Source organism: Hyalella azteca, unplaced genomic scaffold (genome assembly GCF_000764305.2).
Source record: "Hyalella azteca isolate HAZT.00-mixed unplaced genomic scaffold, Hazt_2.0.2 contig13873, whole genome shotgun sequence".
NCBI classification, from domain to species: domain Eukaryota; kingdom Metazoa; phylum Arthropoda; class Malacostraca; order Amphipoda; family Hyalellidae; genus Hyalella; species Hyalella azteca.
Genome location: NW_025943779.1, coordinates 53,584 through 171,211, shown reverse-complemented (window position 1 = coordinate 171,211; position 117,628 = coordinate 53,584). Strand labels below are relative to the sequence as shown.

Sequence of the window (117,628 nt, the reverse complement as noted above, 5' to 3'; positions counted from 1 at the left end):
CGATTAGAATCCACCCACCACATCACCTTCTTACACTTTAGTGAATAAATAAGTTGCTAATGATAAATATGGTGTCTGAAGATGGTGTATTCTCCCTGGGAAGGCCCCCTTCTCACCGTGCAGCTCTGAAATATTTATTTGCCGCTCATGATGAGCAGCAAAAACACAAGCATGAGCTAGAAAACGAAATAAATCCTATGGAAACGTCATACAAAATTCTCACACAAATTTTATCGTTGTTATACTTATTCATCGGGTACTTTACTCATGACCACCGAATGCCTAGCGAATTACAATGGCAGTTTATTTCTCTATTAAGTAGCGATGTTAAAGAATTGTTTATAGGCCGATATGACGAATATGATTGCATGCTCGCTGATAATATTCATTGTGCAGAATGTCGACTTAATAATAAAACAAGGCTAATTAGGAAAAAAATAATTACAAATACCAATCACTAGAGATAAATATGAATTTTCAAGGGGAGCATCTACCCTAAAAATTATCTCGGCTACTTACAGACGGATCACTCGGAAACTTGGTACACATATGTAAAATGGGAAAAAAAATCGCAACTTGTTCATGTGAATTTTTCGAAAAACATGAAAGAAAACGTGAAATTCTTAGAAAACGGTCAAAAAAAGGGGTACTTTTGAAATCTATCTCCTCCCAGGATTTTCAAGCTACAACATCGAGACACATATCATTCGATGCGTAAAGACCTTATCTAAAAAGTTAAGAGGCCGTTTTTGGATTTTAAAATTCGCATTTTTGTGGGTGTGGGAGCATTTTTTGTAAATTTTTCGGAAATTTTTCGATTTTCCCCCCCGCCACCCCCCATTTTTTTCCAATAAAATCCAAACTATAACGAAATTGAAAAAAAACGGCTTCTTATCTTCGTAGATAATTTTGTTGCGCATCGAATGGTATATGTCTCATTGTTGTAGCTTGAAAACTGTAGGAGGAGATCGGCTTGGCGTGAGAGTGGTTTTCACGTTTTCAAATTGTTCAGTTCCAAAAACCGCCGCGCGCTATATAAAGGCATGTTACGTAGCCTAGATACCGAGAATAAGCGTTAGCTCACTTCAAAGTCAGTCAGCAGTGCAGAGGACAACTTTAGCAACACCTATCCGCATGACATCTGTATTGCAACTGAGCTCTGGCTCCAGCAACAGCACATTTATCGGGCTTGGCCGTAATTACTTCCATTATAGGGTTTTGTGTAGGGACCCCACCACCCTCCCACCTTTCGGAATCTGTCCTGGGCGAATGAATCAACGTACAGATATGGTTCTAGTACCGTTCGATGCGGCAGAAAATGAGCTTTAAGATGAGCATAAAAACCGAAAAAGCCAAAAATTTCGACTTTAAGGGTAAACGCTCCCCTTAAGATGCAAAAGACAGATTGTAGAAATTTGAAGGAGTTGGTTATGAACAGTTCTCAACAACTCGTGTTGCCAATACCTAATTTAACACAAATGTATACATGCCTTCAAATGGACATTTTCTAATTGTGTGACTAGAGGAGTTCCAGTTCGATATATTCGCATTGCTATCAGTGGAGGGAACAGTAACCCCGCGGCGTATTAGGTTGCAACAGTTTATGATCAGAATCGGCAAGGAGGCCGGGCGGTTAAGCACAGCAGAATTGTAGCAGTGCGTTGCGAATTCAAGACCTCAAAATGCTGTGATTGTTCTGCGATGTTAAGAATCGGCGACAGGCCTACGGCCTAATAAACGCTGAAACCGCTATTATTATTACTATTATTATTATTATATTATTAAATGAATGCAACAAATGAGCGTAAAATAATTTGAAGAGCGTAAGGATATTTTTAAAGGCCTAAAATGGGCCTAATACGCCGCGGGGTTACTGTTCCCTCCACTGATAGCAATGCGAATATATCGAACTGGAACTCCTCTAGTCACACAATTAGAAAATGTCCATTTGATGGCATGTATACATTTGTGTTAAATTTGGTATTGACAAAAAGAATTGTTGATAAATAGTCATCAAAAACTCCTTAGGATTTCAACAAATTGTCATTCACATCTCTACCGTTCATATTTATCCCTAGTTATTTGTCTTAAGTCCTGCTTTTAAAAATGATTAGAGAAATACACCAAACTTTTAGAGTGTATCGCGACAGCCTTTATAACATAGTTAACCCTGAAATATTTTTTTTCTTTCACAGAGAACGTAATAATTAAATTTAAAACTAAGAATTTAATCGTGTATATGACACTACGCTAGTAATTCGATGTTCCTGTTAATTATTAATGGTGTAGTAATGTTTATTAATAATTAGCCCTGTTCGGTTATTAATAATTTGCTATTCTGTTCAACGAATAATAGCAGCGAGCAAAGCACCTGCCTTCTCGTCATTTTAACCTATGGACAATTCATGAACATCATTATTTAAGGAGAGCATTTCGGTCTAAAAAATACTTTTATATATACTTAACCTAACCTAACCTAAACTAACCTAACCTAACCAAACCTAACCTAACCTAACCGGTCTAAAAAATACTTTTATATATACTTAACCTAACCTAACCATTTTGACAACTAACCTAACCTAACTTTGATTAAAACTCCCATGAAAACTATGAACGTAGAGAAAAGTTGAATTATATCAACAACTCGAAAATGTGGGTCGATGATTCAAACTATCAAAGCAGACAAGCAGCCAACATGTAATGCACCAAAGCTTGTTATCATCAGGAAATACCATATGCGTAAAATATTTAATTTGAAATATGTTTCCTAATGATAAGACCCCAACTGCGTCGCTCGAGCAACGTTTTCACCCACTATATGATATTCTAAGCCTGCTTAAAGACCACCCACCACTTCATCTTCCATTACGTTAGGGAGCAAATAAGTTGGTAATGATGAATATGGTGTCTGAAGATGGTGTATTCTCCCTGTCAACACCCCCATCTCACTTTGCCGCTCTGATTGCTCACTCTGTGCCAATTTCACCAATACATTTCGCTCACATTATTGAGAGTATTGCCTCCTTATAATCTCTTTCACTCTCCACTTGGTACGAACGAATAATTATTGACTTAAATCCAACCTCTTACATTGCAGGTGAATTGGCGCCTGATAATAACTTATTTAGTTACTCCTCGAAAGAAGTTATTCGAGAAATTTATTAGTATTTTTTTGTATTTTTGTTTATACGTTCAAAATACCTAAATCGGTATGGTCTTCGGAGACGTCAAAGCTGTTTATATTTTTGAACGCTTTGATGAGATAGCATTGATTGCGTCTCTGATCAGCGTATGAAGAAAATTAAAAAAGTGCCTTGAAATTGAGCGAAGTATCCATTCAGCAGTTAAAAGAGTAGTAACACGAATGCTACTTCACTTTCATGCGAAAACTGCCATAATTTCCATTAAGCAGGAAATCTTATATATTTTTCCGATAATTTCTATGCATCAAATTAAATTCTCGACTAACTAACTAAACGCTCCGTTTTTGGAACAGAAATAAGTCCTCTAAGATGACCTAAAAATGTAGAAATCCAAAGTACTGATTAATTGCCTCAATATGATGTAGTATATAAATAATTTTATGAAAAAAAAATTTTTGATTCATCCATAGTAAAGTTTTGCCTCGATATCGCGTAAATGAATTCGAGATCTAATCCATCGACCACATATGACCTGAACAATTACTATGTTATTGTTCAACAAATATTATGTTCCGCTTCAAATGCGCTAATATGTTTGGCGCTAAAATGTGAAACATCACATCACAGTTAACATAAGGAATAATTACTCAGGAAAACATTCACTACTCAAACTCATGAAATTTGATTAGAAATTGCCGTGAAATATAAATTTTCTAGGAACTTTTATAAAAAAGTTAGTCGAGCTGAAACTAAACTGAAGATAAAACACAAACCTTTGGAATGATGTTACATACGAGTTATTCATCCGAGAAAAATTCTTTAACAACCATGCCTGGGATGATAATACAAATTATGCGTTTAAATGATTTAATATGAGACAATTATTTTAATGGGCGAACCCTATAATTTCATACATCGGCAACGTTGTCTCGCAACCCTGACCTTCTAAGACGCTTGAAATGCACTAATTGAAGCAAATTACCTATGTTCTGATAAAATTTTCAGGTAAAGAAGTCGGTATATGGTGGATATGTTAACGATGATGGGCAGGGTTGTCCATCATTCCATCAAGCTCTGGGAGCAGGGTTGCCCTGGCGACTATATATGTTTAACCATGCACGGTAGCCCTGGTGACCATATATGTTTAACCATGCACAGTAGCAATGGTGACTANGGTGACGGTCCCGCCCACCGCGGGCAGCAGCGGAGCGGCAAGGCAAACGCGAACGAAAGTGTCACACGTCGTGTAAACTACTCACCCCCTCAAGCTGCATCAAGTTAAACAGGAATAATATTTAAACATTTAAAGAGGCCAGCAACAAATTTTGCCCTGCGAACATGATAAAGTAACTATGAGGAAGAAGAAACGTAAAGCATTGACCAGGTTTTGTCATCGAGGTTGTTCAAACTAATGACTAAACTTTTTTAACTCGCTCAAAAAGTAGTGAGATGCCTGAGCAGAGCTATATGTACGCTATGTATGACACTCACGCCCAGTAACCGCCATTGAATGAAACGATCATACTACACTGAAGAAATTATTTGAACCGCATCACGATATGATATAATTGTGAAACTCGCCTGAAAATATTGAAATTTTTTAGACCTTGTTTGAATAACCGAAGGTACATTGTTTAATGCCTATTATCAGGAAATGCAGTCATCACAATATCAAGCAGTTTCATCCCAACTCATAGCGACCTGAACATTTAATAAAATGCTTATAGGCCCTGAATGCATAATCGAAAGTTCATCTGCTGCTTTTTCTGCCAATTATCAGCTTACGTATTAGTTATGTGTGTTATGACATGAATTAGAAATTTATCTCTTGGAGCTACAAGCATTACTTTACTACTGCCACGTACTAATCAAGTATTTTTCTGCTCTTGCACCCTTAATCATATTTCCATGCCTTCAAACATCCTGAAGTTTTTCAAGATAGCCAAATAAATTCAGAAATTTTGGTCGTATAATTAATGAAATTATTATCTTACAACACGTAAGCTTAAAAAATTTGTACAATCAATTCTCATTTCGTTCCATCATATGCCTTGACAAACGTACGCATGTACTTTCATACATTAACGCAGAACGAGCTTTTAGTCAAATTGTAAGCATTCAAATCATTTAAATTTGAACTGAGCTTACATTCTTTTTGTCAGATAGAAGTATTCCATTTAACAAGAAAGTGACAGCTAGTGTTCTGAGATGTCTAAAAATGCAGTGTCTCTGTGTAAACATCGGTATACGATATCATCAACGGTGTTTTGTTCAATGGGAGTGGATGTCAAAGTTTAAGTTTAGGTTCGAACACCAACTTACGCACGCACGTGTTCGATTGAGGAATCGATTATATATATAGCAGCCGAAACATGGTCGTAAGTAGCAGGCGGCCCCTCGTTTGTAAACAACCGTAAAGTCTCGCTCAAATTATCGCCGATGGTCGCTAAGCGGCCCGTCCATCGCCTCCCGCCGACGAGCGCAATATCGCCGAGGTTTGGGAGAAGCGGCCAATCTGCCGTTGCGCGCTCATAATCGCCCTCCACGCCGATAAACAACGGCGCCACGGCCTTAAATTTTAACTGGGTATTCAATAATTAATTAACTTTTACATTTAATAAACATGCATCCAATTCGTGACAAAGGCTGACCTTGCGGCGCCGCATAGCATCGCAGAATATAATAAAAAATAATAATAAATCCTGAATTGCTCCTACCATATGAACTCGAAAAAGTTTCCGTGATGACCACTCATAATAAGAAACTTATGTTTATTTAAATACATTAATATATAACCAGTTTTCATCGGTGTTTTCTCTCAGCCATCTTCTCTCCGGTTTGCTGGGAGTCCATACGTGCTTAACGAACCCTATTTCAATCTTTATGGACGCCAAATTTACAGTGGCATAGAATTTGCAGGCAACCAAACTACGCCATCGGTCGGTGTCCTAGACATGGACGTGTCTTCACTTATCATCACTGGCGTCGATAGCTGGACTGTCTTTACGTAAGTTTCCTCTAACAACATGACCCCAGCATGGCCCGATAGCAGTATTTTGATAGATCGGTTTGAGGAAAATATTCTGTAACTATTGGAAGGATGCCAACATTCGTTCAACGCATCTGCCCAAATGGCAGTATCCATTTCACGTAAATTTGTCCTGCATTAGATGGGCACACAGTGCCGCCTTGATATCTTTTTCTTAGTCTCATCGACTAAAAAATTAATATCAAGTCTTTGATTGCCAATATCGACGTAAGTCACAAGCATGACATGCAGTAATCTCTAGGACAGGTGTTAAGATAAGAATATCTCGCCGAAGAAGAAGATAAGAATATCTCGCCGAAGAACTACTCCTTTAGTGGTCTTAACTACTTCTTTAGTAGTCTTAACTACTCCTTTAGTGGTCTTAACTACTTCTTTAGTAGTCTTAACTACTCCTTTAGTTTTTAGAAAACTTGAAAAACTGTTGAAACTCTATATAACCTTTTCACTGCTTTCTAGGCACCAATAATTTTAAACTACTGCACTGTTGCTTTTTTAACGTCTCAAGATTAACATTCTACACTCATATGGACTATAGGCATGAATGTAGAGGCATGTACAAATGGCATGTACAAATTATAAATTAGTCAACATTGCTATGTTACAATATCTATTAATGAATGATACCCGTCAGTCAATCCATTAATATGTATAGTTATAGTAGTATACATTTAGTAGTATTCATACATATACATACATATATAGTATAACTATATGTATAGTTATAGAAGTTATGATGTTATGTATAGTTATAGAAGGTCGGTGAGGGGACGAGGGGACACACTGCACTCTGACACGGCCATCGGCTATAAAAGCAATAAATAACTTCCAACCCTCCCCTTCCTCCTCTCAACCCTTAGGAAGGAACCGTTCCTCTAATAATAATGTAAATAATTAAAATTAAATAAATAATAATAATAATAATAATAATCAAAGCTCTAATTTAAATAATAATTGCCATGACACATTTTTGCCCATTACTGTTGATGCTTCGTGACTTATATGCATTTCTATTGACATGAAATTATGGTATTATGGTATATGGTGTTAATTATGGTTATATGGTATTATGGTATGACATTAATTATTAATTATTCTATTAATTATGTTATTATGGTATTAATTATGGTATTATGGTATGCTCGTATAATTTATGGTATTTATGCTAGTAAGTCGCTCGCTGATTAAAAATGTGGATGAGGGGAAGCGGAGGAGGGGTAGTGTGCAGCCAGACGAAGGATGGCGATGTTAGAAGGCAGAGCCTGTCTGAGAAATTCAACCGCGTTAGGCCGTCTGGTCTCGACGTTGCGTTCAGCGACCGCTCCACCAGACTCTTAAGGTTGCGATTGAGAACCGCGAGCCCTCAGGCAGGCTTGGCTGGATCCCTATGAGAATCTATCACTACGTATAGTCGTTATAACTCCGTTCGTAAATGAACTATCAATCTAATTTTTTTCATGCTTATTCAGCTATTTATTTACAAATTCCCGACAGTTACAAAATGGATGTAAATTTTGTATAACATCAGTTATGATAGAGTAAAATGTTGCACATCGATGTTCATTATACATGCGAGTGATGCGACTTACCTAAATTTTAGAGACATGAGGAAGTAGTACTATTTATTCTCTATTGATCGGTATTCAAGTCATGTTTGAATCACCCTCTATTTTGTAGAAATATTCGAACAAAATACTTTTTCATCACTCATGAATCGTAGATTTCCCATTTTCTTTGGGACCTGGCCCCGTGCAAGTCAAAGTGTCGTACGTTGTCGCGACACTTTCCTTAGCGGCCATAAATCAGCTAGCGTGAAGTGGCATAGTCGATCGTCTACCCTCTTTCTAGGGGGTAGAGGGACAGCCTCCTCACCCTCCTTACCCCCATACCCCCTTACCCTCCTGGCACGTTTAAATTACAGCCTTCCATTGTTAGTTCGTGTGCGAGAACACTGGCGTCTTTGGTGATCACACGATGTGTTCAACAACCGGGAACCGGAGCGTGGGGTCGAGTGAGGAAAACTTCAGCGATAGAAGGCTTACAAAATAAAATGGGCATCTCAGTGAAAAGATGCGTTTTTTCGTAGTCAAAGACTTTCCTTATTTGGGTGCATCCCCAGACGGTCTCGTGGATCATGACCACGTTGTTCATATCAATATCCAAGCTCTGCACGTTATTTCAAGACAAAATGCTGTGATTGCTAAAAAATGCAATCAATTAAAAGTCGGTGACGATCAAATAATACTGAACAGAAGGCATTCCTACTTCTTCCAAGTTCAAGGTCAGATGAAAGTTACTGGACGAAGTAAATGTTACTTCGTGACCTGGATACCAGAAGATATACATGTCATTGTCGTTGATTTTGTACCGATGTTTTGACCCCAGCGAATGGAAGTGCATCTTAAAAGTTTAATTTACATAACATGTTACCTTGCACAGTCAATGATGTGTAGATGTTGAATACTCGTTATGCGAGAAATCACGAATTTTGTCATGTAGCCGAGACGTTATGAGAATATGAACCCTCATAAAATTTACACACACACCCATCCCCTCTAACAATCCGCATTGCTGTGCCACAACCTCCCTTTCTCTCTCCATCCCCCTGCTGCAGTACTCCTCCCCACCCAGACCCTCTTTGTGGGCTGGCTAACAGACTACACATCGAGGCACTTCATGCCAGTGTCGCTGTCGGTACGAGGAAACTATTGGTCTGAATTACAGCCTCTGTAGTTTAATATATCTTAATTACCAGTTAAAGTTAGAATTTCGACGCGTTTCTGTAACCTTCTTCTTACGTGCCTATAGTATTAACGTGCCCCAAAAAAATAATTAGTACCTAATCTAGCGACAATTTGTCTTTCGTAAAAAAATCTATGCTATTTAAATTAAATATCATCGACATAATTTCGGTATCGAATATTGTGCATTTATATACTGTAGATGAGGATATAATTGTTCGAAAACAGTCTACTTGGCCTGAAGCATCGGCTCGCATTACCAAATGGGATACCCGCACATCGGAGGTGGGGGTAGAGGGGAGGGGTGTGAGGGAACAGCTCAGCTGCCTAACACCTTTTAGGGCGTCTCTTCCCAAGTCTATGCACATACAAGTTGTATTCTAGTAATATAACTTGTTCACTTTATTTATCACAAGCTGAATAAAATATGTTATCTATTTGAGAGAATGGGTATCAAAGCCTAAATTAATTTTTCTGCATGATGAATTTTACAATAAGCACGTCCCTGCTTGAACCCGAAAAATGAAATAAATAAAAAGTTAAATAAAAAAAGTTTAAGTAAAATTTCGGCGCGTATCTGTAACCTTATTTTTACGTGCCCATAGTATTGACATGATCACGAAAAAATAAATAATAATCTAGCGATAATTTGTCTTTCGTGTAGAAATTTATACTATTTAAATTAAATATCATAGACATTATTTCAGTATTGAATATAATGCATTTATATACTGGGGATGACAATATATGAAACTGAAAATAATTAAAATTAATTAATTACAATAAAAAATAAAATTTATGTTTATATATTTTTAAGGTCGCGCTGTATATAGCAAAGAATTTGCTCGTAGTATTTCAAGTTCATGTGACGTGTATTGCGGTGCAGTGACACGGGCTCGCACGACATTCCTGCGCCACCACGCCGGCCAGACGTAAGATAGTAGTCACGGCAGCGACCGCGAGCACCCTCGCTTTGGAGTTCGGGCGGTTCTCCATACCCCCCTTAAGTCGACGTGAATTAGAGAGGAAAATCTTGAGGAAGTGACATTGCTCGAACGTAGATGAAAATTTAATTTGAAGAACACTTATGAATTAACAACGTTCAACTATTCATTGTGCAGTTTGAAATTTTAGCTTCATCAGCGTGTGTTTATTTTCCATTGTCCTGTTTTTAGTTTGTAAGTTCAGGATTATCTGTTCTATGAATTTTCGTTGGACAAATTGACAAAATGGATTTTGAACTTACGATGCAGTTGTACTCCAGCCTTTTTTCAGAATAAATGGTAAATGGTTAATTTCTGTAATACTATGTTTGCCCTTACCTTTAAAATTAGGAATTATCTTTGTTTTTTTGACAGGTACTACGAGTCAATATTTTTTCATCGGATTGATTAGCTTCAATATACCGAGGAACTATTATATTGGATAAACAATCAAATTGAAATATTTCTAAGGTAATTAGGTAGTAAAATGAATGTTGTACATTCGAAACGTCGTTCAATATTAAAAATGTCTATCGGTAATTTAATTTTCAATCTTCCAACACCTACGAAGAATTTAGTACGACTTATTGAAAAAACTAACAAGAAGCTAATAAATAAAACTAATTCTCTGGTCTTTAACAAAATTTGCTTAAGAGAAGAAATCCTGCCAGCCTACACTAATATATATATATATATATATATGTATATATGTAGTAACAATAATTGCACTTTACCGGACTATGCTTATTTTTGGCCCAGTGACGTAAGTAAAATTCTTGAAAAAAGTAAAAAGAACTTAACCTGGCTGGACCTAACCTTAGTAGAAAGGTGTCAAGCAACGTAAAGAAGGGTTTTATACACACATAACCCTAATTCTAACCCTAACCTAACGAGGTCGGCGTTTTTTAGAATGTCCGGTAGTGTAGTTCATTTATTTTCGTGTCCGGTTTTTAGGTACAAACTAATTGCAGAGTTAATTACCGGACTCGATTTTGTCTGGATTTCTACCCCTTGTCCGTTAATGTTACCAATTTTGTCCGGTAATTGTTCGACATTCTTATATATATATTCAGTTTTTCCCATTCAAACAGCTTTCAAATACAATTTCTCTTCTCAATGTACAGGAGCTGAGAGAGCAACGAATTATATACATTTCCATGCATACACGGACGGAGGTGTTGATTACAACTTCCTAACATACGCCCCAGACCTGGGTGATTACAACATGGACAACGCTATCACTAGAGCCTGTCAAACAGGATTGTGAGTATTTAAATTATATACTGAGTTGATATTTAGCGGTGAGAACTGTTTAGTAATATATTCATTAAATAACCTTTCATTAATAGCCCATTTCTGTCAACAGTTGGTTATTGTATGACAATATCGGCTACAATACAGCCTCTACATGCCTCAGCATCGACATCGATACCTGTTCTGATTTGGGATCGTGCTCTAAGGTACAAAAATTGAAAGATCAGTATTATATTATACTTTATCTAAGCTCCAGTACGCATCTGGAATTCAAGCTTAAGTTGGTGATTTGTATGAAGGCAAATTATCATTGCTTTTTCTAGCCTTGTATGCGCTTCGAGTCTGGCGACTTTTCATATGAAATTCTGATGTATACGATTTATCTTACACACGTCAGTGGTTAGGCACGATCAGCAATGAACTTCAAGCGCTAATTTAATTTACCTTATTTGACTGATTTGGTTAAACACTAAGAAAGGAGTTCATATGAGGTACTTTAATTAAAAATGGTACCTCAGAGGACAAACTAAGCTTCAGATTCCGTGCAAAAGTAAATTATATGCGTTCTTTAAGTGACCTTGATCTTTAATATTTGTAATGGTATTGTTATTGATCATTGTTATTCGGAGTTCACGCAAATTAATGCTTGGCATCACACAAAAAATTCTGTATGAGACTTGCCACACGAGCTCGTGGTTTTCAAATGAGTTGTAGAATGAATGAATGAGAATTATCGAACGAAGTTAGTTTTTAATTTATTCCACTAATAATTTGTGGTTAGATACACACTGCATAGTAAGTTACATCTCCTTACCTAAAATAAAGATTGAAATAAAATCCAACACATTAACACATAAATTAAAAAAATGATATTTGTTTGTCTTTAAAATTAAATCCAGCTCCCGGACCAAGGAGAGTGCCTTTCGAAACAAAATTGTTCAAATAAGAGAACTATAAACTCTAGAAGTGAAATTGGTTTAATGTACTAACTAAGCTCATTACTTGTAGTTCTTCCTTCCAGCTCAAATGAGACTCGTTGCTCTCATTCAATGATTAACTAACTTTTACATTTAATAAACATGCATCCAATTCGGAACAGAGGCTGACCTTGCGGCGCCGCATAGTATCGCAAAATATAATAAAAATAATAATAAATCCTGAATAGCTCGTACCACATGAATTCGAAAAAATTCTCATTGTGACTACTCATAATAAGAAACCCTTATGTTTATTTAAATCTATCAATATATAACCAGTTTCCATCTGTGTTTTCTCTCAGCCATCTTCTCTCCGGTTCGCTGGGAGTCCATACGTGTTTAACGAACCCTATTTCAATCTTTATCACGGCGAAGCTTACACAGGCGAAGAATTTGCAGGCAACCGAACAACGTCGTCGATCGGTGACATGGTCGCGTATTCAATTATCATCACTGGCGTCGATAGCTGGACTCTATTTGAGTAAGTCTTCCTTCCAGCAACAGGAGCCCAGCATAGTAGGACGTTTGAGCCTTCGATGGCTGGACTCTATTTGAGTAAGTTTTCCCTCCAGCAACAGGAGCCCAGCACAGCAGGTCGTTTCAGTCTTCGATGGCTGGACTCTATTTGAGTAAGTCTTCCCTCCAGCAACAGGAGCCCAGAATGGCCCGATAGCAGTATTTTTATAGAACGGTTGAGGAAAATATTATTTAAAATATAGGAAGTGTGCCAACATTCGTTCAAAACATCTGCCCTATTGGCAGTACCAATTACACGTATATTCTCCAGCATTAGATGATCACATGATGCCGCCTTGATATCTTTTCCTTCGTCTCATGCATACGTGACTATTGACTAAAAATTATTATTAAGTCGTTGATTGCCAATATCGACGTATGTCACAAACATGACATGCAGTAATCTCTAGGACAGGTGTTAAGATAAGAATATCTCGCTGATGTTGAATTTCCCCACATGATGTTTATGACATACTCGTATCTGCGTATCTCTCTATTGGTCTTGTTAAGCAATATGCTGTGAAGTGATTGAAGTAGTCTTACCTACTTTTTTGGTAGTTTCAACTAATTGTTTCAATTATTTCTTGTACAAAAACTTCACTACGCGACTTCCCTTTTCAGAGGAATTAACAGTTAATGTCCACCTAGGCGGTAGAAGAATAACGAAAAATATTTTTATTTTTATTCAAGCAGAATAGAATGTCGATGAATTGAAGTTTACAACGATCTATGAAGGAAATTCGATCGGTCTGAGCTGCTGTCTGATGGAAGTTCTCTTGAATTGGGAACAAGGGCTCCACCTGGACTGCGAGAGACAGCCAGGTAGCACAGCGGAGCCGACGCGCAAAGTCTCGTGCAGCCCACCTCGTAATCATACCAACGGCTGAATAATTAAGATGAAGGTCAGAACACGCCGAAAGTTTGGGTCTTAAAACATAGTTTAAGTTCTTGACCTGGCGGCCGTGATCTAAGAATATATAGTCAAATTAACTTGGTTTATAATCATAGATAAATTTATAAAAGTAAATATGTCCGCCGTTGAAAGACAAGGAGGGTTTTATTATTTAGGGAGAGAGAAGTGAATCGGAGACAGTTGTCATTAGAGAAACTGGCCGGAGTTACAAGTCACACAACACTCTGAGCCTCAGTAGAAGTGCAACCAACCTGCAATCTCCGGTCCTCTCCTTTGCTCTCGCCCAGATGAGTCTGACGTACGCAGACCATCTCTTGCAGTCGCCCCGGATCACCTCGAGCCTCTAGGCCACCACCTAGGCGAGTCGCATGCTAAAGGTCTCACTCCATAGCGGAGACGAAGTAAAAGCAAAGATGTGGCTGGGTTGGAAGTCGGGCTGAATCTCCTCGTTTGCTGTCCTTGGGGTCGTGCTAAAGGCTGAAGTTGGACTTAATCTTCGAATTCAAGAGAGACGAAATGAGGAAGGTTGCCCATACGGAATCTCAAGAGATATTGGGAACTTGTAACGGGCCAATTAAATGAAACACCTCCAAACCCCAAATAACCACCACCCGTCTTCCAAGACGGCTATCTTACCAATAAGATAAAGATTTTTATACATTTCTGACCCCTATTGCTACTACTTAATTCTCTAACCAATCGAAAGAACATAACTTGTTCGCTAAAAATAGTGCTCACAATTTATTTCCATGAACTCATTAGTCTTTAATATCTCAGATGAGTTACATAAAAATTCGGTGCTGATTAATTAATTTAATTAATGATTAAAATAAACGCGTCTTTTTAAAAAAGCGTCACCTTGCCCAATAAACGCGTCTGATGGTCACTATGTTTATCGCTTACGATCATTTGATGCAATGTACAAATATCCTTCCTATTCTGCTATTTTACCACGTTTTTCTTAGCTCGCTTTCGTGTCTGTGATGATCAAATCTTGCAATCGATATTTCACCGACTTTTTCATTAGCTAGCGCTCTGAAACTTTTAGGGAAGCTCAGCTCCCGATAACAATACAATAATCAATAATTTGTTGCACGTTTCCAGGCGTATAAACTCTAAAGGAACTCATATGTTGTAAAATATTTTAACTGAAATACAAAAGACCAAGAGAATGAAAGCAAACAGAGATCAGTAGCTGCCGAAAAATTATTTTCTACTTTTGAGTCCACATGAAAAACGTGGTCTTTAAAAATTTTTTTTTATACATTTTATTAATTCAATAAGCATCGAGTTGTTATTGTCGTAAATCATTTGCCGCAGGGGATCCGACTTCACGGGTTTTAGAGTCTGCGCCGTTCCCGACCAAGTCTACGTAGGAGCAGATGGCACAGTAATAAACTACGGCGAATTTTTTATGGTGAGTTTTGCAAGAAATGCTTCATGGAAAAAATCTTCATTATTTTCTATTTGTATTTAGTTGAAGTCTGAAAATAATTACTAATTACAAGGTTGCTATATCAAATGCTCAACCGAGGAAACCACGAGGGCTTCTCTCTAAGAAGAGAGAGAACATTTGTAAGGCTAGATCCTTTGTCGCAAATAAAATTCAAGGTCAGGGGCAGCATTTTCACTGTATCGTCTTGATCAGTAACCTGAAATCTCAGTTAAGGCCTACGTAAATCTTCCAATTGCATACCTCATACATTCGCGTAACCGCACCAACATCAACCAAACAAATGAAGCAAAAAGAACGTGATTAGTTACACGGAACTCAGGATGTACGATTAAAGTGAGAATCCATTATATTTCCACAGTTGTATGAACTAAACCTCCGTTACATCAACTCCCTGAAGCAAGGCTGTCACAGTGACACTGTCGTCAGCGCCAAGGCCGTGAAAGACAAGAGAGAGAAGGAAGCAATCGGTGGCAAATAATATATTGCATTTAAAGTCCCTACTTTGAGAACTGAGAAGCAGACGTTATTTTTCTCATAAAATTCAATTTGAAGGATTTTATGATTTTGAAAATTTTCGCTTAGGGAGTTTTACGTAATTGCTCTTATCCGTTCTCGGAGAAAAAAAAATTCAGCCGCTTTTTTCATGCTATTTTCATTGAAATTCAACATGCAGAGATTTTATCTGTAATTTATGCTGTTCTGACAATCATTCGTCGGGAAAATTTTTTGTGGGCGTCATTTAGTGTCTAACATAGTGGGCGTCATTTAGTGTCTATTTGGCTGCGTTTTTCTTTTGGCGTGCGTTTTAGAAATATTTTTTTGCCTCAGGTTTTCTGCTGTTAGTCTAACAAAGTCCAAGAAGCTTCTGTTTGAAACAAACGACATCAAAATGTTTCCAGTTTGTTTAGTTTGAGCGTATAACAATCAATAATTATTAAAAATTCTTTTAACAGAAACTATATTTAATTTTTTTAAATGTGTATTTTTGCTTCCCGATGCGTCTTGTAGCCTATGCATCTTTACGATAACTTAAATATTACATTTAATTAATTCGTTATATGATTTGAATAAAATTTTATTGTCACTTTGGTTTTCATAACAAATTATAGACTTAATGAAGATTTTTCATATGGCGATGCCAAGAAATTGCCAACGATCAGTTTATCAAAATAGCAACTATAACAATTATAAACTAGCATTTTTATAACATTTTGCTAAATAATCAGAGATGTAACCGGTCATTGTCCATGCATTAATGAAAGTATCCTCGTGGCGTGGACTGATATTAGTCAATAGTGTTGATTTTTTCATAGTGTCTATCAACACTATTAATGTTGATTGACAACAAATTAGTGTCAATCAATCAATCATTGATTATTAGTGTTGATTGATTAGTGTCAATCAATCATTAGTGTTGATTGACAACACTAATTTCAATTTGCGCCTGCCTGCACTATTAGTCAACAGTGTTTATATGCGCAGCCTCTCCTCTCCCGTGACTCATTGTATGTGAAAATTCATGCTAGAGAGAAATGATAATGAAAATAATTTGCAATTACATGGCGAATAATTTATAAATTTGCAGCGTTACTAATAAATTCTTGGAATCATTATGTAGTAATAACGATAATTGTCTTTTCTCATTTATAGTTGTGCAGAATTATTCACGATGTATGGGAACATTCAAGTGTGAAGCAAATCTGACCATGAATAAGAGCTGAGCGTTACGAAATTTGTAAAAACATATTCATTCTCAAAAATAGACATAAGAACTGAAATGTTTTTAATGGAGAAATGAATATAATACATGGTGCTTCTCAGACAAGTATTAAATGACATCTAGAAATAAGTACAAGTTCTTAGGGACAAAAAAAGGTACAAAGAACAACAAATTATTTTGGGTGTTTTGAATAAAAAGTTCTTCTGGTGACAATTAAGGTGGCGGAAGTATCATAAAAAGGGAAGGTAATTCAATTTTAAATAGAAAGCCTCTCGATATTCATCCATACCACAGAAATATTTCCAGCTAATTGTTGTTCAAACTAAAAGAAACAGTGACGACAACGCGTCTAGCAGAAAAGACTGGGGATAATAGAGTCTAGAGGAATTGCCTCCGAAACAGAGGAAAAGTCATGATCCACGTAGCTGATTTATGACAAAATAGAACTTACGAAAACTCAATGGAGGTTATCAAGGAGCAATTAATTCATATATGAATTTCATGTATGCTCCATTTACTTATTTATTACGTTCTATATGGATGGTAATAGTACTCAATGTCAAATGCTAACTGATCATTCAACAATTTTCTTCACTCAAAATTACGGAGTTCCTGTTAATATTTGATCATCGGGTCTCTACGCTAAGGTTATTTTAGGTATTTTGCGATCAAATTACGGGATAGTCGTTCAATAATTATCAATGAATAAAATTGGACACATCAAGAATACGTACAGAAGATTAGATTTTGAAGTCTATATTGATCCGCAACGAATCAACAGTAAAATTAGAAACGCTGTTCAATATCATATGAACACTAGAATGATATCTTATAATCGACCCTAGGGTTGGGATGTCAAAGCAAGAGAAATAACATCAAAGAAAAGTCTAAAATTTTTGCCTGCACAAATAAATGAAATGAGAAAACAGGCTGAGGGAATATGTAATCAGTATAAAATTGATGCAATGTTGCTAGTTGGACCATGCATGCGTTCCTTGGCATCTGTATGACAGGTCGTGATGTCAACAGAGAATTATGATTTTGATGGCTGTGTACAGAAACGCGTTTCGATTTCGTCCACGGAACATAACTACTCGATGTCATTACTATTTGCTGGAGATTCTAGATCACTAAATAAAATCTTTTATTTAAATGTACCGGATTTCAATCTTTTTTAATGATGTTTTTGAATGGAAAATGATTATTTTTGCCTTGCAACAAATGAGGCAAAAACAAAAATTCCTAAACCAAGAATAACCTTACCACGATATGATCTGGTTTCGTTTTCAGCACAAGGCACTGAATATCAGATGCTACGGAAAACGGTATTTGTGGTTAGTAAAGAATAATCATAATTAATTAAAGTAATTGTGTTTTTATAGATTATTTAACTTCAGTTAGACGAGCTTAGCTTATTCGATGGAGGGCTAAGGTCGCTGATCAAAGGCTGCTTCAGCGGGTGGATAGCTAGAGGTCAGCACAGCCCAAGTCCACAGTGCGATTCATATACCTTCCCGAGCGTAACGCAGCCGGGCATCTTCACGGCTTTCGACACATAGCGCCCACCACAATAGCGCAGTTCAGTCACAGGCACTGGTTCACAGCGCCGGAGCACAACTGACCGGAGCGCAACAGGCCCTACCGCAACAGCTACTCCTAACGTAACCTAACCTAACCTGCGCCGCCTGTTGCGGTAGGGCCTGTTGCGCTCCGGCCAGTTGTGCTCCGGCGCTGTGAAGCAGTGGCTGTGTTGTGCAAAGCGGATTTACTGTTAGCCGGAGTTACCCGCAGCTCATTGATCTGAGGCTATGTGTAGATATTGCATGCTGATGGTTGGCGTTGGGCCCAGGGCCTGTTTACGAGTCAATGTTGTTACTCACGGCTGCGCTCCCGCTTCAGCGACACCGTCGAGAGCGCTATAAAGCTGTGAAGGCCAAAAGAGCCGATCAAGCTGCGGCTCGTGGCTTATGAATGGTCCTGAAACATCTTCTTTTTTAATACTCAGGATAAAGTGGGCGTATCATTACGTTCCAGCTTGAAAGATGTAATGTTTATGAAATATTTTTGTAGAAATTGTATTACTTTCCTTATTTCCTTAGTAATTTTAAATTGAGAAAGACAAGCGGCAATGCAATTTTCTTCAAGCGGGAACTGATGAAATGTGGGAGCTGAAGTGATCATTATGATTGAGCATGGAAGACACTTTGCAATGTATTTAAGGCCAGCAGCACATTGAATTTAATATTATTTTTCTTGCATTGTTTTCTAAAAAATAAACATTAGTTGAACGCAACGGTTACTCATCGGTCTCAAATAAAATTGCCACTTGAAGAATTAACCGAATTCTCTGAAAATGGATTTAAAAACTTTAGTTATTAGGTACTTCAGTTTTTCAGAATAACTTAGAATAATTCTAGTAAAATTATTCTAGGTCAATTGACACATAATATTGACGCTTTAAGGTTAAATTGAATGCAATATATGGTAGTAATATTGCAGATAATATCAATAATCTTAATAATAATAATAATAATAAAATAATAATAATAATAATAATAATTATAATAATAATATAAGCACCTTTTCGTGTCCAATCAAACACACCAAATAGCTCCCCATTGTTTCACAAACCGCACCAAACAAGGTACAGATGAAAAAAGATTATGAAAACGTAATAGGTAATCATAATAGCTAATCATACCGCTTATTTTTGGGAGGTTTAACTATTGTACTGCTTGTAATAATTTATTTTTTAAGAATAAAGCTTAAGCCCGAAAAGTAGGTCAAGTGATTGGTCAAGATCAATAATATTGATGAAATTTCAAAGCTGGGGCTTCGAAACGCACGAGATTAAAAATATGGCTGTGATGGGTTAAGAATTGGGTGCGATCCAACATGGCCTAATTAATTCTAACATGACAATATTACGTTCAGAGGTAGGTTAAAGAGGTTTGAATGGTGCGTGACGTGAATGTACTGAGAGATGCACTAACACCTTCAAAAAAAATCCTAAAAACAAGTGTATGAACGTCTTGCCTTCGTTTCTGGATTCAGTTTTAGAAGTATCTTGAGGGTAATTACATAAATTAAATAACTGGACCGAGGTTACAGAGCGGTCGTGGGGGTGGTGGAGGTCTTGTTTTCATCACTTGTCTCTTCAGCTCCTTGACCAGGCGGCCCGGGACCCCGATGTCTCTGCGGCGTTGACAAGAGATGCTAAAACATCCATTTCAATATCCATTTAAAAATAGTTCTTTTGGAGACTAATGAAATGAATTTTTTCTCTGCTCAATGGAACTAAAAGTCAAATCTATACTTATATGATACTGTCTATTCCATTAACCTTCTATCGCCTTATGTCACTCTCCGGGAACATAACTTTCAACTTAAATTATACGTAAACTATTGAGTGTAGCAACCTGAGGAACATTTGTACGCAACAGAGAGTGCATTTTAAAGTTGTCGTACGTGGCGGCAACCATCAGTGCAAGTCATTTTGCGCTCACTAGAACGTATCCTTTCTGGGAAGTAGACGCGTGACAATATTGCTCCGGTTACTCGTGTCAGGCGGTAGAGGGTGAAGTCTAACTTTTTTTATGCCAGATGAAATGCAACCTAAGAGTTAAGGCTCAAATGTTTGATTGAGAAGATATAATCCTCTGGTAGAGAAGAAACAACCAATTTGTTCCAACAACCAACAACCAAAACAACCAACAACCAAACAACTCTGCAACATTTGTGCAAAGTTAAGCAAGACTGACTGCTCGGTTATTCGTACAAACAAGTCAGTACACTGGTACTGTCAGGACTGCCAACAACCTGCACTTAGCGCTGTAAAAAGCAAAAAAATGGTGGAAGAGAAGTGCTCTTCTATGTTTTCTGTTTTTAAAGCCGAAATTGAAGAAACAAACAAGCAAGAGTTTAGAAAGAGAGCCGAAATGGAGGAGAACCACAAGAAAGAATTGAGCTTGTTGCGTAACTAATTACAATCGTTACGAAACGAGCTTGTAGAAATGAAAGCTCATCTGCACAAAACAGAAAATAGCGATAACGCAGAAGGTAAAGGCCGCAAAGAGGTCATCCCTGATCTCGCCAACGAGAGCACTCGTGAACTGCTGGATAGAGAGAGAAGAAGACTTAACCTTGTTTGGTTTAACGTTCCCGAAAGCAATGCTTCAGATGCTGAATTTATTACTGATTGCTGTGCCAATGCACTTAACGTCGTTGTGAATATAACGGCATGCAAGAGACGCGATCAAAAGACGCTACCACCTGTAGACCGCTGCTTGTAACTGTGCAGGATACAGCCCAGGTCGGACATGTGCTTAAGGCTGCGAGAAAACTGAGTGAATTCCCAGAGTTTAATTCAGTCTTTGTTAAGAAGGATGCTACCCCTTTAGAGAGAGAAAATTTTCGCAAGAAATGGCAGGAGAGACTCAGGCGGAAAAGCATGGAGACTCGGGTCAACCACTTTCACGATGTCAAGACACCACCGGCCGCACACGGTCAGTCAGCGGAGCTGGAAGACAAGTAAGAAGTCATGTTCATAGAACCAGGCCTGTAAATAATGTAAGAAATAAACGCATGAATCAAAGTGAAAGTGCACAAAAAGCTTTAAAATGTTTTTACACAAACTCGGATTCCGTTTTGAATAAAAGAAGTGAACTATTAACTGTGATTGAAAACGAGCGGATAGACATTATTTGTATTACAGAAACACTCCTTAAAAATCACGGGGGGAAAATTGTACCTGTTGAATTTCAGTTGCCAGGTTTTGATTGTTTTCATAACTTAAATGAAGAGCAGTGCAGTAGAGGTGTCTCAATCAATCGTCAGCTATAGAAAGATCGGGTTCCAAAGGCCGGATCCCTTGTGAATCAAGTCACGAAAAGTTCAAGAATCGGCAACAGGCCATGGGCCTATTTCTTCAACGCCGACACTTCTATTCTATTCTATTCTATTCTAATACATGAGCGAGAGGAAGGAAGTGATGCATAAAATAATGCATGATCGTCGAAAGCTAGACTAAAGCGTTTAGTTTTATAGCAATTCATAAAGGCTCTCGAGATTAACCGAGAAAATGAACTGACACCCTATGATATGGAACGTTTACTTGTGCAAACCTACGAGGTCTGACTAGTCCCTGGCTTGTTTATAATGAAAGATGATCGCGGTGTATGTAACTGTGAACCGTTTATCATACAAATACAAATTCAGGTAATAATACTGCAATCTAAGTCATAGTGAAATGGTTAAAATGGGTAAATTCATTTTCAGCTGAGGAAATTAGTCTCCTCAAGAAATAAGTTCATTTAAACACATCAAAATTTTCAACTTTCTTAAGTTGAGCTAGCTTTCATCAATGTTATTTCAAATCTTTAGTATTTCTGAAATGTTCCTGTATCAGCTCAAGTTTTCAGATTGAACCCACGACTTAGTGCCTGCCTACAACTTCAGACTCAATGCCTGGCCTCCAGTCACTCCATCTGTACTGACGTAAGTCCTTGGGCCATACTTTCAAAACTCGCTAAGCGAACGTAAGTACTTACGCTCTATTTTCTTGTCCATGATTGGTGAATTTTGCTTGAAAGGCCGTCAACGATTGGCTGATGAACTTACGATCCCTTAACTTTTTTTAAAGTATGTGTCCTGGATTATAACCTGACGCTGCATGTCCTACAACTCTGCGTTGGTGCTCACCTGAGATGGGCGATGGTCTCGGCCTGTAGAGCCCGCAGCGCGTCGTCCTCCACCTTCTCTTGCAGCTGCTGTTGCCGCAGGTCAGCTGCAGAGGCAGCTGCGGCAGCTGCTTTACTAGCCTGGGCTGCAAACGCCTGGGCTTGTAGGTCCATGGCCAATTGTCGCTGTAATTAAAAAAAACTGATTGAATACCAATTATTTAATCTAATTTGATTAATGTTCTGATTATGGCAAAACTTTCCTGATTACATCGTTGGCGCTTCGAGTACAAACGCGTTCAAGAACAGACTATATGTAGAGATAAAGCTATGGAAAAATATATGCACAGATTTGAAATGCCTAGCACCATATCGAACCTGGTGGAAGTCTAGTAAATATTTCAAACTATCGTCAGTTTGGAAAAGATCCGGTCGAAGGACCTGTTCTTAGATTTCCTGTGAACAAGCAATAGAAGTACAAGAATCGGTTACAGGCCACATCAGGCCTCTACTTCAGCGTCGATATCACTGATATGATATGAAATAATATGTAGAATTTTTTATCAATATATTAAAAACAAAAACTCATTTCTAAAATAACATGTGAGTTCCGCACTATGCAGAAGATAAACTTATCCAAATTAAAAAGTGATCGAACATTCCACAGCCTCGAAAAACATTCATATATTTTGAAAACATGCAAAATTTCCCTAGAGCTATTATGATGCTTGTTGAATTTTTTATTTTCAGTTATCCAAAAATGCCTCTGAGTTTACTCAAAATTCAACTTTAATTATATTATTGTGCTCAAATTAAGATCAACTGTTGCCTGTTTATTTTTTACCTACTTTTTGATGAAGAGAAGCAATGATCAATTCAAATGGAAAACGAAGTTGAAGCTAATAATTTAGATAATTTAGTTAGAATTATTAGATTTTTACTTTTCACACCCATTTTGCGTACTAAGAATATAATTCTAATAGAACATTTATTTTTATTATTTTTAAATTACAGTGTATTGGATTGAACACAGTTATATATTACAGTGTATTGGATTGAATTTGCAGACCGTCCCTGGAAATTGCATACTCGAAATGGCCCGACCAAAGCTTTTCAAACTTCGGCCTACATGAGCATCGTTTTAAAAACTTTGCAGATGATAATGCCGGTGCAGCAAACAAATAATCTCAAGATAACCACAATGTTACTAATATGAACAAGAGATTCGGCGTTAGAACTAATGAACCGATTAGTGTTATTTTCTTCAATAATTAACATCGTTTCATGTCGCCTGAAATCTTCTCTGCATACATTTTAAACCTTTATTAATATGTTTAATTTCTCGAGACTAAACTTTAACACCTACGTTAATTTTATTCCTATATGAATATAAACCTAATAAATCTAGTTATTAATCATTTCAATTATTTTTACCATGTAATTAATCAGTAACTTACTCACCTTTTGTTCACTTGTAGCGCGTAGATCTGCCCCAGGCATGACACAAAGTTTACTGTATGTTTCTCCCTCCATCTTCTCCCTCTCTTTATCTCGTCTCCTCATCTGCCTCCTGAGCAGCACCTGTTGCTCCCTCTCCCTCACCACGGCTGCTTCTCGCTCCTGTCTCGCCTGCGCCTCCTTCAGCAGCCGAGCTCGCCACTCGCGCTCCACCTGCAGCCATGTTATATACGTAAATATACGTGATATATTATATTATATATTATATTATATTATATTATATTATATTATATTATATTATATTATATTTTTAAATGAATTTCCCATTGTCATATTATATTATATTTCATTATATTATATTATCTTATCTTTTGTTTACAATACTTTTTTATCAGACAAAAATGATGTATTACTGAATTCTGTGGACAATTTTCTTACATTTACACTCTGGCAAAAAAGGTTATCAAGGCTAAACGACACAGGCAGTAAATTTTAAGAGCCGTTTTGAGAATGATTATCTCTCTCACATTTCTTACTGTATTGTGTGTTGTCACTTTTTTATCACTCAATCAGCTATTTGTTATTTTTTGTAACGATTTGAAGAATTTTCCAGTACAATTAGGATAGTTAATATAAATTTTCGTATCATTTAATTGAAATAAAAATTATTTTTAATTATCTATTTATTTTTTCTTTTGCGTCCGCATTTCTAGATGAAAAAGCAAATCAATTATCATTGCAAAATTTTTTCTTAATTTCGTTCTGAAATTTTCGGCTACGGTGAAGAAGATTTAGTTCGTTCATATTTCTTTACTAGAACGTTCTAACTTTCCCCAAATATTTATAAATTTTTAATGAATTTTTTCTCGGCTGCATGTGCTTATCAATGCTAATTCTCTGTTAGCTGTAAACGATGTATCTTAAGAGATTCTTACGGACAACACACTGTTAGAAAAAGGACCGTTAACGGTAATACCGGCGTTTCAGTGGCCGGTCGGGACGTGTAAAGAAACACCGTTTCACCGTTTTTATTCCAATTTAACACCAGATATCCGTAAAACATCTGATAAAAACGGCGAAACAGTTTATTTTCACGGGGCGACAGGCCACTAGGATGCCGGTGGGACCGTTATTTCACCGTTTTTTCTAACAGTGCATTAACCATGTGCTCTATATATTCGATAAATTGATTGTTGTATGTTGAAGTCGTTTATTAATCCTGAAGAGTTCACCAACCAATTCAAGCTCCCTCTGTTGTTGCAGTTGTTGCTTCATTGCTCGGTGCTGCTGCTGCTGCTCGACGCTTCTCACAAGCTGGTGCTGCTGCTCGTCTCGCAGTCTGCGCAGCTCTGCAGCCTCCTGTGAAGCACGTTCTGCAGCTACCCTCTTCTCTTCTGCAACTCGTATTGCCTTCAGGTTCATAGGAATGAAAAAAACGTGCAATCAAAATTCATATAAAAAAGTGTATGCTTCTTAACTTCGAGAAAAATTAAAAAAAAAATTGGTTTTTACTGAATTCTCCACTACAATATATGATTACAGGAAAAACTTTTTTATGAATGTGAGCTTACTCGGGCAATTCTAATTAACGCTTAAATTTGACAGCAATTCTAATTAACGCTTATACAAATTAAAAATGTTTAAACGATAAGAACTTTGTTCCGATACTGAGCACGTGACTTCTGCCTTAGCAATCGTATAATCGTACAAAATTTAATGGAACAAACCCTACATTTTTTATATACTACTTACTCTTAGTCGTTGTATAGGCTTAGTACTACTTAGTCTAACTTGGAGAGAAAAAAAAGAGATTTCTACTGAATCATAACTATCAGGCAAATATTAACCTATTATATAATTTTATTCCACTGCAAAAATATTATAGCTGCCTCTCTATCGCATTCCTTCATTTTTTCACAACCTATTCGATCAGAGTTGAAGTCACTGCATCTTGTAACTCCACACACTATTCACGATCATTAATCGTGCAATAATCTTAATCACCTTGTGCATACAGCAATCATACTCGCATTGAGCACATAATTTTAGTTACTATCATATTCTTTCTGACCTCAAAACTCTCATTTTCACAAATAGTCAAACTAATTACGAGCACAAAAAAAAAATCACTCGCATCCCGAGCTCAAACAATCATACTCACCTGGAGCACAAAACAATCACACTCACCCCAAACATAAACAATCACACTCACCTCGAACACTCAACAATCACACTCACCCCAAACACAAAACAATCATACTCACCTCGAGCACCCAACAGTCACACTCACCCCAAACACAAAACAATCACACTCACCTCGAGCACCCAACAATCACACTCACCCCTCACAAAACAATCACACTCACCTCGAGCACCCAACAATCACACTCACCTCGAACACAAAACAATCACACTCACCTCGAGCACTCAACAATCACACTCACCACTAGCCCCCAACAATCACACTCACCTCGAGCACAAAACAATCATACTCACCTCGAGCATAAAACAATCATACTCACCTCTAGCACACGACAATCACACTCACACCTCGAGCACAAAACAATCACACTCACCTTGCTCTCCTCGCTGGCGTCTCGCGCGCTCTCCAGTCTCTGCCTGACTCTGACATCGTCGACCTGACGGCGAATATCGAGCAGCTGACGTCGCCTGCTCAGCTCACGACGTCGTAAATCCTGCTCCTGCTCGTCCCTGAGTCTCTCGTCTCGTCTTTGTGCAAGCATGGCTTCCTGCTCAGTGATAAATAATTGCTCTTTTATATATTAAAAATTGTTGCTTGATTTAATATTGGGAAATGAAGGTATACCTCTTGTCACCATAGAAAAACAATTTCAATTATTACAAAAACAGGCCATGATATAGAACTCATCGGGAAAAATGAATGTCCACAGGAGCAGAAAATGGGGCGAATGTCTGAATGGGTTATTGGAAAAATCTGCGCGTTATTATTATTATTATTATAACTATTATTAATATTATTGTTATATTATTATTGTTATTTATTATTGATATTATTAGTATATTTTCATTATAATTATTATTTCATTACTAATTTTTTTAGTTCACTGACGATTCGTTAATTACTCTCCAAAAACTACCTTTACTCACATTTTGTTTTTCTTGCGTCTCTTGCTTTTTTTGTAGACTGCGCGCCTCGATCTGAAGCTGCAGGCTGCGTGCCGCCACCTGTCTGGTCTTTTTAGCAACCTCCATACGGCGCTGTGGAAATTAATTGATTTCATCAGTTCCTTGAAATGAGCGAAAGTTTCATAAGATCCATGTGCCTTTCAATAACTGAAATTTATTCCTTTATTCATTCACGAATACTTCATAAGATCTTCTTAAAGTACCCGGAAACATAACGGTCATTGAGATTGCCTTGAATAAAAAAAGAAACTTTTCATTCTGTAAAGATCGTTTTCAATTTTTCTCCACATTTTTTAGAAAAAAACATCAAATGAATCCATAGATGTTTATCAAAATAGAAAGTAACATTGCAACAGGAGATGTAAAAATTCCTCATTGATTTATTTCCGAGTCATCAACGGGCAATCTCGCATTAAAATTAATTCCGGACGCTAACAAACATAAGCAAAATCACACATTACTTCTTTTTTTACCGTTGAAAGAATTCCAGAACCTTTGTTTTTGCCTTCTAAATAACAGTTCAAGAAAATTGACACAACATTGTGCTGCGTTGCGGTTGTGTGCCACATAAGTCATCACTCAGTAGAATCTACCGTATAATACTAGTCAGAACTACGCTTTGTTTGGCTCCATAACCACATAATGACTACGTAGATGTTTTGTCACGCTAAAAAGATGTGGTTCAGTTTAATTTTTAGAATAGATTGTTCCTATTGTAAGCCGGCTTTATCGTAAATACCTGATCTTCTTGTGCGGCTTTCCTGCGATGCTGTTCGACTGCTTCTTCGAGGCGCGCTTCTTGGTCTCGCTCCGTCTGTCTGAAGATAATTGGAACAAACTTGTATACAGTATTTATTATATTCTCCTTTTCATTATTATTAACAGTCATAAAAATTGCTTATAATTATAACCTTGATGAAATACTCAGCAATATTGACGATTAATTAACTGCGTTACTGTGTTACAAATTCGTGCTGATTATTGCTTCTCTTCTCATGCATCTGTTGACAATAACAGGTGCGAACGCAAATAATGTTCTGCGTGAGTCTGTAAAACAATCATACTCAAGTCTTCGTATCTATTATTGTGAAGTCTTCGCACCCGATATTGTCAGGCTTGGAACCTGTCACTGAAAAATCTTTGCACCAGTTATTGTCAAGCTTTTGCACCTGTTTTTTAACAAGTCGTTGCACTTGTCATTGTCAAGTTTTCTTACCTGTTCTCGTCAGGTCTTCGCACATCTCATTGTCAAGTTTTGGCACCTGTTATTGAGAAAGTATTTGCACTGGTTATTGTCTTGTCTTCGCACTGGTTCTTGTCAAGTATACGCACCTGTTATTGTCAAGTATACGCACCTGTTATTGTCAAGTATACGCACCTGTTATTGTCAAGTATACGCACCTGTTATTGTCAAGTATACGCACCTGTTACTGTCAAGTCTACGCACCTGTTATTGTCAAGTCTACGCACCTGTTATTGTCAAGTCTACGCACCTGTTATTATTCTTCTCGCGCATCTGCGCCTCGCGTATGGCAGTGCACTTGAGAGCAAGCACCTGTCGCTGCAGTTGTCGTACCTCGTCTCTCTGCTGCAGGCGCTGCTGCATCTGTACGTCTGTCAGCAGCACCTGCAGCGCGAATTTCTCTAAATTATTTAGTTTGTCTTAAAATAATAACTATTAATTAACTAAACTATAATTTCGATCATGCTTTAAGAAAATGTATCTTGAATTAGTGAAGAATCTTTTGTTATATTATTAAAATATAAAATACATTTTTGCTCAGCACTAAGGAAAAAATTATTTACTTTATTTTTAAAGCATTCAAGTTTACTAAAATTGCTCTTCGAGCTGCAAGCTCAAATTTGTTTAAACTGATGATTCTATATAGCAAAATTATCATACCAATGTCTGACTATATATATGATTAATATTATAACTTCAATTAATTCTTCAGAAGATGTTGGCTTGAATTATTCTTAGCTGAATAATTTTTATAAGATGGCAAAATTTTCTTGTTTATATGCGTAGAATTTATGACCAGAGAATGCATAATAATTTTCAAGGAATGGAATAATTCTTTAGATGACGTTGGTAGATTAAAAGACAGATTTAGCAAATAATAATATGTTATTATTGGTGTATTTCGACAGAAACTTTTCTTTTATACAAGTTTGATTCAAGACCTGAGCAGGCTTTTTATTAATATATATTAATTTAGAGAATAATTCGACTTCTTGATAATTGTGATGCATACTCTGGTCATAAATTGTACGCATATAAAGAGGAATAATTATGAAAGATACGTTGGTACGAGCTGGAGTATGGCGGATTTCGGAGTGGGTTAGAAATCCGGGGTGGGGTAGATTTCGGAGCGTGGTAGAAATCAAAAATTGCTCTTCGAGCTGCAAGATTAAATTTGCTAAAACTCATGATTCTATATAGCAAAATCATCATACCATTGTCTCACTATATATATATATATGAGTAATGTTATAACTTCAGTCAGTTCTTCTGAAGATGTTGGCTTGATACCAAAATTACTCATAGATGAATAATTATGAAAGATACGTTGGTACGAGCAGGAGGTGCGCTGTGCGAGCGTAGCGGCCACCTCGCCTGACGCCGCCGTTGCTGCTGCTCGCGCTCAGCCGCGGCCGCCGCTACCCGACGCGCTCGCTCTACTTCGCTCTCTTGTATTACCTGAAAGTAATAGTCCATAAGTAATCACATTAATGACCTTTGAAAGAATCTAAATGAATAAAAGAATAAAAACACACACATAATGCAATTATAACTATTTCGGATCACGATTCTTTTGAACATAATAATGCAGAGTTTGTGATGTCTTCGCAATACCGTCGTGTGTTAGTCTCTTATCGCGGATACAACGCACAACAGTGATAAGTAAAATATCTGTTCGCAGTTAACATTCTGTGATAATCAATGGAGTGCCGGCAACTCAAAATTTGAAGAAGTCCCACCAGTTATCACGAAATAACTCAATTCATTGAGAAAAATGAATTAATTACACCAATATATAAATTAAAATCAGCCTCGTAAACGAGTAAACGTAAACCTCTTGAGCGGAGCGCTGTAGATCGCCCCAGGCACGCGCAGACACCACGACAGCGGCGGGCTGCTGCCGTGCATCTCTGCAGTTCACGACCCGCACTCCTGCACTCCCCACCACCGCCGCCTGCGGAAGTTGATATATTTTTTTAATAATTTTGAATTTAGACCGGAATTTCCCGAAAAAGTTCATGTATTTTTTTATGAAATATTAGAAAGTGTGAAAAAATCTTTTAGTTTGTTTGGTTGGAAGAAATTGAATACAAATTTCCCATCAAAGTTCATATATTATGTTAGAAAGTATAATTTTGACGAAGACTTTTTGGAGAGGTTCATGAAATTTGTTAGGAAGAATGTAGAATTTTGGTCAAAATTTGTTTCAACGGTTAAGTTTGTATGCGCTGCTTAAAGTATTAATTTTCCACCCAACATATGTTTGATCATAATACCATGTAAGAATTGTCCCTAAAATACCGGGTAACTTTGCTACTTTGTCCCTAAAATAACGGGTAACTTTGCTACTTTGTCCCTAAAATACCGGGTAACTTTGCTACTTTGTTCCTAAAATACCGGGTAACTTTGCTACTTTGTCCCTGAAATACCGGGTAACTTTGCTACTTTGTCCCTAAAATACCGGTAACTTTGCTATTTTGTCCCTAAAATACCGGGTAACTTTGCTACTTTGTTCCTAAAATACTGGGTAATTTTGCTACTTTGTCACTAAAATACCGGGTAACTTTGATACTTTGTCCCTAAAATATCGGGTAACTTTGCTACTTTGTTCCTAAAATACCGGGTAACTTTGCTACTTTGTCCCTAAAATATCGGGTAACTTTGCTACTTTGTTCCTAAAATACCGGGTAGCTTTGCTACTTTGTTCCTAAAATACCGGGTAACTTCGCTACTTCCGCCCTAAAATATCGGGTAACTTTGCTACTTTGTCCCTAAAATACCGGGTAACTTTGTTACTTTGTTCCTAAAATACCGGGTAACTTTGCTACTTCCTCCCTAAAATATCGGGTAACTTTGCTACTTCGTCCCTAAAATACCGGTAACTTTGCTACTTTGTCCCTAAAATAACGGGTAACTTTGCTACTTTGTCCCTAAAATACCGGGTACCATTGCTACTTTGTTCCTAAAATACCGGGTAACTTTGCTACTTTGTCCCTAAAATACCGGGTAACTTTGTTACTTTGTTCCTAAAATACCGGGTAACTTTGCTACTTCGTCCCTAAAATATCGGGTAACTCCTACCTTGCGAGGCGGGGGGCCCGGTCTACCCATCGCAACGAGGCCCCCCCTGCCGGCGGCGTGCGCTGAGGAAGGTCTCCGCAGACCGGCCCCCAGCAGCCCGGGCTGACGCACCATGCCGGGCTCCATGCCCTTAGTTCCTATGCCCTCGCTTGATATAAAACTTGGTAACGAGTTGCTTAAGATGAGAAATCCAATTAAATAAACTTCTATAAGAATTAAATAGCAATATTCATGTGAATTCTAGCAATCGTCCGTTTCTGAATGACGCACAGGTGCAAGAGCCCTAATAAAATTATAACAATTATCTGAAAATTCAGTACATCTAACAGTGCTTGGCGTATTCAATTAAAATGTAATTTTTCTAATCATTTGCCAATTTTTTATGGGCAGGGTTGACAGTGAACTTCGACGTAATTCTTTTAATTTCATATTTAGTAATGACTCCGATCAAATGCAGCAACTTGTTCGATTCTGAAAGAAATTGACTAGTGATTAGCACATTGTATAATTTTTCAGGAAAATATCTAAACTATTGATGGATTATTAAATAACAAATTCAATTCATTATAATTCCATGAATCACTGTACTATGTATTTAACAAACTTTCGTCGTTCTCCATAAAATTGTCAAGTCCGATTTTCTAAAATTATCTGAACGCACCCCAAATAAGCTTTACTATCGAGAAATAAATGTGATCGTGGAATCGGTTCAAAATCATAAATAAATTATAAATAAATTTTATCGTGGAAATAGAAGTAAATCCGTTTTATATCTTTCGTGATTTGCCTAACTATATTTTATGGTATTTTTTCACTCGATGCCCAGTTTCAGCAACAAATATCAACGTCACACGTCTATGACTAACTCAAATCAGCATGAGACAACCACTATCGCAATATATCTTTCCGTACAGTTTATCTTAAATTTTACCTGCAAACCTCCTGACTTTACCATGTATGAATAACCATTTCAAATTCGGCTTGGCTGTTAATGAAAACATAGGTTCCATATTTACACTACGTACGATTTCCAGAGTAAACTTTAGAATAAACTTATATTTCTCCATATTATTGCCTTTTATATTACGTCTTAGATAATTTCACATTTCATTTATTATATAAATAATCACTTAAGTCTGAAGTATGACTATTTCAAGTCATATATAATGTCTACGCCGAGACTAGGACCACGCTACAGGCATTGGAACGCTATATGGGGTTTCCATGGTAACCAAGTGCAGCAAAAAAAGTGCGTATTAGGTATTATGTGTGCGTTCAATTAACATGATTCGACCGCCTGGTTTCCTCCATGTGTTATCTGTTACCTAAGGTGGAGTTTTTTTAACCCTTATTTCACAATAAAAAGAAATAAGATGAATTTGATAAAGATTTTGGACAGTGATTTTCTTTTGAATGGTTCAGAGTATCAAAGTTTTAAATACAATTTCCCTCGTACTTGGAAACTTTGCATTTGACGCTCTTATGTTGACATGAATGTTGAACTGACTATTTGATATTTCGACTGAAGCGTCGCCGTACATGTTCACATCCGTGACACCGAATAAATGTTATTAATTGTCGAATCTAAATAAAAAAATGTGTTTCCATCCCAGACGAAAAATTACATAATAAAATATTCTCTTTATTTTGGTATGCTTCATTCTTCATTTAAAATCGTATTCTGTAGATAAATAAAACAGTTCGATAATTTAACTCACAGGAACTAAAGTGCACACCTTCGGGACAACGTGCTGGTTGCCATGACAACGGCAGCGTCAACACGTCAACTGCCAAAGAGAAATTCAGTAAAGTTTCTCGCTGCAACGAACCATGTCAGTGCGCGGTTAATATCGACTATATATTTAGATCCGGATAGCATTTTCACTCACGATTCAATTAATAAAGTTCAGTTAATATTGAAATTATAAGCATTATAATTACAATCAAATTGATATTACAATTGTGATCACCGACAATTTTTGAGCAGTGAATGCATCTCGGAAGGAAAATCAGTGATATACTTTAGAAATTTAACTTATTTTCACGTAAATTCGATTCGATAGTTCACAAACAAAATGAATTTCATCAGGCAAATAACACAACGGGACGACTTAAGTAATTTTGAATTCAGCCTAGCGTCTCGTAAGGTGACTTAGTAAAGCTAGCTTCCATTTATTTTCCTAAATCATTAACATAATATACAGGGATCAATTGATGTGATGTTCAATGATTAAGATTGAAAATTTAAGTACTAATTTAGACTGAGTCCATTCTGGAATGTATAAGATTATTTATGTTATATAAAATACCATCACAGATGTTGTAATGTTATCTATAGTTTTCTTATCGATTTAATTGTTTATTATATTTTATCCAACAAATCACTAGGTTCCAAATGATCAGTACAAATCTCGACCCTAAATCTCTAATGGCGACTCTATCTCAAACAGATAAAATTCATATGTTATTTATTCCATTAAATGCACTGAAAAGAAGGCAGTGATTATCTAATCTTATGGTTAATGTTTTAATAATTAAACTTCTTGCAATTGTTGCCATTACATGATAACCATAGAAGCATTAAAAAACAACATATACTATTTATAAATGGAATTTTAGCATCTGGAGATTGAGAATTTTTAAATTCTCCATGTAAATACGTGAAATATTCGGAGTCAAGTGTATAGTTGATGGGAAAGTTATAATGTCGTTGAATGTAGAAGTATTGAAAGTGAGAGTTATTGGTTGCTATATACACATAAACAAATATATTACTTGTACCTGCGTAAAGATGTATTTGAAAACAGTATTAATAAATAACATTCATTCATCAATAAATATATCATTTAAATAAGCTTGAAACAGTCATGAATAAAGGAATTTGTTTCAAATAAGAGCTAGTTTTTGAAAAAAAGTACTGAAAGTTTTAACATTATTTTACAGGGCTCACCGATGAAAGGACGTCGTGCTGCTGGCAGCGCAGCTCTGGAACACATCGAGGACGAAATTTTTGCTTCTCCGCAGGTGACAAAAATAATTTTGCGTGTAATATAATTGACGAAATAATCTAACCATTGCGACAGCTATCGTAGGAGAATCAAGTGCAATATTTCAATAAGAAAAGTATTTGTTTTATCAATTTTCAAGCCTTGTTGACAGCTCTCGTAGCAGAATCGAGAGTAATATTTCAATAAGAAAAGTATTTGTTTCATCAATTTTCAAGCCTTGTTGAAAGCCGTCGTAGTAGTATCGAGAGCAATGTTTCAATAAGAAAAGTATTTGTTTTATCTATTTTCACCCCTTGTTGACAGCTGTCGTAGCAGAATCGAGAGCAAGATATCAATAAGAAAAACATTTGTTTTATTCATTTCAAGTTCGGAGCAGAGATATAAAAATGTACTATTGTCGTTCAATCTAATAACGGATGAAATTGATGCCAATTATTCAATTAAATGGGTTCTTTATTATCACCTGAAGTGGAAACTGTGAAGAATTATAAATTTTCTAGTTTTTCACTGTCGTGTAAATGAAGAGCAAACCGATTCGCTCTTTTTTAACAATTGTTGCAATGAAATTCTAAAATCTAGGCAGTTATATACAAAGTCAGGCGTAAATTTTTTCCAATTTTTTTAAGTTTGAAAAGTTCAAAAAGTTTTAAATCCCTGCATTCTCTTGGTTGATGGTTTGAATGAAATATATTTAAGATCTTCAGACACAAATTTTTAATAATTTTATGATGTTTAAACTCGTTTTAAGTTCACTGTAGCCTAATAAAAACTTCAACTACCCAGAATATAAGCGATAAGATGCAAAAAAATCATCAAGATTTTATCACCAGTATTTGAAGCGATATTGATTGAAAGTATTTAAGGGTTAGAATTTTATCACCAGTATTTGAAGCGATATTGATTAAAAGTATTTAAGGGTTATAATTTTATCACCAGTATTTGAAGCGATATTGATTAAATGAATTTAAGGGTTAGAATTTTATCACCAGTATTTGAAACGATATTGATTGAAAGTATTTAAGGGTTAGAATTTTATCACCAGTATTTGAAGCGATATTGATTGATAGTATTTAAGGGTTAGAATTTTATCACCAGTATTTGAAGCGATATTGATTAAATGAATTTAAGGGTTGAAATAAATGATGTCGACAATGGGTTTCTTGTGCAGCGGCAAGCCATCACCACAGCGCCGCCAGGGGGTAGGAAGGCCGGGGGTTGGGCCACGGCATCAGCAACGGGCGCGTCAGTACCCAAATATAAATAAATATATTAATAAATATTTTTTCAAAATCATAATAAATAAAATTGCCAATGCTTCGCGTCAGTATTCAAATATAAATAAAAATATTAATAAATATTTTTACAAAATCATAATAAATAAAATTATTTATGATTTCCTTTTGACTATATATGTTATACGTTTGGCTTTTAAAATTACGTTTATTTTTATTTGATCTTTGATTCACTATATATGTTTTACGTCTGGCTTTTGAAATTTACGTTTACTTTGATTTGGTTTTTGAATATTTATGCATTATACATTGACAGATCTCAAAGCAAAAGTAAGAAATGTATAGTTATGAGTTTTTAATGTGGATATTTTCAGTGGATTCGGGCCTCCGGAAGAAGATGCGCGGTTCTCCCAGATTGACAACTCAGACGATGGTAAGTGCAATGGAAAATATTTATTCTTGGTAAATTTATCGAATTCAGTATCGTTTTACACTATTAAGTTGACTTTGCTTGGTAAATTGACAAGTCTAGCATTGAATTCATTTGAAAATTCTAATTAGTTTTTGGTATTTTACTACGTCACCATTATCGAAATAATCTTGTGATGAAAATTTTCATGAAAGACTTTTAAATTATTTCAGATTTATACATATGTGATGGTTATTGTATCATTATTAACAGATATTATGTCTAAATGACAACCAGTTTCATGCAAGTCAATGATTTAATTTTTTAATTATGGGCTGCATGTTCATGTGTTACGATAAAAACATGCTAGATTTTACCAAAGGAAATTTCCCGCACGCTCTGTTATCTTGACACTCGTTCCATAATATAACTGTCGTAATCAAGGCACAAACATGTGTTGAAATTTAAGCCTTACGGAGATATATTTCATGTTCATGAATTTATGCAACCGAATCGTTAAACTATTGAAAATTGAAGATTTTTCTGCTAAATTCCTAAAATATATTTATGATTTTCACTCGAATGAAACACTAATATACGTGACTCTATTGAATCGAAAAGAATGGCTCAAAATGTTCGAATAAGGTAAAATTGACTGATTGGGAAAATTGACTTAATTGGGAAAAGTATTATCAATGTTTTGAGTTACTTCACAAACACTTGACACTAGTAAATCTGAAAGATTACAACATTCAAATAAGATAACATTTAGTATAAAATCTGAGTTTAAAACTTTCAAACTCAAACAAGATAACATTCAGTATAAAATCGGAACTTATTCCCACAGAAATGCCGGCCATACCAGACCTGGAAGAGGTCTCAGAGCAGGACTTAACCCAGCAGGTCGCCCAGGCTCCCAAGTGAGAGTCCCAGAGTTGTTACAATATTTTTGAGCTTCGGTGTCCAAAATGCAAGTCCCTCCAGGCCAGTGGTTCCCAAACTTTTGCAGACTGGCGCCCCCTTGGCTACCCAGTGAATTCCTAGCGCCCCCACCCCCAAACAGACACATGTAGAAACAAATACCTGGAAAGGGTTAAACACATATGTGTATTTCACAAATAAAACCCAATTTAGTGAACCAATATATTTTTTAGCAATATTAACTGTTCTACCACCGCCCCTATAGATCACACCACCGCCCCCAGGGAGGTGGTATCACGGTATCACCTACTTTGGGAACCACTGCTCTAGGCAAATGACGTTGAATAAACGTTGATTACGAGTTTATTTCGCTGATAAAAAATTTTATTCAACGTAATTCCAACGTTAGATACCTAGTAGGTTGCCTAACAACATTATATGTTGTGTGCTTGATTGTCTGGTCCTGATCTATTTTGATTAATTTATTTAGTTTTAACTTGATTTAAACAGTAAGAAGATTTACTTATGCCACAGTAAAGACCAGGATAAGTAAAAATTTCCTCAATTATTAACAAGAAGTTGACCTTCAATGGACTGCAAGCAATATTTGATCAAATATATTGACAAGTTTAGCTTTTTGAATGAACTGCAAATATTTTCAAAGTTGAAAGACAATAAATGAGTATTCAATGCTGGCTAAATTTTTCGATACTGTTCTGATTTCAGGTAGGTGAAAATGAATACTAGCTAAATTTATCGATGCTGTTTGAACTTCAGTTAAGTGAAAATAAATGCTAGCTAAATTTCTCGGTGTTGTTTGAACTTCAGGCAAGTGAAAATAAATGCTAGCTAAATTTCTCGATGCTGTTTGAACTTCAGGTAAGTGAAAATAAATACTAGCTAAATTTCTCGATGTTCTTTGAACTTCAGGCAAGTGAAAATAAATGCTAGCTAAATTTCTCGATGCTGTTTGAACTTCAGGTAAGTGAAAATAAATACTAGCTAAATTTCTCGATGTTCTTTGAACCTCAGGTAAGTGAAAATAAATGCTAGCTAAATTTCTCGATCCTGTTTGGATATCAGGTAAGTGAAAATAAATACTAGCTGAATTTCTCGATGCTGTTTGAACTTCAGGTAAGTGAAAATAAATGCCAGCTAAATTTCTCGATCCTGTTTGGATATCAGGTAAGTGCAAGTAAATGCCAGCTAAATTTCTCGATCCTGTTTGGATTTCAGGTGAGTGAAAATAAATGCTAGCTAAATTTCTCGATGCTGTTTGAATTTCAGATCAGTGAAAGTAAATTCTAATTAAATTTCTCGATGCTGTTTTAACTTCAGGCAAGAGAAAATTAAAGAAAATAGCGTGTTCACAAACACGATTGTTATGACAGTGTAGCAGTGAACCGCGTGGCGACGTTCAAGGAGCTTGACTCAGACCTGCTGCGACACGCCGCCTTCTCTACGCTCGATGACATAGACCTTCGCGCCCTCACAGACGTGCTCTCCAACGAGGCCGACATCAGGGAGGTTAGTTCATCGCCACGGTAAATATAGCTATCTATATACCGAAGATATAGAGTAACTATAGCTATCGATATACCTGGAGATATAGAGTTTAGTATAACTATCTATATACATGGAGATATAGAGTTTAGTATAACTATCTATATACCTGGAGATATAGAGTAACTATAGCTATCGATATACCTGAAGATAAAGAGTTTAGTATAGCTATCTATATACATGGAGATACAGAGTTTAGTACAACTATCTATATACCTGGAGATATAGAGTAACTATAGCTATCTATATACCTGGAGATATCGAGTTAGCTATAGATATCGATATACCTGGAGATATAGAGTTTAGTATAACTATCTATATACCTGGAGATAAAGAGTTAACTATAAATATATTTATACCTGAAAAAATAGAGTTATTTATAGATACAGTATATTTATAAATAGATAGATTTATCCATACAAGGATGACTCAGCTTCAGGTAACAATCAACTTGCTTCATCATGCTTTGCTTCAGTCAGCATGATAATCTATTGTTCTGAGCGATACAAAATTATCGATATTACATGAATATCATACCTAATACGCGTATTTCAAAATCCCTGCACCAGTAAGGCTGTATATAGAAAATTTTTCACTAAAAGCCGGACGCATTTGTGTGCAGCCGGACGTGGAGTGGCGGTGGGACAGCCTCTTCACGGAGGTGTCGTCTGAGCTGCTGCAGGAGTGGGACGACGGCGCTGAGAAGTCAGTGGCCGACGCCAACGACCCGCTGCCTTTCAATTTATAACCAGCCTTAATATTGTCATTTGTCATGCAGAGATCATGTTGTTGATTTGATGTGAAATAACTTCTCGGTCATTTGAGAGCGATGGTAGTTCTTAGGTTGCGATCCGGAAGTAATCCTGATAAACTTTTTGTATTAAAATTGATTTCAATCAATAATTCACAGATCACTGAGTTATTTTCAAAATCCAACTGGTTCGTATGGGACTTTTTAGCCTTTGATTAAACAAACCTAGATCGCATATCAGGTTCAAGAATGCCACAATAATTGTTGCTTAGCATGATGGAAATCCATTTACCTTTTTGGCATAAAATTCATTGCTGATCTAAATGATCCCCGTCAGCACAATACCAGTATAGTTAAAATTGATTGTGTTAGCTTTCCGTAAGTTTGTGGAAGAATTAAAAAAATCCTTTGCATTAAACTCAAGCATGCGAGCTCAACTTACAGGTGGGCCAGAATATTATCCAATGGAAGGCTTGCAATAATTATGGTAGCACTCAATCATAAGCGAAAATAATTTCGTCGCAATTTGAAAACACAATAGAAGAATACATCCTAATTTTCATCTGGCCATTAGTCAGACGTATATTTTGTTTCACGGAATAAACCTGGATCAAAGTTTAGCATAAGTACGATTGTGAAAATACCAATAAAAACATTGTTCACATTTTCCAAGGGGAAAAACCCTATTGGTAAATGTATTAAATATAGTGTTCTTCAAAATTGAAATGATGAGTCGCCCCTTGAAATATTCATATTGATAAATTATTACAATTCATTAATTTGTGCACTATATATTGAGGTGCATGAAATCAACGGCCCTATCGAATTTAATCCAAAAACTTTGAAAGGAAAAACAAGTAGTGAATAAAAAAGGAAATGGTGTGGCATAAATTTATTTCCCGTTAAAAGTCTCACGACCAAACTCTCTCTGGCTTATGGGAAGCGAACAAATCTATAGATGTGAATGTCAATAAAATCAGTTCTTTAAATCAGTGAGCGTTTCTTAAAATTACTTATTCCATTGTGATCTTTTCCATTATTTTTTACAAATGATTTCGCAAATAGCTCGCGACTTCGTAAAATAATTAGAACAAACAAGTTTCGGAAGTGACATTTTCGCCCCTCTTAAGAGATGCATCACGAATTATCAGATCAGGATTACCAGCTATTGAACTATGAATTCTATATATTTATCGATCAAAATAACCCATGGCACGTAACGTGCTCTTAATAAAAATGATTTAAATAAAGCTGTCTTGTCTATCATTTCCCTATGCTCCTATAGTGACTCGAGAGTTACTCACATTTCATTTCTCTCAGATTAGACATCCAAAGGCTTCAAGCTAGTAATATTGTATTTTTTGTGGAAATTATCTCTTGAAGAGACAAGCTCATAAATGTGTCTTTCTTATTATGAAGAATCATCAACAATGCGATTCTCGTAGATAAATTTTCTTGTCTTTATTGTTATTTTTGCTCCTTAAAATTGATCAGTTAAGCTTACAAAAAAAGAAGGATCTGGTACGTAGGATATAATCTTAATATGAACGTTTAAGGACTTATGCACGACTGAAAAAAAGTAGCTAGTAGGATCTAACCTCAACAAGAGCGTTGAAGAACTTTTGCAAGTTTGAAAAAGAAGCTAGAGGGCACTTTCGTACATGACGAAAGTAATTCTTTTCTTTTTCTCGGCCATGATCAAAAGTTCGTCCCAAGGATCGTCCTCGACGTCCCTGTGGTCAGCCTCGGCCAGCGCTCTGTTCATGTCACGCAGCTGCCTCATCAGCTCCGGGTCCAAGTCCATCTGCAGTGTTATTGCTTGTTAAAATTTGCGAAATACGAATAGAAAATAGAATAAAGTATTCTAATTAACTGAAGATGCTTTAGTAATTTATTTTCCAGCGATGACTGACTTTCAGATTCAGACAGCCATATGTGAATCAGATCCCTATATTATAATAAAAAATGATCATTCCATTAGATTATTCCAATGCAATCATAATTTTTTCGTCAAACATGGACGGAATAAACACGTAAATTATCGAAAAACTTCATTAAAACATCATAGGCAGTTACTGGCTGCGGCTTAATCATTATTCCCTATTAAATCTCCATAAACTAATTAATCCAGAATCATTCAGACTTCAGTGGCGCCGGTAAGAGCCATCCTCCTGAGAGCGACGGCTAGAGGAGAGGACAGACCATGTAGTCTGCTGGACAGCTCCTGCATCCTAGCCCAGGACTCAGCGTACTGCCTGCGTACCAACTCTATCACAGTAGACGTGATCGCCAGGCCCAGCATGATGTAGGCCGTGCAGTAGCGCAGCGAGTCTGGGCCTGAAGTTCATAATGAAATGCAATTACTATCGTTCCTATCGTTAAATGCAATGATGTTTTGTTTATATCATCACTATGCAGTGATGATATCGCTATACGCAATGATGAGTGACTACAATCGCTATACGCAATGATGTACATTTACAAACTCTGATATCGCTATATGCAATGCAGTTACTACTATCGCAACAATAGCTATACGCAATGATGTACATTTACTGACGCTGATATCGTTTTATGAAATAATGTTCAGTTACTATCACTGTGTGTAATGTCATGTGGATTCATGCTTTAGGAAAGTAGCAAAGTTGTTCGCTTATGTAAATTTTCAAATTTGGCAGTTTAACAAATGCCAGCAAATTAATAACGGCTAAATTTGGTCATTATAATTCGTATAGAGCAAATGAACTTATTGCAATAAAAGTCATTGTTTAGGAATATTTCAACACAGAATTCAACGTAGAACACGGCATGCAAATAATGAACATCAAAATGTTGACATCATCTGAATGGACGCTGTCATTCTTTTTGAAAACAGAACGGCACCATTTACCAGCCTTTCATGCCTTTTTACTGCCCTGGTTGTTAAAGAAAACTCTCAATGTTTAACATTTCATAGTTACTGGGCACGAAATCTCCAAAACCAATGGTGGTTGTGGTGATGAAGCAGAAATAGAAGGCATCAAGGAACTGCCAGTCCTCGAGCAGGTGGAACATCACACCACCGACGGCGATGAACCCCAGCAGAAGTGACACGGTGCCCAGTCCTGCCACCAGCGTGCGACGCTTCCCTCTGATGAAACAAATTTACAATTCAGAATATTGCTAACAAATCTTCATATACAATCATATAAATTAAATACTATTCTGCACATTTAGCACATTTATTAATAAATTTAATCATATCTGAAACTGGACTGTGTTCTACTAATGAGTCTTAAATGATTTTGAAGTACTATAAAATCTTGGGTATTCCGTTAGCGATTTAAGGACATTAAAAAATATTTAAATGATATTCTGAAAGTTTTCATGAGGTTGATGTGTGAAAAGTAGCATTAAGTATTGCACTTACTATTCTTTAGTCCAGCCACAAAAAGAATTCCAAAGAATTTTTCAAAGAAAAATTCTCCAAATTTCTAAAGAATTTGGAATCCTGCTCACTGGATACGTTCCGAATTTTAAACACGTTCTGTCCAGAGTCAAATTGTGTTCATCAGCGTTCGTAGATTTCGATAAAAATGTATTTCGGTAAAATGTAATGTAAAAGGTTCAGCCCAAACCTTTTACATTAAATTGGCGGAAAAAAGTAGCAGCAGTACTGGGAATGTACTTGTACCCACCTCGTTCAGTTGCGATCCCTTGCACCGAATCTTGCGGCGCACCCATGTCCGAATAAGAGCCTAAATTTTTGTTTTCACCTCGGGTACTTAAATTTCAGGTTCATGAATCTACCGTATAAAATTAGTCATAACAATTGATTTTAGCTATATTAAAGTATTTTTTGAACTTAGGAAGGAATTGGTCTCGAAGAGGTTTTCATCTATAGTATATAGAAATTTCAGACTCACCATTTGTTGCTAAATTCTTGCATAACTGCTGTTACTGTTCTAACGTTAATTCTTGTATTCAATCTTTTGGGTCATTAAATTAAATTGGCCAGTTTTCTTTTTCTCTAATTTTATTATTTGTCAATATTTTTCGCCGGGCATAACAGTCGAGGCTGACTTGGGTATGGCCGCAGAGATGGACTTGATAGGAAGATATGCAGCAAAGGAGGCGAGCAAGTCTCCAGTTGCAGCGATGAATGAGAGCGACAGCGGGATGCCTAGCAGCGCAAAACCGATGCAGAACACGCGGCCCCACACAGTCACGGGAGCGACATCTCCGTACCCTGAGTCATGAGTAAGAACTTAGTAGTTGTCAACCACCTATGAAATAAATAAATTACCACCAATACCTTTTAATGATGGTTCATGAGTTATTTCAAAAATTACATGCTCATTGAGTGGATATTCCCATCCATATTTTGAAAGTTAGTTGAGCGTAGTTCTTAATTATAATCTATTGGAAAAAGAAAGAAAATTTTGTTTCTGATAATTAAATTGAAGTTGTATTATTCTAAATTGCAGTTTTAGAAGAAATTATACTTGGCATTTGGTAATATATACATGCAATGGTAAAAAATGTTGTCTTTTCTTTCTATTAGTTTGTCTCTAGTCTTGGCTAAAGTCCTATAGTCTGAGACTAATATACTGATTCTAAATTAGAAACTAAATTCTAGCGTCTCAACGAAGATTACAATTATTTTAAATTATTTATTTTTCGCTCGGAAGTGCTGCGTTGGGTTAGAAGGCCAATATGCACATAAATAAATGCTACACGTATGCGCGACTACAAAACAAGGCTCCATTCCCGCAGATTCGAGCATCGAATTAAGAAAATTATAATGCTCTGTTATTTAATCAATATTCGGCCAAAAAATAATCTTTTGACTGAAAATGATACACACTATTAACAACTGAATTTGAAAATGAGAAGAGAATGATATTAAAGTAACGTCCTACCACACCTGCACTTGCAACATTTTTTTTTTGTCTGGCAAAACCAGTCAGCCATTTCTAAAAATTCTAGAAATAGCTGACCGACCAACATAATGGGATTCTAATATGAAACGCCTAGTTCATAAATGTTTTTTTACTACTGCGCACAGCTTATTTGTTGGCATGCCTAATGTTGATAAAATCATATGAGCTTATACCATAATACAGAGCTGCAACGTCCACAGTCCATTTTAATTAGCTAACTGCCGTTAACCTCAATTCGGCTAAAAAAATTCTGCAAACTTCAAGTTGGGCGAATTAACGTTTTTGTAAAAAAAATCCATTACTTGGCATTACGCAGATGCACAATTTTGCACATTAGGGTTAAAAAATTGGATGTTGGCACTTTTAACGATGGAGAGACCATTCTATTCAACTTGTTTACTTTATTTAAACTCAGTTGAGTTGTGTCAAGCTTTTCCATCTATTTATGTACATTGCAAAGTATTTTGAAACTGTACAAAGCGTTTCAATACCATAGCTTTTTTTAGGTTTTCACACGATTTTTTTAAGTTTTCGAGAAGACGCAAGACATCTCAAGATATTACCAATGGTGGTGAGGACAGTCGCTGCAAAGAACACGGAGAGCTCGTACGTCCAGGGATCTTCCGACACTGTCGTGATCGCCGTCGATCCGTCCTCCTGCGCATGATATTTAAAATAAAAAATGTCCCATGTTACTTAAAAAACAGAGAATCGTTTCATTTAAGAAAATCGAGCAGAAAATTGTCCTATGTTGCTTAAAATGACAAAGAATCGTCTCATGTAAATAAAAAATCGAGCAGAAAATACAAAGAATAAGGACTCTATCTGACCTGAACCTGTAGGAGAACCTGAACTCCTGCATCAGCGGCAGCTACTAGCGCTGCTTCGTACTGAGCCAAGCCTTTTGCGAAGACAGTCCAGTTATCTGTTAAATACAGATTTAAGTATAAAATATTGTATTCACAACGGAACAGATAATAAGGGAAAAGATCATTACAATATCGATGGAAGATAATAACCGAAGATGAGTTACACAATATATGGGTTGTAAAAATAATTAAATTTTTTTTAATCGAATGAAATGTTAACGGGGAATTCTAATAATGTATAATTCGTATGTATGAGAATGTTTATTTTTCATACAACGTCCTTGCACATGAATTGTTGAGCATTTACCCGCCTGAAATAATTTCACTCATTTTATCTCGGGTGGCCAAGCGGTTATGAGCACCATATTGGAGCAATGACTTGGAATTAAAAACGTGCAAAAAGTTTTTTATTATCAATATTTTTGAAAATCTTTGCCGACATCAGCTAGGTGGGCGGGTTTTTAATTGAAAAAAGTGACAGGCCAATATAGCATAGTCAAAGCTGATGCTACCATATTAATATGATATTATGAATAACATCTAAAATTGTGAATGGACGTATCCCATTATAATAAACATGATTCTTGAATGTCGTAGTTCCTTTTGGAATTTCAAATTTAGAGGCAATTTAGAGTGGCTCCTCGCAGCCGCTTAAAATTAAAATTTTGTTAAAACATTTCGTGTTGTGATGTTCAGCTTTAACTCGAAGACTCCAAATAAAAACAAATGTCAATCGGGCTCTTGACAAAGACTTGAAAATTCTGGGAAATTTGGAGATGAACTTTTGAAGAAATAAGTAATGCTAAAATTTTTATTAGCAAACATATTATTAACGATCCTAGAATCCAGCACAAATAATTGAAAAACATCCAATGAAAAGCTTGTTCACCACAACAATGCTATGCACAAAAGGAAACATTTGATTGTGAACCTTTCTATACGCGGATGACTTTGCCTACGCATCTACGGTACATACAAGACCATTTGTCACAACGCGGACTTATATTGAATGTGAAAAAAAAATTCTCCATCTTTTGCATTTTATACATCGCCCAAATGACTTTCTGTCATGCTGTGCATAAACGCATTCCGTAAATAACGATTGATATTCTTCGTAATTGAATTGTTTTCATGTTAGTAATTTGAGGTGCATAGACACACAATTTTTGAATGGAAACTTCATATATTACATTGAGTGAAAATTCCTTGATTGTAATGACAGTAATTTTTCCCTACACCAATGCCGTTGCATATTTCTAGTGCCATATAGATACGATTATTACGTATTATGGGTGAATATTAAGGTTTTCTTAGTCATAAATGTTTCACCTGGTGTCGAATTTTCGATCAGTTTGATGAAATTCAGTCTTTCCTGCAGCAGAAGGTCTCCCGTCTGCCTGGCCACCTGTAGAGCCAGATCCTGTTCCAGCACCTGGAATATCTGCGGGAAAAATCGAACACTACCAAAACTGTTCAATAACCTAATGATATTTGATGAAAATTTGATGAAATATAAAGGATATATAATTTGATTCCGTTAGTTCCATTGAAAATTTTGTTCATTCAAGTGGAATTTTTTACCTTAGCGCCTGCAGCTGTGTAGAAAACGAAGGCGATAAGCAAATAAAAGTAACGAGAACCTTTCTTAAACTTGCTGCTTTGAGTTAATTTCTGCACAGCGCTCGTTAATCTTTGCCTCCACGTTAAATTATCAATTATTTCATGGTCTTCAGACGCGTTTGTTTTCACGCTTTGAGTAGATGTTGTCTTAAACAGATTACTTTTTCGGGGTCTATCAGCTATTATCAACGCCGCCTCTGGTGAACTCTCCATGATCTCAAAAAGTTTATATCTTTACTTACTCCATTATATTCTCTTTCGAAGTATTATTATCAGACGATATTTGTTTAATCACTAGGCTGGTTTTATTCAAGTCTCTCATTCAGTATATTCATGAACGGTCGCATTCACTTGAAGTTCTTACTCACTTTATTAGATTTCATCTAAAATTTGGTTATGACAGTTGTCCTTATAATGAATCTTCAAATTGAAAAAAAATATTTAGTTATTATATGTCGTTTATTTTATATATTTACATTGGTATAAATGTATTTGTTTCATTTGCACAAGCTATCACAACAATTTTGAATTGATTGCAAATGACGTACCGGAACTATTTCCCTAGTTATTATTATTGCTATTATTTTATTATTATTTTCATACACATTACTATTATTATTATTATTAATATTAATTTTATATATTATTATTTTTTATCATTACTATTAGTATTTTTCTCTTTTGAGATAATGAAACAGCACAGCCAACTGCTAAACTGTTGGCTGTGCTCCATCAAGATATGTAAGTTATCTAGTCTAAAGATTGTTTCTAGCGCACAAGTACAATAACCAACACTAAGTTACGTAGAAGTTTTCTAGCGCACTGTTACAATAGCCTACACCAAGGTACGCTAAAAATTTAGAATACTGGGCACGATTTTTCTAAGTTATTTTCAGTTTTCTTGAAGTTCTTCTTCTAGTTTTGTCTAAATCTTAAGTTCACGTAACTATTATAATTAATTGAAGCATCGCTGATCGAGGTTTGCGGCACTGACTGATGAGCGCCATTGAGTGATTGAGTGCAAGTACGGAGCTGAAAACAGCTTCTGAATATCTCATTGACCAAACTCTATAAAGCTTCCAAATTAAACCTATGAATCGCAATCATGAACTGAAATGACCACTGCGAGGGTTTTTGGAAATTCTGTCCGGTAGATCAGAAGGTACGCCACGAACTGAGACATCGAGCCGTGTTGGCTGACGGCAGAAGCAGAGACAGTTTACGCGACTTCGACATCTGTTCGCTTACAGTTTACAGCTGCTAGGAATCACCAAAATAGACGTCAAGCAGATAACATATTCTTCCGATATTGATTTTTTACTTCTCAGGGTCAAATATAAATGCGATTATTTACCAAAAAGTAGAACTATCATGTATGGACGCATGGACATATCTCATGCAATTGTAGTTACGAATATTTAGATCAAATTTATTCCCTTCCTGTCGTCGTCTTGGAATGAACGTGTTTATTAAAGTTTTTAACACATTCTCCCTCAACGCTGGGAGATTTATTCTACTCTATGTAAAATTTTGAATAATCTCATCTGTATTTATGGTAAAGTAAATGAACGAAAAGTTTCCTCGTGCCCGGGTCATACTATACAGTATACAGACAGATATAATTAGTCTAAAGTTCACCGAAAGTGATTACTCGTTTTCTTGATGATGGGATTATATTTTATATTTCATTTATTAGTTTTTTATTCATTTCAAATACATGGTAAATCGTCTATATGTTGCCCATTTACTTTGCTTATAGGTAGTCTGCACAGTTCAATTATTTTGACGAGATCGAACCCGTTCCATTTGTTACTCTAGGTCTGTAAAATCACTTTATCAATGTCTGCAATGTTCAGTTACTTAGTAAAGATCTCCAAAATTAAACTGACCCATGCAATTTAATGCGGCGGAAATTTTTGAAATGTATGCTACTATGTTATCACTCAAAATTAATTATAGTTCGTAAGCCGATATTTTAACAATTATTAACTTGTATGTATAAGACTGGGTCGGATCGGCACAATATAACTCATTTTAACTCAAACGAATCTTTGTGAAATTAAAAGTAAAGGTTTATTGAGAAATTCTAGAGGTATTTAAATAGTTAATAGTTATTTGGTCAAAATAAATACTATTTCGTGCTTGAATTGGCAATCGATTTAAAGATTAGCCAGCGTTAATCAAATATGAGGTAAGATAATCAACATTATCTTTTAAATAGTCCACGGTAGCAAATGGAGGTTAGATCCCTCGATCCCATGCTTCGCAGTTTCAGGTACTCTTATGCGACTGATTTTCACCCAATAATATAGATAAAAAAATTGGTGCACTATTGAAAACGAGTTTCTTAAACGCTTTTAAATGAATTTGTTTTCGTGTCTTTATATGAAGGGAAGCAAGAATAGTTTCAGTTTATGCGACAGTCAATTTCTAATGAATATCCTTATTATTTAGCTGCATAAACATTTGAGATTTTCATATACTACATGAAATCGCATTAATTAGTTGAAGGTTAGCTCAGTAATCTATCTGGAGATTAAATGGCAGATATTTAATCTAAAATTCACGCTTAATATTTATCATCCTAGTCACTTAAATCCCTATTACATTTGTTAATTTAAGTAATTTGATATATCCTAGTTAGGTTTAATCAGTTCCTAGACAGTAATGTTTAGTTGAAATTACTTCACTTCTTCGTTGAATTTCAAATTATTAGTCGAATGTATATGATTAAATGTAAAATAAGGACTAAATTAAAGATCAAAGAATATTTAGAGATCGGTCGGTATATTGTAAATCTGCTTCAGGTTCACCACATAACTGGAACACACAATAAAAAATATAAAGAAACAGTGCCTACGCAAGTGCAGTACACAATTCAAATTCATATCATTAAGCGAACGCTACATAATTTGTAATATGCACAGAAATAACGTAAACAAATTGCATGTTCTATTCATAGCACGATCTTCAATTTGTTGTCGAAGACAAAATATAAATAAACTATTCTGTTTGATTTACCAAACCTTTTTTTACCGTTTAGCAGTTCAATTTGGTGGCCTGGTGGAAAATTTCGAAGTATTAAAATCCGTCGTTGCATATTTTTGGGATCACGCGCAAAATCACTCTCTGCAAAATCACTTAAATCACTTAATTCAAGCTTATTGAAAAAGATTACGCCTAATTCATAAAAATTGATGTGGTCATACCATCGATTTTAATTCACATTAAAACATTTTTCCATAATTACGTTATTCAGCAATCGAAAAAATGGGTAAATATCACATTCTAAATTAGGTTTACTCCAGTACGGGAATAGGCTTGCGGACTAAAACAAACACACCAGAAACTCAAAAGCTCTCTTGTACTGAGAAACATTTAATCAGAGATTGTATGAGCGAAAGTAGGTATTGTGGCAATCTCATACATGACTTTTCTCTATTGCTGCTTACCGGAAATAAGCTCCGGAGTCAAAACAATCTTCAGGTGTTCGAACCGAATTTTTTCCTAATTTCCAATAATTAGCGTGATTTCGGAACCGATATGAGCGATAAAGTTTAATTTAAAATAGAACTATTGATGGTTCACCGCTGATCAGGACATTACTAATTGACTGCATTATTATGTTTATCACTATAAGAAAAAATCAGTAGATTCGCAATCATGTAACTTCTGAAGCATGATTACGTCTGAAAATAGGCTTAACAAAAATGAGAGCCAAAGGAAGCGGCCATAACGTGAAGTCTTGGGCTACAAGCAAATGCTAGGAGAATCATATGCCATTCAACGATTGTTCCTAGAACGTAGCTCGCATCGCAGTCTGAACTTCTATCCAAAGTAAATTTTAGAAAAATTAACAAACTAAATAAAATAAATTTCAAATGATGCAAATATTTTAAGTGTTCTGAAAAATTCCTCCGAGAAACATTCCATATCAGGAAGAAATATATGGTAAAACTTCATTACGCATCTATCAACGCTCGTAACTATTTTACTTATAACACTATGAACATAAGTTTTCTATAATAACCACTATTAATTTGTTTTCTTACAACGCTAATTTTCGCAATGATCTCACAACTTATATTACTATTTACACTAATAATGTATCACTTCTCATTGCTAGCTTTTATCTTTCGTTGTGCACGTTTGAAAGAATTGCAAGCGCTTGCATGCAATGCATGGACATTAACCAATGAGTATCACACTTCTTTTGACATCGTTTAAAATGATAGTCGAACACTTCTATTATAACTCGGTCTAATTAAACGTTGACCGCCTGTCTCTATTATGTAAAGCTTTCGGCATCACTTCCCTTTCGGAAGTGATCCCTTCCTTTTTCCATTCACTTCGGTATCTCTTATAATGATTTGAGGTTACTATCATCTGTGCTCACCAAGTCAAGGTTTATTTGTGGTCCAATTATATTTATTCCCTAATCATTATTTAATTATCTTAACACCATGGTAGACATGTCGATTACATTGCAGATATTAAATACAACATGACGCCTCCCCTTCAATCCAATTAATGAGAATATCGTAACTTTCACAATAAAATGACGTGGTCCACTGAACATAACTTCACAAGTTTTCATGTTTTTTATATTCCAAAAAGGAAAATTTCAGATCGTTAACTATAACAACTATCAAATAAGTTCCCGATAAAACACATCGAAAATTAAGTTTCGTTAACAAAACATAAAAAACATATCCATGCTTTAGATTATTTTCTTGAATTATATTGAACGGAGAAAAATAATCATGATCAAGGAATAAAGAATCTGATATGTCAGTCTGATCCAAGTTACTAAAATATGTGTCAGACTCCGAAAAGGCCTCCAAATTTCCAGAATAACTTTATTGAAATAATTTTGCAGTTATTGGAGAAAGTTATATCAATAATTTATAGTTCACTTAATTTTATAGGCAGATAATTATCTTTCAACTGCAAAAATCACATATTCTTCGCAGATGAATATGAAATATATTTTTATTGTAATATACTTCCACATGGTTCGAGTTTTAAAAATTCAATCTCTTTTCCAAGGAATGTGATGATAAACAAGTAAACCATACAAATTTAGAAATTTTCACTGCGTAAATCAATAAATTCATGTTATTTCCTTTGTCGCTTTTGCAATTTTTAAGGTTTTTGACAAACCATTTCGATGTAACCTAATTTCAAAGATTGTTCAGCGAAAGGTTGAACGGTTAAATGTGAACTCTGGTCACAATTCAATCGTTCAAACTTCTGCTTTTTAGGCAAAAAGAAAAAACTTTACACCTCTTCACCACCAGACCGGAATTCGACAAGTTTTGATTGTGTTAATATTACAAATCGTCTCATTATCAATTTAAGTGAAGAAAGAGAAATAAATATTGAGCACTGCTAAGCCCATTACAATAGCATAATTAAGTGCAACGAATCTTATGTAGTCCTGCACTTTATGAAGCAAATAAAAGTCCACCACAGTCATTAATATCTGCCAAACGTCGCAGAAGGGGAAAATTGTGATGTTGCACTGTTCATATCCCGTTATTCATCATGTTTATTTTCAGCGCTAAATTTGTTCGTAAAAATTTCGTTATTTATCTTAATTAATCACCCAAATTGCGAGAAATTCATTAGATATTGCATGCAAGAGACGAGGGTTGGTTCAAAATATCCTTCTTGGAAGACATTGTTGCAGAGGATGCACGCACCCTTGTTTAAATCCCACCTACGTTTTCGACACCCAACATTCAGCCGCTTTTTTGAATTTAAACCGTTCAGAATTTCGAATGAATGAGATCAAATCACAATTTTGAATGACTGCGATCGAATCACAACTTCTAATAAATGAGATGAAATCATAATTTCTAATGAATGAGATCAAATCACATTTTCGAATTATTGAGATCAAATCACTCAACCTTCAGCTATTTAGTGGACGTCGATACGCAGGCTAGGATTCTGACTAGGACAACTTTTCATAACTGTAGAAATTGCGCGGTAAAGCTAGGCAAGGTTATAGTCGTGCTACCGCAAGCTCCTATACTCCGCTGCGGCACTCAAGTCTCTGGACTGTAGGCAATTGGTAATAATTACATCCAAATAAATTGTTAAATATTACAAGTAAATTGTTCCAGTAATTAGTGTAATTATAAACTTTTACATCAACGTTAAAAACAAATTTAACAAAATCATTTTTTAATTATCGGCTTGAAACAATCAGACAGCTTCAACGAGAAGGTATGAGTGTTGAGGGGAGAATTTGAATTCATTTTAAGCCGAAAAAGGGAAAATGTATTCACATTGTACATATCAGTTTGAACTCCTGTAACTAGACGTTATTAAAATATAGAATCCAGAACTTACCAAGAAATTTCAAGTCTCATTATTTTTTACAGCTATCAGGATACAGGATATATGGCAAGTATTATTTTCGGAAACATTAAATTCGTTGGCTTAGGTTGTGCTCTGTAAATAATCGAAGTCCAGTGAATCTTATTCAAAATTAAATGCAAGGAGCCTTCGATAACACGACCACAGCTCGATAATCTACTGTAGCTGAAACATGCACTCTATAAGCATTACTGTGAAGATAAATTGAAGTCTCGCCTCCTATAAATAAATTCTTTACATTGTACGAAGTCTAATAAGAATTTAATAGCTTCGAGAGCTTAATAACGAACTTTAATGTACTGAACACAATGGTGAAAAATACTCTGAGAAGTTCACTGTAGTCCTCGAAACTATTTTGGAGTTTGACTTAAAAATAATTGAATCTTTGAATATTTGAAGAGTTGAAGTTTTTGCAGCGTCAAGTTCCAAATATTATTCATGGGAACGAGGTCACTAGTAAAATACTGTAATATATACATTGAATATTATTATTGAATTATTTTAATATGAAATTCCTAGCTGAAAATAAAATTATATCCAAAATATTCAAATGACTATAATGAGTGTAAAGTGACAAGAGATCGTTATTCGTTGCTTTGAATTGCATTCCGAATTTTATTTTCAGATGCAAAGTTTCCAGGAGTCTGAGACTGGTCAGCCTCCTGAGTAATGTCAATACTGTTTTCATACAGCTTTATATTTGTCTCCGGGCAGATTTATAAGAAAGAATTTTCAAAAATACATTTTACAAATTTACTATATCTTCACATTCACGGGCTTGCATTTATTTTAGGAATAATTTTTATTAACGTTATAGATCAATGGGACTTTAGGCCAACCGATCAGATACAATCAGAGGGGACTGTGAGAAGAGACAATCAGAGGTGATTGTGAGATGAGATTAGGTGACTCTCTGGATTTTCTTTTGAAAAAGTATTTGATTTCATATTGAATTATTTGCATTCGTTCGGTAGGAGTATGATTATATTCATTGTTAGTTCGTTAAAAACCTTAAATATCTAGCTATGTTCATAGAGTTGGTTAATTTACTAAAATTACATTAGCTAACTAAGAATTAAAATTCTACATTTTCTCGACGAGAATCATCAACTTCACAAAGAACTCCTTCTCAGCGTCATCATTTATCAAGAACATTAAATGATATATTCAAACTTTTATCTAAATTTCTTAATCATTAACAAATAATTTGCTAAAATTATTGGTACTGGCTTCATAAAGTTTTTCATATGTCATTTACGACGGTGTTTGGTTCACATAAAAGTCAATGTCAAAAATTCTGCAGCCAAAATCCCAATCACACCCATCCAGCTATGACAACACAGCTTTGACCTCACGATAATCTATAACATATAACTGACTATGTCCCAGAAATTTTCTCAGCTTAACGAGGCGACGAATACTTTTTTCTTAGCGTTTAAAATGATATTGCAAGTGCTCAGTCAAGCCAGTTTTGCTTCCCATGTAAAACTAGAGCGAGGAACGTTCTGGAACATATATAGTCATCCATACCGTTACAAATGGTGAAAATGTTTGAAAATATTGTGTAAAAATAGATTTTATGGTTTAATGTAAATTTTGTAGTGACTAATCAATGGATTGAAGTATGGAAAATAGTATACTCGCAAGGATCTCACTCATCAATAAAATCAAGTCTGTTTTGGTCAAAACCAAGGCGAAGGCGGTTTTAACTAAGCGGTGCTTCTTCCCGGGGAGTTCAGGTGAGGGGAATCATGAATGATGAGGTTCTTATACCTAAGGTGGAAATGAAGTTTTTTTAATTTATAATCAATGTGACATCACGTCTTAGATGATTTTGAAACCGAATTTTTAAGAACTAACTGCGTTTATATGTTTTGATTAGAGCTGGTGATGGTATAGCTAGATCATTCAAATTTTTTTCGCCAGAAATGAAGCTATAAGAAATAAGAGATTTTTGTAGGAATGAAGCCTCAACACAAGTAGCAGAGCGAATATACAATTACATGAGCGATAGATATAAAGTTTCCCTAGATATTAATTTTTAAAATCAGAACGGTCGACAGCGGCCTCCATCGCGCGATGGAGGCGATTGTGATTATCTTCTTTGACATTTTTGAAGGAAAAATGTGCCTATAGCTTCTTCCCACACATCAATTACGACGAAACGTTTTCAGGTTACATAAAATATTTTGCACACTAAGATTACAGGAAAGTACTGAACAGAAACGCTGCTTGAGCAGCCGGCCATTGTTTGATAGACAATGGATGGAATATAAACGATGCATATCGTGTCATTTAATTAACGCTCGTACTCGGAATAGAATGACTCAGTAAAAAATTTCAAATGAAATAACTTATTCGTATCTCATTGTTCAGTTGAGTTATTGAAAAGTCAATAGACATCATTCAATAGTTCAGTTGAGATATTGAAACAAATCATAACTGATTTGTAGCAAATTTTAGGTGCAATATTCATCACCGTTATTCATGCTAAATCACTTTCATTCACGCTCAGGGTCCCTCACTATTCCAAAATATTTCCAGTGCCTAAGGTTTAGGGTGCTGCTGTAGTTTTGTATCGTGCATTTATCATCGTTATTTCCAATCTAGTGCACGAAAATGTCATTCATTTTGCACTACATGCAGATTTGGGATTATTTTTCTCCCGTCACAGTCAGATCGAGACGATCGATCTCGTAATTATTTTAATTTCTTTCATTATCTCACCTTCACATTAACATACACTTTTCTTTGATCATTTTCGTACCTTTTTGGGTTTTGCTTTTACCATCGAGTTGCAGCGACATGTTTCTGTTTTTTTCCATGTTGAGAAGCTCCTGGAAAAGTTCCTTGACGTTGTGGTTTGTTTTGGCCGAGGTCTCCATGAAGTTGCACTTCCACAACTTGGCTTGCGCCTCGCCCAGGTTGGTCTGGACTTCTCTCGCCTCTGCCTCATCGCATTTGTTGCCTACTAACATCACTGGGATGTTGTCCAGCTCAGCTCCCTGTACACAACCAAGAAATTAGACAATTGTATTTAATTATATAAAAAATTAAAAATTATAGTTATAGGTAGTTAGCAAAGCAACAATAATTTATCAGTCTAATAATACCGTTTAAAGAGAATCGGTTTGGCTGGCATTGAAAATGACCAAGTTGGACTAAAAAATACCTGTCCCATGAAGAAGGAACAAATAGAATCTGCCCCTCATAAAACTTTATTTTATATACCGACGAAAAAGCATCACCGATATGGCCCTTGGTCATATCGCTCGTGAGATAAACTTATCAGATCGTGCAGAAACAGAGCCACCAGTTTATATATATTAATATACACATACTTCGTCCGTAACCTCTCTACGTGATGAAAGGAAATAAAATGTATTATTTCTTAAGTCTACTAGTCGTTAATATTGTATTGTTAATTTTAACAATTATTCAAAACTATATTACGCAAGATTATAGGAACAAAAGAATATAAGCGAGGCATTAAAGTATAACGATAAATCCTATTACGATAAAAATAAAGGATTCAGTTGAGATATTTCAAAAGGTTTACTGCCGATAGCTTCGCAATAATTTTGTATTATATAAAAAAATTCTTTATCATCTTTCTATTCGTGTGTTATGTTTTTATTATTACTTAAACGATATTTTATTTGATTTTTTTTTATTAACAGAGACGTTTTCTCATGCGATGTACGTCATTGTATCATTATCGTTATCATTATCATTATCATTATCATTATCATTATCATTATCATAATCATTATCATTATCATTATTATCATTATCATTATCATTATCATTATCATTATCATTATTATTATCATTATCATTATCATTATCATTATTATTATCATTATCATTATCATTATCATTATCATTATCATTATCATTATCATTATCATTATCATTATCCTCATCATTTTCATTATTATTATCAGCAGGTGGCGTTGACTGTAATGACTACGATGTATTCATCAGGACGCTACGTTTACGTATATTTTTTTCATTCAAACACAAATCGAATTCATTGCCAACAATCGTCCTTCGCGCCAGGAATTCAATCGGAGAACAATTGAACGCATCAATGGGCTCGAATTTACTGTTTATATTACAACAATGGGTTTGCAAATGTCTAGCTAATTTTATATCGAAGTATCAAATAAATAAAATATATCAATGTATATCACTCGCGCCTATGTCTGAAAATGTAACATTGTTTTTTTGAATCTGTTAAGGTAATTAACTTCAAGATGGACATAATTTGAACTGAACTTAGAATAACCTCTGTTAATCGCATCAAGCTCAGCGGAGAAAGATAATTACCCAAACAAAAGTCGAAAGACTGGTCGAGTTAAAAGTTTAACTCAACTTCATGCCTAAATTTTGTCTCTCGAAATAATTAGGTACTTAGGAAGACGTTGCCAGTCCCTGAAGAACGCTTTGTGCAGGGGCAGTTATGGTCCCTTCGAAGCGTGTTAATTTCATGGAAGACTTTCATAACTTTTTCAATTATAAAATGCTTGCGTTAATATTGTACATGCACATAGTATGCCCAATTATGTTATTGGATACACCACAGTTGGCAGAAAGAACTGTGACTGACTTAAATTTTATCGTTAAAGGGGTGCGTGCAGAGAGTGGATGATAACTTTTCATTTCCAATTGCCAGATGGAACTTGTAAGATCTTAGATGTCTAATAAGTTATCTGAAACATTTTGAACAACACTTATTGAAGGTAAAATAAGTCATTATAGTTAATATTCATAATAGTTAATAGTTATTATTTTCATATTAAAACTCACTAAGAAACAGGAAGCCTTTTTGATAAAAGGTAAGTAGCTGAGATAAACTGAAATAAAGTTGAAGAATTATAGTGTACGAAGGGAATATATAGGCAAGGTCATCTCAATACCATGATCAGCAACAGCTGGATCGGCCACTAGCAATAATGCGCCGTAAGCCTTTTTTCTGCTATTTTGCCCTATTTTTCTGCTAGTTGCATGCTCGGTGTGTTTAGCCGACCATCGATCTGGCCCGGAAATTTACAGAAGCTGTGGCCTTGTCTCGCTTGCACAGACTGAAGGTTATGCACCGATAAATGCATTGCCAAGCATTTATCGCCATGGGATATTTCATAATAGGGGTTTGGTCTGAATGAGAATGATTTGGTCACCCTTATATTTAGCTTCACGAAGGTTTAGAATTTTTTTTAATTTAAATAAAAAAAAATAAATTTAGGTTTCACCTAGATTTAATTTAGGTTTCAATAGATTTAGGTTCCACCTAGATTTAATTTAGGTTTCAATAGATTTAGGTTTTACCTAGATTTAATTTAGGTTTCACCTAGTTTCACCTACTTTCAGTAAAAGCATCATAAAATTAAGTTTTTTACAATTCGCTCCACTTAGGATTATCTTTATCGTATAAACTACGTTAAACAAAACTCCCGAGCATCAGCGAACTTATTGTCAGTGGAGAACTTAAATACAAGAACTCAAGATTGTCTTAATTCAAAATCAGCATCAACCAAGAATTTTAATGCAGGTAATGCAAAGCAGCTTCGCAAAATTTCAATCAGAAAGTTTTGAACACAACCTCCATCAATAGTTCAAAAACTTCACGAATATAAGCATAACCAAAAAAATTCCTTGTCATTTTCTTTGATTTAGAATTTGCAGTTAATTAGCTTTTTAAAAACCCAATTCTAAAATAGTAAAACATAATTGTACATTTACATAAATATAACATAATTGTATATTTACAAACGCTCAGTGTAGAACTAACAATTCCTAAAAGGCTCTGAAAATCTAACCTTCATCTCAACAATGACGTCCCTGATCGGTCTGAGTTCCTCTAGACTCTGCCTCGAGGTCACCGAGTACACGAGGATGAAGGCGTGGCCTTTGCCTATACTGAGCCGCTGCATGGCAGGGAACTGGTGCGATCCTGTCGTGTCGGTGATCTGCAGTGTGCAGATGTTCTTGTTGCATGTGATCACCTGCGATACATGACAGCGTTACAACACGTTACCAAACTAAAATAAATCATGTATGAAAAGCGATCCTGTCGTGTCGGTGATCTGCAGCGTGCAGATATTCTTGTTGCATGTGATCACCTGCGACACATGACAACGTTAGAACACGTTAACAAGGTTAAAAAAACTCTTGTATAAAAAAGAAGTTATTCAATGATCGCCTTGCCAATGAACAAGTAATCTTGTGGAAATCAAATATATAAAAGATAATTTTGCTATTGCATGCCTCCGAATCGAAAATCAGCATTTAAAATCAATCGTCCGAAGCGATAATTAAATGCATTTGATGCATGGGTATTTCAACCAGGCATCAAATAAGTTTGAGTTGCATCCATAAGAGACAATTCGTGGAAGGCCTTACCAAGACCCTTGGAATCTTATCAAATGATATATGTGATGAAATGTGTATATTGGATCTTGTGTCATGAACGCAACCTTAAATTACACGTATAAGTTAATAATTAATCTTTAATTAAAGTTTAATTAACTACAAATGATAATTCATAAGCTCCTTCGTAACTGCGTAGCCCTGATTAATCTCAATGCAGCATATGAAATAACTACTCTTAATAATTAAAGAAGCTAAATGGCAACTTATTAAGGTTTTTTTATAGGTCTTCCACTAAATAATCCTTTTCATGAACTAATAAAGTATCGTTTTAGACGATATACCTGTCGATAAGTGTTCTCAATGGTGGGGATATACCTGTCGATAAGTGTCCTCAATGGTGGGGATATACCTGTCGATAAGTGTCCTCAATGGTGGGGATATACCTGGCGATAAGTGTCCTCAATGGTGGGGATATAAGACTCTTTGAAGGTCCCCTTGACAAATCTCAGCACGAGGGAGCTTTTGCCGACGCCGCCAGCGCCGAACACCACGACGCGGTAGTCGTTGCTCTGCTCCGGCATGCTGGCCCGTCTGTAACAAGGTATGGTCGAGGTCACGGCTTAGTTCAACCGTTGGTCAGGGCTTGCAAATTCTAATATAAAAAATAGATAAGAATTATTTCAAGGTCACGGCATAGTTCAACCATTGGTCAGGGCTTGCAAATTCTAATATAAAAATAGATAAGAATTATATCAAGGTCACGGTATAGTTCAACCGTTGGTTAGGGCTTGCAAATTCTAATATAAAAATATACTGTTAGAAAAACGGTGAAAAAACGGTCCCACTGGCGTTCTAGTGGCCGGTCGCCCCGTGAAAATAAACTGTTTTGCCGTTTTTATCAGATGTTTTACGGATTTCTAGTGTTGTATTCGAATAATAACGGCGACACGGTGTTAATACCGTTAACAGTAATTTTTCTAACAATGTACAGATAAGAATTATTTCAGGAGTACAAAATTTGAAAAGTGTTTAGTGAGTAAAATATTGTAAACAAGAATATGTGACCTGAAATTAAGTAAAAATTCAAAACTTTTAGTATGCTTATTTTAGTTAATGGCGATTTAATTATTTATTTGCATAAAAATTAAAAAAGGTATTATGATAACTAGGTATACTTTCTAAAAATTATAACAATGAAAATATGGCAAATGAATGGGTAATAAGCCTATTCAAGAAAAATACAAAAAATTAACGTATAATTTACTCTTCGTCCATTACGACTGAGATTACTTTCAACAATTTTTTTAAGGGGAGCGTCTAGGGTAAAATTTATCTCGGCTATTTACAAACGGATCACTCTGAAACTTGGTACACATATGTAAAATAGAATTCTAAGACATTTTTGTTCGCGTGAATTTTTCGAAAAAATGAAAGAAAACTTGAAATTCTTAGAAAACGGCCAAAAAAGGGGTACCGTAGAAATCTATCTCCTCCTAGGATTTTCAAGCTACAACATTGAGACACATATCATTCGATGCGTAAAGACCATATCTAAAACGCAACACGAGGGTTTTTAGGATTTCTCATTTTTGTGGGTGTGGGAGCATTTTTCGTAAATTTTTCGAAAATTTTTCGATTTCTTCCCCGCCACCCCCCCTTTTGCGGGATAAAGTCCAAACTATAACGAAATTAGAAAAACGCCCGTGTTACGTTCTAGATAATTTTGTTGCGCATCGAATGGTATATGTCTCATTGTTGTAGCTTGAAAACTCTAGGAGGAGATAGGTTTGCAGTGACAATAAGTTAACTTTTCAGTAGAGCCCGTCAAAGTCCCGTGCGCATCGGAATAGGCACTCAATGTAGCAAGGATACAAAATTAAACGTTACTGGAGCTTGATTCCAGTCAAGGATGGTGGGAGTGACTGCATGCACACCTCCTCATACGACGCCAGGCGAGTAACTAAGGTGCACTTCAAGCAGACACTCTATTTAATGTGCTCGCAGCGAATTTCCTCCCATTCTATTTGTTAAAGAACTACCCCACCCCCCTCCCTTTCATGATCTGTCGTGAACGTATAAATCAACGTACAGAGATGGTTTTGGAACCGTTGGATAGATCAGAATGTCAGCTTTAAGATGAGACTAAAAACCGGGAAAGCCGAAATCCAAAATTTTACCCTAGACGCTCCCCTTAAAATATAGTTCGTGATGAGCAATTGCTTTTGTTAAATTTCCTTAGAATTAGAAACCAAATTCAGTAAATGTGGATACAAAATCACGTCGCTGAATACGATCGAGCAGAAGTTTATCATATTTTTTGTTATTTCAAATAAAAATATCGAATAGTACGTGAATTTTTACAGCAAAACAACAGGATGCAGGCATGACGAGAGATTCCCATACAAATGTTAGAAAAAAAACACAGAAATTCACTCTAGGTTCATCCATCCGAAAAATTATGTCTGCCCGTAGCACAGACGTGGTACTTTTATTAAAATAAAACAACGACGCTATTGTTGAATGGCAAAATTAGTACTATTGTTTCCCATATTAATTATGAGTGCCGAAAAGAAGAACTTTTCTTCTTGCTTTATATTGAAAACTTCAATAATTACAAATTGGTTACAGCGTAGATGGGTTAAGCCCAATATTTTGACATAACAATTTTCGCAGCAGAAAATTCGATTGTGCGCTGAAAAAAAGTTGCTTTAAAAAATCGTGCATCATAAAGTTCGATACTCAATATACCATGGATAATAATATGTACACATACTTCAAATTTTATGAGAATAAATTCTAAAAAATTCTGTTCTTCAAATTTAAATGAAAAATTTGAAAAAACGAAGAAATAGGCTGTCTATCGAGACGCCATAATGAGTTAGATCAAGTCGTCAACAAACAATCTAGAGCGCAGTAACTTGGCATGCATGTTAGAAATAAGCATTCACAACTTGACTGGCAAGGCATCCAGAAAGTTAGGCGGGAAATTTGCTAAGTGAAGAGGAACCCTATTGGAAACTACAGGAGTTTAAACGGACGTTAGGAACTTAGGAACTCCGAGCGCAATTACATGATAAAATTGAGAAGATGGCACAGAAGAGATTATCAAATTCCACAGTGGACTATACTTTATCACATATTATCACAGTGGACTATACTTTATATATTACTACACTGCGGACTTTATAATATAACTCTAATTAATATCATTATATCACACACACGAACGAGTTTTCCCGGTAGCTGCTGGAAAAATTATCAGGGAAACACTAGATAAGACCAGATGAGGAAAATTCCATAATTAAAATATTCAGTTCAGTTGTCATAAAGGTTTTTCTACTAAAGAATATTCTAATTTCTATCGGCAAATTTGGGCCCGTGCTACAAATTCTGGAAATCAAGGACCTCGAACAATTCTGTATGAAAATAATGCTTAAATAAACCACTTTCAAATGATAATATATATAAGCGCAGTTATTTAAACATTATAACGATTATATTATTCCCCCATTTGGTTTGAACCTCACCATGCGACTTCCCTCTTTCCTCCCAATTTTCCACGCTATCCAATTTTCAAGGAAAGCGAAAGATTCAACCTCAGTTGAACTTGTCAAATTCCCCTTAGACGACCAAGGGAGATTGCGCACAAGTTGTCCTTGATGAGTTGCGTAACTTTTTGGAATGAGGAAAGGCGGCTTACGAACGCGGACTTCAAGTCCAAGGCCATAAAAGTCCGCCCCGCGGCTCGACAAGAAGAGAGATTGAACTGGATTGAGCGGTAGGCTGGATCTTCAGTGAACGATGTCAAATTTATTCCGCGTGATGTGAATTTGTCGTAAATTTTCCTACTTTTCTTCGGATATATAATTACTAAATAGTGTATCGAACAATTGGGAGAGTTTCAATGTTATATTTTCGTATTATTAATATGTTGATATGAGCTATGAAAGTTTTACCTACAGTAGATACCATTCTCAACAACAGATATTGCCCGGAGACCGGAGTTTAACACCAGAAATATAGCTAAAAATCGAAGAAAATCATGCAATAGTGAACCTTTTCTAAGCATTTCATGATAGCTGAAGAGATAAAAGCAAGTATTTTTCAGCTCGCAGGTGCTACATATTTCATATTTCTGCATTTACAGCAATCATTGAACAGAATCTAGAGAATGCATAGCTCATTATTTTTCCCGATTCCTCTATCCCTAACTCAAATTTTCCTGAAATTCTAACCATATTGAAATTTAAACTGATTCTGAACGCCGAATAACTGTCTACCTGTTTATGTTTTGTTATTGGGATGTCCAATTTTCATGCTAATTACTTACGGTAATCTTATGATGTGTTCAATTATATGTTATTTTTACCTGCCTGCATTATTATTTCTATTGAAAATTTCGTTCGAATTTTCCCTCCTCTTAAAATAATGAATTTCAGCCTAAGATTGATGAACTCTGTTGCAGTTGGCTTGCAAATGCATTTTCTGTGCGACACAACCCATGCTGTCTTACTTAAATTAAATGCTGCTCGCTCTCACGCAACAAAACCGGGAAAGTGATAGTCATTGCTGGAAGCGCAACAACAAACTCTCAATATAAAAAAAGGGGAAAATAAATTAAAATGTGATATAGAAGTAAAACGATGTACTAAATTATGATTAATAGCTCAATTATAGAAGAAAAGTTAAACGATTATAATTAAAACTAACAAATCATTAATCAAGATTGGTTAATGCACAGCGCCTACGACAAAAATGAACTGCAGTTATCAAGTGCCAAAAAGTTGCTCGCGTTCTGTTAACACTTCATCTTTCACTACACTCCATCTTTCACATTGCTAACACTTCATCTTTCTCAATCTTGAACTTCAACTTTCAGTTCACCGGGTAATAAAAAAATGCATTTTTAATTTATCATAGAAATGTCTTTTTCTCGAATTTCTGGCACAAAACAAGGTATGTTAGATGTTAGAATTTCACTGTGAGCCAAGGCGAATTAATTATGCATGTGTGAGAGGCCTGAAGCAGAGTCTCCCTCGTTACAATCAACTCTATCCTCTTAGCCGCCGTGACGCGAAATGAGCTTCTTTTATAGCAGCGGCCCAGCGAGGCGCGACAGAAGCACCGGTGTCTTCCTCTGTAGTTCTTTACGTCAAGGTTGCAAAGGGCTGAAAATCCTAAAAGATCTTGATTGAAAATGTGATCTCATTACACTTTCATTGACTTAAAAAAATAGTTTAAAGAAAGATGTTGAAATACGAGGGGGAACTAGAAGCGACTGAGAAACATTGTGCTTCGTGGCTGTGATGAGAGAAAAAATACAGGATGATTTACAAGGATCCGAGGTGAATTCGATGATATATTTAAAGAAAATTCAATGTTTAAGACTGAGAATCATGATTAGAGAGATGGCACCAAGTAAACATAAAAATAAAATAACACAAGCCTTTATGATCCATAGTTTCTCAGCATTTAGAAGCATATTTTGCAGCGCGAATAAACCAAACGAATTTTACAATAACGAATAAACCAAATGAATTTCCCAATCTGTTGAGAAATGGCTGGGTAGCTTTTTTCTTTTTGATAGAAAATCTGTAAATAATTTGCGTTCTTCCGAAACTTCGCCTCTTGAGGAAGAAAGTTTTTTATATATGCTCTAATATAAATTCCTGCCATTTTTGGTTGGCTAATTTAACATCCCTCTTGTGTTAGAGTAGCATTCAACATCAGAGTTGTGCGCTGTTAATACACTAATAGATTCGGGCAGAAGCCAATTGAAATAATTCCTATTACAGTTAACTATCGCTCTATAAACCTAAGTTAGACGCATAGTCTGTGGATGCACTAATATCATTTATTCCACTGCACGTCTAGCTCACTCTGTTCTTGAAGAAAATGCTATCGACGTTTATTTCTCCTGCATTGTCACCTGATTTACGCGATATAACTGAATACAATTAATAGATTATTGCAATTTCTATACAGAAATAAATTCCAAGTCAGTCTAGGTCAAGGGCGTGAGTTCACAAGAAACCTGGCATTGAGCTTAATCCCATCACACGCACGCTGCTGCCCTAGAGATGCCGGTGCGCGGCTCCCCTTTAAAAACATTCCATTGCTGTGCCCACCGCCCCCTTACCCGCTGACCTTCAGTGCCCAGATACCCAAACTTACCCCCATCACGCATAAAAATATCTCGTAAACTCTATTCGGCTCATCCAATATTTTCCCATACCGAAAATTGTTGGGAAATTGTTCCGACATAGATTCAGAAGCTGCAATTGGCGCAATGTTAGGGCTATATTACGAATAAATGTTCTGGCGAATAATAACGATAAATAAATTTATGTAGAATTAAAAAAAAAACAGGGAATTTGAGCAGCTAGGAATACAATTTTTGATTTTGTTATCTCTGTATAATATTCTATATAGATCGTAAATGCCCGTCGCAAGGGACATCGCTTGAAGCATAGAAACAAATCTTCATTTTACAAGAAAAAAAATTGTTGTAAGTTGAAAATTATTGTTTTTTCGCAGACTATTATCGATTGTAATTGTAACGCAGACTATTATCGATTTCTAAAGCCACTTAATGAAGAAAAATATCAGAGTAATCGACGTGTTGAATTTAATAGTAAGTGAGAGGGTTGACGATCCCGTGGTGTGCGAAATCGATGCGGACTTGCCTTTGGGTTACGTGCAAGGATCTTTGTGTGTAGTTCAGCAAGTGCAGAGGTACGGATAATGTTCTAATGTTGTGTTCATATTATACAGTAACTCTTACTGTATTTGCCATCTCGTGTTTACTAGGGATGTATTATTATTGTGCTTGTTGATATTTAATGCTTAATTTCATTTTGATTTGGGTGTGAAGTAATTTATCTAATTGAATGTAAATTAGACTTTGTTCTTTGTAAGGAGTCCCCATAGAACAAGCCGTTACCTCCGCCTTGTTGCTCCTGTGCTTTAATTAAATCTAATCTACCATACTTGTGTTAGTCAACATAAATAATTATAACTTTTTCTGAGAGCAAATTTTTTTTGAAGCTCGGCACTCAAGATCATTACAACTTGACAAGGAAATAACGCAACACAACTCGAATACTCAATGAATAATATTTTACACATAGTAATATGTTCTGCGGAAATTTGCATTTTCGTTCATGACTTCAGCTCCTGTATTTTACAGTGTCGGAAGTTTTCCATTATATAAGTTTATAACTCAGGTACTTAATCATTATTTTTTCTCGCTGTGAAGTGAATGCCATGCAGAATTTCCATTCCAGATGTACACATCAGAGGTCAGATTGTCACCCTGGCACGTCCTAACCGTACCATGAGGTGCACACGAGATCTTATACTTGCACCAGGCTAGTTAAAATTTAATAGTAATATCTGCACCAGGCTAGTTAATATTTAATGGTAATACTTGCACCAGGCTAGTTAAAATTTAATGGTAATACTTGCACCAGGCTAGTTAATATTTAATGGTAATACCTGCACCAGGCTAGTTTAATGGTGAGCCTGAGAACGATTGGCAACTTAATTTCATGTCTCCTACTGCTCTGAAGACTTCGTTCAAACAGATAAAGCACGTGCATCATTCAACATTACCGCAATAAATGAAAACTGAATCTGATAATTTCTTGTAAGCTATAAAGTTCAGGGGATTTATACCTTTTCAATCCATGATATAAAAGATGGGTTGAAAATACTTTGGATAAAAAAGTATCAATTTATATGGAGTTTATGAGTGCCTTATATATATTAAATATTGTGATGTTCGAGAGAACTGTCATGAAATTTCCGCTGAAGAGATTTTGTCTAACCTAAATATTTTCTATATTGTGTGTCCTCGAATCTTGCAGCGTTAGGATTAACAGGCCTGGAGTTCACGAGTCCCACGGAATATTGAAATGCAATGCGGTTACAGATTCTCAAAATATTGACCCTCCTAATCCAGTTCGATCGTAAATCAGTTCAAATATACAATTTTTACCTGGAACTTCAGTAATCTTCTGAATAAATCTGTCCTCCTTGACATGAGTGAAGCTTTTCTGGTGCAATCTAGCACTTCTGCCATATTATTCGGCTCACGCTTAAGCAATATGACTCCTTCTATTTACTACCTCACCCGTCAAAAATAAAAATAAAATGAAATTAGTTCACAATTGCACGAATTTAACCACGAAATCTGAAGAATTCTTACTTATATGATGATTTTGAACGTTAACGTTGAAACATTTTTCCAAACTTTAATGTTGAAGCGTTATATCAAACATTTTTCCAGCGTTTCATACGTTTTTTCTGCGAAAAACGTTGACCCGTTATTTCCAGCGTTAATTTGGAGAACGATGTCTAAATAGCAATGCATACAAAATGCCGGTAACTTACTCATCATTGTATATATACTTCGTGTCTTGCACCGAGTATTTTGTATTCAGAAATCCAAATTAGGGATGATGATCTGATTTACAGAGACTGCATGATTTTTAATTATGAACTGCGTTTATTGAGTGAAATGAACAGCAATTAGTGAAAACAATGAGAAATTCACGCGTGCAGTATAACTTAATTAGCAGGTTGATGCACGTCACCTTTTCACCGACGCTTTTTGTTAATAAAAATCAATATCATTTGTTGTTGCTTACACCTGTTACCTAGCCTAATTGATTATCACCATGTTTTGAACTTTGCAAAGAATCTCTCTCTCACTGAGTTTTGGTTTCCATGATTTCAACTCATTTGCAATGAACCAGTTACACTCATATACTTTCTACCATCTTGCTTCAAAGGAACCAATCTCGAATTCTAAACATCTTACTACAATCTGGAAAGGAATTATTGAACAAATATATCTTATTTTAGGAGTAACCCAAGTAAGTCACGAAAGTAAGGTTCTGCGGAAGCAAAATTAATTGTTTCTGTTTTTCATAATAGAGATCATATTATTAATCTTAATAAATAACTAAGAATGTCGTTGTAATTGAGACTATTAATTATGTTAAAAACTATTAGGTTTGATAATTCCTGTTAAAAGATCAAGAATCATAAAACTCAAATGCACGCCAGATGATTTTCGGTAAATTTTCCAGAAAATATTGAATTAACCTATTCTATTCTTTACATAAAATTTGCATCTTCCTTCAGAATGGAGTTCTGTCTAGTCTGAAAGCTGTACTGATATTCCAGAAAAATCCTTCAAGAAAGTCAATTTAATTAAAAAAAAGGACTTTGAACATGAAATTGTCAGAGGTCCGCATGTAAGACTATAATTGCATACGCAAGCTCAATGTCTCGAGTATTGTTTCTTTCCCTGATTGTTTCAGTTAAATAACATTGTATGTCGGAAGTAGCAAGTTGGTTTGATATATTAGATATGACCAGTTCAACTGACCTAGATATGACCAGTTCAACTGACCTAGATATGACCAGTTCAACCGACCTGGATATGACCAGTTTCTGCCTTGGTTGATGTTATCGTTTAATTTCTACAGGCTTAAAAAATGGATTGTTTTATCTTAGGCATTTTTAGGTTTCCTTAGATCAAGTCGTCAGACCTTAAAATGTACATACATTATATTCTAAGATAATTTTTCGACGTGTTCCTATGAAATATGAATATTATTTCATTTTATTATTTTATTTACCATACGAGTGCATGCATGACAAACCAAGACGGAATATATGAGACAAAGCTTTCATATCCAGCGGAATATTTGAACAATAAATAGCCTCCTCTTTTAGGTCAACCTCTGCAGCACGACGTAACGAGACTGCGCTGTTTGATCTCGATGCTACAGCGAACGCTTCAAAATATTCTTCGTTGATTCTTGGCAAATATTTCTTCATTTATATTCAAACCAGAATACAGCAATTGAAATGAAATAACTTGTGTTGAAAGTTTCAATTTTACTAAATTAATCTCGTCAAACTCAATTCATGTTATGATAATAGTAATTAGCACGGGAACTATAGAAGGTAAAGTTGACAATGGATAAAAATTCATTTAATCACTACACAGAAGACAAAAATTTTTTTTTCATTCACACTTCTCGCTCAAAGAGAATGGAGACGTCATCTAATTTAATTTGATTTCAGATGTTTACTTCTAAGCATTTAACGATTTGCTTCTTGTTATTATTTCGAATCATTCTCTGATATTATTAAATTAACTTAATCTTCTACGGTTCACAATTAAGGGCGTAATTAAATTTAGACAAGTGAATATATATTCCTCAAATTATTAATGCAAATCGGCTGAATATTTTTTTGAACATCCATTTGTTAAAAATTTAACTCCTTCTTGGTTCGGCAATGTTCTATTTCCCACACTTCTAATATTTTTTTTAAGAAGAGGCGCGCCCGTTGCCGAGGTGATGACAAAGCCTGATTGGCATTGCGTGGAACGACAATTTTTTAGCTCAATAGAAAAGATAACGAGGAAACCCTGTTTGTAAGCCTCCGACCCGTACTTGGTTCGGCAGTAATCCGGATACTCGCAAAAAAATATGCTCAATTTGAATAGAAAGTGTACTTTCTCTCCACAGTGGAGGGAACTTGTGAAAAATTTTATGCGTATTAAAAGTTTTCACGAAATAAAAAATGTTCTAAGTGTAGATGTGAAATTGTGTATGTCTAATTTTAAAAATGAGGAGCATCCCATGAACCACAATATTTTTGAGTAATTAAGCAAACATTTTGAAGTGTCAAAGCATTTGTCCGCGTAGTGAACGGAGTTGGGTTCTGCGGCAACGCATGCAGTTGGCATTTGGCCAAAAGGCGCAGGTTGGCCTTCAATTCGGCACCTTAAAGAGGACCCTACGAACTCTGCATGCATTGTGCAGCTGCTCATCGGTGTTGCACCATCCTAGGAGACCATTGTGTTGTGTGCAGCTGCTCATCGGTGTTGCACCATCCTAGGAGACCATTGTGTTGTGTGCAGCTGCTCATCGGTGTTGCACCATCCTAGGAGACCATTGTGTTGTGTGCAGCAGCTCATCGATGTTGCACCATCCTAGGGGACCATTGTGTTGCGGCATGACGCCGATGATTGGTCGTATGAATTTTCTGCACGTACTATACCCTTGCTCTTCGTGGTCTCTCCGTCTTAAGAGACCATCCTATTCTTGGCAGGACTCCTGATGCATAATGGCATTGGACTGCTTTGGTGCGAACATCATTTTTAATCCATTCGTATTCAGTTTCCCGAATTCCAATGGAGTTCAACTTGCGAGATCCTCTCTTCAGTTTATCGCAGATGAAATTTGGTCTCAAAATCCCTCAAAAATAAAAAAATTTAAATTGGGGTATTCAGGTAGACGAAAAAATATAAGAATCAAAGTTCTACTCTCAATTAGGTCCGCGGTTACTTTGACTTAATGTCGGAATGATATTTGGGCTGTTTTGGAAATGATACTTAGGCTAAATTTCTGGAAATAATATGAGATGAATCTACAATTAAATTTTTTTTCGAAATTCACTCCGCGATCAATCAAACTCATGAGACCAGATTTGTTGTCTAATACATAGTATCGATAGCCTGGATAGTACCGATCCAGGATTGCTAGAAACCTGATGCTGAAAAGTTGAGAAATTCTTCCGGAAATAATTTAGTCAATCATAACCTCGTTTGTTTACTTAAATAAGAAATAAAAAATTTCAATTTAGACAAAATGCCAAAAAACTTTTAGACACCTACTCATTCAAAAGTCTAACAATATAATATGGTCAATTGAATGACAAAATTCGTACTGAAGAATAAATAATATATTGTTAAATAAAAAGCGGAGTAACATAAAGCCAATCTATTAACCTTTTAAATTAAGTGGATAAATACTGTAAACGTGTTCAAACTAAGCGTCCTCATACGCAAACCGCCGTGTCTCTTATACAACCGATTAGCGTATCACAGGAACAGGAGTTGCAGTGTTGCGTTCAAAAACCACCTCATTCGGCTTTATACCCATCAGAGCAACGTACTTGTGTGTCTGAATCTTTAGTTTCAAAATCCTTAGTATCCATTATAATCCTTGTACATTTTTAAAATGAAACCCCTCTCAGCATTTCTGGATTGCCTCTAAGCATTTTTTACCTTAAAAATGATTTTTTTCGTATTTTTAGTTAGATCCGTGAATAATGTTTTGCACTTATGGGCATTTCAATTATAATCCATGGCCTAGATGTAGGCAAATAAATGGATAGAACAAAACTCTAATAATTCGATAACAGCGTTTTGATGAGAACAATTTCATGCATCGGCGGAAATTAGCTCTTTTCTAAATTTAACCTACGTATGTTCTAATATTGAAGCGGGAATTCTACTAGCATCTTAAAAAAAATTTACTGCCGTATCCCTGTGCAAATAACGTTCTTTTATATAATTAATGGAAGCGAAATTTAATGGAGAATTAATTGAAGTTCAATAATCAGGACGGTTTTATTCCATGTACCATCATTTCATTTTGCATTGTAATTCCGACACGTTAGCAAAAATTTCACGATGTTTAAATTTAAAATTTAATTTGACTTGCATCAAGGTCTGTCAACAGTCCGCCAGCTAAGTTTCGAACTCAAAAATTATCTGTCAATAATTGTTGAAATAATCAGTTGGATCGTGAAATAGTTATATTTTTACTCAGTAGAAAATTGTGGGCATCGAAAAACATAATTTGTATCGACCTAATAAGAATTCCAAGAACAAAAGTGATAAAATGAATGTATTTGTCATTTTTCAACTTGAAATGTTGTCAGTAAGTAAGAGACATTTTTAATCTGATCAATTGTGCAAATTATCATGTAATAACAATTTTACCAACTAACTGTTGCTTAAATAAGAGAAAAAAGGATTATATACACCACAGGTACCTTAGGTTTTCACTGTTAATTACGACCCAGCTTAGCACTTCGATGCAATTCCTATCACTATATCACTGCAAGATAAATCGGGTCTTCCCAATGGGAAGCGGATCCCCAATCTTGCATTTGAGCGAGATAAGCCGGAAAAATGCCAACGGAAATTGCTCGTAAGTCGACGGCAAAAACGTTGCGTCCAAGTGACATTTAGCAAATTGGTCCTCGACGGTTTTAGTCAATTTATTCGGAATTTCATGAGGCGAAATTACATCTATGTTATAAAATACAAAAAAGCGATCGCGTACTCTATATTCTGAAAAAATATGAATTCTACTAAAGAAGACTATATTCTGAACTCCCTTCAATCGACAATTAACTGATTTTTTGCGAACAAACAAAAATTTTCGTAAATATCTAACAGTTAATTGCAATTCTTTTTTGCCAGATTGTATTGGAAATAAAGTCTTTTCCAATTAAGACGACTTTTGTTTGAGGCTTTTGTTTATGAAACTTTCATTTCCAAACTAAACAGAACTTATGTATGGAGTCATTCAAACTCGAGAGCATACATGAAATGACTCGCACACAAGGCTAAAGAAATGTTGACTCTGATGCAAGAGGCTCTTTGTACAGGCCCCACGATGGACATTAAATTTGTTTTGTGTGCCTACGAGCGGTATTTTACGCTGCCAAGCATTAGCCTTGGAGAGTTTCCCATGATGTTTTACCTCTTTTGCTGAGTAATAAAAGGATTATATTTTTCGTGGCGTTGACCGGTCATTCCTGTTTATCCTGCGAGGTCTACCTCCTGCGCATTGCATATAACTGCCAGAGTGTACAGTGGTTTAGATGCTTTTAAAAAAATAAAACTGTTCTACTTCTATCTGATTTTTTTACCTTTTTATTCCATGTATTCTACGTTTTGCATTTATGATAAACTCATTTCACATGCAAATTTATATTGACATGATTAAATGTGTACTCATTTGGCATTGTGTCCTCAAGGGGCGGTACGATGTTGGGTTATTCTAAATGATTGACTCAAAAAAATGAATTCCAATTCATTTGAGTATAAATTTAAAATGAATAATTTATACACCAATAGGGAGAGAATGATTCAAAAAATGTTCTAAATTATTCAAACGCAGAATTGAGCGGCGGCGGTAGTTGCAGAAACTTTTTTGAATTAGTCCCTTCCTGAGCGTCGGGTAGGACGCATCGGAAATGAAGATTGGCTCTACACTTCTGGCCACCGAGATCACCTGATCTCACCCATGTGACTATTTCTTATGGGGTTACGTCAAGGAAGCTGTTTACGTCCAGCCTCTACCAGTAACTCTGTTTACGTCCCGCCTCTACCAGCAACTTTGTTAACGTCCCGCCTCTACCAGCAACTCTGTTTACGTCCCGCCTCTACCAGCAACTCTGTTTACGTCCCGCCTCTACCAGCAACTCTGGTTGATCAGAAGAACCGTATCACTGCTACGGTGCACTCAGTATAACAGAAGATATGCGTTCTCGTGCGTGGGACGAGTTTGGCTGCCGTTTAGATGTTTGCCGTGCAGCACAAGAGGGACATATTGAACATTTATAAACATGTAAAAAAAAACTTCTAATCTTTGGTGTATGAAATTTCCATTGGTGTATGAATTATTCATTTTGAATTATTACCCAAATAGAGGCGAAATTGTTATATTGTGTGCATTATTTAGAATAGCCCTGAATTACTGTAAGATTTCGCCTGTCCTGCGCTACCCACATTTCTAAAAAGGATATATATCCTTTTCTTCATCTTAGATAATAAGATAAATAAATCTTTTTTGTCGAATTTTCCCTCTGTAATTTCCGATAATGTTATTGTTCAGCTTGACGAATTTTTTTTTTCTGACAAAGGGGACTCTATCAATGATGGATTGATCCAGGAGTTAGTCTATGAGCTACACTTATTTGCAGCTTGGATGAATGTAGTGCGCTGTAAAACTACTCATGCAACAAGATCGACTTATGAACTTGTAACTTTTATAAACATGATTTTATTTCTATTCTTTTGGTACGTTTTGCTGAACCGACAGAAAGTCAACTCGGCAAAAACGATGATAATTCCGAGAGTGGGAAGCGCTAGTGCTAACCGTATGTGGATATTAGATAAACTTTGGGATGCTGCTCCCAAAGGAACTTGGGATGCGGCTCCCAAAGGAACTTGGGATGCTGCTCCCAAAGGAACTTGGGATGCGGCTCCCAAAGGAACTTGGGATGCGGCTCCCAAAGGAACTTGGGATGCGGCTCCTTCAATGAAATATTGTTTGCGGCTCAGCATTATTGGGCTGAGATTCTGTGATAGAACTCCCCGGCTCATCAGCCGCAGTGTGTTCTTAATGACCAAATCGTTGATGAATCTATCACAGAATCTCAGCCCAATAATGCTGAGCCGCAAAACAATATTTCATTATTGTTCAAGAGTGACTGGTATATACATAGAGACAAAAAAATACAACGGTGAAATCGGGAATGATAAGGCATAGAAGTGTGAAGTTAAATTTGATTAGCAATTCTGAACGGCTCGGTTTCGAACAGATTCGTGTAGTTTCGCTTAACTTTAGTTGACAACAATGGTTTTTATCTCGATATTTATCAAAAAGCATTTTTTAGTGTTATTATGGTCTTTCATGCATGCCCAAGAAGTAGCAACAGACTGAAATGAGATTACGCATGTATTTAAATGCGCAGTCTGTGCCTAACATGGAAGAAAGGCGAAAATTGTCAAGCCATCTAGCTGTTTTCCTTGGCCACGACCATGTTTATCTGCCGTGTTACTTATACATTCGAATGTGCTATTCCTGCGGTCTACTGGAAGAACGACTGAATTTTTCTAGCTTCCTGTTTTTCTTGGCCACGGCCATACCTTCCGTGGGAGGTGTCGAACTTGAGACCCACTTCTCGAACTTGAGACTCACTGCTGGGCGTTCGCCTGGGAATTCATTAGATTTTGGTTGCGGTCACCAATTTGTTTCAAAAAGCATTAACTGAATGGCACATATACAGTTACTTATTTGTTCACTGGTTAAACTGAAGAGAACATTGAAAGTAGAGACGTGTACTTTTAATTTTCCCGCTCAGGAGAAAGCGTCTAAAAATTCCATACTAACACGAAGGAGATAAGATGTCAAAGAAAGATTAAACTTCCCAGCACATGAACATTCAATGAACATTGGTGTGATTAAGCCTATTTTGGGGGGACTTCATCTCTTGTAAAATATTATTAAGCCCTCTGATTATTTTATGTTCATTTATTAAAAAAATGAAATTTTATTCAATTTAATATCGTTTTAATACAACTCTAAAGGTATAAAATATTGAGCTAATGCTGAAACATGATGTATTTCCTGTGTTTGTTGTTGTACTTTACCAAAGATGTTAGCTTCTCGCGAAAGTAAATGTTTGCCCACATCTTGTACAGCTACTGGGGGCATAGCCTCGACTAACCTAACATCTATTGTGCCGCCCCTGCAATGCACAACTGCTCATGTTTGCATAAGAAAAGCCCAATTAGTTATTTTTTTCCAAGATCTTAATGTAAGAAAATGTATAAAAACTAATGATTAATAATTTAATAATAATTTATTTTAATGACGACGAGTACTCGTGTATTCAGTGAAAATCTAAATAAAGGCGAAAGAAATTTAAATATAAGTAACGAGAAAACGACAATGGAATACAAAAATCTATGCATTTGCAATTTCAATGGGATATGACTGTACGCGTTGTTAAGACAATATGTTTCGGTTTAGAAAAAAACATCAATTCCAAAATCCAATTCAATTCGAGCCACAGGAGGTGTAACCTACCCAGCGATCATCTGACGTAGAAACAACGTTGATTTCAGCTTGAAATGTTAAACAACCAAAATTAGACGTTGAATCAACGTCGAAATGTGAACAACACTTAAAGAAACGTACGAGTATCATGGAATCGCTCTCAGACACGGTCAAAGAGACTGTCAGTGAACGGTGCGACGTGCCTGCTACCTCTGTTGGTTCGGTTTTAAAAGAATCGCTACATATACAGTATATTCTAAATATTGGAATAACTATGTACTTTAAATTGTAAATCGAAAGGTTTTATGTCCACTTGTTGTTTTCCCGTTAAATAGGTTTTAATCTATAGCTGGTAAATTAGATTTTCACCTTCGATTGTACTTGAATTATTGAATTATAGAAAAAAATCAACTGATGAGCGAGATTGTCGCCGAAAATGTTTCAGTGACGATTTAATAAATTTAAATTTTGTGTCTTCATTACAAATTAGTGCAAAAAATTTCCTATAAAGTCTTGTGATGAGTGTACTATAATTCAAATCTCTAAAAAAAATTTGAAAAATTTCTCTTTTTTTCTTTAAGAGCAGTAGAATATAAAATATGGAGGGTGCCCAATACGGATTCAAAAGACGGCAAAGAACCGGCATTAGCTGGCAATAACCGGCAGAAAAAGAACCGGCAATGAAGTGAGAATCCGCGTAAAACTCTCCTGCCGTTATAGCAGAAAAGCTACCGACGCTAAAATGTACATGTAAATTCAATTTGCTTCCAGAGCGATATTATACAATTTATGTTTGCAAAAAATCTCTTGCAAACAAATTACGTCAATGTGATACATTTGAACTATAAAACTATTCTGGACGCTGGTGCACTATTCGATCTGTTCTGTCAAAATTTGCTATGTAGCACAAGTCTCAAACTTTTATATATTTTTGTAGAAAATCTATGCCTCAGCTATCATATACTGTATATAAAAAATCTCTTATTTTTTTAACAAAACAAAATGTTTCTTCAACAAAAATATTTTTGCATGCAATGTGCTTTCATATATTGTGTGGAAGAGCAAAGTCATTTCATTATTCAACCCTGGTTAATATATTTTACCTCAAATTGAAAACGATACTTCATCCTAATTTCAACTCTTCTAACACGTGCAGAAGAAATTTTATCAAATCCAATGATAATTCGTTAAGAATTTAGTTTACGCGTAACAATTTTTTTGCTATAAAAGAAAATCGGCTCTATTAATAATTAAACAGCTGCGACGAATTCTTCCTCGTGCTGCATACATGAAAGAAAAGTGTGTCCATATCTTCAGTAATAGCTCCATTAGGACGAAAGTTGTCCACCGCCAGCCCTCCCTCGCCTCCCCAGGTGCCGAGGCAATAATCGCGTCAAGCAACAAGCCCGCGCGGCTCAACGTAATGGGTAACTGCTGTAAAACTTTCCTCTTGGGGCCTTAAGCAACGGAGATGTGCTTTCTTTATTAGAAAATATTGAAGTAATGTTATGTAAAAGTAAAGATTGTTCGAGATGAGTTTTAATTGAGGGCGTGTTTGGTAAGCACAAATATTGGGATAAATTTATAATTCCTGCATTCCAGAAATTCGCTATTGCTTAAGCCTTCTTTTGCCTGATAGTAGTAAAAAATACACACCGATAATGATAATTATTGCTTGTTCCCTCTCATAGCCTAAAATTTAATTAAGATTTTCTGAAACCCCTTTTTCATGAACACAATAAATATTTCTCATATATTTCGCCAGTATTACCATACACTCAATGATAGACATTACGGGAAATCGTCCTTCATTTCCAGTAAAGAGTACGAGGATCCAGAAGAGGCGGGGAAAGTATATTAAATACGGGGTTCAGAAGTAGATAAGGAAAAGGAAAGTATATTAAAGAGTACAGGGGTCCAGTAAGAGGTGGGGAAAGTATAGTAAAGAGCACGAGGGTCGAGAATTAGGTGGGGAGAGCCAGTAGGGACTAGTAAGAGGTGTAGCACGCCCAGTAAATTGTAGGGTGAGTTCAGTAAAGAGTAAGGAGATGTCAGTATGGGTGAAAAGTGTTCAGATAAAGGTTGGGAGATCCAGTAAAAAGTTGGGAGGTCCAGTAAAAGGTTGGGAGAGTTAAGTAAGGGGTATGAGGAGTTTATTAAGGATTAGACTCAGTCCTAGCCCTCCCTCAGCCCTACAGGTCTTATTAAGGGGCGCCTTAGGGCGCTCAGTTTGTCAAATGCAAACGGAGCCGCTTGCCCTTCGCACAGGCGCCCTCGGCTGAGCTTTACGGTCCAATTAAGCTTTTTACCGCCGGTTTCATTTCGAAATTTTGGTAGGAGTAGCATTATGTATGAGCTACAGAGTTTGCATGCACGGAACTAAAGAAATGAATGAACAGCAAACAATGATTACAGGTTGTTGGTACGCGCTAGGTTGGCAACATAGCCTCAGCTCCATGATTGCATTTATAGATAAAATATAATTGAGCGGCTCCGAGAGAGACGAGTCAAGTAGTATTTTAGTCAAACTTTAATTGTATTTTTGTCAAACTTTAATTGTATTTTGCTGCAGAATGGCCCTATGTGTTCAACGCTATTTTCCAAGTTACATCTAAGCTTGTGCTGTAGATATAGATTTAACTGCATAGGTACACGCCATTAGTCGGTAATGAGATGAGCTATTTATCTATGTTGGAACCACCAGGAATTTGATTAGAAGATCGTTCGCATTTAATTAATAGCTCCGGATATTTAATATATTGATGCATTGGATATATATTCCGGATTTATTCCGTAAACTACTATGTTTGTGTTCAGCCCTACTATGCAGATAATTAAATATTAAGGGGTAATCGAGGTCATAAGCAGGGAAAAGATTTCATTTCTTCGCAAAGAAATAGTTTTTATGATGATATTTGCGTATAGTGAAGTTTTGATTTCCTCGAACAATACCGATACTATCTTGCTTCTGAAAAGGGTAACATTTTTGTCATGGGATCATGGCTAAAAATACAAATTCTATTCAAACAAATTTTTCATGGAACTCTAAATGGCAAATAATTAAATAATTTCACCAAAGAAAATAGGTAATTTTTTCACTAATTTTCGTAGCTTTCAGTAGCGTTAATGAAACTTCAATTTTTAAATAATAAATAAACTGGACGTACCCAGAGCACGCGTTGCTAGAACTCGCAGGGACGCTCGTTGCCATCCTGGAGTTCAATTCATTTCTTCACTTTAGTTTGGAGCAGTGATAAATTTGTGACAGACTGTGAAACATCCGGAAAATTTCCAGAGTAGATTCATCCAATATCACAACGCGCGCAGAAATCCTTGTATTCCGAAAGCATTTCACTGCTCGAAACTAGATTAGAAAATGAGAAAATTCGACGTTCGCGAGTTTTAAATTGTTTTATTTTAGCCAAAACACGTCAAAGCATTGTTTGGTTCAATAAATAATATATATGATCTTTCAATTGTTGAAATGATTGATTTTTTGAAATGATTCAATATAATCCATCACGAATTTGAGATTGGGAATTTTATTTTGTTTCAACACTCCCACTTCACTTCTAAACAAAATAAATGTTAGATCTAGTTCTTTTAAATCGGTATTTCTTTTTTTCAGGCCCAAACCGTAACAAATATTTCAGAATTTCTTCGGAAAACTCGAAAAAGTTTAAACATCTCTGATCGCGAGTTTGCAAAAATCGAACAAAAAATATCCCAACATCATCACTTCTCATTTGACATTCTTCTGGTTTTTCGAGCTCCTGTCAAGACCGGCAAACTTTGACGAAATTTGAGCCGTAGCTTTCCATCAGGTTTTTGCAAATATATTTTTTATTGACACTAGCAAGGTTTTACGATCGTTTGGATGACTCCGAAGTCTCGTCTCGTGCCGAATAAGAAACGGTCACGGGAATATTTTTATTATCAGGTAGCTTTTATTTCGTCGCGAGGGATGATATATCAGTATCAGCAGGGGAGACCGTGGCCGTGAGCTGTGCTGGCAGTGAAGATCACGACGTGGAGTTGAAATTTGCTCAGGAAAAATGTTCGCACAGCTACGAAATTTTCTAATTATTTTCAAATTGTTAGCGCATTTTCTCATATATGAAAAAAAGGCGATATTGTGCTAGTCATGTCCGTCTGTCTGTCTGTCTGTCCGTCTGTCCGTCTGTCTGTCCGTGACTTCACGTTTTCGTCGACGAGAAAATGCGCTCTATGGCACTCACTGCAGTGAGTACTGAGATATATTTTTTAAATTTAGTGCTGAATTTTGAATTTTTGCGAGATTTGAATCACTCTCATTGACTGTATTTCATATGATCCCTCGCTTAGCAACAACTTTAGCACTGAATACATGATGAAAGCAGGTCGTGATTGTTTCACCGAATTCTTATATTACACAAATATATTGAAGCTGGTATTATGAGATTTCTTGAGCAATCTATATGCAGGTCTTACAAAGGGACTACTAGTTTCATCTTACAAGCTTTACCAAATATACTAAAATTTAATATGCGTTAATAAAGTTGTCATCAGTATCGTAATACTTGGTAACAATAAGCCACAATAACATTTGCTAACAGAAAAAACATCGAATTTTATTCACCTCACAGCGTGAAAAGCATTGAATAAAACCCAATGTTGCATTAATAAGCTTCATTGACGGTATGACATAATTATAAGTGAACCGGAGTAGCAGCTGAGCAAAGTAAGAGCTTAGCTGTTTCAGGGGATAAAATAAAGGGTCTTGAAGTGAACTTGCGACTCGATAAGTAAACAACTCATGAAATTACAGCAGATGTGTGCTTTGGCTATTGCGTACGAACGCTCACAAACTGAAAATAAATATTTTAAAATCCTTAATATCTTTGGTATGAGTGCACAAAGATTTCCAGATGTAGCATTTCAATTTAATGCAATGAAATAAATCCATTCGTGTTAGATGCACGATCACGCCTAGCCGGATGCACAGAGCTGTTAGTATAATGTTTGGCCGTAAAAGGACTGTCAAATGAATAATTTCAGCCGATCCTAATAAATAGATATGTTTCTAAAATATATCTTTTTTCACTGATCGATTTCAGTCCATATATTCTATTCCAGATAGTTTCCAATAAGACCGAGTTTCAACTTTCTCTTCATTACATCAACGGGAAAAACTTCAGCTTGAAAATTAAAACAGTTACCTGCTTCACAAGCAATTGCAATTTAAATAATAAGATAATATTTTGATAATAATAACCGTAAATGACTTTATCGGGCCGTTTTCGTCGTTCATGCTGAGATTACCCTGATGAAAGTTTGAACCTTTAACTCGGTACTCATCCACTCAGTCTTCCACTACCATATCTGCAGCCAATTTAGCCACTCATGATACTAACACAATGAATAGTTTTGTAGGCGTCAAGTATTTCTCGCCAATGTTCAGCGTAAATTTAGCTTAGCATGAACGTGCGTGAAAACATATGATCGAGGCAACTAATAAATGCTTGGCATGAGCAGAGGCAGAGACGATTGTGGTGCTGATCGATTATCTCTGGACTTATTGAGTAGCGGCCGAGCGTTGCTAACTCCACTTCACGGCTGCTGGCAAACTTGATCCCAACTGATCACGTGTTGAGGAAATAGCCGGTGGACTAAATTAATGGTAATATGAGTATGTTAAGGGAATAAAATTAATCAATTTAGATCCCCGTAAATTTAGTTCCTGAATGTGAGTGGTCTTATCACATTTATCGATTTTATGCATACAGTTAAGTTATTTTACGCGAATCATTTTCACCAACACTGTTAGCTTGAAGTTTTGCGCGGATCTCAGTTTCTTACAAATGTTCTGCGAAGAAAACATTAACATGAAATGTATAATATGCCACAGGAAGAATTATTTACTTAGTGCCTTGGCTCTGAGGTAGTTCTTAATATACGAAATTATTTACGGTCTGCTTATTAGACATCTACTTGAATTACTATCATAAATAATACATTTTTAGTAGGAAAGTGGATGCAAATAGCAATACCTAATTGTAGAGAGTGATAAATTGTATCAGAAGCAAATCTTCCCTTATACGTATAGGAAATTCCTACTTAATCTTGCTTCAATATATGTGAAAAAACCATATGATTTTTCTGTGTGAATGAGCTGAAGGAATTTTTGATAACTAGTATGAATTGTTTGAAACTCAAACTACATACAAATCATACAAAGTTAACGACAGGTAGTTAATTCATTTTTTCATTAAAATTTTAAACCCAAATGCGTAAGAAATACTACATTAAAATTATAGGGCAAAACCTCGACGATCTGAAAAGAGAAAGTTTCAAAGGTTCACTCCTTAAAAATTTTATAATTAATATAAATATGGGATCTAAATTAATGCATGGCAAAATGTGCAGTTTGGAATACGTCGAACTCTTGTATAGCATCGCACGCTCATCTTTCATGACCAATTATCAGAAGGTCTAATTCCAGTGTCAGTCTCACTCACAAATTTTTTACTTTCATTAACGACCACTTTTTATAGGAAACCTATGTCACATACGAGGTAATTTTACCAGACAGTATCATCTACAACACGAATAAAGATAAAGGAAACGCTCGTGTTCTCCAGAATTGAGTTTCGATTCGCCGGCCGAGGGAGAGGTTGTGGCACCGCCTAGTGAGACTCCATGTCTGACACTACTGCTCCAGCCTGCACCACACCTCTCACTGCACCCTCACCACACCTCTCACTGCGCCCTCACCACACCTCTCACTGCACCCTCACCACACCTCTCACTGCGCCCTCACCACACCTCTCACTGCTCCACACCTCTCACTGTACCCTCACCACACCTCTCACTGTACCCTCACCACACCTCTTACTGTACCCTCACCACACCTCTCACTGCGCCCTCACCACACCTCTCACTGCACCCTCACCACACCTCTCACTGTACCCTCACCACACCTCTCACTGCACCGTAACCGATTCCATCACCACTGCCACCCTCAACACATAACTTTTACGTTAATTATAACTAACTGGCACTTCTCTTTTGTGCATTTTGCCATTTATGGTCATCTAATTTCCGTTTCCTGAAGAATTAAAATAGTCAACAGTTTACAAATTATCTGGCGCACTTTAATTGGTACGACTTGAATAAATATAGTTCAAGTTTTAACAAAATTGGACACTCGGAAGTGAAAATAAGCAAAACGTAAACGAAGGTTTAGAAAGACATGTCGATCTAAGTGATTTTTTATTCTGAAACTAAATCATATTATGTTCTTGAATAACTTATTTGTAATGTATAAATTTAAATTTAGAACATTTTGTAGTAAATATCAAATTCCGAGATCACTGTGTATATATCTGATTCTCAACAAATCATTTGAATGTGGTTGATTTGAACATGTCAGTGCAAATCATGAACTTTATTAGTTTGTGTTTTGTTTTACACACGTCAAGTAGGATTACGGTTATCGAGTTCCTATAAAGAAGATTAAAAAAAACACTAGTTTAGCCTCAGAGATGTTAGGTGCTCACCATTTTATCGGGTTTTTGCTAGGAATTACTTCAGAAATTGATATCATTTTTGCGTAATTCGTTCAGAAAATTCAATTTTAAAAAATGTAATGAAGAAGATTAATTTGCCATGCGCGCTGAATTGAATGTATTTTAGGACGACCTACTAAAGGGGATAATTCGATAATATCAACAATAAATTCTATTGTAGAGCAACGCAAATCCCGTTATCCCTTAATCAATGTTGTTGCCAGCGGCCACCTTGAAAAAAATCCACATTTTCATAAATATTAATTTTCGTATTTTGCAAATGTATTCATTGCATTGTGATAGAAAAATATAGTTTATAAGAATTATGAGCTTTTCAATATGTCCAATTGGCCTCGTGTAGCCTACGCATTTTAGCGGGACATATGATGACGTCAGCATGACGCCTATACAAATACTTCTTCATTGACAGCACACAAATGAATACAGTAAAAAAATTTAACTCAGTACTCACTGCAGTGAGTGACAGAGAGCGCATTTTTTCGTCGATGAAAACTTGAGGTCACGGATAGACGGACAGACGGACAGACAGACAGACATGGCTAGCACAATAGTGCATTTTTCCATAAATGAGAAAATGCGCTAATAATTATTCAGAAATTACTCTCTGGCACTAATGAGGTTCATTGATCAACCTGTCCTATCTGTTGCGAATTGATGGAAGTAAAGTCGCTTTAGGGAAGTTGTACTGCAAGAAGTTCAAGAATATTTTCCCAAAATTTTCAATAATTTCGATATATATCATAATATATGATACGGCCAAGTGGTACAGTATCTCAGATAAAATGGCAATGCTTGGTATTGTATTATATCGCGTGCTGTTTTCTAACGAGAAAATTGGCCCTAAAAATCCCATCTGTTCTTCTCTGAATGAACAAACACGCCGAGAATATTGCCTTGAAGCAGGAAAATTTAATTCACCATCACCGACTCTAATCCTCATAAGAATATTTTTAGTTGAGTTTACGCAGCAACCGCAGTAACCGTAAATTTTCTTTAAGAACCAACAGCGCGCGCACCGGCAGCAGCTAGCATGCAGAGGAACGTCGCTCAAGAAAAACATTATAACAGAACAACAAAACGCCTGCTTCTCCAAATCCTACAAACGAATAGATTGTATTCTTTTCCCTTTTTCAGAACATATCTCTCACACTCCCTCCCACGCTTCTCCACTCTCGACTCTTTATCGCTATCAACAGGAACTCTCTAGCCTCAGAGCCCCACTACGCGCCCACTTATTTGCTCCCACCCCCACCACAACACTTATACAACCCTCCCCCAGCCTGCTCTCTCTCCTCCCTCTCTCTTTCTCTCTCTCATCCTTTCTCTTGTTCTCTCTATCTCTACTCTCTTACACTCTTGCCCTCTCTCTCTCTCTCTCTCTCGCTCTTACCCTCCATCTCTTATCCTCTCTCCCATACCTTCTGTCTCTCTCTGACCCTCTCTCTTACCTCTTTCTATTAACCCTATCTCTCTTATCCTATCTCTCTTACGCTCTTTCTCTCCCACCCTCTTTCTCACCCTCTTTCTCTCTCACCCTCTCTTTCTCTCACCATCTCTTTCTAACCCTCTCCCTCACCCTCTTTCTCTCTCACCCTCTCTTACACCCTCTCTCTCTCTAACCTTCTCTCTCTCACCCTCGCTCTCTCTCTCATCCTCACCCTCATATTTTTTAACGAATTTAGATGTGTTAGCTTATCTAATTTTTTAACGAATTTAGATGTGTTAGCATCATCTAATTCGTTTAGATGTGTGTGTGTTTTTAACGAATTCGATGATGTGTAAATATTTTATCATTGTACATTAATATACACAATTATACTAAAATTTCAAAGCTTTCTTCTGGCAAAATCAATACATTTACATAATACTTGAAAAGTATCGGAACTGAGACTGATATTGAAGCGCAACTACTGAACTTTCAGTAATTAGACTTTATGTGGCGCTGTCTCAGTATTATTTTTAACATTGTTTTCATCGGAGTTGGTGGCAGCCGAATGGTGTGGCTTGATTGTGGCAAAAAATTGTGGCGTGTTCGGCATGCTCAAGCTAGACATCCTATATATAAAATATATCGTCAATATAAGTTGGAGTGTTAGAGGACTAGCACACGTTAGACCTCTTATATATAATATATATCACTAATATAAGTTAGAGTGTTAGAGGTCTAGCACACGTTAGACCTCTTGTATATAATATATATCACTAATATAATTTAGCATGATAGAGGTCTAGCACTCGCTAGACCTCTTGTATATAATATATATCACTAATATAATTTAGCATGATAGAGGTCTAGCACACGCTAGACCTCTCATATATAATATATATCACTAACATAATTTAGCATGATAGAGGTCTAGCACTCGCTAGACCTCTTATATATAATATATATCACTAATATAATTTAGCGTACACGCTAGACCACTTATTTATATTATATATCACTAATATAAGTTAGCGCGATAGAGGTCTAGCACACGCTAGACCTCTATCACTCCATCATCCGGTAATAGCCAAGCCTGAGCAGCAAGTTATCCAAAGCACCTGCGCTCACGCTGGTTCTCAGCACCGGTTTAGAACCAGCGTGTCCGTCATCTTAATATATATTTTTTAACCTCTTTAATAATCAGCAACAGAAAGGTTTAATAACCTAGAAAGCAACTTTTTTCAAATACTGATGAGAGTTGCCTACAATTTATCGTGTGTTCGTAAACTGGTTGCAGAAATGACCCTATAATTTTCCATTGATTTGGCCAAATTTTTACAATGTGAAAACGATATATGCATTGTGCCATGAACAGAAGCATGTTTACTTTACTCTCTTTCATAGATTGAAAAAGGGTAATAATTTAGGAACAAGCAATCACGTGATACTTTTGAACCAAATTACACTTTCAGCCTAACTTTGCATGATAATTAGCATTCTCTTTATCGTCGAGGGATCATCTTGAATTGTTCCAGAATAAGCATGAAAAATATTTCCTCCTCACTATTAAATTAATTCATATCTAAATATCATACTTTATTTACACCTCCTGTAATTGACGGTTAATATGAGCCTAAATTTTAACTAAGTCGGTAGCCATTGAGACATTGTCGTTCAGTTTTGATCAAGGAAAAAGTCTTGGGAGAGAACTCCCATGATTTAACTATCTCTGGCCTCTTCAGTTTGTCAGTGTTTGATAAGCGTATTTAATAAATCTTGAACTCAATTGTGTTGGGTTGATTTTTCGATTATAATTACTGTTGATTATTTCTTTCAATGTAAAAGTTTTGAAAAGATGAATGCTAGACTTATTTCAGAGCAATTGTCTGTAGCGAAACATGACAAAACATGGCAATTGTTACTTTGAAATAAAGGCTGCACAATTTTAACTGGTTGTTGAATTATAGGCGATAGATTCCCATATCAAAAATAATTTCAGTTCAAAATTTATGGAGAGCATAGTAAATATCAAGATTAATCAGGACTAATCAGGATTAATTAGATTATTGAATATTCAAGCCGGTCATACCTTGCTAAAGTAATTGCAATCTGTTACAAAAATGCGTTAGTACGCACATGTGATAGTTTTAGACGAAGAAGCATAAAAAATCAATACTTGGTGTGAAGTCAGGGTAAATGAAGACCTCAACAGCAATGTATCACTCCCTAGTTTCAAAATCCAAAATTAAACTCACGGAAGCAAGCTCAACCTCTTGTTCATTTATTCGTTTATTTCGGTCTACATTTTGGTCGTGTTTAAGGCACTGGCCATTCTCGTTTTTCGCTTACGCTTCATGGACGGCGCTTTGACAATTGCTTTTTGAACCTGTTTTAACATACCTTCTGCATTTCTTAATGCACAATATTAAATAAAAAAGATTGACAATTTTCAAGAATTTAAGGCCTTAAAAACACTATGCTTACCTGTTTTACTTCAAATAACACGAGTGGAAATAGCGAAGTCGATAGTCCCTCTAGTGTGGAACGCTGTGAAGGCTGTGATTGTTTTCGTCCAGATTCGTGGCAATGTCAAGGTCAGGGATCTCAAGTGCACCAAGCAATATCTTGAGAACCTGCACTGCCCTGCCTTTTGTCTCGAAATATTGCCTTAGGGAACTTCGGCGAGATTTTACGCCCAAACTTTTGGCTGCGCGAGCGAACTTACGCCCAGTGAATAGCGACGCTTAAGTCGGAGAACCTAGGGCTTTCATCATCCTTTTTTACCATATAACAAACGATAATTATTTGTCCGTTATTGACAGGAATTTAGTTTTTGTACCGATGCTAAGGTACGCTTTCTAACGACAGTTATTTAAATAGAAGGTGAGCTTACTACTTTGCTTTTGGGTAACATCGAGAGACTTTAAACTTTCGGTAACGGCAACAACATACACTCGCTGACATCTCCTTTTCAGCACGTTAAGGTAAGAGGCTTCTTGACCAAGGCACGTAGCAACAAAACTTTGCGTATTTATAAGGCTTCTTTCTGTCTTTAACAACCATCACAGTCTACATTCGATCATAACAAGGTAAAATTTTTGTAGAGTCAGAATGATCTGTCGGGTGCGAACACAATTTTTATTTTAAGTGAGAACGTGAGATTAATGGTCTCTTATGATTATCGCTATTCTCTATAAATGTGTGATTTATTCATACGCATATTTTGAGCAAACCTCAACCACGGTAAGCTAAATTAGATGTAGGATAGACTATCCAAGGTTCACACACTCCACAGATAAGAATGACGGCGTGCTTCAAACAATCCAGTGGCTGAAAGGTCGTCACGGTTGAATAGTTCAAACTCTTCATATGAAATCCCGAGTGACACTGCGTACGTCATTTGGCAATAAGAGAAATCTCCTTCGAGAAGAAACTTTGCACTATAAGGTCCCGAATTTATAAGCTATGAGCTCCGTGTGAACAATAATGGTCTAATAATAGCGTGTCACTCAGTCATCTAATTATGTCCACTTGATCGAAGATACTTGTTGCATCTGTAAATAAACTAAAAATTAATAATCGATTCTACCGATTAGACAAAGCAGGAAAAAAATGATATTTATTTCGTTATGACTAATTGCAAAATTGAAGCTCGGCCATGGTCCAATTTCTTTCACAACTAATGATTATACCTATAAATTCTGACCTAATCCGAAGAGTTCTAAAGTAACCGCTCTTCATAATTATGAAACGCATGCTGGAAGTTAATATTCCGCTTAAAAGTGAACATAATAAATAACAAATAAAATCGAATAAACCATCGTTATTTACTTTTAACACGCATTTTCTACACCACTTAGCCGCTACGTTGTACCGCGCACGTGTTCACGCAACCGACGCTGACCGCCAACAGCTTCAGTTCAGGGGTAACACAAGGAGTCTAAGTGCCAGCATATGGCGAACGATGGCAGTTTCATGATAAAACTTTCATGCCTGTGGTACGATAACTACAGGTATTGTTATGGCGCTGAAAAATTCAGCAAATTCCTTTTTATGCAATATTACCAATGTTATCTATATTTGCATTTTATTGCATTAATGTAATTCTGTGTGAAATGAAATTTCATTCATCCTAACTTAATAGTGATCATAAATATTTCAATGTAAGGTTAATATTATTAACGAATCCCGAATTAAATAAAGTAGTCTATTTCAAAAATTTTCGGCGCAAACGGTGCTGAAATTTTCTAGTCTATGCCCAAAATGGCCGGTCTTGGCACTTGGCAGACTAGCTGCACCTTCAGAGATAAGGAAAAAATGATAATAAAAAAATAAAAATCGAAATCGAGTGCATTTATGTCATCGGACAAAAATTTTGATTCTTTTTATTCCTTTTAATTTCATTCTTTTTTAAAGTTTTAATTTTTCAGAAGGTAGCATATTCCTCGTTCCCTGCAATCCATGTGAGCGTTGGGTAAACACAATGCATTGCCCGCCATTCAGATCATGCACAACGATGGGCGTAGTAGTGATGATGTAATGATGGTGAAACTCGAGCACCTATTGACTGCGTACCCGATGACGTCATTGTTGCCATAGCAACGCAGCAGAAGCATTGATCACGTCATTCACGATAAACAGTGAAGTCACTATTCGAATTATCTAATACGATATAATCTACTGGATGGATGATACAGACTTACGAACATCTCCTTTAAAGAGATTATTTGTTTAATCGGTAAAAAGTATTTAAATGCAGCTACTTTTCAACAAAAATGACCAGTTCTGAGTATGGTATGGTTGGGTCAATGGAGAGACATAACCGCTCGCCATGCACCGGTAACGTTCATTCACAGCTTTAGGAGGCTTCTGCGAGCATGGGGGGTAATCCCTTGCTCAGCGGCGCATCCAAACACTTCATTGATTTTTTCCTCAGCGATAGAGTTTCTGGACTTCCAGTAATTTTTCTGGACAGAGTTTCTGGACTTCCAGTAATTTTTCTGGACAGAGTTTCTGGACTTCCAGTAATTTTTCTGGACAGAGTTTCTGGACTTCCAGTAATTTTTCTGGACAGAGTTTCTGGACTTCCAGTAATTTTTCTGGATAGAGTTTTTGGACTTCCCAGCAATTTTTATGGTACGGAAAATTGCTAGTATATTCATGTCGCCAAAATTGTCCAAGAAATTGTATTGAACTGATCACTTATTAATTATTAGTTAAGAATTTTTGTTACAATGATTCGTAGCCTGAAGTATCGTTTAAAAACAATGTTCACTGCTGAATAAAGTGAAGGTTTGTAACTCAAAAATTGAGATTTTGAAACGAATGAATTACACATTTTAGTATTTATTATACGCACAATTAAAACTTTCAATTAATTTTTAAATAAAAATCCATATTAGTCTAAAAGCTTATAATTTGGCAGCCGGAGACTCATTTTGTACTTTTGTACTTAAAAAATTGCATTCAACAATCTTAATTTTAGACGTAGCAAGCCTATTATTTTACTTAATATCGAATAATGTTAAAAGAAGGAAGAAAATAATCAATATGAATAACTCCCTAGCCAACAGGGATCTACCATTAACAAATTTAAGCGACAACGTGCGTTAATTGCAAGAAATTTCGTCAAAAATCAATGTTATTTATCTTGCGTTTCCTTGGGGAATCGTCTAGACGCCACTACATCACGGCCTCGTTGTAGAAACTGTCCAACATGGCGCTTTGTAAACGAGTTTCCCATGGGAGTTACGCCATTGATATTCTGTGGCAAGAGAAACGACCTCGATATCATCCACGCCTGCTCGGCTGCCACGAGGAATTCGCTCAACGGCCTGGTCCTAAATATCTTTGGGTTGCGATGAAATTTGTCTTTTTTTTACTTTAAAGCTCTTGGGTTTTTGGCTTTAAACTTTCGTTTTTTGCCCTATTACACACCAGGATTTCTTTTGTGCGAAAATGTAAGAAAGATTTAAAGAAATTTTGGACTAAGTTATCATTTATTACCTATATTATGTTTCAATTTTACAAAATAAACGCTTTTCTGTAATTCGTAGCCAGGTATGAAAAACCTCATTCAATGTACACCCAAGGTAAAATCAAGTGGTAGGGAGAAAAGAAAGTGAGAGATGGAGTTGCAATTAAGTAGGAAAATGTGTCCTGTTATCATTTGTATTCAGTAAAACAAACTCGCCTAGCCAAGCAAGTTAAGCTAGACACAATTTATCTCGTTTTACATCGCGTCTGCTTGAGCAACAAATAAGGAATCAAGGTCGCATTTCTATTGCTCCTCTGGCCTTGAGGGGGTGCAGCAGGCACTGTGCCAGCTTAGCATGGACCGTCGCTGCTCTTTTTGGGCTTCTTAACAGCGGTTTATACACTGTTAGAAAAAACGGTGAATAAACGGTTCCACTGGCGTTCTAGTGGCCGGTCGCCCCATGAAAATAAACTGTTTCGCCATTTTTATCAGATGTTTTACGGATTTCTAGTGTTAAATTAGAATAAAAACGGCGACAAGGTGTTTCTTTTCACGTGCCGACCGGCCACTGAAACGCCAGTAATACCGTTAACGGTAATTTTTCTAACAGTGTACGGTATGGTAATGGTATATAGTCTTCTGTGTAAATAATTATGGTAAGTGCTACGATTTTTTCAATAACTCATGAGACGTAGTTATGAGTACACGTGTATGTGCATTGCATACTTGTCCCTGTTTTGTTAATAGTTACGAATTTTTTACGACGAATTCGTACGATTTAAATATGAGTTACTATGCAACAAACCCCAGTTTTTTCATTTTGCGTTTTCATAAATTTATTTTAAAATGCCTAATAAATTAGTGATAGGACGCTGAGCCAACGCACTTTCAAAGAGTTGGTAACATATACACTTGTGGCAAAGTACACTGTTAGGAAAAACGGTGGAAAAACGGTCCTACCGGCATCCTAGTGGCCGGTCGCCCCGTGAAAATAAACGGTTTCGCCGTTTTTATCAGATGTTATACTGATTTCTGGTGTTAACTTGGAATAAAAACGGTGAAACGGTGTTTATTTTCACGTGCCGACCGGCCACTGAAACTCCGGTAATACCGTTAACGGTAATTTTTCTAACAGTGTATATCTTGCTATTAGCACGTCTCAACATCTCAGTAATGAGTTCTCTTGAGTTATAATTAACTAACGTCAATGCAGCACAAGTCGCCAATTTATTCACAATTTATTCTATAAGTATAGACGCAGCACAACTTCGATTGCTAGAGCAATCAAAAAAGCTTCGGATACTTTACCCATCAAAATCATACATGTTTCTGAGCAATATTTTACAAATATTTTAGCGACGTCTTGCAAGCTAAGCATAAAATTTATTTAATGGCTGCTCATGTGTCATTGACGGTAGCGTATTACTGATTACTTGCTTATGAACGTTATATCTCAATTTCGGAATGTTCAATCGATATTAATTAATTCATTAATAAACTTCTCTACGAATAAATTTGTGACACATGAACCAGTCCCGGTAAGAAACATTATGTTGGTGTGTTGAAACAAGATATTTTAAGGATAAATACATATGCATTTAAATGTATTTATTTATTATATGTATTTGAATTTAGATTTATGAAATAAATGAGTCAGCAATGAAAATTATCTTCTTAAGTAGTTTTGATAATATTAATTTTCAAAAATTCGGCAAATAATTGCGAGCTTACAGAGAGCAAACTAAATTTTATAACATTTTTTTAACAGTTTCAGCATCAAATTTTCGTTGTAGTACAGTGTCCCACACTGGCAAGGTAGAAATCATCATAACTCAGTGGATGTAGTTATGTCTCAGTCCTAACAATTCAGTAAATTCACAACTACCAGTCATACGCCTCAGTAGAGTCATAACTACTAGTCATACGACTCAGTAGAGTCATAACCACTATTCATACGACTCAGTAGAGTCATAACTACTAGTCATACGACTCAGTAGAGTCATAACCACTAGTCATACGACTCAGTAGTCATAACCACTAGTCATACGACTCAGTAGAGTCATAACCACTAGTCATACGACTCAGTAGAGTCATAACTACTAGTCATACGACTCAGTAGAGCCGTAACTACAAGTCATATGACTCAGTAGTCATAACTACTAGTCATACAACTCAGTAGAATCATAACCACTAGTCATACGCCTCAGAAGAGTCATAACTACTAGTCATATGACTCAGAAGAGTCATAACTACTAGTCATACGACTCAGTAGAGTCGTAACTACAAGTCATATGACTCAGTAGTCATAACTACTAGTCATACAACTCAGTAGAATCATAACTACTAGTCATACGAGTCAGTAGAGTCATAACTACTAGTCATACGACGCAGTAGTCATAACTACTAGTCATACGACTAAGTAGGTCATAACTACTAGTCATGCGACTAAGTAGGTCATAACTTCTAGTCATACGACGCATTAGAGTCGTAACTACTAGTCATATGACTCAGGAGAGTCATAACTACTAGTCATATGACTCAGTAGAGTAATAACTACTAGTCATATGACTCAGTAGAGTCATAACTACTAGTCATACGAGTCAGTACAGTCATAACTACTAGGCATACGACGCAGTAGTCATAACCACTAGTCATACGACTCAGTAGAGTCATAACTACTAGGCATACGACGCAGTAGAGTCATAACTACTAGGCATACGACGCAGTAGAGTCATAACTACCAGTCATACGACGCTGTAGTAATAACTACTAGTCATTTGACTCAGTAGAGTCACAACACAACTGATCAGTAGAGGTCGTCGAGATCGAACTCTGGGTAGTCTTCGTCCTCCAGGAGGCCGTTGACGGGCGGCCCAGCCTTGATGACCAGGTCGTCCAGGGACGCAGGGTCGCGGTACTCGAACAGACCCACAGAGTCGCGGCTCACTGCCACCGTGAACTTCTCCGTCTGTAATTAAAAGCTCGGCTTATGTCTGTTGGCGTTTGGAATATAGTGTAATCAAGAGCTTGGCTTAGGTCTGGAGGCGTTTGAAATATAGTGTAATCAAAAGCTTGGCTTAGGTCTGGAGGCGTTTGAAATGAAGTGTAATCAAGAGCTTGGCTTAGGTCTGGAGGCGTTTGAAATATAGTGTAATCAAGAGCTTGGCTTAGGTCTGGAGGCGTTTGAAATGAAGTGTAATCAAGAGCTCGGCTTAGGTCTGGAGGCGCTTAAAATAGAGTGCAATAGAGTGTAAGCGTTTCAATTAGAGTTTAGTCAAGAACTCAGCTTAGGTCTGGAGGCGTTTAAAATAGAGTGCAATCTTAATAAGTAAGTATAGAGTGCAAGTAAATTTAGAATAGAGTGCAAATAAATCTTAATAAAAGAAAACAAATTTAATAATGAGACCATTTTTGACACGAAATAAACAGTAAAACTTTTTACTTTTAATTGAATTTCAGTTTTGACCATCGATTAAAAAGGTTGGGAAATACATTTAAATATTACGAATAATTCTGTGATTTCTGCAGTCGGGTAATATTTTTTGCTCAGAATCATGTTTTCAGAAACTCTTCTGAACTAATTTTCAACATAAAAAAATGTCTTCCAACCGTATCTCCGAACAAGACTAGGAATTAAAACGCCAGGTTTATGAGAAGATTCAGTTTTAGCCGCCAATTTTGTTGTGAGTGCAAAAAATCACATTGCATCCATACCACATTGCTGAAATATGGTATAGATTTATTGGAAAAAATTTATAATTCATTGAATAATCCAATTATCCAAATTCATTGAATTTTGCAATTGTCATTGGAAAAAATTGATTCGTGACATATATTTCTAACTGGCCTTAAATTAAAGGCGAAATATAAATGCTCAATTGAACAAATAAGCTTCATATATAAACAAAAAACTCCCTATTTGCAAAGCGACATAGTTAAATAACTGAACTGTAGAGTTAAGGACTGAACATACATGTGGCACACACATATTAAAGAACAGAACTAAAGAGTTAAGGACTGAACATACATGTGGTACACACATATTAAACAACTGAACAAAAGAGTTAAGGACTGAACATATATGTGGTATACACATATTAAACAACTGAACACATATTAAGGACTGAACATACATGTGGTACACACATATTAAACAACTGAACACATATTAAGGACTGAACATACATGTGGTACACAGGTCCTGTGGTAACAGCGATATGTGGTGCCGTCAGGGTCAGTGTGGCAGGGGGCGCCCGGGGGCAGATGTGTAGGGACGGTCGGGTCGTCCTGGAAGAGATAGCGCGGCGTCCACAACTGCGACGTGTTCGAACGCAGCCGACAGTACAACACGCACGCCAACCAAGGCTCAGCTGCAACAATTATTAAACTATGAGCTTTATGGGACAACACGCACGCCAACCACGGCTCAGCTGAAGCAATTATTAAACTATGAGCTTTATGGGACAACACGCACGCCAACCACGGCTCCGCTGCAACAATTATTAAACTATGAGCTTCATGGGACAACACGCACGCCAACCACGGCTCCGCGGCAACAATTATTAAACTATGAGTTTCATGGGAAAAAATCTATTTACTCAGCAGGAGGTTTTTTTATCTTCTGGGGTATAAATGAGCACAACTGACGAAATCGTTGAAAATCTTTGCACGGAGTTATACTCTATTCAAGTAACAAGGAACACAACGTGAATTTTTATAGAACCTTACAAAAAACTCCCGATATATTTTACTCATCATCAGAGCAACTCACTCAGGTCGTTGAATTTGTATAGAACCAAACAACAAACTCGCGATATATTTTACTCATAATCGGAGCATCACACTCATCATTTTACTCACTGGGGTCGTGCTTCTGCTGCTCGCCTTCGCTCATGGCGTCAGGGTAGCGCTCGGCTACGCGCTCACAGAGCTCCGCCAGCGCGGTGCTCATGTTGCGTCGCCTCGTACCGCACACCTGGCATAAAACTTTCGCTGTAGTGTCGGACATTTGCGGAAACTTATTTTCCAGCACTTATTTCCATGGTTCCCCGTGGGAAATAATTGCTAGAAAAAAGGTTTTCACTATAAATGACTGCTACAAAATTGGTTCACAGTGAAAATAATTTAGGGGACCCTACTTCCTAGCAGTTATTTCTACGGGAACCAAGTGGAACCTATTTTATTGGATGGATGGTTATAATATGTCAAATGGTAATGATGTACCCAACGATAATGATATTATAATATTCTCCAATTAATTCACAATGATCGGATCAAAATTGAGTATTAAACTCAAAATTGTATAAAGTTAATCGTATCGCGAGATGGATGGAGTCGTAAATTCATAAAGATAATGATTTTCCTGACGTAAAGACATGTAGAATTACTTGTGAGTCGTCACAGAAGTCGGTCTTGTAAGAGGTGGTGATACACCCACGGTCGCTGTTGAGGGGAGGGGGGGAGTTGCAGGGCTGACGACTCTCCCGCCATCCCGTACCCCCCGCCAGACATGCAGACGTGCAGGGGCCCTCTTCCCAGGGCCCCAGCCCCCCGACCACCACCGACACGTTGTCCCGACCTGACCACGGCACGCACTTTCCGTCCCGACACCACTGCACACGACAGGCGAGTGTAGCGTATGTAAACAACTCATGTATTGGATGAATTTATAATATTAGAATTAAATTTCATGAATTGGAAATCCAGGAATGAATAAAAAATATTGATATTTGAAAATGAACAATTGGGATATTTCAGTTTGTATTGTATAAACAATAGTTTTGCACCAGTCATGAGAGATTTCTGGAACACGAATTCTACATCCGACCAGATTGCAAGTCAAAGTCTTCATTGAATCAAAATTAATTTAATGGTTAACGGCATGAACACAATTTTCAACATGCCATTTATCGCATATTTCTTTCAACAGATGTAGCTCATACTCGCTCAGATAAGTTTAAATGAATTATTAAAGTGATAATAATGTAGCTATTGTGATATTTCGTATGGTTTTGTTTGTCGCGTATAAGTAAGTAGCTAGTTAAAGAATCGCAGTTAATTAAACTTGATGAAAGAAATGCTAACTCATGTTTGCGCCGCCACAGTAGGAGACTTCCAAGGCAGGAAAGTGATAAAAAGTGATAAAATATAGTAACTAATATCACTCGTTTGCTTGAATCGCAAATTCACTAAAAACTTAATAGCAAAGAAAACTCCATAAAAATTCATAGTATCTTTAAAGAAACTATGAACCACCACACTACTTTAAAGATACTATGAATTTTTGTGGAGTTTTCTTTGCTATTAAGTTTTTAATGTAGTAACTTTTGTGATTTTTTACCACGTTTTTCTTGACTTCGTTTCGTGTCCGTCTGTCATCAAAAATTCAAACCTTAATTTATAGCACTTCTAAACATCCTAGTAAGTTGAAATTTGGCATGCATGTTTATGCTGCTAACAATTCAAGATTAGATCATCAGAAATAATAATTAAAAAATTTTTTTTAAATAAAAAAAAAACACTAAAAGTTTACGGTTTGGAGTTGAGTTATTTCTCGAACATCCACACTTGCCAACCCTGAAAATTGATTTGAATTGCTAAAATTGCTAACTAAAAAGTAGAAAGTAAGTAAATATAAAAATATTTTAAAAACCACGTTTTTCTGGTTTTTACAAAACTAAAAATAGTGAAATAAAACAAATAAAAAATACTTTTAAAAACCACGTTTTCTTAACGTACAAAAAAGAAAAAAATTTACTCTTACATAACATTACATAACGTTTTACATAACTTAAATGTTATGTATGAGTAAATGTTTTTCTTTTTTGTCCGTTAAGAAAACGTGGTTTTTTAAAGTTTTTTTATTGTTTTATTTCCTTATTTTTAGTTTTGTAAAAACCAGAAAAACGTGGTTTTTAAAAATATTTTTATATTTATTTATCCTTGTATTTTGTTTGTCGCGTAAAGGTGAGTAACTAGTTAAGGAATCTCAGCTAATTAAACTTGATGAATAAAGTTTCTAGCTCACGTTTGCACCCCCGCAGTAAGTGCCTTCCAGAGCAGGACCAGCGAGGTAGGAGGTGAGACGGTGAGGGCTGCTGCACTGTACGCTGTTGCACAGTTTCTGCGGTGCAACCAACCAATGAAGGTATATATAAGAGTATGCGTTTGAAATTACTTTTTAAAGACAACTCTTCTGAAGAATCCAGTGTCTCCGATGTTACACATGTACAATGAATTTCTAATTTTATTATAAAATATACAAAAAAAAGTAAATTTAAATTTTATTTTTAAAATTTAAAGAAATACTATTTTCAAAATTATTTATTCTATTAATTGATACATGCATTGTCTCCTATTTTACGCAAGTGTGCAAAATTTCAGATCGATTGGAGAGGCAGAAGTGTGCTAAATATCGATTATAATGTTTGTAGCAGACAGACAAACAACAAGAAGTGAAGTTAAAGAGAAGTGTTGTAAAAATAAGCTTCGTACTTTATATTGCTTCCCATGTGTCTTCTCATGTGTGAACTTTCGCTTAAAAATTATCAGGCTCATAACTTGTATTCTAACATATTCTATATGGAGCCTAATGATTTTATCAAATACCAGTAAATTCATGGCAGTGGGCATTTTAGTGTAATTAATTGAGATTGAGAGAACAGATAAATCTTTTACCGATGGTTGGGCTATTATAAAGGCATCATACCTGCAGGTGGAAGACCAAAAAGGTATGATGCCTTTACCAAAAGTCACACCAAAAGGCTGATGAGCCTAAAGAAATGCTTATAGTCTGAACATACTGCCATACCTCAAGATTTAATCGCAAAAAGAGAGTCAATCTAAAAAGTGGAGTTGAAAGTGAGAACAAACACTTAGGATTACAGAGCAAAACGAGTTTAATTCATCAAAATTGAAATAAAATGCAGTGCCAAACCATAAAGAGAGAACAAGAACTTTGGACTATAGTTCAAAACAAGTGGTATACATAAAAATTGAAATAAAATATAGTGCCAAACCATAAGATTTGAGGGCCAAGTGAGGGTAGCATCGCGGTCGCGGAAGAAGAGCTGACACTGCGACACGGCGTTGAAGCGCTGGCCGGGCAAGATGCCTCGAGCCGCGTCGTCCCAAACTGAAGCTTTGGGCGAGTCCCACAGACAGCGGCCGCTGGGCACCCGATGTGAGCATTACATGATGAATGTTTTATGGTTCAGGTAATACATCGTATAATATAATATAATATGATATATTATTTATAAGGACAAGCTTCGCGAAAACTCCTCTCATAATAATGACTTGTCATTCGATAAAAGAAAAATTAATCAGTGCATAACTTTAGAATAAACATTTCTTAATAGAATTTGCCCGCATATATTCTCATGTCCTCACTTTTGAGCGGCAAAAGACTCGCGACTGCATGGACTCCACGTAGTGCCGCCCCTGGGCCCCCTGCCCGCTGCCATGATGAAGTTCTGACTCGTGCAGCTGTTGTTGGACCCGTCGTGGCGCATGCCCAGGCTGAAATTTTGGAATAAGTTAATTTTTTCAGAAGCGTTATGGTTGGTGAAAAGAATTCGTGTTCACTATCATAATTATGAGGTAGTCGAGAGACATGAAAACGTGACTTGGTATAGGAAGATCACACGATCACATGATATGTCGCTGCCTGAGCACTTCTTTGCTCTAACGACCCTAAAAAAAAGAAAATGGTGACGTGAATTATATACATGGACTAAATGCTCTACTGCAGCGCATCTGTAGTGGATAAATGCGTACCTGTGTGTGGATAAATGCGTACCTGTGTGGTGGATAAATGCGTACCTGTGTGGTGGATAAATGCGTACCTGTGTCCAATTTCATGCGTAAGGATGAGGGAGGTGAGTGCCCCGGCTGAAGGGAAGGGTCTGCCGTAAGCGTTGGTGGTTGAGAACTCAGAGATGATGCAGGACCGCGTCACGTCACAGATGCCACCGGTGTAGGTCAGCCCCATGGTCACGTCACTGATGCCGCCCTTCTCGATGTGGGTGATCAGGTCCATGCTATGAAAATATGCATTATTTGATTAACGCCGTAAAGCGACCCGACCGCTATTTCTGCGGCCGGTCGGGCCCGTGAAATAAAACAACGTGTCACTTTTTTTCAATTTAACACAAGAAAACCGTACAGTATTTGTAAATAATGGCAAAATTATTTATTTCCATAGAGCGCCAGTTAGATCATTTTTTTGCTGTTCTTACGAAAAGTGAAAACTTTGATAATCGTGAACGTCGGTGTGGTAATCAGTAACGAACACTTTCACCGTGCTGGCTGCAGGGAAACTGGCAGCAAGGACATCACGTCTTGAGAAACTAAATATGTCGCAAACTTTATTACAGGATTTATTCTATATAAATCTTAAAAAATTTAAGTCACTTTTTGTGTGCCCAAATTTCCATGAATAATTTTGAGATACCGCTACAGTAGAAAATTCGTGGTCGGGTTGAAATTGAAGTCTCAAGAAACTACGCTGTACAGTATATCTCGAAAATATCGCAGCATTGATAATTAATCCAATTTATCCAGAGTATCATTCCTTGAAAGATGAATGCCAGAGTAACATTCCAGTTCAGACGGAGCTCACCCGAGGATGAGGTCCCAGACTCACCGTATAGGTAGACTGCGAAGTCCCAGACTCACCTTGATAGGTTGACTGCGAGGTCCCAGACTCACCCTGATAGATAGACTGCGAGGTCCCAGACTCACCCTGATAGGTAGACTGCGAGGTCCCAGACTCACCGTATAGGTAGACTGCGAGGTCCCAGACTCACCGTATAGGTAGACTGCGAGGTCCCAGACTCACCGTATAGGTAGACTGCGAGGTCCCAGACTCACCTACCCTGATAGGTAGACTGCGAGGTCCCAGACTCACACTGATAGATAGACTGCGAGGTCCCAGACTCACCCTGATAGGTAGACTGCGAGGTCCCAGTTCATCGGACTGTTATCACTGGTGTGCGCTCGAGCTTTTTGATACCTGTAATCATGAGTAGACATCTCATTAAAAGGAGTGAAGTTAATTGCACTGAATGATTAGCACTCATTTAAAAGGACAGGTTTTCCGGTGCTAAATTATAAAATATTTTAGAATACGATAGACGTCGACGAACGATTTGATTGTTATGACAGCAAGCGGACGCCTGCCACTCAAGGACGTGAAAAAACACAAAAAATTAGACCGTTGTACAGTAGCTAGCTTTTAGTCTCTGGAGCTCTGTACTGCACCTACGGGTAAGCCGGTCTTTGAACCTTTTCTATCTAAAAGTAGCCTGTCATTTATAGTATCTTCAACTGTGAGTAATCATTGGAGTTTACTCTCTAGCTATTAATAATCACCGTTGGAATTTACTCTCTAGCTATGAATAATCACATCTTTGTACTTTATCTAGCTTTAATTAACAAGATCTTGTACTATCCCCAGCTGTGAGTAGCCAGTCTTTTTTTCTGTGTCAGTAAAAAATTTATAGTATTTATCACTCACGCGCAGAAAGACTCGAGGAGTTTAAGTCTGTCCCCGCCGTGGGTCGGCAGGTCGATGGGCTGGGTCCTGAGGAGGTAGAGCTGCGTGATGGACACGTCCAGCGGCCGACCCAGGCTCTGCTGGTGGAAGAACGCCTGCGCCTGCAACGTACATGAAATTTCACTTAATGAAGCAAACAATTAATGCTTTCAAGCTGAATTGTTAGAGATTTTTTTTTCTTCGGAGGAGAATTGGATTTTTGCTACGGAGAATCGGATTGGAAATATCTGATTTTTTCTTCGTAAATAATTAGAGCGAGTTTCAGAAATTGTTTATTTGCCCCAAACGCTCACGGGTGCAATGAAAGTCCCCAGATTGCAAACAAATGAAAACTATTTATTTATGTTTACGCGTCTAGCCATTTAAGTTATGAATGCAGAGTTGAGTAAAATAATGAGGCATTCCCGAATACTTCTTAACCTCGAAAAGTAATTGAAAACTTGCATTTTGAAAAACATTTTAAGATGCGCGTTAAGTAGCTCTGACACTTAAAATTGTGCAGCAATTAGCTCGGAAAAGGTATAAATATAATTTGTCTACTGCGTATTTTCAACTTTCCTCGGAATCTTTTTCCTTCGTTCAACTCAGATACACTAACAAATAACAACTGAATGCAATCAATGAACTTTTCTACATTCATTCGTAAACATCTACACATTATATTGCATTTAACAAGCAATTTAATATTATGAAGAGGCGAACACATTAGAATTTATTCTATACTATATCAAGTCGATCAAAGTCATTTAAATGCTAGGCATCAGTTTCATTGGTTCCTCAAGCAACATTGGAAAACATTGTTCATGACTCTCACGTTGTTCATAAGACTGAGTATGAGGTCGACAAGTTGGTCTTCAGTGTAGAAAGAGAAAAGGTTCTCGAGCAACACAGAGTCCAGGAAGAGGGCTAACTCAAGTGTTAGCTTCCGCGAATGATATGGCGAAAAGAATCGCTTGTTTTTTCGCGACTTATCACCAGTTGACGTTGTGTTGACGTTTACATCCTCGGCGTCAATTGTGTTTAGTATACGATTAGTTCTTGACTGTGGAGATGAAGATCTTTTTCTTCGTAACACTCTTGTTTTCGACCGTTTGCTCTTGAATATTGTCGGTTTTCAACCCAAAAGGAAAGGTTTTTTACTTCTCAAACATTATTATATCTCATGGACATTTCTCAAACAATATTATATTTTTTAACATCAGACGCTATACTGTTTGAACACTTGCAAAAACATTGAATAATAATAATTTCAACGACTGAAATAATTTTGGCAATGAATGGTGTTGTACGATTAAAAAAAATAATGTACGACTGGGTGCCATAACTGGAGATATTTGAATCAATTATTAACAGTTTTATCATCAATTATTGCTTATTGCGCTAATAATTTATTAGTAATTATTAACCTCTCCATTATCATGGGGCTGAGAATCAGGCCTGTCCGTTTCGTCACTTTTACTTGCGATTTCGGTGAATTCTAAAGTCGCTGCAAAGAAAATTAATTTCTATCAAAACAAACGGGAATTAATACATTGAAAATATGAGATACTTCAAATAAATGAACCAAATTAAGAACACCACTCAAAATTGAAATTTCACCACTTTGTAAGAATAGGAAAGAGTACGAAATAAGTGATTAAACAATTTTTTATTTTAAATTTAGAGTGAACCCCTACTTTTAGAAGGCCCGATGCTTTTAGCAAGATGGCTGGTCCAAGCCACGTTCAGTCGTGCAGATTTTTCGTAATCATCATTGCTAATTGAACTTCCTATAATTATCTTTTCGGAATCCCGACTTGTCCCAGGGTCTTTGGTATTCACTCCGTCATCGGTTGATTCATTCTTTGCTTGAACCTGCAATATGTTTTCCGTGCTGCTCTTTGTCTGCTGAATGTTTTCGCTGGTCGGATGACTTACGCTGGGCTCAGTAGAACGGTTAAAGCCGGAGAAATTTACTGACGCAGGAGTCGGTTGATCGATCGTTTGGCGGGGCACGACGTCGATCAATTCACCGTCCACGATTAGCACAGCATGCTGTTTAATCGGAACATGTATCATAGACGGTACATTTATTTTAATTGTAAATAAACATTAAATGCATATTTAACGATACAAAGCAATACATTTCACTGTTATTCTCATAAAGACAGATCTCAAATAATGAACAGATTAGAACTGCAAAAGCCACTTGCAGATAACCATTAATTAGATATATATGAATAATTGTTGTGATATGCTCTGCATGACCGGTTGACGCTCATTATTGAATAGTTAATTCATAATTTGAACCTTGATGGACATTTTACATGGCCCAAGCCTCTTTAATTGTTTGCGTGATACAGCTATAGACGAAGTAAGAATTAGGGACAAAAAGTAATGAGTTACCCTGAGGACTAAAATTAAGGACATGTCATCATCGCAGCTTACTACATGAAATTATGTATAATGGACGGTTTGGTCACAGGTGAAAAATTGAAGCATTTCAAAATTGAGGTGGGTTCACACGTAAAACACATTATAAACAGTTTTTACGTGAAATGTAAGAAAAAGTTCGCAAAAAAGGATTAAAATTGATAAATACGTTTAAATACAATCGGAAGATTGTGTACAGTCACTACAAGGAGCAAAGTTGAATAATTTGAAAATTGAAATGTTTTTCTCTTTTTAGATGTAAAAGACGTTGCCTGCTTTAATTTGATAATATGACATAAAGTTTGTTTTGAATGTTATCTCCAATGCACATAATGAAATAAAACGAAGTATAGAAAAAATAACTCACCTCGTTTCTCATGTTAACGATATAGATTTCTCGACAGGATGGAGACAAAAATCAAATTAATTAATTAAAAAATCAAATTAATCCGCGACAGGGCGGAGAAAAAATTCAATTAATCAATTTAAACAAGCAAAAAAAATCATCAAAATAAATCAAAACAAATCTCTGACCGGCCCGAGCGGGTGACAGGTGGAGATGATTACTCAAAATAAATCAAAACAAATCTCTGACCGGTCCGAGCGGGTGGCAGGTGGGGATGATTACTCAAAATAAATCAAAACAAATCCCTGACCGGCCCGAGCGGGTGGCAGGTGGAGATGGTTACTCAAAATAAATCAAAACAAATCTCTGACCGGTCCGAGCGGGTGGCAGGTGGAGATGGTTACTCAAAATAAATCAAAACAAATCTCTGACCGGCCCGAGCGGGTGGCAGGTGGAGATGGAGCCTATCCTGACGCGCCGCAGGTACAGGCTGTAGTGGCACGCCTCGCGTACGTACAGCGGCGTCGGTGCTGCGTCAGGCGACCGGTACAGCAGCGCCCCCGGGGCCACGATGCCGCGTGAGTCATGCATGTCCAGCTCCAGCGTGCTGATAAGATAATCGTTATCATGTCCAGTACCAGCGTGCTGATTGGTTATCATGTCCAGCTCCAGCGTGCTGATAAGATAATCTTATCATATCCAGTACCAGCGTGCTGATAAGATAATGGTTATCATGTCCAGCAGCAGCGTGCTGATAAGATAATGGTTATCATGTCCAGCTTCAGCGTGCTGATAAGATAATATTTATCATGTCTAGCCAGAGTGCACTTGCAAAGATAAAGGTATTGTGGCTATAAATAAAACTCATGACTTCCAATATTCATATATTCATATAAATAGAAGTGATTCAATTCACTTTATAAACCCTAGGGTGATAATTTGTAAATCATAAAGTAAATGTAATGTAATTATCGTAAACTGATGACTTACCACCCTCGCATGGATATGGTGATGGAGTTCTCCCTGGGGCTGTGCAGCACAAGATGGACGGATTCCCAGCCCTGATGGGACAAAAAATTACTTTTTGAAAATGAACGGTAAATGCGAGGGCAGTTATTACAGAGTACAATTAGAATTGGGAATAAATTTGAAATAGAATTTGAAATAAATTTGAATTGGAAATAAATAAATAAATTGAAAATAAATTTGTTAGCTCCACTGTCATCACTGGAGCTAACATCAGAGAATTCGATGGCAGGTGAGGATTGCATGCGTTATTAAAATCGAGAAAGAAAGCGAAGTTTCATTCCACATTTCTAAGATATCTACGATAATTAAATAACTTAAGATGTCTGTAAATAAAGATTCATTGGCCTATTTTCTAGCAGCTCGCCATCACTAACTGATGGTCAGGATGGTTCATCGTCGCTGCCTCGTGAATTTCAATTGACTTTGAAACCAATCTCGTAGAAGAAAGCCAAAAAGAAAGAAATTTAACGAGCAAAAGTTCCACATTGAAATGATTGAAATTTACTGCATATATTTATTTTAACATTTAAAATATAAGCAAAACTAGAGGATTTAACGGCGACGTGCGTATTTTTTTATATCTTCCTGATGGTCGAGATGGCTCGTCGTTGCTGCCTCGTAAATTTCAATAGACTTAGTAACAAATCTCGTAAATGAAATTTAATGAGCAAAAATTCTCTATTGAAACGATGATTAAAATTGAATGCATATATCTATTTGAACATATGCATAAAATATAAGCAAATCTATAAGATTTAACTGCGACGTGTTTATTTTTTCGCTCCATCTACCTGATGGTCAGGATGGCTCGTCGTCGCTGCCTCGTTGAGATCTTCGTGCACAGCTGACAGAAATTCTTTGGCTTTTTCCTGCGCGGATTTTGAGCTCGGTAGCCGCAACGCCAAGTCGCTGTTACCTCGGATCCAAAATTTTGATTTGGCATGAGTCTCTCTCGCGGTTTCATTTTGAGCCACATTTCGTCCATCAATAAAACTTGGCTCAATTTTTTGTGAAATCTCTTTGTCTTCCTGTGGATTCCGATTGCTTTCTCGTAAAACCCCGAGGCTTTCTTGTAAAACCCCGAGGCTTTCTCTAGAAAATTGGTTCCTTTCTCCCAAATTTCTCGACAACTCGTGAGAATTTTGTTCGAATGGTTCTTTTGCATTCACGTGACCGATGTTGCGTGAAGAAGAATGCTGATCATTGTCGGCAGCTGATTGCCGAATGGACATCAAGAACAGCAAGTATATCAGCAACATTCTTTCCTACAGTTGAAAAATCACAACTTGTAGAAACTGGAGCAAAAATATAATTTGATGTTAATCTTTTGATCATTTAATGTAGGAATCAAATATACTGTTGAAAAACTGTCAGACTTTTTGATGTAGATCGCCAACACCGATTAAACTCTGTCTAATTACTTTATTGAATGACAATGGGTTGCAGCAATTGAATGAATGGGAACAATTGGATTGGTCTTCACAGCCTAATTCAAACATCTAAACAAGCGCAAATGACGCAAAACGAAAAGCTCCATCTCAAAGTGACAGTACCAGTAACATAAAATTTTCTATGTTCAATTAAACTTGAAAGAAATACTAAACTTTTCTTTGTCTACCACAAAATAAACTTGATGCGCCAGATCAACTGAATTACCTTCTACAAATTTTCGTTATTCACATCGGATGAAAAAACAGCCAATCGATTTCTAATCAGCTACTTTTTAAAATTATGATTCAAAACAGTGACGTCATCGTTCCAACCTAAACGAATATTTTCCTCCTACGTTTTTTTCCATATGACGTCAGAGCGACCACGCGCTGCCCAGGTGTTCTTTGACGTCATGTTGATGTTAACGTTGCGCTGCTTTAACGTCGCCTTGTCCTGACTGTTTGCGATTATAACTCCCGTACGCTTTAAAAAATTCTAATGTAACAACTGATACTTACAACTGATACTTACGACACCTGGTACTTACGGCAATTGATACTTGCGGCAACTGATAAATGTTACTTTTCATTATTTACATAAAATGTGTAAGAATCAGTTGGGTGCCTCAGAAAACGCCTGATAGAGTTTTCAATTTTTCGATGCGCTGGCTCAATTTATCAAGTAAACATTCATTGCTTACAAGGTTAAATTAGTTAAAATGTGGATAACAACCATTATGTTCAAGGCAAGTTGTTTTGCTTGGATTAGAATCTTATTCTAATCCAACCAAATGCCCGTCATTTGGTTGCAAGATTTTCACTATTTAAAAATTTAAATCGGTTTACATGATGTATCAGAATATAGTCGATAATATTTTAATGAGTTACAATGCTGTATAACTAAAGGTAGAAATAGTGAATTAAATTTATACTGTCATATACACAGAGGTGGGCAGTAGCGCGCTACCGCGGCCGCTACATTTTCAGTAGCGATAGCGGTAGCGGCTCTACATTTAAGGCAATGTAGCGGTAGCGGTAGCACCCGCTATATGTTTAAGTAGCGATACGAGGTTTTGCCGCTACAGCGCTACCGCTACATTTACAGATAAAGCCTTTAGATTTTACTTAAGGGGACCGGCTACCCTCCAACAAATCTTTTTTGTTTACAGACGGATCGTTTTGAAACTTGGTACACATATGTAAAACAGAAATCTAAGACCTTTTTGCTCATGTAAATTTAAAAAATGAAGGAAAACGTGGAATTATTAGAAAACGGCAAATAAGGGGTACTCTAAAAAAGTTTATAACTTTTGCAAATCAAATGCTACAATGTCGAGACACATATCATTCGATTTGTAACAACAATATCTAGCGACTGTAGAGCCCCGATTTTTTATTTTCCTCATCGTTTTTTTGGCGTTCTTTCCATTTTTTCACATTTTTACCCCCTGCCCCACCTTCCTCCCCCTCCCATATATAAGTCAAACCATGCACATATAAAAAAAAGCATCTAGAGTCGCTAGGTATTGTTTTTACAAATCGAATGGTATGTCTCTCCTTGCCATAGCTTAAAAACTGTTGGAGTTATACTTTTTTTAGGATGGCGTTTTTTGAATTTTTAAATTGTTCAGGGGAGCCAAATAAAGTAAAATTCATTGAAAACAGAAGAATATGCCCAAAAAGTCTTTATGTTTTAAAAATGTTTTATTATCATTAAATGTTAATGAGTAAATCCCAATATCAGAACAATAAATATTTAGAGATTTCCAATAATTTTGGCCATTGTAGCGGCTAATGTAGCGCGCTACATTTTACTGTAGCGGTACCGGTAGCGCCCGTTACAATCTAGTGGGTGTAGCGGTAGCGCCCGCTACATTTAGAGCATGCATGTAGCGGTAGCGATAGCGCCGCTACATTTCCAAGTAGCGCTGCCCCGCTCTGCATGATATACATAGTCCTAATGTCATCCGCTTAAAATACTCGTCCATGTCAAACATTCTGAATTTAATTCGCTGTCGCTTTTACGTTGTTTTAGACGTTCAATCCATAGATTTAATTTTTCGAATTCTTTTATCTAGAACATATACTCCCGATACATAACATAAACAAGTCTTAAAATCTCACATAAGACCTACAGTAGCGCAGTAATGACCACCCTACACCACACACAAGCCTCGACATCATAATGACTCCTGAAGACGTGTTATGGCGCCCGCATCCCCGCTTGCACCTGCCTCTGCGCAGGTGCAAGCGTTATCTGCGTTATTGCACCTGCGTTATCTGTCACACATTTAGCGCAGGTCCATAACCTCGCACGAAGACGGTTGGATCATCTATATAACAAAATATACACGTAAAAACGTAAGAGATGAGTGCGTGTCCGTATTATCAAGCCCCTATGCTAAGATGGCATTGATCGCAATCGTCCCACAACTTGATATAGCCGAGCCAGGAAAAAAATTCTTGTCATTGAGAGTTCTTAGATATTTATAAAATATCCATATGAAAAATATCCTCTCAGGGCTCGTGAAGATATTACAGGCATACAGTATATCAGTAGGTACCTCCGACTAATTTTGGTGTGATTCAGTAAAGGCATTTTTAAAAAACTTTTTCGTCCCTTTTCTAGATTTTTCTCTCCCGAATTCTACATTTTAACGGAAACAATTTACCTCAAATTCCTCGTCGTTTGATTGCATGACGGATTCATTCACATATTGCGAATTATAAATTAGGTATAAACATTTCTCAGGAAACTTGTTCAATCCATTAACGACATGCATATCATTATCAGATTCTTTTTCGATTTATTATCATTGAATTATATTCATAATTCAAAGAAAATCACTCTCAGGATATCTGCAATTCCAGGCTGGGATTTCTGTAGGCAATGCCTGGTATAACAACTTCTGAGAAGGTGACTGCAGCAAGTCTGGGTTTGACGTCGGTTTCGTAGGAGATGAGCAGAAACTTGTGCATTACCTAAAATTTACGGTCAGTTAAAATTCTCTGATGCCGATGAAGCCAACTATTCGGCACAATGATATGCGGATGGCTCGTTTGAAAATCACAAGCCGATCGCTGTTGAATCTTTAAATCAAGCATTAATTACAAACTTTACAGGAAAACTTTAAAATCATCTTAGAACAATTAAATGTGATTATATAAATGCAAAACTTGATTAATGTGCTGAATAAAAGGACAAAAAATCGCGGCGCATTCCATTTATCCACTAATCGCCATGGGAAGCAAACTGAGCGGGTGATCTAAAAAAATAATCGAAATTTTTAGTTAATATGAAGCTTTTATTCCACATCACAAGGACAGAGAAAAAATAGCTCAGACTGGTAGATAAACTTATTAAATACGTCATTTTTATTTGTATGTATTTTAATAGTGCTGTTCCAGTGATGATATAACTTCTTGTCATTGCCGGTAACTCATTTGACATCGTCGTGAGATATGAATAAACATTTAGTGCATCCGCAATAAATTAGGATTACTAGCGCCGCTTTTAAACGACTCTCAAACTCGCGTAAAAGAGGCAATATCGTTTACCTTTAGCAAGACATTTGCATCGTTGTAGACGGTGTTGTCTCTGTCCTCTAGCAACACTTGCATCGTTGTAGACGGTGTTGTCTCTGTCCTCTAGCAACACTTGCATCGTTGTAGACGGTATTGTCTCCGTCCTCTAGCAACACTTGCATCGTTGTAGACGGTGTTGTCTCCGTCCCTCGACAAAGATCGATGTCGGAGAGAAAAGTGTGGTATTTTTAAATCGTTCATCATACGTATGTTAAATCAATATTATGTTGATCTAATCTAATCGACCACAATTTCCCATTTGAAACTCGTTAAAAAAAAAGATTCTGATTACGAGTACGTATATCGGAATTTTAAATCAGTTCTTCATTAAAACACGGATTCTTGAATAATAAAGATTACGTTTGAATCCATTTATTGCGTATGATCTCAACGAGAAAAGAGTTGATCTAAAACTACGGGTGCATATCATTCATCGCTAGAAGAATCCCAACAGGAAAAATTTGTATTGTTAAATACATAATTAATGAAGTTTCATAATAATTTTATGTAATAATGAATTGTATTCATACATTACATCCATTGACTCAATGGTGTTGAATTAATGGAACATTCATTTAAAACATGTTTTAAATCATCCGAACTAAACATAATCACATGAATCATTGATTGAACTAAATTCTAAGCACACAGAGTGCAGATAAATTTTGTGTTTTTAGAATTGCAGCTAGAAATTCTTTCTGGCTAAAAAAACATTTGTAAACTAATCTTACTTCTAGCAGTTAACATAGATAAAAATGCGATAGTTAGCATGCTTTTCATGTTAATTGTCGCAGCTGTTGGACTACTCAGTCGTACATAGATTACCCTTGCAATTTTTAACACAACATGGGTTCTCTTTTAGCAGTTTGCCCTCTAGCAAAGATTTATTTTTCCATCAATAAGAAGCAAGTTTACGAATACATAAACTCACATTTAATTATAGATGGACGAGATAAGTGCACTTAGAATTTGGGAACGATTTTGTCTTCTCGTCATTGCAATATTTCTGGTAAAGTGGAAGCTTTTCAAGCTATTATCTGATTTAAAAATAAGCTAAGGGTGAAATTGGCTCTTCCAATAAATCTTCATCATTTGATTTATCACTACCAGCACTGGCGGTATTAATTTCATACCAATCTTTACTTTCTAAATCCCTCTAGTCTATCCCTCTAGTCACTAGAGGGATCTTTTCGCAAATTCTAATTCTGGAACAAAAAATGTTGATTGGAACGATATTTTGTAAAAGTAGCTTGTGTTTTAGATAGTTGTTTGTCTTTGTTAGCAATAGCTCAATCGATTATTTTTCATTAAAGCGGAAGTGTGATAGGATGAATGTACAACATATATAGCAGCATGTCCTAATTGATTGGTTTAATGATTGCCTCAATATTTTTTTTTCGTAAAGAACGAGACTAAATTTAAATTAAATAATACAAGGAAAACATAATTTTGAGTTATGCAATGTTAATGACCGAATTGAAACATGAATGCGATCACTGGCATTAAATTTTGTTCAAAATTTTATAAACTCCAAAAAAATATGCTTCAAGTCTAGACGGCAAAATTGTTAATATATTTTTTATACGCCATCTCGCACGGTCATCGGACGTGACTATATCATAACAACAAAAATTAGCTCATTGTAGTTTTAACTTTTCAAATCAGAGTTCGGGTTAAGTAATTACATGCTTTGAAATACACGAAGAAGAGGTTATCAAGCGCCTGGTAGCTCTAAATCCCAACAAGTCATGTGGACCAGACGGCTTCCATCCCAGATTGCTCAAAGAATTAGCATCCGTTCTGGCAGGCCCATTGACAGTATTCTTTCAAAAAAACTTAAACGAAGGAACTTTGCCGTCCGACTGGAAAGAAGCTCAAGTAACACCATTGTTCAAAAAAGGTGACAAAAGTAGCCCCGGCAACTATCGCCCTGTCAGTCTGACAAGAGTTGTTTGTAAGCTAATGGAATCTGTTGTGAGGGATAGGATTATCGATCACTTGACTGCTCACCATCTCATTTCAGATTGTCAACATGGTTTTATTACCGGCAGATCCTGCACCACTAACTTATTATCTACGTTGAACGATTGGACTCGCCTGCTGGACGAAAGGGAGCCAGTGGACGCAGTGTACCTCGATTTTGCCAAAGCATTTGATAGTGTTCCGCATGAGCGGCGGTTGCGTAAAGTGAAGTCTTTGGGAATTGAGGGATACGTACTCCAATGGATCAGAGATTTTCTAGTAGGTAGACGACAACGTGTCAGTATTAACGGAACCGTGTCAGACTGGGCATCAGTGCGCAGTGGCGTGCCACAAGGAAGCGTTCTTGGGCCTATTTTGTTCGTTGCTTTTATAAACGATCTGCCAGAAGCAGTGTCCAGCGAGTGCTCCATGTATGCCGACGACAGTGCTCCATGTATAATATAGTGAAAGATGCGTCAAACAACGCGCAATTGCAAGATTATCTTGATAGTTTAGTTAACTGGGCTGAAACGTGACAGCTGCGGTTGAATGCTGACAAGTGTAAAGTATACTTCACCTCGGGAAGAACAATGAACAGCAAGATTACAGTATGAGAAGACATGGTTGCAACGAGAGAGTAATGATTGAAAAGTCTAGTGTGGAAAAAAATCTCGGAGTTCATGTCGACAAGGAGCTGAAATTTTCTAAGCATGTTGAAACACAAGCTAACACATCCAACAAACTTCTTGGACTAATCAGACGCTCAAACGAGTTTCTAGATGCAGAAGCGATGAAGCAGTTGTTTGTTGCTGCCGTGCGCTCGAATCTAGAGTTTGGAATCGTTGTGTGGTCACCGAGATTTGAAAATGACAGAAATTTATTAGAGAATGTTCAAAGACGTGCAACAAGGATAATTCCAGGCTTGAAGGGCAAGTCCTATGAAGCAAGATTGAAGATTATGAAGCTTCCAAGCCTCTGTTATCGACGTCTACGTGGGGACCTCATTGAAGTATACAAGTATACTCATGGTTAATACAAGGTCTCCGAAGGATTGCTAGAATTTGAAACAAGAACCAACACCAGGGGCCACGGCTATAAACTAAAAAAACTGCGCTGCAACTTCTTCACGCGCCAACATTTCTTCTCGCTTCGAATCACTGACAAAGATATCCTCCTCATAGGCGTCGTGTATAGATCACCAAACAGTTCTTCTGAAAACGATAAAGTACTAAACAGTCTTTTACCGAGCATGACTTTCCGTAGGTCACACACGTTGATCGTTTGTGATTTTAATCATCCAGAGCTAGACTGGATAGATGGATCCTCTTCAAGGGAAGAGAATCACCCAACATCCTTGTTCATGGAGTCAGTAAGAGACTCCTTCCTAGTCCAGCACGTTACCAAACCAACCCATTATAGTTGGGGCTTTCTGCCCTGGAGTGGGACTTTCTGCCCTGGAGTGGGGCTTTCTGCCCGGGAGTGGAGCTATCAGCCCTGGTGTGGGGCTATCTGGACAGGACTGGAGTGGGGCTATCTGCCCTGGAGTGGGGCTGTCTGCCCTGGAGTGGGGCTCTCTGCCCTGGAGTGGTGCTCTCCGCCCCGGTATGGTCTCCACTTTGGTGGCCCCGTCCTGTAGCACTTAAGCAATTGAGAACTGTTGAGTTTTTTTTCAAGAAACCGATTTTTGTACCTGAAAACAAAATTCAGTCAAATTCCTTAAAACTGTTCTGACATGGGGCCGCATTGAACCAGTCTTCAGAGGCTCCCATAAATTCCAATTAAAGAAAAAAGAAGTAACATGGAGGGACAGATGAAAAGCAACAGAAACGAAGACACCCGAACAATTAAGAGGTCGCTTACACGGGACGTCGGCCGCTTGCACGAGAGAGAAAGAGAGAAGAGAAATGTAAGGAATCCTACCTACATAATAACTTAACCCCACAACTGAGACCTGCAGTCAGACACTGCATGCGAGCTCAGCGGAGGGGCGCTCAGGAACATTCCCACTGGGAGCGCAAAATCCCATAAGACTTCTGACGAGCACAGACACGCGTCAGAAGTCCCCCTTGAGGGGAAGTTCAGGTAAAAGAATTTCTAAGATCTAGTAATTCATGGTACTTTAGATGGGAGCGCAGCCGTAGGCCGCAAATTTTACTCATAAATAAGCCCTTGAGCCAACACCCAGCTTTATCGTGCATTAACTTTACTCAGCCTCAGAGCTAGAAGCCGCAGCATACTCTTGAACTCCGTAATCCAGACTAGCGACACACTGCCGAAAGACAAGAGCGCCGTAGGTATTCAGCCAATGCTTAAGCTTGCTTGCTCATAAGCAGGCAGTTCCTCGTCCGGCTCCACCTATTCCAGCCTAACCTTTTCTGGCCTAACCTATTCACGCTGTCTCGGCTCACAACTTTCTTGCAGCCAATGACTAGCTCTACCAGCATATTTGGACCGCCTTTCTAACTTCTTGCAGCGAATGAGGTTAGGTTAGGTCCGCTTAGGTTTGTTTTGGGTGGAGAAATGTTGCAACTTGTGTAGGTTAGTCCTCGATAGGTTTGGCCAGATGCAGTATGGCCATGCTTACCTTTAGCAAGCGGCCGCACTTATTGTGCGGCTGTGGACATCCGGCGCTTTGGCTTTGATCACTTGACTTCATAGGATGGGATGCCCTCTAGCGTTCCTACCTACGGAAATAAATATGAACCAGGTGTGAAGAGTGGCAAAGCTGGCCGCCGGCATACGCCTCCCTATTTCTTCAGTGCCCACACTTCCATATTATTCTAGATGGAAACCGAATTTTTCAGTAAATTTACAGTCAATAATATTGAATATCATTCCAATCCAACTACGGCCGAAACATGTCAGTAACAATTTTCCCCGTTTGAAATTGTTATGTCTCTCCTCCAATAAAATAACATTTCAGGTCCCGATTAAGGTCTCGGACAAGCTGTAAATTTGTCCGAGACCTGCAATGGCTATAACCCAATGCTATTGGTTTTGTGGACACTATCATATTGGTTCTATTAATGTAAGACATCTGTTATCAAGCACAAAAACCTACATAAATATGGAATAGGTAGTTAGAAGTACTTATTCAATTGTCTATTGTGTCCTGAAATTGGGATGCATCCCCGTATATGTGCAGGTGCTATGTGCATAACAGGTACCGGATCGACACTTCAGCGGACTTGGCTGCGAACTGGCCTGCGGGCTCGAATGCAAAACCTAACTTCATTTTCACTTAACCAGCCATAAATCCATCAATAATGGGCGGATTTTATTTAAATTTGGAATATAAGTAGATAATATCTGTAATTTCTGGACGGAATTTTTTCAGATTTATACATCAATAACTTTTTTTAATACGGAAAACCTTACTTCACGTTCACCTCGCAGGTTAGGTCCTAGTCAGGTCAAGTTTTAGTATTTTGTGGCATTAAAAAAAGTAATTAATGTAAAAATCTGAAATACATCCGTCCACATTTTATTGATAATATCTACTTATATTTCAAATTTGAATAAAATCCGTCCAATATTGATGGATTTATGGCTGGTTAAGTTAAAAATAAATTTAGGTTTTCCGTATTATAATAAAAGCGGTTTCAGCGTTTATTAGGCCGTAGGCCTGTCGCCGATTCTTAACATCGCAGAACATTCACAGCATTTTGAGGTCGAACTCGCAACGCACTGCCACAATTCTGCTGTGCATAACCGCCCGGCCTAGGTCGCGGACAAATTTACGGCCGGACCCGCGGCCGGTCTCGCGGCCGGAAAGGTTTTCTTATTGTTTTTATGGGTTTTCTAGTTTTTTTGTGTTTTTAATGGAACCTGTTCCTAACTGGACCTAACCTGCGAGGTTTTCGTTGATTAGCTAGGTTTTTTTCTATGCTTGGGAGTCCTGCGGCCGCGAGACCGGCCGCGGGTCCGGCCGTAAATTTGTCCGAGACGTCCAGAAACTGTCGCACAAAGCTGGGATCGAACCCGCGCCTCTCTAGTGCGTCAATCTTGCATGGTACTCTGAACTTTAACCACTGAGCCACCCTGCCCAGTAGTTAAATGTTATTGATATAAAAGTTATTAAGTTAATGATATAAAAATCTTAGAAAATTCCGTCCACAAATTACAGATATTATCTACTTTTATTTCAAATTTGAATAAAATCCGTCCATTATTGATGAATTTATGGCTGGTTACGTGAAAATGAAGTTAGGTTTTGCATTCGAGTCAGCAGGCCAGATCGCACGCGAGTACGCTGAAATGTCGGACAGGTATAACAGGTTTGAAATAACCGAACCTTGCAGAAGTCAAATAAAAGGCGAAATGAATCTGTGGACAGCGCTGATTGGTTAACCTCCCATAGCTACCTGCCGGCACTTGTGTCAAACTACAGTGTAAACAGTAAGCTGGAACTTTTCGCTACAGTTGGATTGCTTGGATGTTTAGTGACTTGAGGTGATTTTCGTAATTCTGAGCTTTCGTTGACGATATTTTGAATTATTTATGGGTATGGGATATTCATTGGAAATTTTAGGTTGATAAGCATTTGAAGAATTTTCACAAATCAAGAATGAATTTCTTGTTGGCATTGTGAATTGATCTGATGATGATCTGAAGTTCTGAACAACAATATTAATAAAGACAGCATTCTAAGATTTATTAATCTTGTTTTGTAAAATATAGTTATATTTGTCATTGAAAAAATAGCAAGAATAATATTTTGAGATCGTTCACTACTCAACATTCAACAAGAGTGGCTGTCATGACAATTTGAGGTGGCTCAGCTGTTCTGTTTAATTATTACCATAAAATGGGCCTTAATGGGGTAACTTTGACCACTTTTTTATTTAAAATGATGCCATTTTTTTACTAGATAAGTTAAACTTAAATTGAAACATGCAAAATACAGGTCTATACTCTAGGTCTAGGTCTCTAGCTTTACTCACCATGCCATAAATTGCTGGCTCCTGCCTCTCATAGTTTTGATGTAATTTCAAAAAAAGTGATGGTCTTTGTTACCTAGTCTGGAAAAGTCCTATTTTTGTCTGAAATATCGCGGCTCTAATATCATATACGTAATTTCAGTAGGTATGAAATCTCGCGGCTCGAATGTCATAAATTTTTGTTTGATTAAATAATCGCGGTTTGCACTTCGCAAACATGTCATTTCATAAAATTTTCAACTTCCGCAATCCGCATTGCTTTACCGTTTCCGCCAAAAATATCTTGCAGAT

At 36.6% G+C, this 117,628-nt stretch overlaps 7 protein-coding genes across 11 annotated transcripts in view; 3 read left to right on the top strand and 4 right to left on the bottom strand.

Annotated features, from left to right (window-relative positions):
* Nucleotides 1–11,036: 11,036 nt before the first annotated feature.
* LOC108681212 lies at nt 11,037–16,063 on the top strand. The gene is made up of 5 exons (XM_018170219.2): nt 11,037–11,176; nt 11,280–11,373; nt 12,447–12,625; nt 14,894–14,990; nt 15,388–16,063. The coding sequence occupies exons 1-5, from the start codon at nt 11,139–11,141 to the stop codon at nt 15,505–15,507; spliced, it is 528 nt and encodes a 175-aa protein (XP_018025708.1). The 5' UTR covers nt 11,037–11,138; the 3' UTR covers nt 15,508–16,063.
* Nucleotides 16,064–22,445: 6,382 nt separating this feature from the next.
* On the bottom strand, nt 22,446–31,503 carry LOC108681210 (trichohyalin-like). Its single transcript, XM_018170216.1, has 10 exons — nt 31,378–31,503; nt 30,131–30,250; nt 29,623–29,754; nt 28,547–28,680; nt 27,793–27,871; nt 27,015–27,125; nt 26,462–26,635; nt 25,122–25,295; nt 23,889–24,098; nt 22,446–22,613 (listed from the first exon to the last, which is right to left on the bottom strand). Exons 1-10 carry the CDS (start codon nt 31,501–31,503, stop codon nt 22,446–22,448), a joined length of 1,428 nt encoding a protein of 475 aa, XP_018025705.1.
* Nucleotides 31,504–33,199: 1,696 nt separating this feature from the next.
* LOC108681211 (intraflagellar transport protein 43 homolog) lies at nt 33,200–40,511 on the top strand. The gene is made up of 7 exons (XM_018170218.2): nt 33,200–33,524; nt 34,321–34,401; nt 35,554–35,627; nt 35,992–36,050; nt 36,874–36,946; nt 38,339–38,474; nt 39,133–40,511. Exons 1-7 carry the CDS (start codon nt 33,453–33,455, stop codon nt 39,256–39,258), a joined length of 621 nt encoding a protein of 206 aa, XP_018025707.1. The 5' UTR covers nt 33,200–33,452; the 3' UTR covers nt 39,259–40,511.
* A 392-nt stretch (nt 40,512–40,903) lies between these two features.
* LOC108681209 (TWiK family of potassium channels protein 7-like) lies at nt 40,904–47,055 on the bottom strand. Its single transcript, XM_018170215.1, has 8 exons — nt 47,041–47,055; nt 46,382–46,493; nt 45,014–45,108; nt 44,747–44,840; nt 43,324–43,489; nt 42,222–42,391; nt 41,405–41,598; nt 40,904–41,065 (listed from the first exon to the last, which is right to left on the bottom strand). Exons 1-8 carry the CDS (start codon nt 47,053–47,055, stop codon nt 40,904–40,906), a joined length of 1,008 nt encoding a protein of 335 aa, XP_018025704.1.
* Nucleotides 47,056–49,439: 2,384 nt separating this feature from the next.
* LOC108681214 (GTP-binding protein Di-Ras2) lies at nt 49,440–88,653 on the bottom strand. 2 transcript variants are annotated; one of them, XM_018170221.2, is made up of 4 exons: nt 87,583–88,653; nt 59,878–60,025; nt 58,882–59,067; nt 49,440–56,064 (listed from the first exon to the last, which is right to left on the bottom strand). In XM_018170221.2, exons 2-4 carry the CDS (start codon nt 60,013–60,015, stop codon nt 55,789–55,791), a joined length of 600 nt encoding a protein of 199 aa, XP_018025710.1. In that variant the 5' UTR covers nt 60,016–60,025; nt 87,583–88,653; the 3' UTR covers nt 49,440–55,788. The 2 variants fall into 2 exon arrangements, with proteins under 2 accessions (XP_018025710.1, XP_047739815.1); XM_047883859.1 differs by lacking the exon at nt 87,583–88,653 and adding an exon at nt 79,272–79,351.
* Nucleotides 88,654–92,733: 4,080 nt separating this feature from the next.
* Nucleotides 92,734–106,830, bottom strand: LOC108681213. Its single transcript, XM_018170220.2, has 16 exons — nt 106,212–106,830; nt 105,382–105,452; nt 104,824–104,998; nt 103,310–103,667; nt 103,040–103,119; nt 102,448–102,729; nt 101,595–101,734; nt 101,019–101,090; nt 99,922–100,116; nt 99,467–99,595; nt 99,094–99,244; nt 98,103–98,198; nt 96,463–96,687; nt 95,936–96,050; nt 95,261–95,445; nt 92,734–94,043 (listed from the first exon to the last, which is right to left on the bottom strand). Exons 1-16 carry the CDS (start codon nt 106,677–106,679, stop codon nt 93,882–93,884), a joined length of 2,904 nt encoding a protein of 967 aa, XP_018025709.1. The 5' UTR covers nt 106,680–106,830; the 3' UTR covers nt 92,734–93,881.
* A 9,864-nt stretch (nt 106,831–116,694) lies between these two features.
* Nucleotides 116,695–117,628, top strand: part of LOC108681217 (dolichyl-diphosphooligosaccharide--protein glycosyltransferase 48 kDa subunit) — a 10,434-nt gene continuing 9,500 nt past the window's right edge. The window contains exon 1 of one of the 4 annotated variants that reach the window (XM_047883860.1): nt 116,695–116,849. In XM_047883860.1, coding sequence (XP_047739816.1) covers nt 116,833–116,849 — 17 coding nt within the window. In that variant the 5' untranslated portion in view covers nt 116,695–116,832. Of the gene's footprint in view, nt 116,850–116,877; nt 116,902–117,628 lie in introns of those variants that run through there. The other 3 variants (XM_018170226.2, XM_018170224.2, XM_018170227.2) reach the window with 3 other exon arrangements.

What these genes read in the sequence shown, in the direction of transcription:
- LOC108681212 (XM_018170219.2), top strand. Translation starts at nt 11,139, where the DNA reads ATGGACAACGCTATCACTAGAGCCTGTCAAACAGGATT. An exon ending in AGAGCCTGTCAAACAGGATT is followed by an intron (nt 11,177 to 11,279) that starts GTGAGTATTTAA and finishes TTCTGTCAACAG; the next exon opens with TTGGTTATTGTATGACAATA. An exon ending in ATTTGGGATCGTGCTCTAAG is followed by an intron (nt 11,374 to 12,446) that starts GTACAAAAATTG and finishes GTTTTCTCTCAG; the next exon opens with CCATCTTCTCTCCGGTTCGC.
- LOC108681210 (XM_018170216.1), bottom strand. Translation starts at nt 31,503, where the DNA reads ATGGAGCCCGGCATGGTGCGTCAGCCCGGGCTGCTGGGGGCCGGTCTG. An exon ending in CACCTCCTGCTCGTACCAAC is followed by an intron (nt 28,681 to 29,622) that starts GTATCTTTCATA and finishes TTCGCGCTGCAG; the next exon opens with GTGCTGCTGACAGACGTACA. An exon ending in GCGCTACAAGTGAACAAAAG is followed by an intron (nt 22,614 to 23,888) that starts GTGAGTAAGTTA and finishes TTTTAATTACAG; the next exon opens with CGACAATTGGCCATGGACCT.
- LOC108681211 (XM_018170218.2), top strand. Translation starts at nt 33,453, where the DNA reads ATGAATTTCATCAGGCAAATAACACAACGGGACGACTTAAGTAATTTT. An exon ending in TCAGCCTAGCGTCTCGTAAG is followed by an intron (nt 33,525 to 34,320) that starts GTGACTTAGTAA and finishes ATTATTTTACAG; the next exon opens with GGCTCACCGATGAAAGGACG. An exon ending in AAATTTTTGCTTCTCCGCAG is followed by an intron (nt 34,402 to 35,553) that starts GTGACAAAAATA and finishes TTTCTTGTGCAG; the next exon opens with CGGCAAGCCATCACCACAGC.
- LOC108681209 (XM_018170215.1), bottom strand. An exon ending in TTTTGGAGATTTCGTGCCCA is followed by an intron (nt 41,599 to 42,221) that starts GTAACTATGAAA and finishes TATGAACTTCAG; the next exon opens with GCCCAGACTCGCTGCGCTAC. An exon ending in CTCTTACCGGCGCCACTGAA is followed by an intron (nt 41,066 to 41,404) that starts GTCTGAATGATT and finishes ATAACACTGCAG; the next exon opens with ATGGACTTGGACCCGGAGCT.
- LOC108681214 (XM_047883859.1), bottom strand. Translation starts at nt 79,315, where the DNA reads ATGGCAACGAGCGTCCCTGCGAGTTCTAGCAACGCGTGCTCTGG. An exon ending in TCTAGCAACGCGTGCTCTGG is followed by an intron (nt 60,026 to 79,271) that starts GTACGTCCAGTT and finishes ACCTTGTTACAG; the next exon opens with ACGGGCCAGCATGCCGGAGC. An exon ending in TTGAGGACACTTATCGCCAG is followed by an intron (nt 59,068 to 59,877) that starts GTATATCCCCAC and finishes CATGTATCGCAG; the next exon opens with GTGATCACATGCAACAAGAA.
- LOC108681213 (XM_018170220.2), bottom strand. Translation starts at nt 106,679, where the DNA reads ATGTTGCTGATATACTTGCTGTTCTTGATGTCCATTCGGCAATCAGCT. An exon ending in GAGTCTTTTGCCGCTCAAAA is followed by an intron (nt 99,245 to 99,466) that starts GTGAGGACATGA and finishes TCGGGTGCCCAG; the next exon opens with CGGCCGCTGTCTGTGGGACT. An exon ending in GCAGCAGAAGCACGACCCCA is followed by an intron (nt 95,446 to 95,935) that starts GTGAGTAAAATG and finishes TAATTGTTGCAG; the next exon opens with CTGAGCCTTGGTTGGCGTGC.